This window comes from Salvelinus namaycush, chromosome 33 (genome assembly GCF_016432855.1).
Source record: "Salvelinus namaycush isolate Seneca chromosome 33, SaNama_1.0, whole genome shotgun sequence".
NCBI lineage: Eukaryota > Metazoa > Chordata > Actinopteri > Salmoniformes > Salmonidae > Salvelinus > Salvelinus namaycush.
This window is the reverse complement of record NC_052339.1, coordinates 28,847,644-28,991,822: the sequence shown is the minus strand read 5'-3', so window position 1 is coordinate 28,991,822 and position 144,179 is coordinate 28,847,644. Positions and strand designations below refer to the sequence as shown.

Genomic DNA, 144,179 nt, shown 5'->3' with positions numbered 1-144,179 from the left:
GAGTACTACCAATCACTGGCGAAGGGTGTAGACTTGGACTTGTGTGTGTTTTTTTTGTTTAACTATCCTTGGGTACCAGAAGTCCTCACAAGGATAGTAAAACAAGGATAGTTCGTGCAAGGCGGGACATTTTGCCGGTCCTCATGAAAAAAATATGCTATTTTAGGCTTAGGGGTTAGGTTTAGGGTTAGGGTTAGGTTTAGGTTTAGGGTTAGGTTTAGGGGTTAGGGTTAGGTTTGGGGTTAGGGTTAGGGGTTAGGGGTTAGGGTTAGGGTTAGGTTTAGGGTTAGGGTTAGGGTTAGGGTTAGGGTTAGGTTTAGGGTTAGGGTTAGGGTTAGGGTTAGGTTTAGGGTTAGGTTTAGGGTTAGGGTTACATATAGGGTTTGGGGTTAACTTTTGGCTCAAGGTTAGGGTTAGGGGTTAGAAAAAATAGGATTTTGGATGGGAATCAATTCTTTGGTTCCCACAAGGATAGCAACACAAAACTGTGCGTGTGTGTGTGTGTTCTCTACCTCTCTTGGCCAGGTCCCTGGCTGTCTCTTTGCCGATTCCAGTGTTAGCTCCTGTGATGATGACAGTCTGACCGTCCAGACGCACGTCACATGACCAGCGGCCACAGAAGAAGTTCCTGACAGTCGGATACACACAGCAAGAGAGAGTCAAATACACAATCAACACAGTCAATCAACATAGTCAATCAACACAGTTGAACACAGTTGAACAAACACAGTTGAAATCGTTTGGAGGATGTGGTAAGACAGCTTATTACAGAGACAGGAAATGTGGTAATATTACAACATAACACAACAACATACAATACACATATTACACACACACCAGTGGAGGCTGCTAAGGGGAGGGCGGCTCATAATAATGGCGGGAACGGCGCAAATGGAACGGCATCAAACACCTGGAAACCATGTGTTTGATGTATTTGATACCATTCCACAGATTACGCTCCAGTCCTTATCACGAGCCCGTCCTCCCCAATTAAGGTGCCACCAACCTCCTGTGACACACACACACACACACAACATTACTGACACACAGAGCAGATAATCAGAATGTCAACTTAACTTAGATGTCAGCAAGACAGTAAATTATTAGCTACTAGTCAGAATACTAGCTTAAAACCTTTCTGGACTACCCATCCCGGATCCGGGATCATTCTCATCAGAAACGCTGACTAGCATAGACTAGCCTAGCGCCACAGGGATATCATATAATATCATTTCATGAAATCACAAGTCCAATACAGCAAATGAAAGATAAACATCTTGTGAATCCAGCCAACATGTCCGATTTTTTAAATGTTTTACAGGGAAAACACAATATATATTTATGTTAGCTCACCACAATAGCCAAACACACAACGCCATTTTTTCACCGCAAACATAGCTTTCACTAAACCCACAAATTGAGATAAAATTAATCACTAACCTTTGAACAACTTCATCAGACGACAGTCTTATAACATCATGTTATACAATACATTTATGTTTTGTTCGAAAATGTGCATATTTAGAGCTACAAATCCTGGTTTTACATTGGTGCATGATCATAAATGGCACCAAAACAGCCAGAATAATTACAGAGAGCAACGTGAAATACAGAAATACTCATCATAAAACATTTATGAAAAATACATGTTGTACAGCAAATGAAAGATAAACATCTTGTGAATCCAGCCAATATTTCCGATTTTTTAAGTGTTTTACAGCGAAAACACAACATATATTTATGTTAGCTCACCACAATAGCGCAACACACAACGCCATTTTGTCACCGCAAAGATAGCTTTCACAAAACCCACAAATAGAGATAGAATTAATCACTAACCTTTGAACAACTTCATCAGATGACAGTCTTATGACATCATGTTGTACAATACATTTATGTTTTGTTCGAAAATGTGCATATTTATAGCTACAAATCTGGGTTTTACAACGCAGCCATCGTCACAAATAACACCAAATTGTCCGGAGAAATTTTACACAGCGACGTAATCTAACCAAAAAACTCATCATAAACTTTGCTGAAAAATACATGTTGTACAGCAAATGAAAGATACACTTGTTCTTAATGCAACCGTTGTGTTAGATTAAAAAAAATAACTTTAGTACAAAGCACAGCATGCAATAATCTGAGACAGCGCTCAGCCATTCTCCGCCATGTTGGAGCCAACATATTCCACAAAAATACGAAATAACATCATAAATATTCTCTTACCTTTGATGATCTTCCATCAGAATGCAGTGCAAGGAGTCCTAGTTCCACAATAAATCGTTGTTTTGTTTTAGAATGTCCATTTCTTCTGTCGAATTAGCAACTTTGGCTAGCATGGTGGAGCGCACATGTCCATGAATGCTTGGCGCATGGAATGAAAAATTCCAAAAGTCATAATAAAAGTCAAATAAACTGGTCAAACTCAGTTGAAAATCCATCTTTATGATGTTTTTCTCATATGTATCCAATAACGTCCAAGACGGAGCATTTCGTCGTGTCTACCTAACGCATTGCAGAAAATAATATGGTGCTCCCAGGTGCGCAGCAAAATACTGCCAATATGGCGGACCTGTCACTCCAAAAGCTCTCATTCGGTCTCACATCAAGCTAGACACCCCATTCAACATTCTACTGCCTGTTGACATCTAGTGGAAGGCGTATGAAGGGCATACAGATCCATAAATATAAGGCAATTGAATAGGCAAGGCCTTACACAGAGACCCATTTTCAGAATTTTCACTTCCTGTTTGGAAGTTTGCTGCCAAATGAGTTCTGTTTTACTCACAGATATAATTCAAACAGTTTTAGAAACTTCAGAGTGTTTTCTATCCAATAGTAATAATAATATGCATATCGTATGATCTAGAACAGAGTAGGAGGCCGTTTAATTTGGGCACGATTTTTCCCCAAAGTGAAAACAGCGCCCTCTATTAAGAAGAAGTTTTAAGCGCTGAACCAAATTATGAAATGTAAATCATTCGTCTTATGATTAACTGTAAATAAGTGAAAAAGGTTATGATCTTCTATGGAGCATACGACTAGATGAAATATTAATTTAGTAAATCGGCTACCAAACCTGGATAAATAATAGATTGTTTTAGTAAAAACCAATAATAAAATGTGTTATGAAGTAGAAATACACTGCTCAAAAAAATAAAGGGAACACTTAAACAACACAATGTAACTCCAAGTCAATCACACTTCTGTGAAATCAAACTGTCCACTTAGGAAGCAACACTGATTGACAATAAATTTCACATGCTGTTGTGCAAATGGAATAGACAAAAGGTGGAAATTATAGGCAATTAGCAAGACACCCCCAATAAAGGAATGGTGCAGCAGGTGGTGACCACAGACCACTTCTCAGTTCCTATGCTTCCTGGCTGATGTTTTGGTCACTTTTGAATGCTGGCGGTGCTCTCACTCTAGTGGTAGCATGAGACGGAGTCTACAACCCACACAAGTGGCTCAGGTAGTGCAGTTCATCCAGGATGGCACATCAATGCGAGCTGTGGCAAAAAGGTTTGCTGTGTCTGTCAGCGTAGTGTCCAGAGCATGGAGGCGCTACCAGGAGACAGGCCAGTACATCAGGAGACGTGGAGGAGGCCGTAGGAGGGCAACAACCCAGCAGCAGGACCGTTACCTCCGCCTTTGTGCAAGGAGGTGCACTGCCAGAGCACTGCAAAATGACCTCCAGCAGGCCACAAATGTGCATAGTGGTAGTGGTGGTGGTGTTGGTGATGGTGGTGGTGTTAGGGGAAGACATAATAGAGGAAGAAGTAGAAGGCAAAGAATAAGAGTCCCTGATGAAATCAGAGGCACATTTGTGGACCATGTCATAAACCATGGTCTGACAATGGAAGAGGCTGGTCGGAGAGTACAGCCTAATGTAAACAGGTCCACAGTGTTATAAACCATGGTCTGACAATGAAAGAGGCTGGTCGGAGAGTACAGCCTAATGTAACCAGATCCACAGTGTCATAAACCATGGTCTGACAATGGAGGCTGGTCGGAGAGTACAGGCTAATGTAACCAGATCCACAGTGTCATAAACCATGGTCTGACAATGGAGGCTGGTCGGAGAGTACAGGCTAATGTAACCAGGTCCACAGTGTCATAAACCATGGTCTGACAATGGAGGCTGGTCGGAGAGTACAGGCTAATGTAACCAGGTCCACAGTGTCATAAACCATGGTCTGACAATGGAAGAGGCTGGTCGGAGAGTACAGCCTAATGTAACCAGGTCCACAGTGTCATAAACCATGGTCTGACAATGGAGGCTGGTCGGAGAGTACAGCCTAATGTAACCAGGTCCACAGTGTCATAAACCATGGTCTGACAATGGAGGCTGGTCGGAGAGTACAGCCTAATGTAACCAGGTCAACAGTGTCATAAACCATGGTCTTACAATGGAAGAGACTGGTCGGAGAGTACAGCCTAATGTAAACAGGTGAACAGTGTTATAAACCATGGTCTTACAATGGAAGAGACTGGTCGGAGAGTACAGCCTAATGTAAACAGGTCAACAGTGTTATAAACCATGGTCTTACAATGGAAGAGACTGGTCGGAGAGTACAGCCTAATGTAAACAGGTGAACAGTGTTATAAACCATGGTCTTACAATGGAAGAGACTGGTCGGAGAGTACAGCCTAATGTAAACAGGTCAACAGTGTTATAAACCATGGTCTTACAATGGAAGAGACTGGTCGGAGAGTACAGCCTAATGTAAACAGGTCAACAGTGTTATAAACCATGGTCTTACAATGGAAGCGACTGGTCGGAGAGTACAGCCTAATGTAAACAGGTCAACAGTGTTATAAACCATGGTCTTACAATGGAAGAGACTGGTCGGAGAGTACAGCCTAATGTAAACAGGTCAACAGTGTTATAAACCATGGTCTTACAATGGAAGAGACTGGTCGGAGAGTACAGCCTAATGTAAACAGGTCAACAGTGTTATAAACCATGGTCTTACAATGGAAGAGACTGGTCGGAGAGTACAGCCTAATGTAAACAGGTCAACAGTGTTATAAACCATGGTCTTACAATGGAAGAGACTGGTCGGAGAGTACAGCCTAATGTAAACAGGTCAACAGTGTTATAAACCATGGTCTTACAATGGAAGAGACTGGTCGGAGAGTACAGCCTAATGTAAACAGGTCAACAGTGTTATAAACCATGGTCTTACAATGGAAGCGACTGGTCGGAGAGTACAGCCTAATGTAAACAGGTCAACAGTGTTATAAACCATGGTCTTACAATGGAAGAGACTGGTCGGAGAGTACAGCCTAATGTAAACAGGTGAACAGTGTTATAAACCATGGTCTTACAATGGAAGAGACTGGTCGGAGAGTACAGCCTAATGTAAACAGGTCAACAGTGTTATAAACCATGGTCTTACAATGGAAGAGACTGGTCGGAGAGTACAGCCTAATGTAAACAGGTCAACAGTGTTATAAACCATGGTCTTACAATGGAAGAGACTGGTCGGAGAGTACAGCCTAATGTAAACAGGTCAACAGTGTTATAAACCATGGTCTGACAATGGAAGAGACTGGTCGGAGAGTACAGCCTAATGTAAACAGGTCAACAGTGTTATAAACCATGGTCTGACAATGGAAGAGACTGGTCGGAGAGTACAGCCTAATGTAAACAGGTCAACAGTGTTATAAACCATGGTCTTACAATGGAAGAGACTGGTCGGAGAGTACAGCCTAATGTAAACAGGTCAACAGTGTTATAAACCATGGTCTTAAAATGGAAGAGACTGGTCGGAGAGTACAGCCTAATGTAAACAGGTCAACAGTGTTATAAACCATGGTCTTACAATGGAAGAGACTGGTCGGAGAGTACAGCCTAATGTAAACAGGTCAACAGTGTTATAAACCATGGTCTTACAATGGAAGAGGCTGGTCGGAGAGTACAGCCTAATGTAAACAGGTCAACAGTGTTATAAACCATGGTCTTACAATGGAAGAGACTGGTCGGAGAGTACAGCCTAATGTAAACAGGTCAACAGTGTCATCAATTGTGCAAACGTTCCGTAGGGAAACAGGTGAATATGTACTCGTTGTTTACTTTTGCTACAGCATTTCATTCACAACAATACAGCAACTATTGTAAAAGTAAATGCAAGTCTGAAAATCACAATGATGCCTGTATATACTTCGTGAAGTTGTAGATGCCCATAAGAAATACATTTCTACTTTACTAAACTGTCTGATTCTAGAATAGGCTAACTTTATATTTTGTTTCTGTGTTACTATACAGAGAATAATGGAGCTGGAAGGACACGAAATGACCCACATTCTTGTTTTTGTGGAGAGGCTGGGTTCAATCTGGCCAAAGGCAGGAGATGTGGCCGCAATCTCATTGGATGCAGAGCCACATTTGGCACACCAGGCCAATGTGGGGGCAGTATTACAATGTGTGCTGCCATTTCTGAGAATGGTGTGAGAACACATATTCCACACATTGGGCCCTAAAACACCCAACTTCTCCTGGCCTTCCTAAATACACTTTACAGAGACATAATACCAGAACACCAAAGAGGTCCCCCGTGCATCGCAAGGGAAACCGGGCCTTTGTAGTGTTACGTACTGTGAGGATGTACAATTTTTTTTTTTTTTTTTTACAACACTACCGCAAGTATTCATTGTCGGGGGGGGGGGGGGGTCATTTTGTGGCAAATTCTGTTCACTATATATGACTTTACATGTAAGAAATATGTAAAAATGGACATGCAAATGTGCATTTTCTGTTTACATGTAACACATTGCTACAAAAATAAATGTACTGTATACATACAAATGTGCATATCCTTTCTGTGTACTACAGTATTGACATTTACCTACTGTTGAAATTGGTATTTAAAAAGCTCAGTGTGATACACAATTGCATTCAGCTAGACAAAATTGACATTCTTGTATAGTGCAGTCAGTGTCAACAAAGAAGGACAAAACTGAAATGTGTATATAACAAACATTTCCAGGGTTGTCTGCCATGGTGAAAAAACATCTCAACATTTTGACCAGTACGGCTCACACGATGACAAAACTTTTCATTTTGGTGGCATTGGCCAATTTACTGACACAATTAGGTTTTGAAGCATGAGTTAAATGTTTTGGGTGAGTTACTACATTTTGCAGACATGCAATAGTTGTGATGTCCCATAAAACAGTTGTGACAATTGCACTTAGTTTAGAGAACGTTAAGACTGTTTCAAAGAAATTAGCCAAAGCGATTGAGAAAGTGTAACATGATAAACTAGCCCAGAGGTCTCCAACCCTGTTCCTGAAGAGATACCCTCCTGTAAATGTTCACTCCAACCCTGTTCCTGGAGAGATACCCTCCTGTAAATGTTCACTCCAAACCTGTTCCTGGAGAGATACCCTCCTGTAAATGTTCACTCCAACCCTGTTCCTGGAGAGATACCCTCCTGTAAATGTTCACTCCAACCCTGTTGTAACTGACCTGGTTCAATGTATCAACCAGCTAATTATTCAGAATTAGGTGTGCTAGAATAGGCTAATTATTAGAATTAGGTGTGCTAGAATAGGGTTGGAGTGAGAACCTACAGGACGGTAGTGCTCCATTAACAGGGTTGGAGAGCCCTGGACTAGTCGAATTGCAATTTAATGTCAATACCCTATAGTGGTAACAATTTGTTCAATGTTTCATAATTACAACAGTAATAACAGTTCGAATTTGAAGAAGAAAAATAGTTCTGTAAACTGAAAGAGAAAATGACTGCCACCATAGCATCTTTGTTTTCCCCAATATAAATAGTCATTGACCTACCTGATTGAATGCATTCCTTTCCCAGTGACCAATCTTTCTCCTCAACACCCCAAGTTCATCTAAACAAGTTTCCTCTCAACTCTAGGTTGTATCAATGGATACATTCCTCAGCGTTGCAGCCCGCCCACCCGACATCTGTCACACTATGGGTGCGTTCCAGCCCGTCGTTGTGCTGCGAAACTATTTATTTTATTACCATAATAATATAGTAGTGGTTAATCGAGAACTGGTTATGGTTGTCTGTTTGAGCAGTGGTTTAATTAATTAATTAAGAAAATATCTTTTGACATTTTAATTTATTCTCCAGATGTTGTGAGATCTTACAATATGCTCAGCACGACTTTGTTGAATTACTGTCTCGAACTAATGACTGCTCAGGGGTCCTCTTTTGACCAATTTCCCCAGGAGTGGAGTGAGATGTAGGTCAGTGCGCACCAGACGATGTGGAAAATGCGGCGCATTTATTGCCTTTTATATGCATTTATTGCCTTTTATTTGATCAGTTAATTGATCGGATACCTTCAGTTGAACAATTCTGATAGCCTACCGGTAGCCAATTCAGGTTTTGTAAAGGCCTAGCCCACAATGTTTGTTCATTTCCCCTAGAATATAAAAGGACAACAAACGAATTGGCTGATTATGGCAGTTGACATTACTACACGTTTCGCCCTGAACAAGGTCTGGCACACCTTGCCAGTCAGAGAACAAACATTTACAAATATTTAGAATAATATAACTTACATTTTCTGGGGGGGGGGAAACTGTCCCACACATCCTGAGTGGGACGAGGTCAACAGAGTATCCTGTAGAAAACTCACAACCTTTCCTTTTTATAATCCGAGGTTCAGTTGGTTACATCATCGTCATCTTCTACTTCTGTTACGCTATGTCATTGTGCAGATCGAGCGCTCATTTTAAGACGTCGTCTTGTGGTTTGAAGCTTTGACCACTAGATGTCCCCATAGGCCAATTTTAGTGGTACTTGTCAGACTTTTTTAGTCGTGTTCTAATAGATAATTTCTGTAGAGAAAGCTATTGCTGGTCTAAATAATAGTCAGAAAGCCTAAATTACTCCCAACAAGAAAAGGGAGAATGTTGGTACAGCATTTGATAGTATTTTACTTTCTCCAGAAAGCACAGGAATCAAAGGTGTAAAAACAGAAGAGAATTACATGATTTAGTTAAACTGAATATTTGACATATAGCTTTCCTTGTCCAGTCAGTCTCAGATAGTTTACTGACTGCAACACTAACTCTAAACATTCTATAACCTATCTGTACCACTTCCACCTACGCTCACCATCAGCCACATCATACATCACCTGTCTCCCTCTTCACATTTATCATTTGACATAGTAGGACTTATGATAGCAATATTTTCTCAGTATTTGATGTGACAGAAAGAAGCAATTTGGTGTAAAGATAGCATTAATATTGGGTGTCTGTTCATCTCCAGCAGATGCCCAGTAGATGACAGCTAACAGCCCAGAGTTTGAGAGCGGTGCCTTCATCACTAGCAGCCCTGGCACACACTGCCTGTGCACACCCACTGAGAGAGAGAGAATTATTTTATTTTACACCCTTATTTCATGGGTAATCAAGTACAGTACATATTAGTGTTCAGGGTCAGGGATGAGAGGTGAAAGGTCACTGACCTATAGTAACCCCCAGAGGTGAGTTCAGAATCAGGGGTCAGGATGCAGTACAGAGTGGTGTAGGCTCCTTCTGCTGGCGTCTTGAGGAAGTAGCTGAACTTCTTAAACATGAGCTGTAGGGGGCGCTTTATGTGACGCATCAGATCAGTGTTCACTACCCCCGGGTGCACTGCATAGGCTGTCACACCTAGAACTGTTAATACACACACACACACACACACACACACACACACACACACACACACACACACACACACACACACACACACACACACACACACACATACATTGTTCAAGTACTCAGGGCCTCTTTGCTCTATTTCAACCACAGAGTGATGGTGGTTAAGACACGAGACACTCACACTGGTGTACGCTTAGATCCATTCTCTACAGGATGCTACATGCATGGAAACACACACACCCATACTCACCCGCGGTCCTCTTGGCCAGCTCTCTAGTGAACAGTATATTAGCCAGTTTGCTCTGGACGTAGGCCTTGACAGGGTGGTATTCCTTCTCACTGTTCAGGTCCTCAAAGTGGATCCTGCCCATGGCGTGGGCCGATGACGACACAGTGATGACACGGGAGGGGGCGGAGTGCTTCAGCAGATCTAATAGGAGGAAAGTCAGAAAGAAGTGACCTGGAAAAAGGAAACAGGAAATAGTTAATAAGGATAGGTTTCAATCAATGGCAATCAATCAATGATAATATATTCTCTTTATGTGGCAATGGAAAAAAGTGTTGCTTGCAGTCTTGTTAATAAACCAGCCATTCTGTCTCGTACCCAGGTGGTTGACTCCAAGCTGCATCTCGTATCCATCTACAGTGGTGCTGTAAGAACAGCTGGCCACACCTGCATTGTTGATCAGGAAGTGAAGCACCTTCTCCGCTGGAGGACAAACAGAGTCAGAACACCTCTGTATCGGAGCCCTGACAGTATGGTGTTTTACAGTATATGGTGTGTGTGTGTGTTTTAACCCACTGTTGTAGATGTTTTCAGCAAATTCACAGATGGACTTGGTGTCAGCGAGGTCAAGCTTCCTGGCTTCCACCTTGGCCCCTCCCATTTCCCTGACGATGTCACTGACCGCAAGCTCCGCCTTCTCCATGTCCCTGCAGGCCAGGATGACGCGTGCACCTAGAGAAAGAGAACCCCTTTTTTATTCAATTATCTTCACACTTTCAAAAAGTATCAAACTACCATACTGTCCATGATGTCGAGCACATTTCTGACACTTCAGTAGCCTGTAAAACTCCCCGCATACACTGCAATGCACCCCCACTGGTTCCTACCTCTCTCATTAATAATATACCCCGAAAGTCACCTTTCCATAGAGAGATCATATTAGTGTGTACAGACAGAGGTTGGCAATTCGGCAGTACCGACTTCAGTCCCGTGACGATTGTGGGGGTCGTAGAGCAAAACAGAGTCTCATCTTTCCATTGAGGGGTCATAAGAGTTTGGACCCTACAGACGTTTTTGTGAGAAGACCAATTTTCGTTATGTCTCCTGGTCTGACAAACACCACTGTAGCTCTGCCACCTTTCACCACAGATACGGAAGGCCGACATCGGAGGATGTGGTGTATTGAGATGCAGCCCATGCGTCTAGCTTAAACAGACCGATTTTTATGGGGATGTTTTCATTGTGCTAATTCGATTTCCACGGGGGCGCATATATCAAATTAAATCAAATGTTATTAGTCACATGCACCGAATACAACAGGCGTAGACCTTACAGTGAAATGCTTACTTATGAGCCCCTAACCGACAGTGCAGTTTAAAAAATACGGATAAGAATAAGAGATACAAGTAACAAGTAATTAAAGAGGAGCAGTAAAAAAAATAACAATATATGCAGGGGGCTATATCGACTATAAGGGAGACAAGGGAAGCAATAGAATATAGAGGAAGAGAATTTAAGATTGTGTGGTCTACCTCTCTTGACCAGGTCCAAGGCGGTCTCCTTGCCAATGCCAGTGTTAGCTCCCGTCACGATCGCAGTCTTCCCATCCAGACGAACATCAGACGACCAGCGCTTAGTGATCAGGGACCTTGAAAAAGAGAGAGACAATATGATAAACAAATAAGCTGTTTGACATTTGTTGTTGATATTGACTGGGACAACACAATTCGTTACATTAATATTAACAGCATAAATGTTGAATCGCAGTTATTTTCTTGTTGATGGTCTTACATCTATTTACAGTAGAATCATAGGCATTGGTCTTACATCTATTTACAGTAGAATCATAGGGATTAGTCTTACATCTATTTACAGTAGAATCATAGGCATTGGTCTTACATCTATTTACAGTAGAATCATAGGGATTGGTCTTACATCTATTTACAGTAGAATCATAGGGATTGGTCTTACATCTATTTACAGTAGAACCATAGGGATTAGTCTTACATCTATTTACAGTAGAATCATAGGGATTAGTCTTACATCTATTTACAGTAGAATCATAGGCATTGGTCTTACATCTATTTACAGTAGAATCATAGGGATTAGTCTTACATCTATTTACAGTAGAATCATAGGCATTGGGCTTACATCTATTTACAGTAGAATCATAGGGATTGGTCTTACATCTATTTACAGTAGAACCATAGGGATTGGTCTTACATCTATTTACAGTAGAACCATAGGGATTGGTCTTACATCTATTTACATTAGAATCATAGGCATTGGTCTTACATCTATTTACAGTAGAAACATAGGGATTGGTCTTACATCTATTTACAGTAGAATCATAGGCATTGGGCTTACATCTATTTACAGTAGAATCATAGGGATTGGTCTTACATCTATTTACAGTAGAATCATAGGGATTAGTCTTACATCTATTTACAGTAGAATCATAGGGATTGGTCTTACATCTATTTACAGTAGAACCATAGGGATTGGTCTTACATCTATTTACAGTAGAACCATAGGGATTAGTCTTACATCTATTTCCAGTAGAATCATAGGCATTGGTCTTACATCTATTTACAGTAGAATCATAGGGATTAGTCTTACATCTATTTACAGTAGAATCATAGGCATTGGGCTTACATCTATTTACAGTAGAATCATAGGGATTGGTCTTACATCTATTTACAGTAGAACCATAGGGATTGGTCTTACATCTATTTACAGTAGAATCATAGGCATTGGTCTTACATCTATTTACAGTAGAAACATAGGGATTGGTCTTACATCTATTTACAGTAGAATCATAGGCATTGGGCTTACACCTATTTACAGTAGAATCATAGGGATTGGTCTTACCGGATCTTTTCCATCTCTGTGTTTCTGATAGAAAAATGATATCCTCTTGGGAGACTTCAGAAATCCCCTCTTCAACCAGTCTGTCTTTCTGTCCACTCACAGAAACGGATGTGCTAGAGGACGCTGTGTGTCGAGACTCTTGTGTGTGTGCGCATGAAGTGTATATATGTGTGTGTGTGTGTGTGTGTGTGTGTGTGTGTGTGTGTGTGTGTGTGTGTGTGTGTGTGTGTGTGTGTGTGTGTGTGTGTGTGTGTGTGTGTGTGTGTGTGTGTGTGTGTGTGTCATGTCTCCAAATTGTTAATGGTCTATTGATAGGCCCCAGATAAACCATTCTTTCATCAGGGGAGAGTCGTATCTAATTCATTAATGTGTCTTAGAGAAACTCTTTCTTACAAAATGTGTATCTGAATAGTAACAGTATTCTGTGATAAGTAGAGACGTGGAAGGAGTTAGTCAAGAGAGATCTCCAGCCGGAGGCTCCTCCTATTAGTGGGCCACCATGTTTTATCCTGACCATGTGACTGGACTGTGAAAACCTAATGTCACATGTATGGTTAGTAAAATCCCAGGTCCCTACATAAGAATGGAGTCTCACACTTCCATACAGGTTCTGTTTCACCTCAGGTGTAATTCAAGCCTGTCTAAACAGCAGGTGAAGATATTCCCGTTTCAGCATGTCTGACTGAGAAGTTTCTGGTAGTTTCCAGGTGAGAACTTGTTGCCCTGTGTCACCAGCAGTGAACCAGAACACTACAGGAAATGCAGTGTGTGTATTTGTTTGTGTGCAATACAAGTAATACAAGTAATACATCCTTCACTAGGTGGCATAATAGTTTAGTTCTCCAATACATTACCCTCTAAATCTACACATTCTCTATTCTTATGTTCTCTAGAAGCAGCTGAGTTGATGGCATCTAGCCTGCACATGTAAACCATGTGCAGGCTAGTCATAACTTCCTGTTTTCACAGACAACAGAAAATACCCTCCTCTCCTGGTGGGCCTCTGGTTCTCAAGGGCACACACGCACGTACACTTGCACGCAAACACAAACGACCCAAACCAGGCCCTAAATCAGCGTCTCCAGCCCTTCTCATGTGGTTTTAGAGAAAATAGCCCTATCCTAGATGCTACACAAGCTAAACGTGGCCAATGCTACGTTTGCCCTATACTGCCAGCCATCTTGTGGATAATGAAAGACTGTCAGTCTGTCTGTCTGCATTGGGACAGTGACAGAAACTGAAGCCCGGCCACATGTGTAATTAGCTCTGTTTTCACAGTCATTAAGGCTCAGAGAGAAGATAAATAACTTCATTGTAATTACCAGATAGCAGACAGTAAACAATGGAATAACGGTACGACTGCTGTCACAAAAAAACACTAGATTTTAATCAAAACAGTTCTGTCATTTATTGAAATTTGAATCAATATTTATAGTTTATTTACAGACAAGGTAAAAGTTTTCACTTTCAACTCTCGAAAGCTTTATTTGATTGGTTAGCTATTCAATAGCTGGTCTTACACTTGGTCTTGTAGACTAACTGTGTGAGTTGGTTTTCATTTCAACACAGCCTGGTCTAATAGACTAGACGTAACATAGTAAATGTAAATCCGAGACACTAGCATTAGTATATGTTACGTTTGGTATGGTTACAAAAGACAGAAGCTTACTTAAGGCAAAAAGTTAAGGACAGGGGGGATGGGTGGGCGTATAATGCAAACATTATCGAATCGCATCACAGACAATTTTAGCTAATTAGCAACTTTAACTACTTACTACTTTTTAGCTACGTTGCATGTTAGCTAACCCTTCCCCTAACCTTACACCTTTTAGCTAACCCGAACTCGAACTCTTTTAGCTAACCCTAACCCTTTAACCTAACTCCTAACCTTAACCCCTAGCATAACTAAGGTTTGCCAGCTAGCTAATGTTAGCCTCCTACCCACCTAGCTAACATTAGCCTCAACAAATTGGAATTCGTAACATACTGTATCATACATTTTTCAAATTCGTAACATATCATACGAAATGGATGATGGGCATCCACAAATGAATACATACCATACGAAACATAACATATGACACTAAATGTGAGTGTCTCTGATTTAAATATTGAATAATACGAAATGCTCTGAGACACTATGTTGTTCAACCAGGTAAAGTCTTAAAGCTGCAATATGTAACTTTTTGGGCGACACGACCAAATTCACATAGAAACGGGAGTTATCGATCGGTCATTATCATTCAAAGCAAAGAAGCAGTAGATATGTTCTATGTGCACTATTTCTATGCTTTCTGTTCTTAAGTTGAGTTTTTTGAGTCTTTTACTTAAATCTTTTCACACCAGCTTCAAACAGCTGAAAATACAACATTTTTGATTATGGTAAATATATTTCCCAGCGATTTAGATGCTACAATGATTCTCTACACTAGACATGCTTGTTTTGTCACAAACTGAAATTAGGCGAACTATTCGATTTTAGTAACCAGGAAATGGCGGAGTGATTTCTGCATAGTGCAGTCTTTATTCTCTTTGGGTCAACACAATTGATTAAGGTGGATGAATCCCGGGTCTCCTGCTGTCCACAAGAGTGTGTTAGCTTTAGCTCAGAGGGCTAACACAAGTCTTTTCAGACAAGGTTACTCATCACACGAGTGTGGATCACTGATCCACTTCCATGGTTTTTGTAGTACGACAATAAGGCTTTCGTTCCAAAGATTTCTTCATTAGACCAACATCAAAAATATTATAGAAAATAAACAACACATTTACATGTATAGTATATAGCTCAACAAATGCATAGCATTTTTCTTAACAACAAACCGCACTCGTGGTGCTCTGAGAACAAATCAACACCAAGGATAACAACAAGAGGGGAGTCAAACTCATGGACTTGATTTCAGTTGTCCAGCTCTTTTAGATCAGTAAGAATGAAAGAAATGAGACAATGAAGTAAAGGAGGCTTCATGAGACTATTGAGACAGCCATGAGGTCCAGATGAGGAACACAGTCCTCCAGGTTCCAGTTCTAAGTCTATGGCCCAGTTCCAATTCCTAGCACCTACCCAAGAAGACGATGGACTATTGCTTCGAGTAGGTCGTAGCAATAGGTTTTGGAGTGTCAACAAGTCTGTGGCTTCACTCCTCTCTTTATGGTACACTATCCACCATTTTCTTGTCTCACTTCATCAGTCACTGGGCAACTCATCAGTCACTTCCTGAACTGGCAGGTTGTCATCCTGCTGTGGGGGGTTATGGGTAATGGAGTTCCCTGGAGACGGTGGCGGTGAATGACCGACACATTTGGAGGAGGCAGAACTCTGGAACAACGGAGCTCTCTCATTGGCCTGTTCCTGGACGGGGATTCCGAATGCATCATCTGGCCCTTCCTCCTCGTTGCCTAGCGACGTCTGGCTGACGTAGACGACGATGACATCAGCGCTGAAGTTCATAACCTGACCGCTGGAGATGAAGGTGGTGTTATTGTTCCCCGTCACCTGACCTGGCGGAGAGAGTAGCGAGAGAGTAGAGAGAGAGAGAGAGAATGAAGGGGTCAGTTTAGGCAGTTAGCCTAGTTAAGAGTCTTGGCATTGTGGTCTCTTTCCCAAAATGGTATCAGGTTTAATTTCACTACCAGAGGTTAAGGGACATAACTAACCAACGCAGAGATCCAAACCTCTTTTGAAATGTGTACAGGGGCCAATGTATGTTATGGTTGTGTAATTATGCAGTAGCACACACAAACACAGCATCCTCTACAGCTGTGAAGAAGAAAAAAAATGTGTGTTAGGGGCGAACTCAGATGACTAATAGCGAGTAGGAGTGATGATGACCGTGCACAGTAACCATAGAAAGGTCGTGGTCGGCTGCGGTGCCTTTGACCATAGTCCTGGTCAAGGACATCATAAACATATAATTTAACATCAGGGTTTCAGTGTGACCAGCAGTTTTCATTCTATGTGAAAATGTCAAACTTTATTCAAGCTGCCATTTAGACGTAGAGAAGTATAGTTTGTCATAACATTATTACAGACGCCATGTCCGTCTCACTGCTGAAATAGAATTACTGTTATTCAAGCTGGCATTTAGACGCTTGTATCGTAAGCAATTTACAGCTAATGTAGTATCAAGCCCACAACTTACAGCTAATGTAGTATCAAGCCCACAACTTACAGCTAATGTAGTATCAAGCCCACAACTTACAGCTAATGTCGTATCAAGCCCACAACTTACAGCTAATGTAGTATCAAACCCACAACTTACAGCTAATGTAGTATCAAACCCACAACTTACAGCTAATGTAGTATCAAACCCACAACTTACAGCTAATGTAGTATCAAGCCCACAACTTACAGCTAATGTCGTATCAAGCCCACAACTTACAGCTAATGTAGTATCAAGCCCACAACTTACAGCTAATGTAGTATCAAGCCCACAACTTACAGCTAATGTAGTATCAAACCCACAACTTACAGCTAATGTAGTATCAAGCCCACAACTTACAGCTAATGTAGTATCAAGCCCACAACTTACAGCTAATGTAGTATCAAACCCACAACTTACAGCTAATGTAGTATCAAGCCCACAACTTACAGCTAATGTAGTATCAAGCCCACAACTTACAGCTAATGTAGTATCAAACCCACAACTTACAGCTAATGTAGTATCAAGCCCACAACTTACAGCTAATGTAGTATCAAACCCACAACTTACAGCTAATGTAGTATCAAGCCCACAACTTACAGCTAATGTAGTATCAAACCCACAACTTACAGCTAATGTAGTATCAAGTCCACAACTTGTGAGAAGCACGATGCTCCAACCAATTGAGCCATCGGAACAACTCTGGCGTTTGCATTCAAATCAAGAGGAACAAACTGCAATCTTGTCCCTTATTTCCATGTTCATAGTTCACACCGCTGATGGTATTTATAAACACACCTGGAAAACTACAGACGTCCATGTCTGTTTCTGTCTGCTGCCCATTTCAACACCCCCCCCTCCCTCTCTCCCTCTCTCATATTCCCATGTTAACTCTGTAGAGGTGCAATGAGACAGTCACTCCTCACACCTCATTTACACGAATGCACGCGCACATGCACACAAACACACATCATAACATAGTATGTGTCAGTGTCTAGAATCCCATCTGAAATCATTTACTGGCCCTGGAATACCAGTCTGGCCAGCCTGGTGTAAAAATGTCATTTCACCACCATCACTAAAACAAACAAACCCCCTGGTGTCTCTGTTAACAGCAGACTGTCTACAGTTGAACTACCCTAGGAGGGCAGATAACATCAACTATGAGAGGGAAATAATGGAACAGACGTAAACTGATTGTGAAACTTGCTCTGCATCTCATTCTAGTCTAAAGTGGCTTCCTCTCCTCATCTCCTTTCCTTCTGGAGCTGATGTAGTCATGGGGAACACCTGTCTTCGCTCGCTATACTATTTTCACCTATCGTGCAGGTCTACGTCCAGGAGACACAAGGACTATTGAGATGCAGCCCGTCTCTCCGAGGTGTGATCCCATAATTCAGTTATTCCCAAACTGTGGGGTGTGTAATAGTAGTGCATCATTAGTTCCTCTTGTCATATCAGTCATTACATACCTTAGAGAGCTACAGTATTTATAACTTGTCAGACATGTCCAGATCAACTAGCCTATGTCAGCTAAAGTTTTTTTAATTTAGTTTTTTTAACCCATAGATATTGTTCACATTTTTTTGTCACTCAAATAGCACATGAATACACACTAGACATGGCAAAACATAGAATTGCAAGAAGATTTGCTTTAAAACTGTAAAATGTTCTTTGCATCCCATGACAAAATGTGTAGAATTGCAGAAAATAAGCTTTAAACCTGCAAGATTCTCTCCACTTACAAGAGGGGTGTGAACAGTTTGTGTCATGAACAGTGCTTCTGCTCATAGAAATACACGTGGCTCTGAGTGAAAAGGTTTGGGAGCCCCCACCATAATTAACCTCTCTGAGCGGGAAGTCCAGTTAATGACATGTTATTACTGCATTATGAGAAATGTGGTATATTTACTTACTGCTGCTTTGGGCCATAATTAAAGTATACAGTGATCAACGAGAGTCTGAAAGTGTGTGAGTCTGGGTATTACTCAAGGGGTGTGTATTCAGAGCACATCTTGTTTCAATTAGACCTGTGGTCACTTTGCAAAACCCTGTAGAACTCTGGAACTGGGTAAACAGGAGTGTTGTGGTGGGCAGAGCTCACACTCAGAGAGTTAAACACACACACTCACACGTTACAGCACGGTGTAATCACTGGCTCATCACACACACAGATTCCCATTCCCCTTCCTACTGTGTGTGGTCTTCAAAACAAGCCAGCAGTGTACGATATTAGTAGGAAACCAATATACTTATTTTGGAGGAGCAACAATGTGAAAAGACATTTCTGAAATCTCAGTTACAGTCCTAGCCAAAACAATGTACAATAACCCAGATCCAATAACCCAGTGGATTTATTTATCTTTCCTCTTTAACAATGGTTGGAATGTATAATGACATGTGTACAGTGCCTTCAGAAAGTATTCACACCCCTTTAGTTCTTCCACATTTTGTTGCGTTACAGCCTGAATTTAAAATGCACTAAATTGAGATTTTGTGTCACTAATCTACACACAGTACCCCAAAATGTAAAAGTGGAATTTTGTTTGCAGAACATTTTAGAAATTAATTTAAAAAATGAAAAGTTGAAATGTCTTGAGTCAATAAGTATTCAACCCCTTTGTTATGGCAAGACTAAATAAGCTCAGGAGTACAAATGTGCATAACAAATCGCATGGACTCATTCCGCGTTCAATAATATGGTTAACATTATTTTAGAATGACTACCCTCTCTTTGTACCCACACATACAATGATCTGTAAAGTCCCTTAATCAAGTAGTGAATTTCAAGCACAGATTCAACCACAAAGACCAGGGAGGTTGTTCAATGCCATGCAAAGAAGTGCACCGATTGGTAGATGTGTAAAAATGTAAAAAGCTGACGCTGATATCCCTTGGTGAAGCATGGCGAAGTGATTAATTAGGCTTTGGATAGTGTATCATTACACCCAGTCACTACAAAGATACAGGCATCCTTCAAAAATCAGTTGCCGGGGAGGAAGGAAACTGCTCAGGGATTTTCACCATGATGCCAATGGTGATTTTAAAACTGAGGTTGGATCAACAACATTGTGGTAACTCCACAATACTAACCTAAATAGCAGAGTGAAAAGAAGGAAGCCTGTACAAAATACAAATATTCCAAAACATGCATCCTGTCTGCAACAAGGCACTTAAGAAATACTGCAAAAAATGTGGCGAAGAAATGTACTTTTGGTTCCGAATACAAAGCGTTATGTTTGGGGTAAATCCAACACAACACATCACTGAGTACCACTCTTCATATTTTTAAGCATGGTGGTGGCTGCATCATGTTATGGGTATGCTTGTCAATGGCAGGGACTAGGGAGATTCTTAGGATAAAAAATAAACGGAATACAGCTATAAGCACAAGCAAAATCCTAGAGGATAACCTGGTTCAGTCTGCTGGCCAACATACACTGGGAGACAAATTCACCTTTCAGCAGGACAATAACCTAAAACAAGGCCAAATCTATACTGGAGTTGCTTACCAAGACGCATTGAATGTTCCTGAGTGGCCTAGTTACAAATTTTACTTAAGTCAGCTTTAAAATCTATGGTAAGACTTGAAAATGTCTGTCTAGCAATGATCAACAATCAACTTGACAGAGCTTGAAGAATTTAAAAAAGAATAACTGGGCAAATATTGTACAATCCAGGTGTGCACAGCTCTTAGAGACTTACCTAAAAAGCCTCACAGCTGTACTTACAAAGTATTGACTCATGGGTGTGAATAATTATGTAAATGTGTTATTTCTTTATTGGATTTTCAATACATTTGCAAACATTTCTAAAAACATGTTTTACTTTGTCATTATGGGGTATTGTGTGTAGATGGGTGAGAGAAAAAAAAATATATTTAATCCATTTTGAATTCAGGCTGTAACACAATAAAATGTGGACCAAGTTAAGGGATATGAATACTGTATTTAGCCTTTTTCTTGTAAAAAAGTGTGGCACTGCTGTGCAGTATCTACCTGAGGTGAGTGCTGGTTCCGCAAGTTGGCTCTGGATACAATCAGGGGCACACTCCAGCTCCGAGCCACCAGATAAGAGCTTGTTTCCTCCACTGTCCCTCCAGGAAAGTCCCTGGTCTGGCTCACTGCTGGAGGCCTCAGAGCTCAGCTTGGGCTGCTGGTCTCCCACGGTTACAGAGGGGTCAGGAGAGGTTGTGGAGGTTGAAGTGGGTGTGGTGTCTGTGGTGGGGGTGGAGCTTATGCTGTATAGCCCATCCACTTTCCTCTGTGAGCTGTCAATCAGCTTAGCTATGACCTCTGACCTGGCTGGGGTCAGTGGCAGGTAGAGGTCACATGACGGCATGACGGGGGAAAGGGGGGAGGAGGTGGGAGAGAGGGAGTAGGGGGAGGTATTACAGCTCCTCTCAGAGCTCTTCCCTTGCAAGCCCTCAACCATCTTGGCCCTCTCCCTCCCTCCATCTTTCCTTTCATCCTTCTTTCCATCCCTGCTCTCCCCCTCTCCTCCACAGGAGCAGGTCCCGAGGGTTCCAGGGTTGACGGCCTGACTACAGTCTTCATTCTCTCCTACCTCTAAAGGTTCCCTCACAGACAACACACACACACAGGAGCCAGCCCACAGTGGAGACACACACACACCCTCCTCACACACAGCCTCCTCAGAAACCTCCTCCGCCTCCCCTGACCCCTCACTTCCCATCCCCTCATCCTCCTCCTCCCTCCTCTCCTCCTTCATCTCTTTAATGGGTGGTAGTTTGACCCGGTCACCAGGTATGGCTGTAGGACAGGTGTGTAGAGTTTCTGAGGGGGTGTCAGCAAGGACAATCAAACAGGTTTTCTCACACAGGGTGCAGTTCTGCCCCCCTACCCCACCTCCTTCACCCCCACTGTGGTAGAGAGGGGCCAGAGTCTCCTGGAGAGAAACACAGACAGATAGGTTAGTCTGAAAGCCGTTGAATGTTTTATTTAGTCTACTGTTTATGCATGTCATCTCTGCCACTAAAAAAAAAAAGAGTCTACCCTACCTGCTGTATCCTGGTCCTTTTCAGATTCTGGACACATAATCGCAAATTCACTGTAAGACATAAGAGGATGACAGTCATTCATTTCAGATACATTTTATGCCAAGAAATATTTCTATTAAAAAAATGATTCTCTCAAGAATATTGTCCTCTGCAACAAATTCAACCTGGGTAGACATAACATAGTAAATGTAAATCTGTCTCCCTTCAATTAGTATCATATGTTACGTTTAGTATGGTATGTATTCATTTATGGATGTCCATCATCCATTTCGTATGATATGTTACGAATTCCAATTTGTTGTGGCTAACGTTAGCTAGGGGTTAAGATTAGGGTTAAGGTTAGGATTAGGAGTTAGGTTAAAGGCTTAAGGTTAGCTAACATGCTAAGTAGTTGCTAATTAGCTCAAATGCTAAAGTTGTCCGTGATGAGATTCAAACACAAAACCTTTGGGTTGCTAGATGTTCACATTATATGCCCACCTATCCACCCCAACCGTGGGTGTCCAGGATTTACGTTTACTATGTTACGTCTAGTCTATGAGACAAGGCAGACAAATTTAATCTCTCACTCGGGTACCTGAGAGTAGTTTGAGTTTGTCCTTGTAGCAGAAGAGCAGGAGGATGAGGAGACAGAGGACAGTGATGACTGACAGAATACACACTAGGACCCAGGAGGAGGTAGAGGAACCAGAGAGATGGGGTCCACAGACAGCATCCGTCTGGTCGCTCCCAGTCTTTTTGTCACTCTTCCCCAGGCCTTTACAACTGGAAGGAGAAAACACCCAAGGACACATGGTCATTACTTCTGTTCTATAGTAACTCAGGAATTCTCTCTCTTCTCTCTTTCCCTCTCTCGCTCTGCTCTCTTTCTCTCCTTCCCTCTCTCTCTGTTCTCTTGGTTGACCACAGAGTCAGGCAGTGGTAGAAGCTGCTCTGTGTTCCAGTGGAAGTGGTGCAGCATTAGTCAGAACAGCGGTGTGGTGGAGCTTTGAGCGCCTGTAGAACCCTGTTCCTGCCTCACTGAATGGGACACGCTGGACTGAAGAGGAGCGCCCAGGGGAAAAGACAGTGTATGAAGGGACACGGTATAGGTGTGTGTTAACTCACTTGGTCCACTGTCTGCATGGTTCTATAGAGGTGTTGGGAGAGAAATATCCTCTCTTGCACGCAACACAAGATCTCCTGCCCGCCTCTGAGTTTAAAACACACATGGCAGAGAAGAGTGAAAAACTAGACTGCTGACAACAGTGGCAACACAGAGTGTGTGTGTGCCTGCATGTGTGTGTATATGTATGCCAGCGTGTGTGTGTGTGTGTGTGTGTGTGTGTGTGTGTGTGTGTGTGTGTGTGTGTGTGTGTGTGTGTGTGTGTGTGTGTGTGTGTATGTCTCTCTCACCAGTGTCAGTCTCCAGTCCATATCCTGGACCACAGGTAGGAATCTTCTCACAGAACTCACAGTTGATAGGAGAACACTCTAGACCAGGTTGACATTGACAGGGTACCGCAGCCTGGGGGTTACTGGGCCTCTCACGGTTAAAACCTTTACCTGGGGTTCACAAACAGGTCAGGGGTTAGTGGTTAACCAAAGCAAACACCACAGACATCAGCATCTCTAAAAGCCTTTGCTAAAATATATAGAAAACAACGCTTCAGCAATAGACTTAAAGTCATCCATCCAACTAGACTAGACTCCAGTCACCTACTGACCTGTGTCACAGAACTTCTGTGGCAGACACTTGGTCTCGTTGGTCCAGTCAGGCTGGTACTCATCACGACCACACTGACGACACTTGGTGTCAGAGTACCCAGAACACTCTGCAAACACATAGGACCCTGGGGAGTGGGGAAGAGCGAGAGGGTTAGACTGGCCACAGGTTAATACACCAACATTGAATTGATCTACTGAGGTAAGAGAAAGCGGAAGAGGAAGAGGCTAAAATAGATACATTTCCGTCACGCTTAGAGATGGACAGTTATTTGGGGATTAGGGCATGTGTAGGGTGTGTACACATGTGTATGTAGTGCAGCAAGTCAGTTCCTCTTTGACATCCTTCCTCATTTATTTTCAGGAAAAATGAAACATGGCAGTTTCTTTCTTCCATGCATATGACGGCTCTCTGCTAAAGCCCAGACAACTGGTTCTGTAGAGTGGTAATATTGGGTGTTAATGGCCATTCATGTATTTCTCTGGTTTAGTTTACCTGGTTCACACCTCCTGCAGCATCTCTTGTCTTTGAGGTACTGCTGCTGGGTACAGGTGGGTCTGGAGAGGGCTCTCTGGAAGACAAAACACAAACCACTATGGCTAATCTGGTTGTGTCAAGGCCTAAAACAATTATTGGCAGGTGACAGTAAATTTAAACAAAATGTCATTCATTCATTTATTTATTCACCATACAAAAAGAAAACGCATGGAGAAAAACATCTGGCTAAAAGGGTGGTTTTCGGACATGTGAAAAATGACATGTGAGGTGAAAACGGGTTATTCTCCTCACATATAAAAAGTGGACTTCAATACATGTGAACAACTGACTTCACGTGTCTCTTTTCATATGTGAACATTTCTGCTCAACATGTGAAAACAGCTATTTCACATGTGAAAATGCTAATTTATCATGTGTGATTTTTGTAAGGGTCATTCATTAATTTGTAGACATGAGATATAAGTCTATCAATACGACTAAACAGTGGATGTAGGAGGAAAAGAGAAGAGGATTGCCCAACTCTTTCCTGTCGTTTGAAACAAAGACAGAAAGAAACAGAAAACGTTCTGTTGACAGTGGAATGCCTCCACTGCAAACATTCTCACATTCTCACTGTCAACAGAACGCATTTTGGAATAAAACATTACTTGAATAAAACTTTGTTCTAATGATTTGATTCCAAACTGTTCTAACGACCAAGCCCTTTTAAACAAAACCATAAAATACAAATAGTGCCCACCTCAGCAGAGCATACTGGCATTGTAGTAGTCACCAGAGTGGATACTAGGCTGTGGAGGGAGGGTGGTCGCCTCAGTGGCTCGTTGAAGCTTGGTGTACAGATGTAGGATCTTAATTTGATCACCCTGTTGCAGGATAACTTTCCTTTTACAACTTTCCAGTTAAATTTGAAACTTGTATTGTACAGTGCATTCGGAATGTATTCAGACCCCTTCTATTTTGTTACATTACAACCTTATTCTAAAATGGATTAAATAAATAAACGTCCTCAATCTACACACAATACCCAATAATGACAAATATATATTTTTTGGCAATTTAAAAAAAAATAAACAGAAACACTTTATTTACATTTACAAGTATTCAAACCCTTTGCTACGAGACTCAAAATTGAGCTCAGGTGCATCTTGTTTTCACTGATGTGTTTCTACAACTTGATTGGAGTCCAACTGTGGTAAATTCAATTGATTGGACATGATTTGGAAAGGCACACACCTGTCTGTATAAGATCCCACAGTTGACAGTGCATGTCAGAACAAAAACCAAGCCATGAGATCGAAGGAATTGTCTGTAGAGCTTCAAGACAGGATTGTGCTGAGGCACAGATCTGGGGAAGGGTACCAAAACATTTCTGCAGCATTGAAGGTCCCCAAAAACACAGTGGCCTCCATCATTCTTAAATGGAAGAAGGTGACCAATAACTCGATGGTCACTCTGACAGAGCTCCAGAGTTCCTCTGTGGAGATGGGAGAACCTTCCAGAAGGACAACCATCTCTGCAGCACTCCACCAATCAGGGCTTTATGGTAGATTAGCTAGACAGAAGGCACTCCTTAGTAAAAGGCACATGACAGCACGCTTGGAGTTAGCCAAAAGGCACCTAAAGAACTCTCAGACCATGAGAAACAAGATTCTCTGACCTGATGAAACCAAAATTGAACTATTTGCGTCAAGTCCGGAGGAAACCTGGCACCATCCCTATGGTGAAGCATGGCGGTGGCAGCATCATGCTGTGGGGATGTTTTTCAGTGGCAGGGACTGGGAGACTAGTGAGGATCGAGGGAAAGATGAACATAGCAAAGTACAGAGAGATCCTTGATGAAAACCAGCTCCAGAGCGCTCAGGACCTCAGACTGTGGTGAAGGTTCACCTTCCAACAAGACAACGCCCCTAATCACACAGCCAAGACAACGCAAGAGTGGCTTCTGAATGTCCTTGAGTGGCCCAGCCAGAGCTCGGACTTGAACCCAATCGAACATCTTTGAAGAGTGAAGAGACCTGAAAATAGCTGTGCAGCGATGCTCCCCATCCAACCTGACAGAGCTTGAGAGGATCTGCAGAGAAGAATGGGAGAAACTCCCAAAATACAGGTGTGTCAAGCTTGTAGCATCATACCCAAGAAGAATCAAGAATGTAATCGCAACCTAGCTAAAATTAAGATCCTACATCTGTGTAATAGACACTTAAAACATGAGTCTCTCTCTACTGTGAACACTGATCGTGCTGTGGTCTACCCACCCACTGCTGTTGGCAGGGGTGCAATGGTAAGCTAATGCAATACCCCTCACCACAAACACACATATGCATGTACCCCCCCAGCCAGTGTTCTGAATTACAGAATAATACTGTTATGAGAGAAAATATGCTGAACCAAAAGTTTCTTTGTGAAGGAATAGAACTAACAAAAACACCTAATTCTCCATTTATATAAACCTTCAAACACCACAGGCACAGAATGCTTCTGCCTAGTATTACTAACCCCCATCCTAAAGAATCTTACAGTAGCTCTACTTTACTGTCACATGGTACAACTCTTGCCCCTCTCCATCCCTCCCTCTGCTGTCTGTGCCCCCATGCCAGGTCTGTCCCCCAATCACAGACTACAGAAATTAATCTAAAGCTTTTCTCATTCAGGTTTTTCTTGTTACCCACCAATTAAACAAAAACAAAGTCTGTAGCCACGTCTTAAGCTGCAACCCAGAACAAACCAGCTTTCTGCGACCAACCCTTTGAAAACCCCCACTGATACGGTTTTAGTCCGTGTGTCTGTAGTGCCAGAGATCCCAACCAGTTTAATTACTTCCACAGTGTCTCACATTAGTCATTGTTTTGCTTTTAATGATGAATGCCATTCATAGTTGTGACCACAGTCATAATGATCAACATGTGTTAAAGGAGACAAGCTGACTGAGATCAGAGCAATGCTGCCATGCATCAACTTACAGCTGTTGGAGAAGGACACATTTCCCATACATGGAAGAAGAAGGTGGGTGATTAATGGAGCAGTAGTTCTGATGGCTCAGCATGGTGCTGGAAACACTATAGTTGTGGGTTTGATTCCTGGATGGGCCATACATAGATAGGCCTTTAATACTACAGGGTTTCCCAAACTCGGTCCTCTGGACCCCAAGGGGTCCATGTTTTGGTTTTTGTCCTAGCACTACACAGCTGATTCAAATCAACTAATCATCAACCTTTGATAATTTGAAAAAGCTGTGTAGTGTTAGCAAAAACCAAAACGTGCATGCCTTGGGATCCCGAGGACCAAGTTTAGGAAACGCTGCCTTACTGTATAACTGTCATGGATCAATGTTTCAGAGATGAGGGAAGGATATGCAGGAAGGATGTGAGGGAAGAAGGCATGTTGAGATTATTGACACCCAACCGTGACAGACAGTATTGCTCAATGACAGATTTGGGCGAAAGGGGACAGGAAACCAAAAGAATGCTGGGAATCGTATTTCAGTTTCCTCTGCCTCCGAACATCAGGCCATAATTGAGACGTTGCTGCAATATGTTTTAATTCTCTAAATATATAAGAGCATGGCTGGATCCACCCTAAATGATTACAGGCTAGACTAGAGAAAGGCCAGGATGTTACATAGGCTCCTCTAACCTCCATCCGTTCTAACTTTATCTGAGAGTGCAACTACAGTCAGTTCTGTTACATACAAACATTGGTTCCCAAACTGTGTTTGTGTGTGCTGTGAACCATCACAAGCTTAAAAAGAAGAGATATACAACGTAGAACACCAAATAATGCACGCAGAGCAGAATTAGGCCGATACCCGCTAATTATCAAAATCCAGAAAACAGCCGTAAAATTCTACAACCGCCTAAAAGGTAGCGATTCCCAAATATTCCATAAAGCCATCACCTACAGAGAGATGAACCTGGAGAAGAGTCCCCTAAGCAAGCTGGTCCTGGGGCTCTGTTCACAAACACACCCCACAGAGCCCCAGGACAGCAACACAATTAGACCCAACCAAATCATGAGAAAACAAAAAGATAATTACTTGACACATTGGAAAGAATTAACAAAAAAACAGAGAAAACTAGAATGCTATTTGGCCCTAAACAGAGAGTACACCCTGGCAGAAAACCTGACCACTGTGACTGACCCAAGTTTAAGGAAATATTTGACTATGTACAGACTCAGTGAGCCTTGCTATTGAGAAAGGCCGCCGTAGGCAGACCTGGCTCTCAAGAGAAGACAGACTATGTGCACACTGCCCACAAAATGAGGTGGAAACTGAGATGCACTTCCTAACCTCCTGCCCAATGTATGACCATATTAGAGAGACATATTTCCATCAGATTACACAGATCCAAAGAATTCCAAAACAAACCCGATAAACTCCCATATCTACTGGGTGAAATTCCACAGTGTGCCATCACAGCAGCAATATTTGTGACATGTTGCCACAAGAAAAGGTCAACCAGTGAAGAACAAACACCATTGTAAATACAACCCATATTTATGCTTATTTTCCCCTTTGTACTTTAATCATTTGTACATCGTTACAACACTGTATGAATACATAATATGACATTTATAATGTTTTTATTGTTTTGGAACTTCTGTGAGTGTAATGTTTCCTGTTCATTTTTATTGTTAATTTCACTTTTGTATATTATCTACTTCACTTGCTTTGGCAATGTTAACATATGTGTCCCATGCCAAAGCCCCTTGAATTGAAATAGAGAGAGAGATAGAGAGAAAGGAAGAGAGTGTGTGATAGAGAGAGACCTGGATCTCAAAGAAGACAGGCTATGTGCACACTGCCCACAAAACGAGGTAAAAACTGAGCTGCACTTCTTACCCTCCTGCCAAATGTATGACCATATTAGAGACACATATTTCCCTCAGATTACACAGACCCACAAAGAATTTGAACACAAATCCAACTTTGATAAATTTGCATATCCATTAGATGAAATATCACACAGGGTGCCATCACAGCAGCAAGATGTGTGACCTGTTGCCACAATACATTTTTTCCCCTTTTGTAGTTTAACTATTTACACATCGTTACAACACTGTACATAGCCATAATATGACTTTTGAAATGTCTCTATTCCTTTGAAACTTTTGTGAGTTTAATGTTTACTGTTCATTTTTATTGTTTATTTCACTTTTGTTTATCATATATTTCACTTGATTTGGCAATGTAAACATATGTTTCCCATGCCAATAAAGCTATTTGAATTGAAATTAATTCAGAGTGAGAGGAAGAGAGAGAGAGGGGGAGAGAGGGATAGAAAGAGAGAGATGAGTGACGGACTGAGTGTGCATGTGTGAATGAGTGAGTGAGTGAGTGAGATAGAGGACTAGAGAAAGAGTGTGTGACAGTTCTCACAACCAGTAGCACCTGTAAAATACTATCTTTATTTGTTTGTGTATGAGAGGGGGGGGGCTGCAATCCCTGGGGGGGGGGGGGGGGGGGGGGCTGCAATCCCTGTTCCCATCATCTTCTCTGACATGAGATACATTCCAGTCTTTCTCAGATTTGCATAACCGCCACCCCAAACTCTGACATCGGGCCAAGAACAACCTCCGCCACATTAATGATTTAACACCTGGGTATTTGTAGACTACAGATTAAAATCTAAGTACTCTGTGAATTATTGCATGATAATCTCATGTCCATTCATGTTACTAACACGGGATATAAATTATATGCAATGACTTATAAACAGTTGACTTATGGTTAACATATGTAACAATGGTTTATTGCCCTTTATAAACAGATCTCCATCTAAAGTACTGTCTGCCGCTGGACGTGGGCAGTAGTAGACTGTATGTCTGTCTGTCTGTCATCGAAGCACCACCGCAACGCCTTATATTTTACCACGAACTCCGCAGCAGAAGTGAACTCCTTCGTCCGCTGCTCTTTAGCACGCAAGAGGTTCCAATAAATCACGTTTTGCGGGGGAAGTTGTGAAGTACCAGGGAAACTGTGAAGCGTGCTGTACCCTATTGCGTGATTGTGTTTATGAGTCTGTTATTAAAGAATGTGAAACAATGTGTATGTTTAATGCTTTTCATTAAATCATGTACGGCTATAATTATTGTATATAAATGATTAAAGGAATGGAAACATTGTGATTTTAGAGTGCGGAACGGCTTGCTGGGGAACTCATTTAAACTTGTCATAAGGCTGACGGCTAAAAAACAGCCTGTACTATATCTAGATTCTACAATATATTTTCATTAAAATATATATATTTTCTCCCCAAATAGAAGGTATATTTATCACGGTCCACAACTTGGTTGGTTTCTTCCTCTGTCACTCTGTCAGGTTAAGACTTGTCCTACAGGAGTGAGAATGAGGCAACACCTGGGCTAATCCAGTTAGTATAGTAGTAGACACTTAGAGTTTAGATACTGTAGACACTTAGCGTTTAGATACTGTAGACGCTTAGCGTTTAGATACTGTAGACGCTTAGCGTTTAGATACTGTAGACGCTTAGCGTTTAGATACTGTAGACGCTTAGCGTTTAGATACTGTAGACGCTTAGCGTTTAGATACTGTAGACGCTTAGCGTTTAGATACTGTAGACGCTTAGCGTTTAGATACTGTAGACGCTTAGCGTTTAGATACTGTAGACGCTTAGCGTTTAGATACTGTAGACGCTTAGCGTTTAGATACTGTAGACGCTTAGCGTTTAGATACTGTAGACGCTTAGCGTTTAGATACTGTAGACGCTTAGCGTTTAGATACTGTAGACGCTTAGCGTTTAGATACTGTAGACGCTTAGCGTTTAGATACTGTAGACGCTTAGCGTTTAGATACTGTAGACGCTTAGCGTTTAGATACTGTAGACGCTTAGCGTTTAGATACTGTAGACGCTTAGCGTTTAGATACTGTAGACACTTAGCGTTTGCCTGCACATTAGACAAAACATAAATGACTGAATGAATACTAGTGTTTGGTATTGCATAAAAGCCTGACAATTGTCTAGCATAAGAAGAGAGTCATTACAATAGAAAATATGACTAGAAATGTATGTTTTGATAACAACGAGCATTGCCATTAAAAAGATGGACATGTGCAACTCAGTGAAAGTCGTATACAGTTGAGGACAAATAGACTGAAATGAAAAAAAAACGTTTGGTGTTCACTTGTGTTTAAATTCCAACTGCACAGGACACCACTCACTTCAAAGTCAAAAAATGTCATGTACTAAATTATTCATGCGCTCCATTGTAAAGTGCAAGGTAGCCCAATACTGGACTAAAGGAGCCTAAAGTTACTCCTTATTTTCCAAGAACCTTACATGTTTTGTTTAGAGGCGAATTGGCTCTGGCAGCTAAAACAGCCAAACTCTCCATCTAAACTTGAATCGATTCTCAGTAAGGTTCTAGAAACATAAAGCCCTTTACTTTCATATCAGATCAAAATAATTTCACAAATGCAAAATACACACTTACTGTACACTGTTTTAACACAGTTTCAGCCAACAGTTATTTTCATTGACAACACTTTTGAGGTATGTCCGACTTTCTCACAGGTGTTTGGAAACGCAGATAGTCCTAGCTAATTAGTACAGGTAGTGCACTCTGTCTTCCCTCTTTTTTCTGTAAACAAGCGCTGTAACATGGGAATATGGCCATGTGGGAACCTTAACCCGATAACAGGTGTGTAGTAATTTAAGCTTTTTTTATTTATTATTATTTCTGGCTGATATGAAAGATATGTTCCTTACGTTTCCAATACCGTACCGCAAGCAATGCGTGTTAACGTTTAGATCAAGTGTCGGGGCTCTTAACAAAACTTCACTGGCCAGAAGATACCCTCATCAATTAGGTGCTAAAGGTAGTTAGCGTATATGAATGGGGTAAGTGCAAAGGTACCAATGTACATGAAAGCAACTGTAGGTCCTGCATTTCTCAATGGAATATCTGACATGCAGCATATTGCTCAGACAGTTACAACACCAACCCGTAGGATGAGGAGAAGGAGGGAAGAGAACACGTCCTAAATCCCCTAGACAAACCCACATGATCCTGATTTACAGTAACAAGACAACGCCCCCACAACACATTGGAGCCGAAACGTGAACGTCCGGTAAAAACAACCTTAAGGCCAGCAAGAGTGCATTCAGCTGTCCTTTACAGGGACCGGTAGAGGGCCGGGGGTGCTTGGTCACGACCCAAACATAAATGTTTCCACTTGATGCTCAAGCGTGTCTGTTTTCTACCAACTCTTCCAGAGCAATAACAATGGCTAGATGAAGACCTATTCTACATCTAGAGAAAACTCTATACATCCACTAAATACAACTATTATCTATATAAAGCACTTTTTTATGTATGTATTGAGTTTTTTGAGTCGCCTATGACTTACCTGTGCGCACAGATTGAGAACCAGATGGGTGACCCAGCCTTGAAATATCCAACTGGTAGGGAAGTGAACTCTCATCTCTCCTCCTTAGAGACACAAATCAGAGAAGACAAGAAATCCAATTGTCTTGTACAGATTTAGGATGATCGATATCAAAGGAACCGGTACGGTTTTTGTCGGTAATTATAGGGATTTTGGGGGATACAGTGTGGAGCCTCCAGACCTGTCTGGCATTCTCGCTTCGCATGCCCGGTAATGCACGCTCTGCTCTCCTCTGATATCACCCACGCGCTCTAGAGTGAGCAGCCTCCAGTGAAAACACAGTAAATTTACTAGCACTACCGGAGAGAGAGCTGGGGAAGATCCCGCCCCTCTGACCTTCTCCTCCAATGGCTTTTGAGGAGACGAGGAGAGAGGACGCGAGGAGCATGCAGTTGAGATTCTCTCATAGTCTAAACTCCACCCTCCCCATTGAATAAAATAATCCGTGTGTGTGTTGATTGCCTCAGACATACTGCAAGTGTTCAATGGTTTGAGTCTCACACCTAAAGTAGACCCTAATGTTGTTTCACGATGTAAATGAACCCATATAATCAATTTAAATAAACATAATTGTATAAATCTGGTCTGTCTCTTCCTCTGCACTGTATTAAACTAACATGACATTTTGTGAGGAATGTTGTAATGTAATGTATTCATTGCCATGACTGTGAGACTGGCTAATAGCTTTTACCCCCAGACCATCAGGCTGCTGAATAGCTACCACTAGGCAGCTACCTGCTCCCCTTGTCTCCCTCCTGCACCCTGGACCTCCTCTGATATGTCACAAATTGGGTGAGTGGTATTTGGGGGTCCTCTGTAACAGCCTCATCTATCCTCTCTACCTTGCCCCCCCCCCTGCCTACCTCTTTTCCCTCTCTCCCTCCCGCATCCATTCTAAGCCGTCAGGTGTAATTTAATATTTGCATAACCGTCACTTTATTTTAGAAGGAAGGCTTTCTTCACCTTTACCCAGCTGTGTCACTCTCTCCTCTCCTTCGCCAGGGACAAGCAGAACCTCACATGCAAATTCAGAGGCTTTCCGCTTTTGTTTTTGTTGAGTTTTTTTCTTTTACTAGGTGAAAGAGAGTGGGGGAATACTTCCTGGAGGCGTTCTCTGGAACTTGGTAGAACTTAATGTTCTAATTCCATGTTCCAGGAACACAGAACAGACAGTGATGTTTGGAGTTGTAACTCTGTCATTGCAGGTTTCTGTGACACAATGGAACCTACTGGAGCTAAGTCTAGACCTCTGCTCACCACGTCAGCTCTGACAGAGACCACAAACTTTGCTTCTGATAATGATGATGCAAAGATGCAGGGATGTGTTGCATCGGGGACGTCATATTTGAAATTGTACGGTACATCCAAACACACATTGAATAAACAGATATACAACTACATTGAACAGAAATGTAAACGCAACATGTAAAGTGTTGTTCACATATTTCATGAGCTGAAATAAAAGAACCCCAAAAATGTTACATACGACAAAAAGCTTATTTCGCTCAAATTATTTTCACAAATTTGTTTACATCCCTGTTAGTGAGCATTTCTCCATTGCCAAGATAATCCATCCACCTGACAGGACAATAAAAGGCCACTGTAAAATGTGCAGTTTTGTCACAACACAATGCCTCAGATATCTCAAGTTTTAAGGGAGCATGTAATTGGCATGCTGACTGCAGGAATGTCCACCAGAGCTGTTGCCAGAGAATAAACCGGCTCCAACGTCGTTTTAGAGAATTTGGCATTACGTCCAAGCGTCCTCACAACCGCTAGCCCACGACGTCATGCTTCCAGACAAACTAAACACCTTCTTTGCCCGCTTTGAGGATAATACAGTGCCACCTTCGCGGCTCGCTAACAAAGACTGCGCCCCCCCTCTCCTTCTCTGTGGCTGACGTGAGTAAAACATTTAAACGTGTTAACCCTCGGAAGGCTGCTGGCCCAGACGGCATCCCTAGCTGCGTCCTCAGAGCATGCGCAGACAAGTTGGCTGGTGTGTTTACAGACATATTCAATCACTCCCTATCCCAGTCTGTTGTCCCCACATGCTTCAAGATGGCTACCATTGTTTCTGTACCCAAGAAGGCAAAGATAACAACTGCCCCGTAGCACTCACTTCTGTCATCATGAAGTGCTTTGAGAGGCTAGTCAAGGATTATATCACCGCCACCTTACCGGCCACCCTAGACCCACTTCAGTTTGCGTACCGCCCCCCAACAGGTCCACAGATGACGCAATCGCCATCACACTGCACAATGCCCTATCCCACCTGGACATAAAATAATACCTATGTAAGAATGTTGTTCATGGATTACAGCTCAGCATTCAACACCATAGTACCCTCCAAGCTCACCATCAAGCTAAAGGCCCTGGGTCTCAACCTCGCCCTGTGCAACTGGGTCTTGGACTTCCTGATGGGCCATCTACACTTCGCTGACCCTCAACACTGGGGCCCCACAAGGGTGTAGGCTCAGCCCTCTCCTGTACTCCCTGTTCACCCATGACTGCGTGGCCAAGCACGCCTCCAACTCAATCATCAGTAGTGGGCTTGATCACCAACAACGACGAGACAGCCTACAGAGAGGAGGTGAGGGCACTCGGAGTGTGCTGTCAGGAAAACAACCTCTCACTCAATGTCAACAAAACAAAGGAAATTATTGTGGACTTCAGGAAACAGCAGAGGGAGCATCCCCCCTATCCACATCGAAGGAACAGCAGTGGAGAAGGTGGAAAGTGTTAAGTTCCGTACACACCACTGACAAACTGAAATGGTCCACCCACACAGACAGTGTGGTGAAGAAGGCACAACAGCGCCTCTTTAACCTCAGGAGGCTGAAGAAATTTGGCTTGTCACCCAAAACCCTGACAAACTTTTACAGATGCACAATCAAGAGCATCCTGTCGGGCTGTATCACAGCCTGGTACGGCAACTGCACTGCCCTCAACTGCAAGGCTCTCCAGAGAGTGGTGCAGTCTGCACAACGCATCACCGGGGGCAAACTACCTGCTCTCAATGACACCTACAGCACCCGATGTCACAGGAAGGCCAAAAAGATCATCAAGGACAACAACCACCCGAGCCACTGCCTGTTCACACCGCTATCATCCAAAAGGCGAGGTCAGTACAGGTGCATCAAAGCTAGGACCGAGAGATTGAAAAACAGCTTCTATCTCAAGGCCATCAGACTGTTAAACAGCCATCACTAACACAGAGAGGCTGCTGCCTACATTGAGACCCAATCACTGGACACTTTAATAAATGGATCACTAGTCACTTTAAACAATGCCACTTTAAATAATGCCACTTTAATAATGTTTACATATCTTACATTACTCATATCACATGTATATACTGTATTTTATACCATCTATTGCACCTTGCCTATGCCGCTCGGCCATCGCTCTTCCATATACTTATATGTACATATTCTCATTCACCCTTTTAGATTTGTGTGTATTAGGTAGTTGTTGGGGAATTGTTAGATTACTTGTTAGATATTACTGCACTGTCGGAACTAGAAGCACAAGCATTTCGCTACACTCACATTAACATCTGCTAAAAAAAAAGTGATCATTTTTTAAAATTTGATTTGAGGACCTCCACATCCGGCTTCTTCACCAGCAGGATTGTCTGAGACCAGTCCCCTGGACAGCTGATGAAACGGTGGGTTTGCGCAACCAAATCATTTCTGCATACTGTGAGAAACCGTCTCAGGGAATCTCATCTGCGTGCTCGTTGTCCTCACCAGGGTCTTGACCTGACTGCAGTTCGGCATCATAACCGACTTCAGTGGGAAAATGCTCACCTTCGATGGCCACTGGCAGGATGGAGAAGTGTGCCCTTCATGGATAAATCCCGGTTTCAACTGTACCGGCATATGGCAGGCGTCTTTTGGGCAAGCGGTTTGCTGATGTCAACGTTGTGAACAGAGTGCCCCATGGTGGTGGTGGGGTTATGGTATGGGCAGACATAAGCTACGGACAACGATCACAATTGCATTCTATCAATGGCAATTTGAATGCACAGAGATACCGTGAGGAGATCCTGAGGCCCATTGTCGTGCCATTCATCCACTTCCATCACCTCATTTTTCAGCATGATAATTCACAGCCCCATGTCGCAAGGATCTGTAAACAATTGCTGGAAGCTGAAAATGTCCCAGTTCTTTCATGGCCTGTATACTCACTAGACATATCACCCATTTAGCATGTTTGGGATGCTCTGGATCGACATGTACGACAGCGTGTTCCAGTTCCCGCCAATATCCATCAACTTCGCACAGCCATTGAAGAGGAGTGGGACAACATTCCAACCAACAGCCTGATCAACTCAGGTAAGGGTGCTCTCGAGTGGCTAGATGTTCTTTACCATTCAGCCATATGATTTGCCACCAATGCTCCTTATTGGACACATTACTGCACTCTATACTCTGTAAACTGGTCATCTCTGTATACCCGTCGCAAAACCCACTTTTTGATGCTTATTTATAAAACCCTCTTAGGCCTCACTCCCCCCTATCTGAGATACCTACTGCAGCCCTCATCATCCACCCGTTCTTGTCACACCCTGATCAGTTTCACTTTTCCTCGTTATTGTCTCCACCCCTTCCAGGTGTCGCTTGTTTTCCCCAGTTTATTTATCCCTGTGTGTCCTGTCTCTCTGTGCCAGTTCATCTTGTATGTTTCCAAGTCAACCAGTGGTTTCCCGTTCTCCTGCTTTTTGCATTCTCCTTTTTCTAGTCCTCCCGGTTTTGACCCTTGCCTGTTTCTGGACTTTGTACCCGCCTGCCTGACCATTCTGCCTGCCTTGACCACGAGCCTGTCTGCCACTCTGTACCTCCTGGACTCTGATCTGGTTTTGACCTTTTTGCCTGTCCACGACCATTCTCTTGCCTACCCCCTTTGGATTAATAAACATTGTAAGACTCCAAGCATCTGCCTCCTGTGTCTGCATTTGGGTCTCGCCTTGTGCCTTGATAGTTCTGTCACATTCTGTAAAAGGTTTCCAAAGCACACATATCCCTGCGGTGCTCGTCTTTTCAGTTCACTGTAGCTAGCGACTTGAACGAGCTGCAACAAACAATCAAACTGGACAGTTTTATCTCAATTTCTTTATTCAAAGACTCAATCATGGACACTCTTACTGACAGTTGTGGCTGCTTTGTGTGATGTATTGTTGTCTCTACCTTCTTCCCCTTTGTGCTGTTGTCTGTGCCCAATAATGTTTGTATCATGTTTTGTGCTGCTACCATGTTGTTGTCATGTTGTGTTGTTACCATGCTGTGTTGTCATGTGTTGCTGCCTTGCTATGTTGTTCTCTTAGGTCTCTCTTTATGTAGTGTTGTGTTGTCTCTCTTGTCGTGATGTGTTTTGTCCTATATTTTTATTTTATTTATTTGTATTTTTAATCCCAGCCCCCGTCCCAGCAGGAGGCCTTTTGTCTTTTGGTAGCCGTCATTGTAAATAAGAATTTGTTCTTAACTGATTTGCCTAGTTAAATAAAAATAAATAAACTCTATGCAAATGGTGGTCATACCAGATACTGACTGGTTTTAAGGTATTTGTGACCAACACATGCATATCTATATTCCCAGTTGTGAAATCCATATATTAATGAATTTATTTCAATTGACTGATTTCCTTATTTGAACTGTAACTCAGTAAAATCTTTGAAATTGTTGCCTGTTGCGTTTATTTTGGTTCAGTGTATGTTTGTATACAGATGATGATTTGTTGCTCTTGTTTCTGTTAGAGTTATTAGCCTACACTTGAACGTACGTTCTTAGTCTTTCTAATATGCCACCAAAGCTTCTCTCTTTCATTGATGAGAGCTTTATAATGACAGAAAAAAAATATTTATGTATAAAATGTATGTATTAAAACATGTTTTTTTTTCTCAGAGCCAATGGAAGTATTTCACTCTGCTCCCCCCACTCTCCTGCTCCTCCCCCCTCTCTCTCTCCAAGGCCATTCCCGTAAGCTCCCGCTGAGCAAGGCATATTTGTGGCGATCCTCCCTACAGTTAGCAGAGGGGAAATTAGGATCTGGAACTGACTAGTGTAGCAATAAAATGCCTCAATTTAAACTCCAAACATATCGCTAACAGTTCAACGCTTCAATTTAGCCTCTGACATGGCTGAAGCCACAGAAACATCTGGCTGTGTGTGTGTAAGGAGAAACATTTCCCAAAAGGCAAAAGCAAATAATTCATTGGTTATGCATGTTGCTACAGGCAACCTACTTATAAAGGGAGAGTAAAACATGGACAACCAGAAAAGGAGAAAGGGCCAGGGGAGGATTCCATTAATAAGTGCTCTAGTGGTCTGCCACACACTGAATGTGTGTGTGTGTGTTTTCTGCCATGAAAGTGACCATAGCGCTGGACTCAGTTCAAAGGGTTCCTTCCGTATCCTGTTTGCAGTCGTGTCACTGGCACACACACACACACACACACACACACACACACACACACACACACACACACACACACACACACACACACACACACACACACACACACACACACGAGAGCAGTAAAAACAGCAGCGTAGAGGCACCATGTTCCCGTGGTTGAAACTTGAAGACCATTTCTGCTGCTTGCTTTGGAAACAGACATGATTTTCTGAGTCACCACAGCACACACACACTCGCCCAAAGTCAGTCGTATGACTAAGAAGTCCCAATTGAGGCCCTTTCCAAACACACACACAGTAGTAAGTTAAGTAAAAACACAGGACCCCAAGAAAGTCAACATTCACCAAAGTTGGGCTTAAAAACCTCTTCTGACACACTGCAAACATAGACGAACTCTCATGCAAATCACTCACATTCTCTCTCTCTTTCTCAAACACACCTACCCTTAAGCACACCCCTCTACACCGGGTGTGTATCCTAACCCAGATCCCGCCCTTTACCCTAAACTGGGTTCGTATCCAAATCCCAACTCTCTCCCTTCTTTGAGCCCACCCCTCACTTTATTCATGTTCAGTCTGATGTTTTGTTTTGAGTCCTGTTTTTTCTTTTTCTTTTCATTTCTACAATGGTAAAGCAACTTAAGGTCTTTGAAAAGCACAATTTAAGTCCCATGTATACTGAACAAAAATATAAACACAACATGCAACAATTTCAAAGATTTTGCTGAGTTACAGTTCATATCAGGTAATCAGTCAATTGAAATAAATGAATTGGGCTCTAATCTATGGATTTTACATGACTGGACAGGGGCGCAGCCATCGGTGGGCCCACCCATTTCAGGGGCCAGGTCCACCAACTGGGGAGCCAGGCACAGCCAATCAGAATTAGTTTTTCCCCAAAAAAGGGCTTTACTGCAGACAGAAATACTCCTCGGCACCCTCCCTCTCTGACGATCCCGCAGGTGAAGAAGCCGGATGTGGCGGTCCTGGGCTGGTTACACGCGGTCTGCGGTTGTGAGGCCGGTTGGACGTACTACCAAATTCTCTAAAACAACGTTGGAGGCGGCTTATGGTAATTAACAAATTCTCTGGCAACAGCTCTGGCAATTGCACACTCCCACAAAACTTGACACATCTGTGGTATTGTGTTGCATGACTGCACATTTTAGAGCTGCCTTGTATTATCCCCAGCACAAGGTGTACCTGTGTAACGATCATGCTGTTTAATCAGCTTCTTGATATGCCACACCTGTCAGGAGGATGGATTATCTTGACAAAAGGATCAAATTCTCACTAACAGGGATGTAAACAAATGTGTGCACATCATTTGAGAGAAATTAGCTTTTTGTGCGTATGGAACATTTCTGGGATCTTTAATTTCAGCTCATGAAACATGGGACCAACACTTTACATGTTGCATTTATATTTTTGTTCAGTGTACTATTATTATGCTCCATGTTCCATTCCTACCCATGCAGTACAGTGTCCTAAAATATATACATTATTTGTCCACCTGGTGAGTAATCAGTAACAATGTTAAATATTAAAGTGAATATGCAAATTCTGTTCTTTGTGGAGGGGTGGGGACAGGGTGATATATTGACAGAACAGGGTGTAGCGTCACAGATCACTCCCTACAGTACACTGTATACCGAAGCTAGGACTTGTAATGGCTCTGAACCAGTCTACGGGCCAGCAACTCTGTCTGTCCCATCTACTGAACTTTGGAATCATGGACAGACAAAGGGACATAACGCTCTTTGAAGTTAGAGTAGTAGCGGCTGTGTGTGTGTGGGGGTGACAGATGAGGGGGGATTCTGTATATTTACCAAGGGCTTAGTTTTACTACTCTGAACACCTGCTGAAACTTTGAGCTGTGTATTGTATGGCAATGGTGGATATTTTTACACACATGCACAATAACCATCAGAGACAGGTGTACAGTGCATACTTAAAGTAGTCAGGCCACTTGACTCTTTCCACATTTTGTTACATTACAGCCTTATTCTAAAATTGATTAAATTATTTATATTTTCTCAACAATCTACACACAATACACTATAATGACAAAGCGAAAACATACTTTTTGAAAGTTTGCAAAATGTATAAAAAAAATATTTTAAAAATTGCTTAAGTATTCAGACCCTTTGCTATGAGACTAAAAATTGAGCTCAGATGCATCCTGTTTCCATTGATCATCCTTGAGATGTTTCTACAACTTGGAGTCCACCTGTTGTAAATTCAATTGGACATGACTTGGAAAGGCTCCACAGCTGACAGTGCATGTCAGAGCAAAATCCAAGCCATGAGGTCGAAGGAATTGTCCGTAGAGCTAAGAGACAAGACTGTGTCGAGGCACAGATCTGGGGGGGGGGGGGGGGGGGGAAGGGTACAAAAAACATTTCTGCAGCATTGAAGGTCCCCAGGAACACAGTGGCCTCCATCATTTATAAATGGAAGAAGTTTCGAACCACCAATACTCTTCTTAGAGCTTGCCACCCGGCTAAACTGAGCAATCAGGGAAGAAGGGCCTTGGTCAGGGAGGTGACCAAGAACCCAATGGTCACTCTGACACAGCTCCAGAGTTCCTCTGTGGAGATGGGAGAACCTTCCAGAAGGAAGTTTCTGAATGTCCTTGAGTGGCCCAGCCAGAGCCCGGACTTGAAGACTTGAGCCAGGACTTGAACCCGATCGAACATCTCTAGAGAGACATGAAAATAGCTGTGCAGCGACGCTCCCCATCCAACCTGACAGAGCTTGAGAGCATCTGCAGAGAAGAATGGGAGAAACACCCCAAATACAGGTGTGCCAAGCATGTAGCGTCAGACCCAAGAAGACTCAAGGCTGTAATTGCTGCCAAAGGTGCTTCAACAAAGTACTGAGTAAAGGGTCTGAATACTTATGTAAATGTGATATTTCTGTTTTTAATTGTTTATACATTTGTAAAAATTTTGAAAAACCTGTTTTTGCTTTGTCATTATTGGGTATTGTGTGTAGATTGTGGAGGGAAAACCCCCCTAATTGAATCCATTTTAGAATAAGGTTGTAACGTAACAAAATGTGGAAGAAGTCAAGGGGTCCGAATTCTTTCCAAATGAACTCTATAAGTACACAATTGTTTATTTCGTCTTTTATTATTTCATGACACCAATTTCAAATGTACATAATAATATGGGTACAGTCCTTTTCATTTCAGTGTATCATACAGTTATTTACTTGTAGAGCATATCCCAAAGAGAAAATAACAAAACCCAAATCAGAACAGCCACTTTAGATAAGAACCATCCGAGACACTGCAACACGCAGAGGCAGAACGAGACAGGGAATGAAGGAAGGAGGGAGGCATGGAGCGAGGGAATCAGTGTTCTTCATCTTCACATTTCCAACATAAACAAACAAAGCCAATGAATGGTAGTGATGATGATCATGTACATCATATATAATAAGACGACTCTGAATCAAAATACACACAATAAAGAGAAAAGAATGATAAAGTGATGTGCACATTTCTTTGGAGGAATAAAGTCTTAAGAGATAAATAAGTTATAAAATAGAGACTATCAAAACAACAAAGAGAGAGACGTGACGAAATAAAGGCAGGCGATTTTGACTTCAAGTAGGCGATTCCCCAGAGCCATGAACATACAGACGTCAGTTAGTAAGCTAGTCCTCTCCATGTTGACACCAAAAGGTTCCGGAACAATCACATTCTGACATAGAACGCCACTAACATTCTAAATAGACTGGACTGCAACATTCATAAAGCTTTTGGTGCCGACATGGCGCAAGCTAAAATTCTAAATCAAACCCAATTAGGTGCATCTCAATAGTCTATAATGACTTCCTCTACTCATCTCGTCTTCTCTCCTTGAGACGAGGAAGTCACTTCAGAGTATTGATATACACCCTGGACCCTGATCGAATACTTCAAAGCGCACCCCTCCTTCCTCCCTTCCTAGGGCTCAGCCAGATAGCTCTCCCCTTTCGAGTCACAGAGGAGTGAAGGATGCATCTAGAAGGTATTCGAACAGAGACCCTGACCTGGCCTATCACTGGTGGCTGGGCCAGCGCTCCCGGACACTGGAGGCTCATGGGATATGTAGTGCGCTGGGGCCCCAGGCAGCCGGCGGAAGGATAGATCATTTCTTCCTCTGGAAGACGTTGGCCAGCATGGCACCGGACGTGGTCAGCTGACCCATCTTACTCAGGAACTTGGTTTTAGCGTCTTCACCAACCAGACTAGCAGCAATGGACACAGAGCTACAGGAACAGAAACACAATGAACACGTTGGCCAGCATGTCTTCTCCTACTAGCACAGAGTTTGCTGATTACTACTTTGAGGGAAAATGTACTTACTACGACTGATATGTGGTTGTCCCACCTAGCTATCCTAAGATGAATGCACTACCTAAGTCATTCTGGATAAGAGCGTCTGCTAAATCACTAAAATGTCAACGTGTACATTTATTGTAGAGCTTAGACATAGCATCATCCTCACACAGAGAGCTACAGTTTATTAGGTACACCCATCTAGTACTGGGTCGGAACCCCTTTTGCCTCCAGAACAGCCTGAATTCTTCAGAGCATGGATTCTATGTTCAGACATGCTGTGGCTTTCAAACGTTGCTCAATTGGTATGAAGGGACCTGACGTGTGTCAGGAAAACATTCCATACACCAGTACACCACCGCCAGCAGCCTGTACCGTTGACACCAGGCAGGATGGGGCCATGGACTCATGCTGCTTACGCCAAATCCTTACTCTGCCATCAGCATGACACAACCGGGATTTGTCGTACCGGGTATTGTTTTTCCACTCCTCAATTGTCCAGTGTTGGTGATCGTGTGCCCACTGGAATGGCTTCTTCTGGTTTGTAGCTGATAGTGAAACCTGGTGTGGTCGTCTGCTTCAATAGCCCATCCGTCACAAGGGCCCACAAGTTGTGCTTTCCCGAGATGCCGTTCTGCACACCACTGTCTGTTTGTGGCCCACCTGTTAGCTTGCACTATTCTTGCCACTCTACTTCAACGAGCTGTTTTCACCCACAGGACAGCCGCTGACTGGATGTTTCTTGTTTGTTGTACCATTCCAAGGAAAACCCTAGACACTGTTGTGCGTGAAAAGCCCAGGAAGCCACTCAAAGTCGCTTAGGTCACTTGTTTTGTCCATTCTAACGTTCAATCGAACAGTAACTGAATGTCTCGATGCCTGTCTGCTTGCTTTATAGAACAAGCCACGTGACCATTTTTGTGAACCGGGTGAACTAATAAGTACCTAATAAACTGTCCAGAGTGTATATATGGGTTATATTGGGCCTCCTGAATGGCGCAGTGGTCTAAGGCACTGCATCGCAGTGTTAGCTGTGCCACTAGAGATTCTGGGTTCGAGTTGAGGCTCTGTCACAGCCAGCCACGAACGGGAGACCCATGGGGCGGCGCACAATTGGCCCAGCGTCAATTGGATACCAAAAAATTGTGGATAAAAATAAAAATAAAATATATATATAACAATGGGATATATTATATAGCCTATAGAATGGCACATACTGTATCTTATATAGCCTGGACACAAAGAATCAGTATACTATCACTCATCCAGAATGTTTTCCCTATAAATTCCACAATCTTTCTCTCCCTAAACATACAGTTCAGAGTGATTGACAGTGTGTTGTTAACTGTCAAATGCACATTTGTTTGCTTTGTTCTGCTCTTGTTTCAGTCTCTCCGTCCATATATTTGGACAGGTAAATGGAAAAGCTTTTTCCTAAGCGTTAACAGTAACAGTCTCTACTGACTGACAGTTAGGAGAGTTCCTCTTTTTCCCTCTCTGCCTAAATCTGGTTGAACAACAGCAGATAAAGAACTGTAGGGGAACAACTGTTCAACTAAATATGGTCAATAGTCAAATGAAAGTTATGTAAAATGCTGGAGTTGAGTGCCATAGTGTAGTAACATGGTTGTTGATAGATGCTTTGAGTCTAAAACAGAACCATCTCTTGTCTCTAACACTGTGCATGATGATGCTGAGAGATTCTAAAGTTAGAATTAAACATGATGATTAAACCAACAACCTCAAAACAAGACTCAATATGACATTGGGGTGTGTGACTGTGTTACTAAGCTACAGCCTCAGAGTTTAAGAGTTCAGAGGGTACACGTGTGAGCACATACACGGTTCTGTTTTTAATGAGGCAGAAACACATGTTCACAAGACAGCCACACTATGGGCTGTGGTCCAACAGTCTTTAATAGTTGATTTCCTCTACTCCCTAACCTCCCCCTCCCACCCACACTATGGCTGAGTCCCAATGCTCTCCTCCCCCTAGCCTCCCTTCCTCACCACTGTCCTGAATCTAAAGGCTGCAGTTTCTCTACTGTTTATGCAGCTAGGCTTCCAGAGGGTCATATGACTGTGACCCAACAAGTCAACAGCACTCATGGTGTGGGATGAAAACCAGCGGATAAAGACTAGGAGAGTTTGTAGAGTTTTGTGTTTTGTGTGTGTGTGTGTGTGTATTTTGAATGCTCCGACATAGCAAACAGACATAGCACACAGATACATCACACAGACACAGCACACAGGACTGTGATTGTGTACTGATTTACTGGTGTGCGTTAGTACTCACCCCTCTGCCTGTCCGATCCCTCTGTTTTCTACCTTTATCTCCCCCTCCTTGATCATGGAGCTCAGGATCACCTGCAACAGGACAGGAGACACACACAGTGGAAAAGATACCAGTTAGACTGCTGTGCTGTGGAAAGTATGCCTGGTGAGTCTCCCTCCTGGAGACAACATCACGCTGTGTGGAAAGTGGTCTGGGAATCAGCTGGTCTTTAACTGGCATGGGAAACAGGTCATTTGATGTGGTTTGGGAGAGCTACCGTGTGTGTGTGTGTGTGTACCTCGTGTTCAGGAGATAGCTGTTCCATGTCAGTCCTCAGACACCTCAGGCCAGGCAGGAAGTGATTCACCATCAGCTCCTCTGAGATGACTGGAGCAGGAGGTCAAGGACCGGACAACTGAACACAAAGTTTACCTACACTGAACACTGGACAACCAAACACCAACACAGAGTTAAACACTACTGAATACTGGACGACCAAACATCAACAGAGTTAAACACTACTGAACACTGGCCAACTGAACCGTTGTGAGTGAAGTAATATTATAACACTAACACAGAGTTTAAAAACAAGTAAGATTAGTGAGGTTATATGACTACATTACCCAGAGGGCCACAGTACTTCCACTGCCTCGTTGCACACTGATGATGTCACAGTCCCAGGCTCTGATAGAGTAGCCACTGTGACCAAAGCTACATGCGACCCCCCGTATAGCCTGCGATATTCGCACATTACCAAAACTCAGCCAGCTGGTGTGTGTGAGTGTGTGAGGTGGCATGGAAGTCACTAGAGAGGTAGGTCTCTGTGCTGCAAAATACGCCCTTGAGGAGCCTCACTATTTTGGGAACATATTTAGGGAGGAACGTGCACGCATGCATGCACATGCCATATGCTGGGAATTCTGAACAAAGGCTTGGAGGCAGCTCTCCCTCTGTCATTTTCTCTTCTGGCTTCTCCGTCTCTCTGAGGCAGACTGTGGTCGGTAACTGTCCGTCTCTCTCATTTTCGCTCTCCCTCTCTGTGGGCTGTGGTCCGTCTCTCTCTCCGTCTCCCTCCCTCTCTCCGCCCACTCAACCCTGTAATCAGCATACGGCCCCAAAATGGAGAGTTTATTTTCCTTTCTCAACTCGCCAGCGGGACAAGCAACCAATGTATAAATACACATACAGCTAATGTATTTAACTTATTCAGTGTACTATATATATATATATATATATATATATATATATATATATATATATATATATATATATATATATATATATATACACATATACCACACTGACTGAGGCAGGGTTGGTCGATTACAACCCACAACCACAAATAGTGAACTTCTAACCATCTGCCCCACAGTAACCTAGTCTGACCACAGTAACCTAGTCTTGACCCAGGTCTTGTTATTCTAAAGACGTATTCTGAGTCACAGCTATAAAAGTGAAATAAAACACTCTCCCCTGAGCCCCAGCCAAGCCAACACTCTGCTCTGGGTACAGTTCTTGAAAAGTCTTAAGTACATACCGCTAGGTGGACACATTTAAAAACCAGTTCATGAACTATTGCCCTATTTTAGCTTTTCCCTTTAAAGGCCTCTTGACTCAACTCGTTAATATGTAGCGGTTTGTCTCAACCATTAATAAAGGGTGAGGTAAGTTCTGTAAGTGAAGGACACAGTAGCAGGGAACACACACACACACAGCTGATCACCATGGAGCTGAGCGTGGTCTACAGGGAACACACACACACACAGCTGATCACCATGGAGCTGATCACCATGGAGCTGATCACCATGGAGCTGATCACCATGGAGCTGATCACCATGGAGCTGATCACCATGGAGCTGATCACCATGGAGCTGATCACCATGGAGCTGATCACCATGGAGCTGATCACCATGGAGCTGATCGTGGTCTACAGGGAACAACGGGTGGAGCACTCCCCTATTGTCATCGACAGGGCTGCAGTGGAGAGGGTCAAAAGCTTCCTCGGCCTGCACATCACAGAGAACCTGACATGGTCCAATCACACCACCACAGTGGTGAAGGCGGCGCAGCACAGCCTCTTCAACCTCATGCACCTGAAGAAATTCAGCATGGTCCCTGGATCCTGAAGAAGTTCTACAGCTGCAACATCGAGAGCATCTTGACCGGCTGCATCACCGCCTGGTCGGGCAACTGCACCCCCTCTCAACCGCAAGGCTCTACATAGGGTGATGCGGACGGCCCAATACATGACTGTGGGTGAGCTCCCTGCCCTCTAGGTCTTCTACACCAGACGGTGTCTGAGGAAGGCCCAAAAGATAGTCAAGGACTCCAGTCACCCGGGCCATGGACTGTTCACATCTGCCAGTTACCATCTGGAGTATCGGGTCTCGGACCAACAGGCTCCGAGACAGCTTCTATCACCAGGCCATCAGACTGCTGAAAAGCTAAACCTAGTTGTCTCCCTGCACCTTACAGACTATTTGCACCGGAGAAACTATATGCACGTTAGAGATGACTACCCCCACAGCCAACGCTTACACACAAACACACCCAGAACTCATACATGCAGACCAAGCTGCTGTTCTATTATATAATATTGATTCCACTAGCCACTTTATAATTGTACATACAGGTCCATTATTATTATGTATACATCTTCTAAGACTTGTTATTTTTGACTCATTACATAGTTATTATTGATTCATGTACAGCATTGTTGAGGGAGCTAGCTGTTTATTACCTATGCATAGTCACTTTACCCCAACCTACATGTACAAAATAACTTGACTAACCTGTACCCCTACACATTGACTCGGTACTGGTACCCCCTGTATATAGCCTCGTTATTGTTATTTTACTATTTTTACTTTAGTTTATCTAGCAAATATTTTCTTAACTCGTTCTTGACCTGCATTGTTGGTTAAGGGCTTGTAAGTAAGCATTTCACGGTAAGGTTGTATTCGGAGAATGTGACAAATAACAGATTTGATTTGACATAAGCATTGTGCTGCACCTTTTATACCTGCTGTATGTGACGAATACATTTTATTTGAATTTGATTTGACACACACACACACACACACACACACACACACACACACACACACACACACACACACACACACACACACACACACACACACACACACACATACATACATACATACATACAAAGACGTGCACATCCACACACAAACGTCAGTGTTGATTGAAGGATACAGCAACAGGAGAGAGCGCTGTAGGCCTCAAACAGCTGAGTAGCGATGTCTATCCTCTTACTCTCTGTAGCCTGGACGTTGTTACCCAACGCTAGTTTGTGGAGGTGAGGCAGCACAACTGGAAGACAAAAAACAGACAATATCACTGTGTGTGTGTGTGTGTGTGTATGTATTTGAGTCCATATGTGCATGTGAGTGTGTCTGCGCTCTTGTTTTAGTGTGCCTTTGCAATAGTGTGTGTGTGTGTGTGTATGTATGTGTCCGTACTGACACTCGTCTGTGAAGTGTGGTTCAGCATAGTGTGTGTGTGTATTATCAGTAGTACTGACACTCGTCTCTGAAGCGTGGCTCAGCGTTGGGTCCGACCCGGCCAAAGGTCCTGATGATCTCCATGTGTAGAGAGTGTTGGTCCTGGTACTGTGGGTCCTCCAGGAACGACGCTAGCTGCATCTTCACACGCTCCAACAGCTGGGACACACACACACACACACATACATTAATACATGCATGTACGCAAACACACATGCATGCCAACATGGATACTCCCCCTAATACACACGGACACAATACAAAACACACCTGTGCTCAAACATATAACCCAGACTTGTTTAATGCATGAGTGTAGTATGTGCATATATGCAAATCAGCATGTCCATACCTCTTTTTGCGTGACCGTCTCCATGATGGTACCAAAGGCAGGGATAGTAGATATCCTAACTGAACTATAAGCCAGACAGGAGTTAGAATAGAGCCAGGTCTCTGCTTTATTAAAACTACAATATGCAGCTCAGAAGATAATATAAAACAGACCAACACCAACCAATCATCAGTGTGGATCATGTATGTTAATGCCAAGGTTAATGGTGATGTTAGATCATTCCGGTGTCCGTATGGATTTAAATAATATAATACACTAAATAGAACCAGGAGGATGCAGAGGAAGGAGGGATAGAGAGAAGAGGAGAGGAAACGTCTCGTCTTCGTTGACTCACAATTCAGGGCCACTGCACAGTGTAATAAGAGCCGGGGCCACCCGGCGGTCTATTAAAGCTTCTGACATGCCTCGTAGAATCAACTGGAAACGGTTAGGAGGGAGGGAGAGACGAAGAGGTTAGGAGGGAGGGAGGGGGGAGGAAGAGAGAGGTAGGGGTGAAGACAATCGTCCAGGACCTGAGGGTTGGGGGGGTCTGCTAAAAAGGGGGTGAGGAGAAGGATGGGGTGGTAATGCATTACAGCTGAGCATGCTGGGATGATCTCCACATGCAGCCAATCAGAGCGCGAGTTGGGGTAGTGTAGCAGGCGGATGATGCAAAGAACATGATTGGGTAGATCATGCCAGAAAGGACAAAATTACCTATATTGTCAGAACTGATGATCAAGTACATTACATATTTTGTCTTAATTGAGGACTAGGTTAGGATTAAGGTTAGAGGTAAGGGTTTGGGCTAGTGTTTAGAAAGCATCATACTGCTGTCCTTTCAAGCATGGTTATATAGTGACTACCGGGGTGTGGGTTAGTGTCGCACACTGATGATGCCTGGTGTTAGTGACAGTAAACACAGAACCGCACACGGTCGACCGCACCTCAACCTCTACAGGAAGAAAGCCCAAAGAAGACTTTTACCCAGAGTCAGAGACCTTAAACTATCTAGGAGCACAGACAGGGCAACTACCCTAAAGATACACAGGTTTAGAGAAAGCACCTACTTTGGAATTGATTTGTGTTGCAAAGCCTCATTGTCCCTGAGTTTTGAGAAAAAAAATCCTAAGTCAAACCATTGACTCCTTTAACAATGGATGTATGTTTCCATACCAACTACAGTCCTGAAAGATCTGGTGTTATTCAATATATATCCTCATCAAAGAGGTTAGGGTTCTTCCTGCGAGGTTGGAGGAGGGGTCGAGGTGGCCAGACAAGGCAGCAGGAGACACTTACATCTCAGGGTCGCTGGAGAGCGTGATGAGAGCAGGCACCACCCTCTGAGCCACCAGCGTCTCATTCACCCCCTTCACCAGCAGCTGATTGGACAACACAGCCGTGATGTCACAGCCCAGGGGCGGGTGATGGACAGAGCCAGCAGTGTCATGGCAACACGCCGAGAGAGGGAGGAGAGGGAAAAAGGAAAACAAAAAGAAAGAAAGAAAGAAAGTGATACACAACGACAAGAAGTAGCAGCAGCGCCAAGGTAGGAACGCATGTCACGCACGCGCAAGCCCGCACGTAAACACACAGGTAAACAAACAAAAAAGAAAAACAACCAATAAGTGAGAAGCAAAGCAAACAGAGCTGCTGAACAGAGTTGGTAGAAGTTCCCCCTAACCAGTGGTCCAGAGTCAGATTTTTGTTCATGCCCTAATAGTCATGGTTAGGACTGGGGGCAGAGGGATCAGATCCTAGATCTGTGGTTAGGGGCAACTTCTGCCGAATCTGCAGAGAATGGTAGGGAGGGATATACGACTATGAGATGGTGATAGGGGGGTTAAGTGTCTATAACACTATGACAGTAAATGGGGATGTCCACACCACTATGACAATGAAGGTGGATGTCTATACCACTATGTCAGTGAAGGGGGATGTCCATACCACTATGACAGTAAAGGGGGATGTCTATACCGCTATGACAGTGAAGGGGGATGTCTATACCGCTATGACAGTGAAGGGGGATGTCTATACCACTATGACAGTGAAGAGGGATGTCTATACCACTATGACAGTAAAGAGGGATGTCTATACCACTATGACAGTGAAGGGGGATGTCTATACCACTATGACAGGGAAGGGGGGAGGGGGGGGATGTCTATACCACTATGACAGTGAAGGGGGGATGTCTATACGACTATGACAGCGAAGGGGGATGTCTATACCACTATGACAGCGAAGGGGGATGTCTATACCACTACGGCAGCGAAGGGGGATGTCTATACCACTACGACATCGAAGGGGGATGTCTATACCACTATGGCAGCGAAGGGGGATGTCTATACCACTATGACAGTGAAGAGTGATGTCTATACCACTATGATAGTAAAGAGGGATGTCTATACCACTATGACAGTAAAGAGGGATGTCTATACCACTATGATAGTAAAGAGGGATGTCTATACCACTATGACAGTAAAGAGGGATGTCTATACCACTATGACAGTGAAGAGGGATGTCTATACCACTATGATAGTAAAGAGGGATGTCTATACCACTATGACAGTAAAGAGGGATGTCTATACCACTATGACAGTAAAGGGGGATGTCTACACCACTATGACAGTAAAGGGGGATGTCTACACCACTATGACAGTAAAGAGGGATGTCTATACCACTATGACAGTAAAGAGGGATGTCTATACCACTATGACAGTAAAGAGGGATGTCTATACCACTATGACAGTGAAGAGGGATGTCTATACCACTATGACAGTGAAGGGGGATGTCTATACCACTATGACAGTGAAGAGGGATGTCTATACCACTATGACAGTGAAGGGGGATGTCTATACCGCTATGACAGTAAAGAGGGATGTCTATACCACTATGACAGTAAAGAGGGATGTCTATACCGCTATGACAGTGAAGAGGGATGTCTATACCACTATGACAGTAAAGAGGGATGTCTATACCGCTATGACAGTGAAGAGGGATGTCTATACCACTATGACAGTGAAGGGGGATGTCTATACCGCTATGACAGTGAAGGGGGATGTCTATACCGCTATGACAGTGAAGGGGGATGTCTATACCACTATGACAGTAAAGAGGGATGTCTATACCACTATGACAGTGAAGAGGGATGTCTATACCACTATGACAGCGAAGGGGGATGTCTATACAACTCTGACAGTGAAGGGGGATGTCTATACCACTATGACAGTAAAGAGGGATGTCTATACCACTATGACAGTGAAGGGGGATGTCTATACCACTATGACAGTGAAGGGGGATGTCTATACCGCTATGACAGTGAAGAGGGATGTCTATACCACTATGACAGTAAAGAGGGATGTCTATACCGCTATGACAGTAAAGAGGGATGTCTATATTACTATGACAGTGAAGGGGGATGTCTATACCACTATGACAGTAAAGAGGGATGTCTATACCGCTATGACAGTGAAGGGGGATGCCTATACCACTATGACAGTAAAGAGGGATGTCTATACCGCTATGACAGTGAAGGGGGATGTCTATACCACTATGACAGTGAAGGGGGATGTCTATACCACTATGACAGTGAAGGGGGATGTCTATACCGCTATGACAGTGAAGAGGGATGTCTATACCACTATGACAGTGAAGGGGGATGTCTATACCACTATGACAGTAAAGAGGGATGTCTATACCGCTATGACAGTGAAGAGGGATGTCTATACCACTATGACAGTGAAGGGGGATGTCTATACCACTATGTCAGTAAAGAGGGATGTCTATACCGCTATGACAGTGAAGGGGGATGTCTATACCACTATGACAGTGAAGGGGGATGTCTATACCGCTATGACAGTGAAGAGGGATGTCTATACCACTATGACAGTAAAGAGGGATGTCTATACCGCTATGACAGTGAAGAGGGATGTCTATACCACTATGACAGTGAAGAGGGATGTCTATACCACTATGACAGTGAAGGGGGATGTCTATACCACTATGACAGTAAAGAGGGATGTCTATACCGCTATGACAGTGAAGGGGGATGTCTATACCACTATGACAGTAAAGAGGGATGTCTATACCACTATGACAGTGAAGGGGGATGTCTATACCACTATGACAGTAAAGAGGGATGTCTATACCGCTATGACAGTAAAGAGGGATGTCTATACCGCTATGACAGTAAAGAGGGATGTCTATACCACTATGACAGTAAAGAGGGATGTCTATACCACTATGACAGTGAAGGGGGATGTCTATACCACTATGACAGTAAAGAGGGATGTCTATACCGCTATGACAGTGAAGGGGGATGTCTATACCACTATGACAGTAAAGAGGGATGTCTATACCACTATGACAGTGAAGGGGGATGTCTATACCACTATGACAGTAAAGAGGGATGTCTATACCGCTATGACAGTGAAGGGGGATGTCTATACCGCTATGACAATAAAGAGGGATGTCTATACCACTATGACAGTAAAGAGGGATGTCTATACCACTATGACAGCGAAGGGGGATGTCTATACCACTATGACAGTGAAGAGGGATGTCTATACAACTATGGCAGTAAAGAGGGATGTCTATACCACTATGACAGTAAAGAGGGATGTCTATACCACTATGACAGTAAAGAGGGATGTCTATACCACTATGACAGCGAAGGGGGATGTCTATACCAATATGACAGTGAAGAGGGATGTCTATACAACTATGGCAGTAAAGAGGGATGTCTATACCACTATGACAGTAAAGAGGGATGTCTATACCACTATGACAGTAAAGGGGGATGTCTATACCGCTATGACAGTGAAGGGGGATGTCTATACCACTATGACAGTAAAGAGGGATGTCTATACCACTATGACAGTAAAGAGGGATGTCTATACCGCTATGACAGTGAAGGGGGATGTCTATACCACTATGACAGTAAAGAGGGATGTCTATACCACTATGACAGTAAAGAGGGATGTCTATACCACTATGACAGCGAAGGGGGATGTCTATACCACTATGTCAGTAAAGAGGGATGTCTATACCACTATGACAGTGAAGAGGGATGTCTATACCACTATGACAGTGAAGGGGGATGTCTATACCACTACGACAGTGAAGAGGGATGTCTATACCACTATGACAGTGAAGGGGGATGTCTATACCACTATGACAGTAAAGAGGGATGTCTATACCGCTATGACAGTGAATAGGGATGTCTATACCACTATGACAGTGAAGAGGGATGTCTATACCACTATGACAGTGAAGGGGGATGTCTATACCGCTATGACAGTAAAGAGGGATGTCTATACCGCTATGACAATAAAGAGGGATGTCTATACCACTATGACAGTAAAGAGGGATGTCTATACCACTATGACAGCGAAGGGGGATGTCTATACCACTATGACAGCGAAGGGGGATGTCTATACCACTATGACAGTGAAGGGGGATGTCTATACCACTATGACAGTAAAGAGGGATGTCTATACCACTATGACAGTAAAGAGGGATGTCTATACCACTATGTCAGTAAAGAGGGATGTCTATACCACTATGACACTAAAGAGGGATGTCTATAACGCTATGACAGTAAAGAGGGATGTATATACCACTATGACAGTAAAGAGGGATGTATATACCACTATGACAGTAAAGAGGGATGTCTATACCGCTATGACAGCGAAGGGGGATGTCTATACCACTACGACAGTGAAGGGGGGAGGGGGATGTCTATACCACTATGACAGTGAAGGGGGATGTCCACACCACTATGACAGTGAAGGGGGATGTCTATACCACTATGTCAGTAAAGAGGGATGTTTATACCACTATGTCAGTAAAGAGGGATGTCTATAGCACTATGACAGCGAAGGGGGATGTCTATACCGCTATGACAGCGAAGGGGGATGTCTATACCACTACGACAGTGAAGGGGGGAGGGGGATGTCTATACCACTATGACAGTGAAGGGGGATGTCTATACCACTATGACAGTGAAGGGGGACGTCCATACCACTATGACAGTGAAGGGGGACGTCCATACCACTATGACAGTGAAGGGTGATGTCTATACCACTATGACAGTGAAGGGGGATGTCTATACCACTATGACAGTAAAGAGGGATGTCTATACCGCTATGACAGTGAAGGGGGATGTCTATACCACTATGACAGTGAAGGGGGATGTCTATACCACTATGACAGTAAAGAGGGATGTCTATACCACTATGACAGTAAAGAGGGATGTATATACCACTATGACAGTGAAGGGGGATGTCTATACCACTATGACAGTAAAGGGGGATGTCTATACCACTATGACAGTGAAGGGGGATGTCTATACCACTATGACAGTGAAGGGGGATGTCTATACCACTATGACAGTAAAGGGGGATGTCTATACCACTATGACAGTGAAGGGGGATGTCTATACCACTATGACAGTGAAGGGGGATGTCTATACCACTATGACAGTGAAGGGGGATGTCTATACCACTATGCCAGTAAAGAGGGATGTCTATACCACTATGACAGTGAAGGGGGATGTCTATACCACTATGACAGTAAAGAGGGATGTCTATACCACTATGACAGTAAAGAGGGATGTATATACCACTATGACAGTGAAGGGGGATGTCTATACCACTATGACAGTAAAGAGGGATGTCTATACCACTATGACAGTGAAGGGGGATGTCTATACCACTATGACAGTGAAGGGGGATGTCTATACCACTATGACAGTAAAGAGGGATGTCTATACCGCTATGACAGTAAAGAGGGATGTCTATACCGCTATGACAGTGAAGGGGGATGTCTATACCACTATGACAGTGAAGGGGGATGTCTATACCACTATGACAGTAAAGAGGGATGTCTATACCACTATGACAGTAAAGAGGGATGTCTATACCACTATGACAGTGAAGGGGGATGTCTATACCACTATGACAGTAAAGAGGGATGTCTATACCACTATGACAGTAAAGGGGGATGTCTATACCACTATGACAGTAAAGAGGGATGTCTATACCACTATGACAGTAAAGAGGGATGTATATACAACTATGACAGCGAAGGGGGATGTCTATACCGCTTTGACAGCGAAGGGGGATGTCTATACCACTACGACAGCGAAGGGGGATGTCTATACCACTATGACAGCGAAGGGGGATGTCTATACCACTACGACAGTGAAGGGGGGAGAGGGATGTCTATACCACTATGACAGTGAAGAGGGGGATGTCTATACCACTATGACAGTGAAGGGGGATGTCTATACCATTATGTCAGTAAAGAGGGATGTCTATACCACTATGACAGTAAAGAGGGATGTCTATACAACTATGACAGCGAAGGGGGATGTCTATACCGCTACGACAGCGAAGGGGGATGTCTATACCGCTACGACAGCGAAGGGGGATGTCTATACCGCTACGACAGTGAAGGGGGATGTCTATACCGCTATGACAGTGAAGGGGGATGTCGAAACCACTAAGACAGTGAAGGTGGGATGTCTATACCACTATGACAGTAAAGAGGGATGTCTATACCACTATGACAGTGAAGGGGGATGTCTATACCACTATGACAGTGAAGGGGGATGTCGAAACCACTAAGACAGTGAAGGTGGGATGTCTATACCACTATGACAGTGAAGGGGGATGTCTATACCACTATGACAGTGAAGGGGGATGTCTATACCACTATGACAGTGAAGGGGGATGTCTATACCACTATGACAGTAAAGAGGGATGTCTATACCACTATGACAGTAAAGAGGGATGTCTATACCACTATGACAGTAAAGAGGGATGTCTATACCACTATGACAGTGAAGAGGGATGTCTATACCACTATGACAGTAAAGAGGGATGTCTATACCACTATGACAGTGAAGAGGGATGTCTATACCGCTATGACAGTGAAGGGGGATGTCTATACCACTATGACAGTGAAGAGGGATGTCTATACCACTATGACAGTAAAGAGGGATGTCTATACCACTATGACAGTGAAGAGGGATGTCTATACCACTATGACAGTGAAGAGGGATGTCTATACCACTATGACAGTGAAGGGGGGATGTCTATACCACTAAGAAAGTAAAGAGGGATGTCTATACCACTATGACAGTAAAGAGGGATGTCTATACAACTATGACAGCGAAGGGGGATGTCTATACCGCTTTGACAGCGAAGGGGGATGTCTATACCACTACGACAGTGAAGGGGGATGTCTATACCACTATGACAGTGAAGGGGGATGTCTATACCACTATGACAGTGAAGGGGGATGTCTATACCACTATGTCAGTAAAGAGGGATGTCTATACCACTATGACAGTAAAGAGGGATGTCTATACAACTATGACAGCGAAGGGGGATGTCTATACAACTATGACAGCGAAGGGGGATGTCTATACCACTACGACAGTGAAGGGGGGAGAGGGATGTCTATACCACTATGACAGTGAAGGGGGATGTCTATACCACTATGAGAGTGAAGGGGGATGTCCATACCACTATGACAGTGAAGGGGGACGTCCATACCACTATGACAGTAAAGAGGGATGTCTATACCGCTATGACAGTAAAGAGGGATGTCTATACCACTATGACAGTGAAGAGGGATGTCTATACCACTATGACAGTGAAGGGGGATGTCTATACCACTATGACAGTAAAGAGGGATGTCTATACCGCTATGACAGTGAAGGGGGATGTCTATACCACTATGACAGTTAAGAGGGATGTCTATACCACTATGACAGTATAGAGGGATGTCTATACCACTATGACAGTGAAGGGGGATGTCTATACCACTATGTCAGTAAAGAGGGATGTCTATGCAACTATGACAGCGAAGGGGGATGTCTATACCGCTATGACAGCGAAGGGGGATGTCTATACCACTACGACAGTGAAGGGGGGAGGGGGATGTCTATACCACTATGACAGTGAAGGGGGATATCTATACCATTATGTCAGTAAAGAGGGATGTCTATACCACTATGACAGTAAAGAGGGATGTCTATACCACTACGACAGTGAAGGGGGGAGGGGGGATGTCTATACCACTATGACAGTGAAGGGGGGAGGGGGATGTCTATACTACTATGACAGTGAAGGGGGATGTCTATACCACTATGACAGTGAAGGGGGAAGTCCATACCACTAGGACAGTGAAGGGGGGATGTCTATACCACTATGACAGTGAAGGGGGATGTCTATACCACTATGACAGCGAAGGGGGATGTCTATACCACTATGGCAGTGAAGAGGGATGTCTATACCACTATGACAGTGAAGAGGGATGTCTATACCACTATGACAGCGAAGGGGGATTTCTATACCGCTATGACAGCGAAGGGGGATGTCTATACCACTATGTCAGTAAAGAGGGATGTCTATACCACTATGACAGTGAAGAGGGATGTCTATACCACTATGACAGTGAACGGGGATGTCTATACCACTATGACAGTGAAGAGTGATGTCTATACCACTATGACAGTGAAGAGGGATGTCTATACCACTATGACAGTGAAGGGGGATGTCTATACCACTATGACAGTGAAGGGGGATGTCTATACCACTATGACAGTAAAGAGGGATGTCTATACAACTATGACAGCGAAGGGGGATGTCTATACCGCTATGATAGTGAAGAGGGATGTCTACACCACTATGACAGTGAAGAGGGATGTCTATACCACTATGACAGTAAAGAGGGATGTCTATACCACTATGACAGTGAAGAGGGATGTCTATACCACTATGACAGTGAAGGGGGATGTCTATACCACTATGTCAGTAAAGAGGGATGTCTATACCGCTATGACAGTGAAGGGGGGATGTCTATAAATCTATGACAGTAAAGAGGGATGTCTATACCACTATGACAGTAAAGAGGGATGTCTATACCACTATGACAGTGAAGGGGGATGTCTATACCACTATGACAGTGAAGGGGGATGTCTATACCACTATGACAGTGAAGGGGGATGTCTATACCACTATGACAGTAAAGAGGGATGTCTATACAACTATGACAGCGAAGGGGGATGTCTATACCACTACGACAGTGAAGGGGGGATGTCTATACCACTATGCTAGTGAAGGGGGGAGGGGGATGTCTATACCACTATGACAGTGAAGGGGGATGTCTATACCACTATGACAGTGAAGGGGGATGTCCATACCACTATGACAGTGAAGGGGGACGTCCCTACCAATATGACAGTGAAGCGGGGGATGTCTATACCACTATGACAGTGAAGGGGGATGTCTATACCACTATGACAGTGAAGGGGGATGTCTATACCGCTATGACAGTGAAGGGGGGATGTCTATAAATCTATGACAGTAAAGAGGGATGTCTATACCACTATGACAGTAAAGAGGGATGTCTATACCACTATGACAGTGAAGGGGGATGTCTATACCACTATGACAGTGAAGGGGGATGTCTATACCACTATGACAGTAAAGAGGGATGTCTATACAACTATGACAGCGAAGGGGGATGTCTATACCGCTATGACAGCGAAGGGGGATGTCTATACCACTACGACAGTGAAGGGGGGATGTCTATACCACTATGCTAGTGAAGGGGGGAGGGGGATGTCTATACCACTATGACAGTGAAGGGGGATGTCTATACCACTATGACAGTGAAGGGGGATGTCTATACCACTATGACAGTGAAGGGGGATGTCCATACCACTATGACAGTGAAGGGGGACGTCCCTACCAATATGACAGTGAAGCGGGGGATGTCTATACCACTATGACAGTGAAGGGGGATGTCTATACCACTATGACAGTGAAGGGGGATGTCTATACCACTATGACAGTGAAGGGGGGATGTCTATACCACTATGACAGTAAAGGGGGGAAGTCTATACCACTATGACAGTGAAGAGGGATGTCTATACCACTATGACAGTGAAGGGGGATGTCTATACCACTATGACAGTAAAGGGGGATGTCTATACCACTATGACAGTAAAGAGGGATGTCTATACCACTATGACAGTAAGGAGGGATGTCTATACCACTATGACAGTAAAGAGGGATGTCTATACCACTATGACAGCGAAGGAGGATGTCTATACCACTATGACAGCGAAGGGGGATGTCTATACCACTATGACAGTGAAGGGGGATGTCTATACCACTATGACAGTAAAGAGGGATGTCTATACCACTATGACAGGAAAGAGGGATGTCTATACCACTATGATAGCGAAGGGGGATGTCTATACCACTATGACAGTGAAGGGGGATGTCCATACCACTATGACAGTGAAGGGGGACGTCCATACCACTATGACAGTGAAGGGGGACGTCCATACCACTATGACAGTGAAAGGGGGGATGTCTATACCACTATGACAGTGAAGGGGGATGTCTATACCACTATGACAGTGAAGGGGGGGATGTCTATACCACTATGACAGTAAAGGGGGGATGTCTATACCACTATGACAGTGAAGAGGGATGTCTATACCACTATGACAGTGAAGGGGGATGTCTATACCACTATGACAGTGAAGGGGGATGTCTATAACACTATGACAGTAAAGAGGGATGTCTATACCACTATGACAGTAAAGAGGGATGTCTATACAACTATGACAGCGAAGGGGGATGTCTATACCACTAGGTCAGTAAAGAGGGATGTCTATACCACTATGACAGTGAAGAGGGATGTCTATACCACTATGACAGTGAAGGGGGATGTCTATACCACTATGATAGTGAAGAGGGATGTCTATACCACTATGACAGTAAAGAGGGATGTCTAAACCGCTATGACAGTGAAGGGGGATGTCTATACCACTATGACAGTAAAGAGGGATGTCTATACCGCTATGACAGTGAAGGGGGATGTCTATAACACTATGACAGTGAAGGGGTATGTCTATACCACTATGTCAGTAAAGAGGGATGTCTATACCACTATGTCAGTAAAGAGGGATGTCTATACAACTATGACAGCGAAGGGGGATGTCTATACCACTATGATAGTAAAGGGGGGATGTCTATACCACTATGACAGTGAAGAGGGATGTCTATACCACTATGACAGTAAAGAGGGATGTCTATACTGCTATGACAGTGAAGAGGGATGTCTATACTGCTATGACAGTAAAGAGGGATGTCTATACCACTATGACAGTGAAGAGGGATGTCTATACCACTATGACAGTGAAGGGGGATGTCTATACCACTATGACAGTAAAGAGGGATGTCTATACCACTATGTCAGTAAAGAGGGATGTCTATACAACTATGACAGCGAAGGGGGATGTCTATACCACTATGATAGTAAAGGGGGGATGTCTATACCACTATGACAGTGAAGAGGGATGTCTATACCACTATGACAGTGAAGGGGGATGTCTATACCACTATGACAGTGAAGGGGGATGTCTATACCACTATGACAGTGAAGAGGGATGTCTATACCACTATGACAGTAAAGAGGGATGTCTATACCACTATGACAGTAAAGAGGGATGTCTATACTGCTATGACAGTGAAGAGGGATGTCTATACTGCTATGACAGTGAAGAGGGATGTCTATACCACTATGACAGTGAAGAGGGATGTCTATACCGCTATGACAGTGAAGGGGGATGTCTATACCACTATGACAGTAAAGAGGGATGTCTATACCACTATGACAGTAAAGAGGGATGTCTATACCACTATGACAGTGAGGGGGATGTCTATACCACTATGACAGTGAAGGGGGATGTCTATACCACTATGACAGTAAAGAGGGATGTCTATACCGCTATGACAGCGAAGGGGGATGTCTATACCACTACGACAGTGAAGGGGGGATGTCTATACCACTATGACAGTGAAGGGGGGAGGGGATGTCTATACCACTATGACAGTGAAGGGGGGAGGGGATGTCTATACCACTATGACAGTGAAGGGGGGAGGGGATGTCTATACCACTATGACAGTGAAGGGGGATGTCTATACCACTATGACAGTGAAGGGGAATGTCCATACCACTATGACAGTGAAGGGGGACGTCCATACCACTATGACAGTGAAGGGGGATATCTATACCACTATGACAGTGAAGGGGGATGTCCACACCACTATGACAGTGAAGGGAGATGTCTACACCAATATGACAGTGAAGGGAGATGTCTACACCAATATGACAGTGAAGGGGGGATGTCTATACCACTATGACAGTGAAGGAGGATGTCCACACCACAATGACAGTGAAGGGGGACGTCCACACCCCTATGACAGTGAAGGGGGACGTCTATACCACTATGACAGTGAAGGGGGATGTCTATACCACTATGACAGTGAAGGGGGATGTCTATACCACTATGACAGTGAAGGGGGATGTCTATACCACTATGACAGTGAAGGGGGGATGTCTATACCACTATGACAGTGAAGGGGGGATGTCTATACCACTATGACAGTGAAGGGGGGATGTCTATACCACTATGACAGTGAAGGGGGATGTCTATACCACTATGACAGTGAAGGGGGGATGTCTATACCACTATGACAGTGAAGGGGGATGTCTATACCACTATGACAGTGAAGGGGGGATGTCTATACCACTATGACAGTGAAGGGGGATGTCTATACCACTATGACAGTGAAGGGGGATGTCTATACCACTATGACAGTGAAGAGGGATGTCTATACCACTATGACAGTGAAGGGGGATGTCTATACCACTATGACAGTGAAGAGGGATGTCTATACCACTATGACAGTGAAGGGGGATGTCTATACCACTATGACAGTGAAGGGGATGTCTATACCACTATGACAGTGAAGGGGGATGTCTATACCACTATGACAGTGAAGGGGGATGTCTATACCACTATGACAGTGAAGGGGGATGTCTATACCACTATGACAGTGAAGGGGGATGTCTATACCACTATGACAGTGAAGGGGGGATGTCTATACCACTATGACAGTGAAGGGGGATGTCTATACCACTATGACAGTGAAGGGGGATGTCTATACCACTATGACAGTGAAGAGGGATGTCTATACTGCTATGACAGTGAAGAGGGATGTCTATACCACTATGACAGTGAAGAGGGATGTCTATACCGCTATGACAGTGAAGGGGGATGTCTATACCACTATGACAGTAAAGAGGGATGTCTATACCACTATGACAGTAAAGAGGGATGTCTATACAACTATGACAGCGAAGGGGGATGTCTATACCGCTATGACAGCGAAGGGGGAAGTCTATACAACTACGACAGTGAAGGGGGGAGGGGGGATGTCTATACCACTATGACAGTGAAGGGGGGAGGGGATGTCTATACCACTATGACAGTGAAGGGGGATGTCTATACCACTATGACAGTGAAGGGGAATGTCCATACCACTATGACAGTGAAGGGGGACGTCCATACCACTATGACAGTGAAGGGGGATATCTATACCACTATGACAGTGAAGGGGGATGTCCACACCACTATGACAGTGAAGGGAGATGTCTACACCAATATGACAGTGAAGGGAGATGTCTACACCAATATGACAGTGAAGGGGGGATGTCTATACCACTATGACAGTGAAGGAGGATGTCCACACCACAATGACAGTGAAGGGGGACGTCCACACCCCTATGACAGTAAAGGGGGACGTCCATACCACTATGACAGTGAAGGGGGATGTCTATACCACTATGACAGTGAAGGGGGATGTCTATACCACTATGACAGTAAAGAGGGATGTCTATACCACTATGACAGTGAGGGGGATGTCTATACCACTATGACAGTGAAGGGGGATGTCTATACCACTATGACAGTAAAGAGGGATGTCTATACCACTATGACAGTAAAGAGGGATGTCTATACAACTATGACAGCGAAGGGGGATGTCTATACCGCTATGACAGCGAAGGGGGAAGTCTATACAACTACGACAGTGAAGGGGGGAGGGGGGATGTCTATACCACTATGACAGTGAAGGGGGGAGGGGATGTCTATACCACTATGACAGTGAAGGGGGATGTCTATATCACTATGACAGTGAAGGGGAATGTCCATACCACTATGACAGTGAAGGGGGACGTCCATACCACTATGACAGTGAAGGGGGATATCTATACCACTATGACAGTGAAGGGGGATGTCCACACCACTATGACAGTGAAGGGAGATGTCTACACCAATATGACAGTGAAGGGAGATGTCTACACCACAATGACAGTGAAGGGGGACGTCCACACCACAATGACAGTGAAGGGGGACGTCCACACCCCTATGACAGTAAAGGGGGACGTCCATACCACTATGACAGTAAAGGGGGACGTCTATACCACTATGACAGTGAAGGGGGATGTCTATACCACTATGACAGTGAAGGGGGATGTCTATACCACTATGACAGTGAAGGGGGATGTCTATACCACTATGACAGTGAAGGGGGGATGTCTATACCACTATGCCAGTGAAGGGGGGATGTCTATACCACTATGCCAGTGAAGGGGGGATGTCTATACCACTATGACAGTGAAGGGGGGATGTCTATACCACTATGACAGTGAAGGGGGGATGTCTATACCACTATGACAGTGAAGGGGGGATGTCTATACCACTATGACAGTGAAGGGGGATGTCTATACCACTATGACAGTGAAGGGGGGATGTCTATACCACTATGACAGTGAAGGGGGATGTCTATACCACTATGACAGTGAAGGGGGATGTCTATACCACTATGACAGTGAAGAGGGATGTCTATACCACTATGACAGTGAAGGGGGATGTCTATACCACTATGACAGTGAAGAGGGATGTCTATACCACTATGACAGTGAAGGGGGATGTCTATACCACTATGACAGTGAAGGGGGATGTCTATACCACTATGACAGTGAAGGGGGATGTCTATACCACTATGACAGTGAAGGGGGATGTCTATACCACTATGACAGTGAAGGGGGATGTCTATACCACTATGACAGTGAAGAGGGATGTCTATACCACTATGACAGTGAAGGGGGGATGTCTATACCACTATGACAGTGAAGAGGGATGTCTATACCACTATGACAGTGAAGGGGGGATGTCTATACCACTATGACAGTGAAGAGGGATGTCTATACCACTATGACAGTGAAGGGGGTAGTGCTACAACAACCTCCTCCTCACCAAAAGTGTATTTTATGTAGGCCTGATTCCATTTCGAGCCAATGTTTTTCCCTAGCTCTTTGGTGTTCACAATGAAGGGGTAGGGGCTCTGGGAAGGGGCTAGGGATTAAAATGGAATCAGGCCCTTGAGGGGGAAGGCAATAACAAGCAGAGGCTGCTGCAGGGGAAAGACATAGGGAGGCATTTCAAACCAGTATAGTTCTGTTTGCATAATACAACTCAAAAACCTTTACAGTCCAGTCAATGTTCCAGCAATACTTATCTATTAAAACTGTAAGATTAAATCAGCAAGAAGACTACTTCTAGTCCATGACAAAACAGGTCTCAATAAAAACAGGTTTCAATAAAACATTTTAGATACAGCATACATCAAACATAATACAGTGTCATTCTTATATGGTCTAGACTATAAAGCATGTTATTACGTGAGCAAATTTGTGTGTGTGGCGCGTTGTGGCAGGGCGTCGTACCTCAAACATGCGTGCGGCGGTACAGCGGACTAGAGCGGAGGTATGGACCACTCCGTACCATAGCACTGTCAGTAACAACTCATGGTACACTGGGTTAGCCCTGAGAGAGAGGAGAGAGCGAGAGGGAGAAAGGGGGGTGGAGAGAGAGAGAGCGGGAGAAAGGGGGTAGAGAGACAGAGAGATGGAGGGGGAGAGAGAGAGATGGGGTTGTAGAGAGAGAGAGCGGGAGAAAGGGGGTAGAGAGACAGAGAGATGGAGGGGGAGAGAGGGAGGTGGGGTTGTAGAGAGAGAGAGCGGGAGAAAGGGGGTGGAGAGACGGAGGGGGAGAGAGAGAGAGATGGGGTTGTAGAGAGAGAGAGAGAGAGCGCGGGAGAAAGGGGGTAGAGAGACAGAGAGATGGGGTTGTAGAGAGAGAGAGAGAGATGGGGTTGTAGAGAGAGGTGGGGAAAGAGAGGGGTGGAGAGAGACGGAGAAGGAGATCCAAGTAAGTAACAGTAAAGAGTTCATTACACGATTGTTGCCCATTCATTCTTACTAATGTGTGTGTGTGTGTGTTACCCCAGCTCTACAAAGGAGGCTTTGAGGCTGTCCAGCGGGGCATGTGAGAGAGACAGTGTCGTCATGACGTCCTCTAGAAAACCAACAAGCAGCTTACGATCCTCATCCTGCAGGAAACACACATATTACACACACACACATTATAATATATTAATACACACATTATATAATATATTAATACATACATTATTAATACAAACATTATATAAAATACACACATTATATAATAGGTAAATACATACATTATTAATACATACATTATTAATAAAAACATATAAAATACACACATTATATAATAGATGAATACATACATTATATGCTGATTATCAACAGTTATGAGAAAGACGGATGACTGTCCCAACGACAGACAGGTTTACCTGATTGTAGCATGTCAGTACTCCTGTAGCATAAATGGGGACAGTAGCCTTGGTCAAAATACCATTCCCAGTTAAAGCATCTAGGAGAAACAGAATACAAATACTTCATAAATTAGAGATAGAAAAGGAGAAATTGACATGACCATGTAGCTGATTTCCAGTTCAGTGAGCTTATAAAACAGACAATAGTTGGCAGGCAACACAAGGCCTGACACAAACACTTCACACAAACCACAACAACAAACCAAAACACTTGGCAGAGATCTGAGCACACGCTTGTTTTAATATTCAGAGGATGAAAGAGAGACAGGGAAACACCAAATCCCACTGAGTGTGTGTCTCTTCCACTTACCCACATTCTCTTCAGAGAGCCGTAGGATCTCTTGGAACTGTGGTTTTACCTGAAAGAGAGAGGAGAGACTGCTATAGTCTGCACCAATGAAATTAATTAAACAGTGCAGATTCCTTCCGGCAAAAGGCCTACAGTAGATACTCTCACCTTAGTGTTAGTGAAGATCTTGCCAAATGTGCGACAGAGTCTCCAGAAGAAACGTGAGAACTCATGGACACACGTAGTGGAGGCTACGTTAATACGACCTACTATGTCTATCAGCTGGGGAAGACTGGAGAGAGAGGAGAGGGGGTCAGGAGTGTGTGTGCGGCTGTGTGTGTGTCAATGTGTGTACTGCATAGACCACTCACAGTTGGTTGACCACCCATAGCAGACTGTCCCAGCCTGTGGTGCCCTCATGTTCTAGCTGGTAATCATACAGGATGAGAAGGGCGCTCAGCGTCTCCCGGCTGCCAACGATAGTCGCTATATCCTGCAGAGGAGACGCCGGACGAGGGAACCGCGTCACTGAGGGGTCAAACAGAGGACAGAGGTTGGGGTTAAAGTTCAGCGAAGGAAAATACTAGAGATTATGAATTGAATATTGTAGTCAGAACATAGCAAGGTTACTGGTCACCAATTGTGTCAGTGTGTTTCCTACCCTCTATGGGGGGAATGTCTCCTTGCAGGTTAACTCAGTGTGTTTCCTACCCTCTATGGGGGGAATGTCTCCTTGCAGGTTAACTCAGTGTGTTTCCTACCCTCTATGGGGGGAATGTCTCCTTGCAGGTTAACTCAGTGTGTTTCCTACCCTCTATGGGGGGAATGTCTCCTTGCAGGTTAACTCAGTGTGTTTCCTACCCTCTATGGGGGGAATGTCTCCTTGCAGGTTAACTCAGTGTGTTTCCTACCCTCTATGGGGGGAATGTCTCCTTGCAGGTTAACTCTGTGTGTTTCCTACCCTCTATGGGGGAATGTCTCCTTGCAGGTTAACTCAGTGTGTTTCCTACCCTCTATGGGGGGAATGTCTCCTTGCAGGTTAACTCAGTGTGTTTCCTACCCTCTATGGGGGGAATGTCTCCTTGCAGGTTAACTCTGTGTGTGAAGGGAGCGTTCTGGATCACCACAGAGAACAGAGGAGGGATGAGAGACTGGAGGGCCGACAGGAACATGTGGAGCTTGTGTTCATCAAGACCATGTTCACCCTGCTGGAGAGAAGGAGAAAAGGGAAGGGACAGAGAAAGAGAGAGAGGGGGGAGTGAGAGAGAGGGAAGGAAGGAGAGAGAAGGAGGAGATGAAGGAGAGGGAAGGAGAGGGCAGTTAGAGCGTTTACTTCTTTATCTAGATTCTAGAATGTTAGCGTCAACATCAAAACATTTCTTACATATACCAAATAAACAAAGTCCTGTGGGTCTACCTACCTTGAGTAGTTTCTCTATGCGGGCCAGTAGAGAGGGGATGAGAGTGGTCTGGAGGTTTCCCAGCTCTGTGGTCCAGGCAGCGAATGCTGGGATGAACACCTGGTGGATAGCACTGACCACCCTCTCAGATGGGTCACCAAGGGACAGCAACATCAGCTCGAAACCCTGACCGCAACATGAACACAACCTCTGTCAGTATAACATGACCACATTCAACACAACCAAACACAAGAACGGTCAGAAAGACTTTTCTAACACGCATGCACACACACACACCTGGGAGTACTTGTCAGGGTCGTCAATGTATCCCATGATGATAGCGAGGCTTTTGACCACAGCCTCTCTGACCATGTCTGCCTTGTCTTCAGCCAGCATCTGCTGCAGCATGGACAACACCAGGGAACTACGAATCTCCTTCTGTTAACACACACACATATAAACAGATTTGAACGAACGAAGGAGCGCACAAACACACACGCAGATAAGATGTGATGGCAGGCGTGTGTACCGGTGTTTGTGTATGTATGCAAAGGTGTGTGTATATGTGTGTGTATTATTGGTGCGTGGGTCAGCTGTTTATTCACCCACACCCGCCCGCAATTGCTAATAACCCATCCGCAACTGTCTGACTATATGCAATAAAGTGTAAATCTGAGTCTTGCATAGGGCTGTTACGCATAGGGCTGTTACGCATAGGGCTGTTACGGTGACCGTATTACCACCACACAGGCAGGCACGAGTCATGACCTCAGTCACATTCCACGTCACCGTTTAGTCACAGTAACTAGGCTTCTCCAAGCTCTGATGCTGCTGATGGTCATTAGTAGCCTACCAAACTTGCTAACTGCCTGGTACTCAGCACTCTATTGTCCCTCGAAATCAGTCTGACAACAATGAAAATGTTATTGAAAATCTAAATCAAACACTTCATGAGCGTCCATGAGCTCATGTTGAGCAACATTTCTATAGGCTATGCAATTGCGTGAGAAAACAGAATTGATGACCTCTAAAAAAAAAGAGGAGTATCCCATCAGCTTCCTATAGGCTAGGCCTACTATATTTATTTCTCAACTTTCCTAATATTAAGCACATTGGTTCTCTTTACAACAGGAGTATAGCCTACCTGGCTGGCATGAAAATTAACAAAGGGAAAAGTGTCCTCCATTCACTATTTAAGTGCATAGATTAAATGTATTTTTTACCCCTGCCCCGGTTCCGAGACAGGTGCATGATAATGGTCATCAAAACTAATTTCACACATATGTTATTGAGTATACAGTACCAGTCAAAAGTTTGGACACACCTACTCATTCCAGGGTTTTTCTTTATTTTGACTATTTTCTACATTGTACAATAATAGTGAAGACATCAATCATGTAGTAACCAAAAACAAGTGTTATATGAGATTCTTCAAAGTAGCCACACTTTGCCCCGATGACAGCTTTGCACACTCCTGGCATTCTCTCGACCAGCTTCATGAGTTAGTCACCTGGAATGCATTTCAATTAACAGGTTTGACTTGTTAAAAGTTAATTTGTGGAATTTCTTTCCTTCTTAATGCATTTGAGCCAGTCAGTTGTGTTGTGACAAGGTAGGGAGGGTATACAGAAGATAGTCTTTTACCAAATAGGGCTAAGTCCATATTATGGCAGGAACAGCTCAAATAAGCAAATAAAAATGAAGACATGAAGGTCAGTCAATATGGAACATTTCAAGAACTTTGAAAGTTTCTTCAACTGCAGTCGCAAAAACCATCAAGCGCTACGATGAAACTGGCTCTCATGAGGACCGCCACAGGAAAGGAAGACCCAAAGTTACCTCTGCTGCAGAGGATAAGTTCATTAGAGTTACCAGCCTCAGAAATTGCAGCCCAAATAAATGCTTCACAGAGTTCAAGTAACAGACACATCTCAACATCAACTGTTCAGAGGAGACTGCGTGAATCAGGCCTTCATGGTCGAATTGCTGCAAAAAAAACACTACTAAAGGACACCAATAAGAAGAAGAGCAATGGACATTAGACCGGTGTAAATCTGTCCTTTGGTCTGATTTGTCCAAATTTGAGATTTTTGGTTCCAACCGTCATGTCTTTGTGTGACGCAGAGTAGGTGAATGGATGATCTCCGCATATGTGGTTCCCACCATGAAGCATGGAGGTGGTGGTGTGATAATGTGGGGGTGCTTTGCTGGTGACACTGTCAGTGATTTATTTAGAATTCAAGGCACACTTAACCAGCATGGCTACCACAGCATTCTGAAGGGATATGCCATCCCATTTGGTTTGCGCTTAGTGGGACCATCATTTGTTTTTCAGCAGGACAATGACCCAACACACCTCCAGGCCGTGTAAGGGCTATTTGACCAAGGAGGAGAGTGATGGAGTGCTGCATCAGATGACCTGGCCTCCACAATCACCCGACCTCAATTGACATGGTTTGGGATGAGTTGGACCGCAGAGTGAAGGAAAAGCAGCCAACAAGTGCTCAGCATATGTGGGAACTCCTTCAAGACTGGTGGAAAAGCATTCCTGGTGAAGCTGGTTGAGAGAATGCCAAGCGTGTGCAAAGCTGTCATCAAGGCAAAGGGTGGCTAATTTGAAGAATCTAAAATATATTTTGATTTGTTTAACACTTTTTTGGTTACTACATGATTTCATATGTGATATTTCGTAGTTTTGATGTCTTCACTATTATTCTACAAGGTAGAAAATAGTACAAAGAAAGAAAAACCCTTGAATGAGTAGGTGTCCAAACATTTGACTGGTACTGCATGTAAAGACAAGATTAAATCAAGAACAGTCTGATGAGTGACAATATTAGCCTATCACTTGTGAACGATGTATTATCACTTGTGAATCAAGCCAGCTGGTGTGCAGTAAGGCAAGAAACAGGGGATTCCTTTTTTGCAACTTTTTCAAATTATAGTTCCACACCTCATGTAACATAGCCCATAGTCCTATATGTTCTGATAAGGTTTGTATTATAACTAAAGTGGCCAAATAACTTCTTCAAATTAAACACAATCCACTTTACAACCGGTGTAGAGCCTAACTGGCATACATAGTGACTTTCAAGTTTGGGGAAGATTATTTTCACCATAAAAATGCTCCTTTATAATAAAGCATTAGTGCGCTTATAGATGTGAAGAAATAGCCTAATAGTTTAAAAATGTCTTTCTCGCAGAGAAGAATTTAGATATCTGAGAGAGCTATGCAGGTATTTGCTTGACAATCACCGCCTGACAAAATAGGTAGGCTTGTCAATAATTAGATACATGCAGCTTCTATTCTGTCATTACATGTTGCCCGAGAAGACTAAGTAAACCCTTGAAAAACAAATGACATCTGTTTCACCGGCTGTAAGGAAATAGAAAGCTGTGAAAACGACCCACTGTGTTTCTGATCAGATCTCAGTTCAGCTTGGATGCATATTTTATGTGGTTGAAATGCTATCAGCTTTTATGATGCTGATAAAGATAGCTTCTTAACAGACAGTATCTAACTGCAAATTCACATTCTCTCAAGATGTTGAAAGAAAGAAATAATTTTCTCCACTCCTGTTCTCGAGTCACAATTTAGCCAACATTTAGTGTATCATTTTACTGCAAGAAATGATTAATTCTGCAGGAGTTAATATTAACGCTATGTGAGAGGTTATAGACCTACAGTCAGTGTCCAGATTTCAGTTTCCATTTAACCCATCTGAAGTGTAGGCTACAGTTCCCTTGACGTGCCATAGGCCTATTTGAAGTCCCCAACATGTGAATGTCGAATTTGTATAGCGCCTCAAAATCATCACACACAACATAGCCGGCACTGCAGTCCTCTTTTGCCACTTCACCAAATCTTTCCTAAACATGACTTTTCTGGCCCTCCCATCTCTTTATTTTCAACTCTCTTTATTCAACCTCCCAGCCACCCACCCGCCCTTCATCCACACAATATTTAAATGACCCTAAACCCGCCAGCACCGTGGATATAACAGCGGGGACTGCGGGTTGAGTCAACTCATGCATCACTAGCGTGTGTGTGTCTTACAGGCAGGTAAGGTGCTAAGGCTCCACAGGCTTCTGCTACCAACAACCTCCTCTCTGGATACTTATGGTTGATCTGGAGAGAGATAGAAGAAGAGAGAGAGAGGGAAAGGAGAGAGAGAGGGGGATGGGGTGGGGGAGACAGAAAGAGACACAACATGAGATTCTGGGACAGACATGACCCTGTAGATTAGAAAGTGCTGATCTTAAGCATTCCTCGTGGTTTGTCTTTATTGGAATGTTATTGGACCTGTGGCTCAATATATTGGTCATATCCATAGTAACAGATATTTGTTTATGTATCAACCCTTTACACAAGTTAAAAAAAAGAAAGAGAGAAAGGACAGAGAGCGAGAGAGAAAGGACAGAGAGTGAGAGAGAAAGGACAGCGAAGGACAGAGAAGAAGAGAGAAAGGACAGAGAGCGAGAGAGAAAGGACAGAGAATGAGAGAGAAAGGACAGAGAGCGAGAGAGAAAGGACAGAGAGCGAGAGCGAAAGGACAGAGAGCGAGAGAGAAAGGACAGAGAGCGAGAGCGAAAGGACAGAGAAGGAGAGAGAAAGGACAGAGAGCGAGAGGACAGAGAGCGAGAGAGAAAGGACAGAGAGCGAGAGAGAAAGGACAGAGAAGGAGAGAGGAGTAGCTACCTGTTCCCAGCATTGTGGTAAGAGTTCAGCCTCAACTCTGGTAGGACCAACATGTCTGGCAAACGCCACACAACCTGTTAGGATCATCTGCCTACAAACACAACCAGGAGTCAATATAAACACACTGTCAAGATCCTCCTTGATCATCAGCCTATAAACACACAGAGAGAACAGCTAGGTATGAGAGCACGCACACCTCTGTTCGTCGTCAGGTCTCTTGATGAGGTTGAAGAGGATGTGGAGGAGCTGGTCTCTCTCTTTAGGCTCCGGGTGGAGACACGCCGTACACAGGATGAGAGGAATCAACTCCTAGAGAGATATAAGAATGAGAGAGAGATATGAAAAGAGAGATATCAGCTTGGGTTTGTGGCTCTGAGTATTCACACAGCAAAGAAAGGGTTTGCAGGCAGGGGTGTGTGTGATGTTTGTGTGTGTGTGTGTGTGTGTGTGTGTGGGGGTAATGGGTAGGAGAGAGGGAGTTCAATGACAACAACACCACCAACAGAAACAGAAAGAGGGTCAAATAAAACAATGTGCTGTTATGTACATCTATGTATCATGATGACAATGTCTCATGGTTTTCTAATCTGAATGACTGGTACCCCTGGGTCTGCATCAAGTTCCTTTATGAACAGTAAAGTTCATATGAAGTGCATGCGAGAGTCAGGCTGGAGAGAGAGCAAACTAAAGCGTAGTCCCAGGACGAGGTGGGGCAGACAGACAGCCCTTCATACTGCCTCATGGCCAAACTGTGGTTAGCTCAACATTTCTGCCTCAAACACAACCAAATTAGAGAGAGGACACACTGTTAAAAAACACAGTTAAAAATATGTATTTTATTTTTAACCAGCAGGGTTTTCCAGGAAGGTTTCATATTTTCCTGCTGAATGTTGGCATACGAAACAAACCCAACGTTGAATGTTGGCAGAACAACCAAGCCCAACCAAAGAGAGGCTTGGGAGGGGGAGACCTGAAATGACTCTGGATGTCTGTAGATGGACACCTGTCATTCATTCAAATAAAATATATTACGTGCTTCACATACAACACAACCACCAGAGACATACAGTTGAAGTCGGAAGTTTACATACACCTTAGACAAATACATTTAAACTCAGTTTTTCACAATTCCTGACATTTAATCCTAGTTAAAGTTCCCTGTCTTAGGTCAGTTAGGATCACCACTTTATTTTAAGAAAGTGAAATGTCAGAATAATAGTAGAGAGAATGATTTATTTCAGCTTTTATTTCTTTCATCACATTCCCAGTGGGCCAGAAGTTTACATACACTCAATTAGTATTTGGTAGCATTGCCTTTAAAGTGTTGAACTTGGGTCAAACGTTTCAGATAGCCTTCCACAAGCATCCCACAATAAGTTGGGTGAATTTTGGCCCATTCCTCCTGACAGAGCTGGTGTAATTGAGTCAGGTGTGTAGGCCTCCTTGCTCGCACACGCTTTTTCAGTTCTGCCCACACATTTTCTATAGGATTGAGGTCAGGGCGTTGTGATGGCCACTCCAATACCTTGACTTTGTTGTCCTTAAGCCATTTTGCCCCAACTTTGGAAGTATGCTTGGGGTCATTGACCATTTGGAAGACCCATTTGCGACCAAGCAAGAACTTCCTGACTGATGTCTTGAGATGTTGCTTCAATATATCCACATAATTTTCCTACCTCACCCCATCTATGTTGTGAAGTGCACCAGTCCCTCCTGCAGCAAAGCACCCCCCCCCAACATGATGCTGAGACCCACATGCTTCACGGTTGGGATGGTGTTCTTCAGCTTGCAAGCCTCCTCCTTTTTCCTCCAAACATAACGATGGTCATTATGGCCAAACAGTTCTATTTTTGTTTCATCAGACCAGAGGACATTTCTCCAAGAAGTACGATATTTGTCCCCATGTGCAGTTGCAAACCGTAATCTGGCTTTTTATGGTGGTTTTGGAGCAGTGGCTTCTTCCTTGCTGAGCGGCCTTTCAGGTTATGTTGATATAGGACTCGTTTTACTGTGGATATAGATACTTATGTTCCGGTTTCCTCCAGCATCTTCACAAGGTCCTTTGCTGTTGTTCTGGGATTGATTTGCACCTTTCGCACCAAAGTAAGTTAATCTCTAGGAGACAGAACGCGTTTCCTTCCTGAGTGGTATGACGGCTGCGTGGTCCCATGGTGTTTATACTTGCGTACTATTGTTTGTACATATGAACGTGGTACCTTCAGTCGTTTGGAAATTGCTCCCAAGGATGAATCAGACTTGTGGAGGTCTACAATTTTGTTTCTGCGGTCTTGGCTGATTTCTTTTGATTTTCCCATGAAGTCAAGCAAAGAGGCACTCAGTTTGAAGGTATGCCTTGAAATACATCCACAGGTACACCTCCAACTGACTCAAATGATGTCAATTAACCTATCAGAAGCTTCTAAAGCCATGACATCATTTTCTGGAATTTTCCAAGCTGTTTAAAAGGCACAGTCAAGATAGTGTATGTAAACTTCTGACCCACTGGAATTGTGATGCAGTGCATTATAAGTGAAATAATCTGTCTGTAAACAATTGTTGGAAAAATGACTTGTGTCATTCACAAAGTAGATGTACTAACCGACTTGCCAAACTATAGTTTGTTAACAAGAAATTTGCGGAGTGGTTGAAAAACGAGTTTTAATGACTCCAACATAAGTGTATTTAAACTTCCGACTTCAACTGTATATGGCACTGAGAACAACCATCCTGATTATGCTTTCACCAACTGTTAGAGAAAATATTTTTAAAAGCTAAAGAACAGCTGCTTGGGCAGTGTTAAGTAAACAATTCCCCAAAAATGTATGTTTCTTTTTAAAATGGCACAAGCATTAGAAGAAGGAATGGGACATTAAAAAGTAAAGGTCAACGAGCTGTTACCATCAAAGTGTGTTATTTTGTTTCAGATATTTACTTCTGTGTATACTTCTAAGACTTTTTCTTCAGTGAACCCTATCTGACCCTGTTCTATTCCAGAACCAAGCGACACTTAGATCTGTTCCAAGGAAAACATCTGGCCAACGCTGGGTCAACATGTGGGTAGGTAGAGCGGCCAGGGAAACGCCATGGTACCACCATGTATAGACCACCATGTATAGACCACCATGTATAGACCAACTAGGATCTATTGCAGTGTGACAACATGACACCACCGTGTTTAGACCAGAGATGGCCAACTAGGATCTATTGCAGTGTGACAACATAGTACCACCGTGTTTAGACCAGAGATGGCCAACTAGGACCTAATACAGTGTGACAACATGGTAACATGCTCAGACCAGAGATGGCCAACTAGGACCTATTGCAATGTGACAACATGGTAACATGTTTAGACCAGAGATTGCCAACTAGGATCTATTGCAGTGTGACACCATAGTAACATGCTCAGACCAGAGATGGCCAACTAGGACCTATTGCAATGTGACAACATGGTAACATGTTTAGACCAGTCATTGCCAACTAGGATCTATTGCAGTGTGACACCATAGTAACATGCTCAGACCAGAGATGGCCAACTAGGACCTATTGCAGTGTGACAACATGGTACCACCGTGTTTAGACCAGAGATGGCCAACTAGGATCTATTGCAGTGTGACAACATAGTACCACCGTGTTTAGACCAGAGATGGCCAATTAGGATCTCTTGCAGGGTGACAACATGGTAACATGTTTAGACCAGAGATGGCCAACTAGGATCTATTGCAGTGTGACAACATGGCACCACCGTGTTTAGACCAAAGATGGCCAACTAGGACCTATTGCAGTGTGACAACATGGCACCACCGTGTTTAGACCAGAGATGGCCAACTAGGATCTATTGCAGTGTGACACCATGGTAACATGTTTAGACCAGAGATGGCCAACTAGGACCTATTACAGTGTGACAACATGGTAACATGTTCAGACCAGAGATGGCCAACTAGGATCTATTGCAGTGTGACAACATGGTAACATGTTTAGACCAGAGATGGCCAACTAGGATCTATTGCAGTGTGACAACATGGTAACATGTTCAGACCAGAGATGGCCAACTAGGATCTATTGCAGTGTGACAACATGGTACCACTGTGTTTAGACCAGAGATGGCCAACTAGGATCTATTGCAGGGTGACAACATGGTAACATGTTCAGACCAGAGATGGCCAACTAGGATCTATTGCAGGGTGACAACATGGTAACATGTTCAGACCAGAGATGGCCAACTAGGACCTATTGCAATGTGACAACATGGTAACATGTTTAGACCAGAGATTGCCAACTAGGATCTATTGCAGTGTGACACCATAGTAACATGCTCAGACCAGAGATGGCCAATTAGGACCTATTGCAATGTGACAACATGGTAACATGTTTAGACCAGAGATGGCCAACTAGGACCTATTGCAGGGTGACAACATGGTAACATGTTTAGACCAGAGATGGCCAACTAGGACCTATTGCAGTGTGACAACATGGTACCACCGTGTTTAGACCAGAGATGGCCAACTAGGATCTATTGCAGTGTGACAACATAGTACCACCGTGTTTAGACCAGAGATGGCCAATTAGGATCTATTGCAGGGTGACAACATGGTAACATGTTTAGACCAGAGATGGCCAACTAGGATCTATTGCAGTGTGACAACATGGCACCACCGTGTTTAGACCAAAGATGGCCAACTAGGACCTATTGCAGTGTGACAACATGGCACCACCGTGTTTAGACCAGAGATGGCCAACTAGGATCTATTGCAGTGTGACACCATGGTAACATGTTTAGACCAGAGATGGCCAACTAGGATCTATTGCAGTGTGACAACATGGTAACATGTTCAGACCAGAGATGGCCAACTAGGATCTATTGCAGTGTGACAACATGGCACCACCGTGTTTAGACCAGAGATGGCCAACTAGGATCTATTGCAGTGTGACACCATAGTAACATGTTTAGACCAGAGATGGTTAACTAGGATCTATTGCAGTGTGACAACATGGTACCACCGTGTTTAGATCAGAGATGGCCAACTAGGATCTATTGCAGTGTGACACCATAGTAACATGTTTAGACCAGAGATGGCCAACTAGGATCTATTGCAGTGTGACAACATGGCACCACCGTGTTTAGACCAGAGATGGCCAACTAGGATCTATTGCAGTGTGACAACATGGTACCACCGTGTTTAGACCAGAGATGGCCAACTAGGATCTATTGCAGGGTGACAACATGGTAACATGTTCAGACCAGAGATGGCCAACTAGGATCTATTGCAGGGTGACAACATGGTAACAACATGGTAACATGTTCAGACCAGAGATGGCCAACTAGGACCTATTGCAATGTGACAACATGGTAACATGTTTAGACCAGAGATTGCCAACTAGGATCTATTGCAGTGTGACACCATAGTAACATGCTCAGACCAGAGATGGCCAATTAGGATCTATTGCAGAGTGACAACATGGTAACATGTTTAGACCAGAGATGGCCAACTAGGATCTATTGCAGTGTGACAACATGGCACCACCGTGTTTAGACCAAAGATGGCCAACTAGGACCTATTGCAGTGTGACAACATGGCACCACCGTGTTTAGACCAGAGATGGCCAACTAGGATCTATTGCAGTGTGACACCATGGTAACATGTTTAGACCAGAGATGGCCAACTAGGATCTATTGCAGTGTGACAACATGGTAACATGTTCAGACCAGAGATGGCCAACTAGGACCTATTACAGTGTGACAACATGGTAACATGTTTAGACCAGAGATGGTTAACTAGGATCTATTGCAGTGTGACAACATGGTACCACCGTGTTTAGATCAGAGATGGCCAACTAGGATCTATTGCAGTGTGACACCATAGTAACATGTTTAGACCAGAGATGGCCAACTAGGATCTATTGCAGTGTGACAACATGGCACCACCGTGTTTAGACCAGAGATGGCCAACTAGGATCTATTGCAGTGTGACAACATGGTACCACCGTGTTTAGACCAGAGATGGCCAACTAGGATCTATTGCAGGGTGACAACATGGTACCACCGTGTTTAGACCAGAGATGGCCAACTAGGATCTATTGCAGTGTGACAACATGACACCACCGTGTTTAGACCAGAGATGGCCAACTAGGATCTTTTGCAGTGTGACACCATAGTAACATGTTTAGACCAGAGATGGCCAACTAGGACCTATTGCAGTGTGACAACATGGTAACATGTTTATACCAGAGATGGCCAACTAGGACCTATTGCAGTGTGACACCATAGTAACATGTTTAGACCAGAGATGGCCAACTAGGATCTATTGCAGGGTGACAACATGGTACCACCGTGTTTAGACCAGAGATGGCCAACTAGGACCTATTGCAGTGTGACAACATGGTACCACCATGTTTAGACCAGAGATGGCCAACTAGGATCTATTGCAGTGTGACACCATGGTAACATGTTTAGACCAGAGATGGCCAACTATGACCTATTGCAGTGTGACAACATGGTAACATGTTCAGACCAGAGATGGCCAACTAGGATCTATTGCAGTGTGACAACATGGCACCACCGTGTTTAGACCAGAGATGGCCAACTAGGATCTATTGCAATGTGACAACATGGTACCACCGTGTTTAGACCAGAGATGGCCAACTAGGATCTATTGCAGTGTGACACCATAGTAACATGTTTAGACCAGAGATGGCCAACTAGGATCTATTGCAGTGGGACAACATGGTACCACCGTGTTTAGACCAGAGATGGCCAACTAGGATCTATTGCAGTGTGACACCATAGTAACATGTTTAGACCAGAGATGGCCAACTAGGATCTATTGCAGTGTGACAACATGGTACCACCGTGTTTAGACCAGAGATGGCCAACTAGGACCTATTGCAGTGTGACAACATGGTAACATGTTCAGACCAGAGATGGCCAACTAGGATCTATTGCAGTGTGACAACATGGCACCACCGTGTTTAGACCAGAGATGGCCAACTAGGATCTATTGCAATGTGACAACATGGTACCACCGTGTTTAGACCAGAGATGGCCAACTAGGATCTATTGCAGTGTGACACCATAGTAACATGTTTAGACCAGAGATGGCCAACTAGGATCTATTGCAGTGGGACAACATGGTACCACCGTGTTTAGACCAGAGATGGCCAACTAGGATCTATTGCAGTGTGACACCATAGTAACATGTTTAGACCAGAGATGGCCAACTAGGATCTATTGCAGTGTGACAACATGGTACCACCGTGTTTAGACCAGAGATGGCCAACTAGGATCTATTGCAGGGTGACAACATGGTAACATGTTCAGACCAGAGATGGCCAACTAGGATCTATTGCAGTGTGACAACATGGTACCACCGTGTTTAGACCAGAGATGGCCAACTAGGATCTATTGCAGGGTGACAACATGGTACCACCGTGTTTAGACCAGAGATGGCCAACTAGGATCTATTGCAGTGTGACAACATGACACCACCGTGTTTAGACCAGAGATGGCCAACTAGGATCTTTTGCAGTGTGACACCATAGTAACATGTTTAGACCAGAGATGGCCAACTAGGACCTATTGCAGTGTGACAACATGGTAACATGTTTAGACCAGAGATGGCCAACTAGGATCTATTGCAGTGTGACAACATGGCACCACCGTGTTTAGACCAAAGATGGCCAACTAGGACCTATTGCAGTGTGACAACATGGCACCACCGTGTTTAGACCAGAGATGGCCAACTAGGATCTATTGCAGTGTGACACCATGGTAACATGTTTAGACCAGAGATGGCCAACTAGGATCTATTGCAGTGTGACAACATGGTAACATGTTCAGACCAGAGATGGCCAACTAGGATCTATTGCAGTGTGACAACATGGCACCACCGTGTTTAGACCAGAGATGGCCAACTAGGATCTATTGCAGTGTGACACCATAGTAACATGTTTAGACCAGAGATGGTTAACTAGGATCTATTGCAGTGTGACAACATGGTACCACCGTGTTTAGATCAGAGATGGCCAACTAGGATCTATTGCAGTGTGACACCATAGTAACATGTTTAGACCAGAGATGGCCAACTAGGATCTATTGCAGTGTGACAACATGGCACCACCGTGTTTAGACCAGAGATGGCCAACTAGGATCTATTGCAGTGTGACAACATGGTACCACCGTGTTTAGACCAGAGATGGCCAACTAGGATCTATTGCAGGGTGACAACATGGTAACATGTTCAGACCAGAGATGGCCAACTAGGATCTATTGCAGGGTGACAACATGGTAACAACATGGTAACATGTTCAGACCAGAGATGGCCAACTAGGACCTATTGCAATGTGACAACATGGTAACATGTTTAGACCAGAGATTGCCAACTAGGATCTATTGCAGTGTGACACCATAGTAACATGCTCAGACCAGAGATGGCCAACTAGGACCTATTGCAATGTGACAACATGGTAACATGTTTAGACCAGTCATTGCCAACTAGGATCTATTGCAGTGTGACACCATAGTAACATGCTCAGACCAGAGATGGCCAATTAGGACCTATTGCAATGTGACAACATGGTAACATGTTTAGACCAGAGATGGCCAACTAGGACCTATTGCAATGTGACAACATGGTAACATGTTTAGACCAGAGATGGCCAACTAGGACCTATAAAGCAGGGTGACAACATGGTAACATGTTTAGACCAGAGATGGCCAACTAGGACCTATTGCAGTGTGACAACATGGTACCACCGTGTTTAGACCAGAGATGGCCAACTAGGATCTATTGCAGTGTGACAACATAGTACCACCGTGTTTAGACCAGAGATGGCCAATTAGGATCTATTGCAGTGTGACACCATGGTAACATGTTTAGACCAGAGATGGCCAACTAGGACCTATTACAGTGTGACAACATGGTAACATGTTCAGACCAGAGATGGCCAACTAGGATCTATTGCAGTGTGACAACATGGTAACATGTTTAGACCAGAGATGGCCAACTAGGATCTATTGCAGTGTGACAACATGGTAACATGTTCAGACCAGAGATGGCCAACTAGGATCTATTGCAGTGTGACACCATAGTAACATGTTTAGACCAGAGATGGTTAACTAGGATCTATTGCAGTGTGACAACATGGTACCACCGTGTTTAGATCAGAGATGGCCAACTAGGATCTATTGCAGTGTGACACCATAGTAACATGTTTAGACCAGAGATGGCCAACTAGGATCTATTGCAGTGTGACAACATGGCACCACCGTGTTTAGACCAGAGATGGCCAACTAGGATCTATTGCAGTGTGACAACATGGTACCACCGTGTTTAGACCAGAGATGGCCAACTAGGATCTATTGCAGGGTGACAACATGGTACCACCGTGTTTAGACCAGAGATGGCCAACTAGGATCTATTGCAGTGTGACAACATGACACCACCGTGTTTAGACCAGAGATGGCCAACTAGGATCTTTTGCAGTGTGACACCATAGTAACATGTTTAGACCAGAGATGGCCAACTAGGACCTATTGCAGTGTGACAACATGGTAACATGTTTATACCAGAGATGGCCAACTAGGACCTATTGCAGTGTGACACCATAGTAACATGTTTAGACCAGAGATGGCCAACTAGGATCTATTGCAGGGTGACAACATGGTACCACCGTGTTTAGACCAGAGATGGCCAACTAGGACCTATTGCAGTGTGACAACATGGTACCACCATGTTTAGACCAGAGATGGCCAACTAGGATCTATTGCAGTGTGACACCATGGTAACATGTTTAGACCAGAGATGGCCAACTAGGACCTATTGCAGTGTGACAACATGGTAACATGTTCAGACCAGAGATGGCCAACTAGGATCTATTGCAGTGTGACAACATGGCACCACCGTGTTTAGACCAGAGATGGCCAACTAGGATCTATTGCAATGTGACAACATGGTACCACCGTGTTTAGACCAGAGATGGCCAACTAGGATCTATTGCAGTGTGACACCATAGTAACATGTTTAGACCAGAGATGGCCAACTAGGATCTATTGCAGTGGGACAACATGGTACCACCGTGTTTAGACCAGAGATGGCCAACTAGGATCTATTGCAGTGTGACACCATAGTAACATGTTTAGACCAGAGATGGCCAACTAGGATCTATTGCAGTGTGACAACATGGTACCACCGTGTTTAGACCAGAGATGGCCAACTAGGATCTATTGCAGGGTGACAACATGGTAACATGTTCAGACCAGAGATGGCCAACTAGGATCTATTGCAGTGTGACAACATGGTACCACCGTGTTTAGACCAGAGATGGCCAACTAGGATCTATTGCAGGGTGACAACATGGTACCACCGTGTTTAGACCAGAGATGGCCAACTAGGATCTATTGCAGTGTGACAACATGACACCACCGTGTTTAGACCAGAGATGGCCAACTAGGATCTTTTGCAGTGTGACACCATAGTAACATGTTTAGACCAGAGATGGCCAACTAGGATCTATTGCAGTGTGACAACATGGTAACATGTTTAGACCAGAGATGGCCAACTAGGATCTATTGCAGTGTGACAACATGACACCACCGTGTTTAGACCAGAGATGGCCAACTAGGACCTATTGCAGTGTGACAACATGGTAACATGTTTAGACCAGAGATGGCCAACTAGGATCTATTGCAATGTGACAACATGGTAACATGTTTAGACCAGAGGTGGCCAACTAGGATCTATTGCAATGTGACAACATGGTAACATGTTTAGACCAGAGATGGCCAACTAGGATCTATTGCAATGTGACACCATGGTAACATGTTCAGACCAGAGATGGCCAACTAGGACCTATTGCAGTGTGACACCATAGTAACATGTTTAGACCAGAGATGGCCAACTAGGATCTATTGCAGTGTGACACCATAGTAACATGCTCAGACCAGAGATGGCCAATTAGGACCTATTGCAATGTGACAACATGGTAACATGTTTAGACCAGAGATGGCCAACTAGGACCTATTGCAGGGTGACAACATGGTAACATGTTTAGACCAGAGATGGCCAACTAGGATCTATTGCAGTGTGACAACATGGCACCACCGTGTTTAGACCAAAGATGGCCAACTAGGACCTATTGCACTGTGACAACATGGCACCACCGTGTTTAGACCAGAGATGGCCAACTAGGATCTATTGCAGTGTGACACCATGGTAACATGTTTAGACCAGAGATGGCCAACTAGGACCTATTACAGTGTGACAACATGGTACCACCGTGTTCAGACCAGAGATGGCCAACTAGGATCTATTGCAGTGTGACAACATGGTAACATGTTTAGACCAGAGATGGCCAACTAGGATCTATTGCAGTGTGACAACATGGTAACATGTTCAGACCAGAGATGGCCAACTAGGATCTATTGCAGTGTGACATGGCACCACCGTGTTTAGACCAGAGATGGCCAACTAGGATCTATTGCAGTGTGACACCATAGTAACATGTTTAGACCAGAGATGGTTAACTAGGATCTATTGCAGTGTGACAACATGGTACCACCGTGTTTAGATCAGAGATGGCCAACTAGGATCTATTGCAGTGTGACACCATAGTAACATGTTTAGACCAAAGATGGCCAACTAGGATCTATTGCAGTGTGACAACATGGCACCACCGTGTTTAGACCAGAGATGGCCAACTAGGATCTATTGCAGTGTGACAACATGGTACCACCGTGTTTAGACCAGAGATGGCCAACTAGGATCTATTGCAGGGTGACAACATGGTAACATGTTCAGACCAGAGATGGCCAACTAGGATCTATTGCAGTGTGACAACATGGTACCACCGTGTTTAGACCAGAGATGGCCAACTAGGATCTATTGCAGGGTGACAACATGGTACCACCGTGTTTAGACCAGAGATGGCCAACTAGGATCTATTGCAGTGTGACAACATGACACCACCGTGTTTAGACCAGAGATGGCCAACTAGGATCTTTTGCAGTGTGACACCATAGTAACATGTTTAGACCAGAGATGGCCAACTAGGACCTATTGCAGTGTGACAACATGGTAACATGTTTATACCAGAGATGGCCAACTAGGATCTATTGCAGTGTGACACCATGGTAACATGTTTAGACCAGAGATGGCCAACTAGGACCTATTGCAGTGTGACAACATGGTAACATGTTCAGACCAGAGATGGCCAACTAGGATCTATTGCAGTGTGACAACATGGCACCACCGTGTTTAGACCAGAGATGGCCAACTAGGATCTATTGCAATGTGACAACATGGTACCACCGTGTTTAGACCAGAGATGGCCAACTAGGATCTATTGCAGTGTGACACCATAGTAACATGTTTAGACCAGAGATGGCCAACTAGGACCTATTGCAGTGTGACAACATGGTAACATGTTTAGACCAGAGATGGCCAACTAGGATCTATTGCAGTGGGACAACATGGTACCACCGTGTTTAGACCAGAGATGGCCAACTAGGATCTATTGCAGTGTGACACCATAGTAACATGTTTAGACCAGAGATGGCCAACTAGGATCTATTGCAGTGGGACAACATGGTACCACCGTGTTTAGACCAGAGATGGCCAACTAGGATCTATTGCAGTGTGACAACATAGTAACGTGTTTAGACCAGAGATGGCCAACTAGGATCTATTGCAGTGGGACAACATGGTACCACCGTGTTTAGACCAGAGATGGCCAACTAGGATCTATTGCAGTGTGACACCATAGTAACATGTTTAGACCAGAGATGGCCAACTAGGATCTATTGCAGTGTGACAACATGGTACCACCGTGTTTAGACCAGAGATGGCCAACTAGGATCTATTGCAGGGTGACAACATGGTACCACCGTGTTTAGACCAGAGATGGCCAACTAGGATCTATTGCAGTGTGACAACATGACACCACCGTGTTTAGACCAGAGATGGCCAACTAGGATCTTTTGCAGTGTGACACCATAGTAACATGTTTAGACCAGAGATGGCCAACTAGGACCTATTGCAGTGTGACAACATGGTAACATGTTTAGACCAGAGATGGCCAACTAGGATCTATTGCAGTGTGACAACATGACACCACCGTGTTTAGACCAGAGATGGCCAACTAGGATCTATTGCAATGTGACAACATGGTAATATGTTCAGACCAGAGATGGCCAACTAGGATCTATTGCAATGTGACAACATGGTAACATGTTTAGACCAGAGGTGGCCAACTAGGATCTATTGCAATGTGACAACATGGTAACATGTTTAGACCAGAGATGGCCAACTAGGATCTATTGCAATGTGACAACATGGTAACATGTTCAGACCAGAGATGGCCAACTAGGACCTATTGCAGTGTGACACCATAGTAACATGTTTAGACCAGAGATGGCCAACTAGGATCTATTGCAGGGTGACAACATGGTACCACCGTGTTTAGACCAGAGATGGCCAACTAGGACCTATTGCAGTGTGACACCATAGTAACATGTTTAGACCAGAGATGGCCAACTAGGATCTATTGCAATGTGACAACATGGTAATATGTTCAGACCAGAGATGGCCAACTAGGATCTATTGCAGGGTGACAACATGGTACCAACGTGTTTAGACCAGAGATGGCCAACTAGGACCTATTGCAATGTGACAACATGGTAACATGTTCAGACCAGAGATGGCCAACTAGGACCTATTGCAATGTGACAACATGGTACCACGGTGTTTAGACCAGAGATGGCCAACTAGGACCTATTGCAGTGTGACACCATAGTAACATGCTTAGACCAGAGGTGGCCAACTAGGACCTATAGCAGAATGACACCATAGTAACACGTTTAGACTAGGGGTGGCCAACTTGGACCTACAGCAGAGTGACACCATGGTAACATGATTAAGCCTACACAGGCCAACTAGCAACTATGGCAGTGACACCATGGTAACATGTTGTAATTCAGGCTACAAGACTGTAGGCTTAATGACAATTGCCAAATGTCATTACACTATTTGGTGCTTTGTATAACATGTCTCTTTCCATTCATGAAATGGCGGGGACACAGTGCTCTGTTTGGATGCCGGAAACCATTAGGAGTGGACGAACGTACGCAGGTAGCCTACTACGTGAAGTGATGTGTTTGACAATAAGATCATGACTGGTTGTTCATGCCACATTAAAAGGACCAGTAAAACATTTCTACCGTTAAACGACATGTCTTTACTATTATGCCCATAAAAATAGAGACCCCTGAATGTCACGGTATAATTGACTCTGCCAGGTAAACCGGGTAGTCATTAAACCTCAAATAGAGCAAAAAGGGAAGTGGGATTGTTGACTCTCTTTATGGTCCTGGTTCTCAAGAAGCCCATACAGGTACCGTATCTTAGAGTAGGCTTGGTCTGTCTGCCATAAGACCATAATGATTTATGATCATTGATAGTGAAGGCGACAGGTGGCAGGCATGTTTTTACTGTTCACTTATTCAGTCAGTCATCAAAGTCAAACGTCTATTGTTCCTAGTTGCGTGTCCATAGTGTGTAGAGTTAAGCACTTAAGGTGTGTCTTTGAGCTGGCAGTATGTGACCTACAAATAGTAGGAGCACAAAGGTGTGTGTTGATTCTGTCTGTCTAACAGACGCAGAACAAAGTACATTTCCGCCCGGAGGCAGAATAAGACAATCTCTCTTTTTTTCTCCCTCACTTTGTTTTCCTTAGTTTTGGGCAGGAATCCAAATTCTTCATAACAGTCAGTAGATCATTAAAACCACAGCTGTGATACGCAAATCACATACAGTGTGGGGAGCCCACCTGACTCTCCCCACCACTCCCTCACACAGACCACACACTGTCAAACACAAACACAATTCCAAACCTAGCTCACCACACTAGCTCTTTAAACATGCTGTAGACTAACGCATGGAAAGAAACCATCAGCATTTACCATTAAGGGTGATGACTTACTTTACAGCAACGCCAGATAAGTATTTTTTTGTTTTTTTGTTAATCGGTTAGTCAGTTACACTGCATGTCTTTGTCACACAATGCACTTAAATTAGCTTAGAAATGTTACGTGAAATTATACAAAATGCACATAGTTGTTCAATCAGCTCTGGTTGGCAACCGTTTCAGCCAATCAGAGATTAAAGAATCAATCAATGAGAAGACTGCGTGCTATTGGGAACCACTCAGAAAGGAGCAAGGTGAGAACACACAGGGTGACAGAGGTAAAACACAGTCCACTATACAGGCCACAACCACATATGCAATCCTAATGACTAAAACAAACCATACCCCTAATCTAAGCGTTTTCATAAATGATCCAAATTCTACCATGACTTTGTCCTGCTCGAGTACGAATAACTAGCCAATCAGATGAGAGACTGGGTGGTTATAGCCCGTGGCATGGGCCTGTGTTATACTGTGTGTGAGGTCAGGTGAGGTCATGCAGATGTGGGGGCATCCAACTCACCTGGCACAGGTGTGCAACCATTCTCTAGGAGCAGAGAGGCATGCACAGAGCGAGAGAGTGAGTGAGAGAGTGAAAGTACAAAAAAAGTGAAGGAAAGGGAGGAGAGATGAGAGATGAGCATCGGTGAAAAAACAGTGGAGTCAGACGCTGAATACCAAACTGAAGACAGAAAGAAGACCGTGTTGATGGGAGGATGGGGGAGGTGAGGAGGGGGGAGGAGAGGAGGGAGGTACCTCTCGTTTGGCCAGGAGGACATTGGGGACGATGTGAGGGAGACAGCGACCCAACATCAGCATCACACTCTCCTCATTGTCTGCTATCCTCGACACCTGGAGAGAGAGAAAGAGGGGGAGAAAGAGTGAGTGAGAGAGAAATACCAAGACAGAAATTAGAAAAAAAATGCTGATTTTTTGTTGTTGTTGATATGTCACTGCTCTGAGGATTGCGTATTAAAATGGTTTCAGTAGTAGTATACTATACTCTTAAGATAGCTGACACTATGGTCATGTGACCGTGATTAGGGGTGACCTCTGACCTCTGCACCCAGACGACTGTCAGCTGACATCTTACAGAAGGACAGCAGGGCCTGCTGAAATGCCGGGGACAACTTCCTGTGGACGAGAAAAGACAAAAATACGAGAGTGAGAGTGAACAGGAATCAAGATGCTCATTCCAGTCAAGATAGATGGACAATCAGACTGTTTATTACGGACCACTGGCTCCATCTACAGGTCATTCTGAGTAACTAGACTTTATTTTCAGACTCACCTGTTGGGCTGGTCAAACACCACCATCCCTCTGCTCTTTAGCTTGGCATGGGGTTGTGAAGAGATGTGTGTAGGGTTACTGATGGTCTGAGTGGGGGGGTTGCTCTCAGTGGGGGGGTTATCAGGTTCTGAGGCGCCCCTGATATCCAGGTACTGACCGTTGTCCAGAGGGGGCTGGGGAGGGGTGGAAGAGAAGGGGGGGTTGGGCTGTAAGCCCTGGTCATGAGGAGTGGGGGACACTGTCCTTCTCAGGCTTTGGATCTCACTGGAGAAGAGAGGACAGAAACAAATAATTTCAAATAGCTGTAAAGTTCTGAAGGATTGCAGCCAACTGAATAGGCCATGGGTGGACAGAGAGCTGACTGATGAAATGCCAGTTCAAAGGGTAAAGGTCACATGGTGTGGCAGTAACATTTTCAATTAGCATCCACCTGTGACCACATAGTGTAGTGTAGAGCCATTACCCCATCCTGTCCCAACGCATGCGCACAAGCACACACACCTCTGTAGTTTCTTGATATAGTCGGCCAGACTCTGTTTCTCCTCGTTCAGTAGACTAATCTGATACTCCAACTCCTCAACTACCTCCGTCTGCTGCTGAAGGAGAGAGAAAACAGACAGAGAGAAGCCACAGAGAGACAGAGATAGAGAGAGGAGAGGAAAGAGAGAGGAGACAGAGAGAAACCACAGAGAGACAGAGATAGAGAGAGGAGAGGAAAGAGAGAGGAGACAGAGAGAAGCCACAGAGAGACAGAGATAGAGAGAGGAGAGGAAAGAGAGAGGAGACAGAGAGAAGCCACAGAGAGACAGAGATAGAGAGAGGAGAGGAAAGAGAGAGGAGACAGAGAGAAGCCAAAGACACAGAGATAGACAGGAAAGGATTTTAGTATACATTGCCAAAGGAGAAAAGGTGTGTAGACTAAATCAATAAGCTCTGTACCCAAAATCACACGGGTATGTAAACATTATGAGTGGCTGCAGAACACACATGATCACACCCAGAATTTTCCTCCCTCTCCCTCACCTGCTGTAAGAGATCAGATTTCTGGGTAATGTAGTTCCCAGTGAGCTCGCCTGACTCCACTCCCACGGCTACGTCCACGGTATTCCGCGGCGACGGAAGGGCGGAGCCACAGTTCCTGTAGATCTGTAATAGGTCAGGAGGCTTTGGAATGTTCAGGCCCACATCGTCCCACAACTCAAAGTCCTGAACAACCGAAAAAGATGGGATCATGATTATGTTCACTATATGGCATTTTGTGCCGCACTAAATGCACCCTGTTCAGGCCAACAACTCAAAGAAACAAACATTACCTGGTCATCATTTTCATCAGAGAATGTGATGGCCGACAGTTTGTATTCATTCTTTAATAAATATTCATTCACAAGGAAATTTAAGGCTCGCTTCTCTAGTGGGCGGATAGGTTCCTGAGGAAGAGGACAGAGGGAAATAAACCATGAATCAACTCGAAAAGTGAAGTTTCTCAACAAACTGTATTTTTTAAGAAACATTGTGTATTTGCTGCAGTGGTACTCCAAAAGTGAACTGTATACAGTTACTAGCAGAGTGTCTGGCCTACCTGAGTCTCAGGATGTGAACTGTATACAGTTACTAGCAGAGTGTCTGGCCTACCTGAGTCTCAGGATGTGAACTGTATACAGTTACTAGCAGAGTGTCTGGTCTACCTGAGTCTCAGGATGTGAGCTGTAGTTCTTGTTTCTCTCTTGAGTGTCGCTTTCTAGAAAGACAATAAAGCAACAGAACAGATGAACCCTTCCACCATTCAGTAAAACAGGGGAGGAGCTAGAGAGAATCTCCTTAGAAAGAGAGAGATGATAGAGGGATGAAATGGAGGAGTAGAAGTGTTAAGTACGCCACCTGCTGCCTGAGTCAAGTTGGTGCGTAGAGCCTGAATGGTCTCCTTGGCTTTCCGTAGCTCAAACTCCAGCACTGGACAGGAAGTGACATCACAACACACAGGAAGGAAGTGCATCCAACCAAGGAGAGGGAACAAACAAACAAACAAAAATATGGCCATGAAAAATGAAACAAAAAGAAACAAAAAGGAGATTGATTTGAAAACAGGAGACATGCAAACTATGGGGTCTAATGAACGCATGCAGCAGAGGATCCTGGGATAGCTGACTAAGGAATAGTGTCTAAGGGTTTACGTGTCTAAGGGTGCATCGAAAGAGTGTCAAGCGGCTACCTCTCCTCATCTCCTTTGCTTCTTCTGCACCGATCTGAAAACCCAGGATAGGTAGAAGCAATGTGGAGGACACTTTATGTGAATCTGCTTCCACCTATCCAGTTGTTTAAGATCAGTATAGACAGGAGTGAGAGAGAGCTGAAACCACTAATGGGATGCAGCCTAAATAATATGCTAATAGCTGTCTGACCAGGGATTGTACAATCAATAGATAAAAAAGTGAGTTCCAGGCTATGCAAAATATTGGACTCTGCTCAAATTTGAAGTGGAGCTTTTTGATTTGTGGTTGGTCAAATGTTAATACAGTATACTATTAGGCCTAAGCATAGGATGGATACTATAGCCGCTACTTACATACAGGAGAAAAACTAACATATGGATTGTAATTACATTATGCTACATTGAGAGGGCTCTAAAACCTCCTGTAAGAAGTCTATCAAGGACTACAGTAGTGAGATTCAATCAAATAACAAGTTCATGAGCAGGGAAACACTCCACAGGTTGCTCTTCAGACATGTTGAAGAAAACCACACAGGAGGAAGAGAAGCAATGGCGAGCAGAGAGGACATATTGCATGGCTGTGCACTGAAGATCTGCCGCTTCAGTAGTCTGACTCAGCGCCTGTTCAATTCTGTCCTAGTTAACGAGGTCCAGACAATACTTCCCAATGCAGATCAAGAGTACACAGGACGCAACAAAAGACAACAAAATGGAGAAAAAAACTGAAGAACCCCCCCAAAAAAGAAGGGGAAAAAACCAGGGGGGAAAAAAAGAGGCGAGCTGCTAGCCTGGATGGAGGGTTGTCCAGTATTGGGCCGGGGTTTGATCAGAACAGCCTGAAAACCCAGAGTCAGACAGCTGGGGGCGACATGTTGGGACGACGGAGGAGAGGCAGGTTTAGGGAGGAGATGCCGAATTGGAGGGATGGAGAGAGGGCAGGATGGAGGGAGGGCAGGATGTAGGGAGGGCAGGGTGGAAGAGTAGAGGGTCTGTGGTTGTGAAGAAGGGACCACAGGCTTGCTCTGCTGCATGGTTCCTGGAGAATTGTCCAGAACTTTCATCTTACAAAGCTAAAGGGTTGGAATTGACATTTGGCATTTTGGCATTGAGAAAAGAAAAGACAACAGGCCAATTAACAGTCATATAAAGAGATGAGGTTCTATGTGGAGCAGAGTATCCAGCATATCAGTTATAGTCATTTGCATCTTATTCACAGTACTGGTCTCTAGTCATCACATCCTGTCTGGCTAAATGTGGAGAACAAACACTAGAATGGGCTATATCATAGGCCTACATCGTTACAGAAATATCTGTGTAGTATAGCCCCTCCTGGATGGATACATTGGTCCTCTACTCGTCGTCTTGGTCAGTTCATCCCCTCTGATCTTTAACGTATTCATCGTCTTGGTCAGTTCATCCTCTCTGATCTTTAACGTATTCGTCGTCTAGGTCAGTTCATCCTCTCTGATCTGATCTTTAATGTATTCAGTCCATCCTCTCTGATCTTTAACGTATTCGTCGTCTTGGTCAGTTCATCCTCTTTGATCTTTTATGTATTCAGTCCATCCTCTCTGATCTTTAATGGATTCAGCGAAGATTAGCTGGTGGGTGTTGTGAGAAAAGCTTTTTTTTTTAAAGTGTGAATTTTCACAACATCCAGTGACACTGACAGGTCCTTTGAGGGAAAATAACACTGTCTCAATTACATCTGCTGCTTTATTTAAACCAGGATGGCTTAATAAGAGGAACATGAAATGGGTAGGTAAATCTGGAATGGAACCATAGTGATGTCATCATCAGTGAAGTTTATTTAACCAGGTAGGCCAGTTGAGAACAGGGCTCGTGTATACAGGGCTGGTGTGGCCTAATGATGCCATAAATGCTACTATGACATCAAAGAGCTGTAGTTACACTATGACATCATACAAGACTGTAGTTACACTGTGACATCATACAAGGCTGTAGCTACACTGTGACATCATACATGGCTGTAGTTACACCATGACATCATAAAGAAAAGGTCCTGTCTCTCCCTTCCCCTGCTCTTCTCTGTCTGTTGTCTGTCTCTCTCTTCCCCTGCTCTTCTCTGTCTGTTGTCTCTCCCTCCCTTCCCCTGCTCTTCTCTGTCTGTTGTCTGTCTCTCCCTCCCTTCCCCTGCTCTTCTCTGTCTGTTGTCTGTCTCTCCCTCCCTTCCCCTGCTCTTCTCTGTCTGTTGTCTGTCTCTCCCTTCCCCTGCTCTTCTCTGTCTGTTGTCTGTCTCTCCCTTCCCCTGCTCTTCTCTGTCTGTTGTCTGTCTCTCCCTTCCCCTGCTCTTCTCTGTCTGTTGTCTCTCCCTCCCTTCCCCTGCTCTTCTCTGTCTGTTGTCTGTCTCTCTCTTCCCCTGCTCTTCTCTGTCTGTTGTCTCTCCCTCCCTTCCCCTGCTCTTCTCTGTCTGTTGTCTGTCTCTCTCTTCCCCTGCTCTTCTCTGTCGGTTGTATGTCTCTCTCTTCTCCTGCTCTTCTCTGTCTGTTGTCTGTCTCTCCCTTCCCCTGCTCTTCTCTGTCTGTTGTATGTCTCTCCCTCCCTTCCCCTGCTCTTCTCTGTCTCTCCCTCCCTTCCCCTGCTCTTCTCTGTCTGTTGTCTGTCTCTCCCTTCCCCTGCTCTTCTCTGTCTTTTGTCTGTCTCTCCCTTCCCCTGCTCTTCTCTGTCTTTTGTCTGTCTCTCCCTTCCCCTGCTCTTCTCTGTCTCTCCCTCTCTTCCCCTGCTCTTCTCTGTCTGTTGTCTGTCTCTCTCTTCCCCTGCTCTTCTCTGTCTGTTGTCTGTCTCTCCCTTCCCCTGCTCTTCTCTGTCTTTTGTCCGTCTCTCCCTTCCCCTGCTCTTCTCTGTCTTTTGTCCGTCTCTCCCTTCCCCTGCTCTTCTCTGTCTGTTGTCTGTCTCTCCCTTCCCCTGCTCTTCTCTGTCTTTTGTCCGTCTCTCCCTTCCCCTGCTCTTCTCTGTCTTTTGTCCGTCTCTCTCTTCCCCTGCTCTTCTCTGTCTGTTGTCTGTCTCTCTCTCTTCCCCTGCTCTTCTCTGTCTGTTGTCTGTCTCTCCCTTCCCTGCTCTTCTCTGTCCCTCCCTTCCCCTGCTCTTCTCTGTCTTTTGTCTGTCTCTCCCTTCCCCTGCTCTTCTCTGTCTGTTGTCTGTCTCTCCCTCCCCCTGCTCTTCTCTGTCTGTTGTCTGTCCCTCCCTTCCCCTGCTCTTCTCTGTCTGTTGTCTGTCCCTCCCTTCCCCTGCTCTTCTCTGTCTGTTGTCTGTCTCGCTCTTCCCCTGCTCTTCTCTGTCTGTTGTCTGTCTCTCCTTTTCTCTGATTCTCTTCTGCATGTCCATCTCTCAGCCTCTGTCCGGTCAGGACATGACAGGTACGCCTCGTCTTACCTGCCACCCTCTCGTCCGACTCCCGGTTCCCATCATCAGAGTAACGAGCGAAGTCTAGAGAGTCCAATGTGCTGATGCTGCCCGCTCGGTCTGACGGGAGAGACACAGAGAGCGGTAAATCAATCAATGAATCAATTTATATTTTACCTCACCTTTATTTAACCAGGTAGGCCAGTTGAGAACAAGTTCTCAATTACAACTGCGACCTGGCCAAGGTAAAGCAAAGCAGTGCAACACAAACAACACGGAGTTACACATGGAATAAACAAACATAGTCAATAACACAATAGAAATATCTGTACACAGTGTGTGCAAATGAAGTAAGGAGGTAAGGCAATAAATAGGCCAATAGTGGCGAAGTAATTACAATTTAGCAATTTACACTGGAGTGATATATGTGCAGATGAGGATGCGAAAGTAGAAATACTGGTGTGCAAAAGAGCAGAAGAACAAAAACAAAATATGGGGATGAGGTAGGTAGTTGGTTGGATGGGCTATTTACAGATGGGCTGTGTACAGCTGCAGCGATCGGTAAGCTGTTATGACAGCTGACGCTTAAAGTTTGTGAGGGAGATATAAGTCTCCAACTTTTCGATTTTTACAATTCGTTCCAGTCATTGGCAGCAGAGAACTGGAAGGAAAGGCGGCCAAAGAGGTGTTGACTTTGGGGATGACCAGTGAAATATACCTGCTGGAGCGCATGCTACGTGTGGGTGTTGCTATGGTGACCAGTGAGCTGAGATAAGGCGGAGCTTTACCAAGCAAAGACTTATAGATGACCTGGAGCCAGTGGGTTTGGCGAAGAATAAATAGCGAGTACCAGCCAATGAGGGCATATAGGTCGCAGTGGTGGGTAGTATATGCGGCTTTGGTGAATAAACGGATGGCACTGTGATAGACTACATCCAGTTTGCTGAGTAGAACGTTGGAGGCTATTTTGTAAATGACATCGTCGAAGTCAAGGATCGGTAGGATAGTCAGTTATACGAGGGTTGTTTGGCAGCATGAGTGAAGGAGGCTTTGTTCCGGAATAGGAAGCCAATTCTAGATTTAACTTTGGATTGGAGATGCTTAATGTGAGTCTGGAAGGAGAATTTACAGTCTAGCCAGACACCTAGGTATTTATAGTTGTCCACATATTCTAAGTCAGAACCGTCCAGAGTAGTGATGGTAGTCGGGCGGGCGGGTGCGGGCAGCGATCGGTTGAAGAGCATGCATTTAGTTTTACTAGCGTTTAAAAACAGTTGGAGGCCACGGAAGGAGTGTTGTATGGCGTTGAAGCTCATTTGGAGGTTTGTTAACACAGTGTCCAAAGAAGGGCCAGATGTATACAGAATGGTGTCGTCTGCGTAGAGGTGGATCAAAGAATCACCCGCAGCAAGAGCGACATCACTGATATATACAGAGAAAAGAGTCGGCCCGAGAATTGATCGGCCCGAGAATCAATGCTAAACAGCCTATTCATTAACAGAGCCTCCAGTGATTATTACAGTATTCACCTCATCACCTTGACTATAAACAGCTTGGGAGAAATCATAACAGAATATAAACCAAACACTATATGTGGAGACAGGAGAGAACATAGGGGTAGACTCAGCATCCAAACCGGTTAGTTTTCTATGCAATAGATCATCATGGTTTCAGAAACATACCTAAACAATACAAATGTAGATCTAGATCTACAGTCATGGCCAAAAGTTTTGAGAATGACACAAATATTAATTTTCACAAAGTTTGCTGCTTCGGTGTCTTTAGATATTTTTGTCAGATGTTACTATGGAATACTGAAGTACAATTACAAGCATTTCATAAGTGTCAAAGGATTTTATTGACAATTACATGAAGTTGATGCAAAGAGTCAATATTTGCAGTGTTGACCCTTCTTTTTCAAGACCTCTGCAAACCACCCTGGCATGCTGTCAATTAACTTCTGGGCCACATCCTGACTGATGGCAGCCCATTCTTGCATAATCAATGCTTGGAGTTTGTCAGAATTTGTTTGTCCACCCGCCTCTTGAGGATTGCCCACAAGTTCTCAATGGAATTAAGGTCTGGGTAGTTTCCTGGCCATGGACCCAAAATATTGATGTTTTGTTCCCCGAGCCACTTAGTTATCACTTTTGCCTTATGGCAAGGTGCTTCATCATGCTAGAAAAGGCATTGTTCGTCACCAAACTGTTCCTGGATGGTTGGGAGAAGTTGCTCTCGGAGGATGTGTTGGTACCATTCTTTATTCATGGCTGTGTTCTTAGGCAAAATTGTGAGTGAGCTCACTCCCTTGGCAGAGAAGCAACCCCACACATGAATGGTCTCAGGATGCTTTACTGTTGGCATGACACAGGACTGATGGTAGCGCTCACCTTGTCTTCTCCGGACAAGCTTTTTTCCGGATGCCTCAAACAATCGGAAAGGGGATTCATCAGAGAAAATGACTTTACCCCAGTCCTCAGCAGTCCAATCCCTGTACCTTTTGCAGAATATCAGTCTGTCCCTGATGTTTTTCCTGGAGAGAAGTGGCTTCTTTGCTGCCCTTCTTGACACCAGGCCATCCTCCAAAAGTCTTCGCCTGATTGTGCGTGCAGATGCACTCACACCTGCCTGCTGCCATTCCTGAGCAAGCTCTGTCCTGGTGGTGCCACGATCCCGCAGCTGAATCAAATTTAGGAGATGGTCCTGGCGCTTACTGGACTTTCTTGGGCGCCCTGAAGCCTTCTTCACAACAATTGAACCGCTCTCCTTGAAGTTCTTGATGATCCGATAAATAGTTGATTTACGTGCAATCTTACTGGCAGCAATATCCTTGCCTGTGAAGCCCTTTTTGTGCAAAGCAATGATGACGGCACGTGTTTCCTTGCAGGTAATCATGGTTGACAGAGCAAGAACAATGATTCCAAGCACCACCCTCCTTTTGAAGCTTCCAGTCTGTTATTCGAACTCAATCAGCATGACAGGGTGATCTCCAGCCTTGTCCTCGTCAACACTCACACCTGTGTTAACGAGAGAATCACTGACATGATGTCAGCTGGTCCTTTTGTGGCAGGGCTGAAATGCAGTGGAAATTTGGGGGGATTCAGTTCATTTGCATGGCAAAGTGGGACTTTGCAATTAATTGCAATTCATCTGATCACTCTTCATAGCATTCTGGAGTATATGCAAATTGCCATCATACAAACTGAGGCAGCAGACTTTGTGAAAATTAATATTTGTGTCATTCTCAAAACTTTTGGCCACGACTGTAGAATGTGATAACTCTTGTTTCAGTGAGTGACAGGGCTAGCTATCCTTCTAGTAACCTCATATACCTGTCCAACCGTATAGCCTACCATTCACTCCCATCTCAACACAGATAGCATATCGAAAGCAAAAGGAGAGATGACCATTCATTTTGAGAGTAAGACTGAACTACCCTGTAGTGAGTAGGATTGTATGGTATTGAAAAGCTGAGCTATTCTTCCCTAAGGCCTACCCCTCCTCCTCTCCTTACCAAACCAGAGGGGATGTTCCAAGTTCAGGTGATTACACTGCGCCGGTCCTCCATCCCTCCCTCCCTCTCTGCAGTTCACTCATATCAAAAGGCAGAGTGCGTGTGTGTGTGTGTGTGTGTGTGTGTGTGTGTGTGTGTAGGCCTTCTCAAGCTCCATGTATGGTTCTAGGCCTGGCTGGCCCAACAGCTGTCTGACTACAGGAGACTCCTCACCTCTATACCCACTGACAGGGAGGTGAAGAACAGTGACACAAATTGTATTTTGTAAATTGTGTGTATGCAGAGCTCCCTTGCAAAAGAGACGTTGGTCTCAATGGGACTCCCTGTTCAAATAAAGTCTCAAAACAGAGGCAATATAACAATAGATGTTTTCTACAGCGTGGATTATCAGGTACACAGACAGTGTAGGCCTACAGACTGAGATGTGGATGCGCACGCACGCATGCACTGACGCACGCACGCACACACGCACACACACACACAAGGTAGAGGTGAGCAGGAGCTCAGACAGTCAGGCCAGAACAGAAACAGGTTGAGCAGAGGCAAACATCCCACAGTGTGATTCATCAGCATCTCAAAACCCTGCAGCAAATCTGTGTCTGTGTGTTTTCTTCTTACTGCCTGTATGTTTAAGTGAGTGATTTCTTCTAACGGATTAAGGGTGTGTGTTCTTCTTGATCTGTGTGAGCAAGTGTGTGCTTGACTGCATGTACCTGCTAGTGCCAAAGAGAGCAGGGTAGTAGGATAGCCCTAAGCTAAGTCTTTTAAGGAACAGAGTGGCTAGCTAAAATTAATGCTAACACCTTAGTCTCTGATTGAGCTGAGAGTTGAGCAAGCAGACTGTAGCAACATGCTAATCAGCTAGCTACAGAGGAGAAAACAATGAGCTGGGTAGAGAGAAAGAGAGAGTGGGCGAGAGAAGCATTGTGTAAATGGGTGGTGGCGTCCAGCTACTCTAGCTCGATGAATAGCCTAACCACCCCCTGAGTCTTCAGAACCTGAAGACTTGTATTAGCTCCTGGAATTAGGTCTAATGCTTAGGCTTCAGCTCAGTGGGCCATGGTGTTGAGTTGTGCAGCGAGAGGCCTGCTGCAGGTGACCAGAGCAGCATGCTAGCTGCCAAGTCTGTTAAATTAGCAGAAAGCTAGCCAGATCATAATATTATGGGAGTGCTAACAGCAACAAGTGACCGTTATGATGCCTAGACCTGTATGAGACAGCTTCTTTACCCAGTGACCATGCAACACATTTTCCTATAATTTCCCATATGCTCCCGACATGGTGCATGACACCTGTCAGTTTTAAATGATGTGGCATCAAATTGAGCTTCTAATATACAATGTTAGAACATCAACTGCCTCTTCTTTAGTTTTACTACTGGATCTTCAACCCCTCATTAACAAATCCATCAAATCAATGTGATTGTATTTGTGTACAGTCCTGACCAAAACCTGGAAAGAGCAAGCAGAGTGGACAGTGGCAAAGAACCCCCCCCCCCCCCCCCCCCCTGGGCTGTAGGCCTATTGTCTCGATTAGGGACAGGCCCTCAAGCTGTCCCCGTCTCTCTCATCTATTTTCCTGTTTATCAGTGAAGTTAACACAATAGAGGACAGGCTGAGTCCCTCATCATCCTGTTCTTAAGATCAGATGTAGGATCAGCTTACCCCTCACCAAATACTAACCTTAATAATGTGGAGTGAAATTCTAACGGGGGAAAATTCTATGGGAAACTTCCTCCTACTCGGTTCTAAAAGTTGACATAGATAATAGACGTGTGGTGTTTCACCTAGGATTGTTTTCAGCAGCGATGGCAGAGTTAGTGGGGAGTATTCCTGCAGGGAGAGCATACATCTACATGATAATTTTTTTTTAAATGTGTGCCTCTCTGCTAAATGCATATAGGGCAACACTGGGTGTGGCTGCCTGGAGTACCATATGCCACTGCTGTTCTCAGGTCTTTTGCAAAAGCCCCCACCCATTCGTAAAGAGAAATGCCCCCTGGGATACCTTAGTCCTCAAGATCCACAACAACCGGCGAGGTGCCAGACAGACAGAGGCAATTAGGCCTAGCCATGCGCTGAACAATGGCAGCTATAGATAGAGGCTATTAGGCCTAGCCATGCGCTGAACAATGGCAGCTATAGATAGAGGCTATTAGGCCTAGCCATGCGCTGAACAATGGCAGCTATAGATAGAGGCTATTAGGCCTAGCCATGCGCTGAACAATGGCAGCTATAGATAGAGGCTATTAGGCCTAGCCATGCGCTGAACAATGGCAGCTATAGATAGAGGCAATTAGGCCTAGCCATGCGCTGAACAATGGCAGCTATAGATAGAGGCTATTAGGCCTAGCCATGCGCTGAACAATGGCAGCTATAGATAGAGGCAATTAGGCCTAGCCATGCGCTGAACAATGGCAGCTATAGATAGAGGCTATTAGGCCTAGCAATGCGCTGAACAATGGCAGCTATAGATAGAGGCTATTAGGCCTAGCCATGCGCTGAACAATGGCAGCTATAGATAGAGGCTATTAGGCCTAGCCATGCGCTGAACAATGGCAGCTATAGATAGAGGCTATTAGGCCTAGCCATGCGCTGAACAATGGCAGCTATAGATAGAGGCTATTAGGCCTAGCCATGCGCTGAACAATGGCAGCTATAGATAGAGGCTATTAGGCCTAGCCATGCGCTGAACAATGGCAGCTATAGATAGAGGCTATTAGGCCTAGCAATGCGCTGAACAATGGCAGCTATAGATAGAGGCTATTAGGCCTAGCCATGCGCTGAACAATGGCAGCTATAGATAGAGGCTATTAGGCCTAGCCATGCGCTGAACAATGGCAGCTATAGATAGAGGCTATTAGGCCTAGCCATGCGCTGAACAATGGCAGCTATAGATAGAGGCTATTTGGCTACATGAATGTAAATACTTCTATCATGACAAGCATCCTTCCTCCCTCCCAAAACAGCCTTATCACTGACCTCACATGACTGGGCTGGTGAAGGCTTTGTAATGGAACCCCTGCTTTCACCTATCCAGTTGCGTTAGATCAGGTAGGAAGGAAAGTGGGAGGCACATCACACAATGATGGAAATGTAGTTTACACAGCTCAGGCCACTGTTCTTATCGTAGCTTTTATCAGTAGAAAAGGATGCAAAATTGCTAATTAGGCCATACCACTTGATTGTACCTGCAACAGTAGAACACAGAATACACAGATCTGGGCTAGGCATACACATGCATTCCTGTGTTTAGTGATGGAAATGCCCTTAAGATTTGGGGCAGTTGAATGTGCGGTTTGATGTTGCAGTAGCAGTTGTGGTGGTGCACCAATTTGTCAGCAAACTGTTTGTGTTGTGTTGTGTGTCTCAAATCTATGCCGTAGAAGAGGGAAGAGGACAAATACCACAGAAGGAGACACACCTCTATCTACGCATAGGGCAGCGCACAATTGGCCCAGCATCGTCCGGGTTTGACCGGTATTGTAAATGAATTTGTTCTTAACTGACTTGCCTAGTTAAATAAAGGGTAAATAAAAAAATTTAATAAAAAAAACTTCTAGGAATAATTATTTACAACCTGTAGGCCAGGTGGATGCATTATGTACTGTAGCCAACTCTTCTACCATAGTCATGCTGAATGAACAGAGAGAGGAGTCATAATACCATGTACTACTGTGTAATACCAATGTAATGATGGTTCTAACAATGATCAAGATGCCTAAGTCCATCATCTAGGCCTACAGACAGCTACAGGCAGTTAGAGAGACAGGCCTAGGTAGTGTTGGAGCAGCACAGCACCATGTATAGCCATCTTTAGCAGCAGCTTACATGATATCATGATGCAAATATCTCAATTACTACACTATATAGAAGGTGCCAGGCATCATTTGCACATCAATGTCTGATAGGCCTTTTCAGGTCGCCAGCTATACATGGTCACTACTATTCTGGTTGCACCTGTTCCAAGCCAGCTGGCACCTAGGCTAAGGGAGAAACTCACCACACAGCAGGTAACAAAGGTAGGTGCGCTAATTCTCCTTGATTAGTGAATAATCATGATCACGGTGAAGTTTCCACTGTTAGCCAGTTAGAGAGAAAGACGGGTGTCGTATCGAATGTCGTTTACTCTGTTTAACCAGACCAATGTTGGCTGACAAGCACAGTACGAGCTGTAGGCTACCTGCTATAACGTTAGTGTACCAGCATTGTTTCTCCATTGAATAATATACTGTCAGGGAGCTAACTAGCGCACACAGCTAGTTATATTATAATGCATTGGGTTGTTAGCTAGTAAGGTTAGCTAATAGCTAACTAGCTACTTACTTAGCGGTCCCCCTGGTCCCAGTCCTTGGTCTTTACAAGCGGGCGGAGTGCCGGTTTGCCTCTCGAAGTTGCCCGGGTTGGAGAAATAATCACGCAACCGCGGAAGCTCCCTCCCTGATTCCAACAGTTCGGTATGAAACTCAAGGGCCGTGAGGATGTAATGATCCCGTATTAGCTGAGCAGCGATCACATCTACCGATACCCGGGTCTCTGCCAAGGCAACTGTCATAGCGGCAGCTGCGACCGATACCGAGATGCCTTCCACACTGGGGCTGGTCCGGGTGCTGGACACTAAAAGGGCCGGGGGCTCGACGTCCGCTTGCGGAGAGAATGGGTTGTTGGACGAGGGGCCTTGCGTTCCAACGCTAGAGCTCTTTTCGATGTGAACACCGTCCTCTGCTCTCTGATCTGCCTCATCTTCAGAATCACTCAGATTAAACGGGTTGACGTTACCCGCCGCCATTTTCCTACTATAAAGATTTGAGTAGCAAGCTAGCTAGCTAGCTTAGAATTGGACCCGTCTTCCTGGACGGATGGCTAGCTAGAAGGCTAGCTGGCTGAACCCTTCCTTCCTCGATCGACATGAAAAGGGGTGAATGCAGGGTAGAGTTTGGTTGAATGTAATTTCAACACCCGCCTTCTCCATGTAATAGCGGGATTGGATTGGATACGGGAGTTTTTAGGGAGAAACTGGGCAGGGCAGGAGCTTTGACAGCTGACAGCATCGGTTTGACAGCTAGCTAACCTTGCCGGAAAGTGATACTTTTCTCACCATCACTAAAATAAAGCATGGATGGATGGACGGACCATTGCTATATAGTTATAACCATGTTAATCCCTAATAGCGACTATGACCTATTTCATTTCTGTAGCCGACTGCGAAATCAAATGCCAGTAGTGGAACTACAATACCCACGAACCATTGCTGTAGCTCAGTTGGAACGTCATATTTACAACAAGGAAGTGGCGCTGTAACGTCCCAGTTTGGACTGATTTATTTTATAAGCTGCTTAGAAAGACAGACAGCAGGTTTTTAAGCCCGTCGTGCCGGTAGATAAGCTTGACACACTGTACTAAAGGTTGTATAAGTGTGTTTCTTAATTTAGTTCACCTGAAACTAGGGTCTGACGATGGGTGAAGTTGGGTCGCTAGACAGCAAAAAGTGGCAGGTGTGTGTCTTGTGTGTGTTTGAATGACTTAACTCTCATTCATTCAAGATTCAAAGTAACCAGTCTGCCACCGGTTTGAAACAAGAAAGTGTTCAAAGGTAAGATTTTTTATTTTGTTTAGCACGTCTGATGTTGTTGACATGTGGGACACATTTGTGTTCTAGTGAGTGAATGCGATAGCTAGAGTATGAATGGACGGTAGCACCTTACAGACTCAGAAACATATGGCCACAACAGATTATCTGATGTCTATATCTAATAACTATTTTCTGCTCTCTCTGTTCCTCTCCATCCATTCCTCCCTCTCTCTAGAACTTCTGGGGTCTCCCCAGCCCCCAGTCTTCATCATGAGGATGATAATGTTCTTCCTGGTTGGACTTCTGGTCCATGTCATTTTCTTCATCTCCATCTTTGACATCTACTTCACATCGCCCCTGGTCCACGGCATGGCCCCCCAGGTGTCCCCCCTGCCTCCCCCTGCCTCCCGCCTGCTGCTGGTGGTTGCAGATGGACTCAGGGCAGATAGCCTCTATAAGCCTGATGCCAATGGATCCACCAGGGCTCCTTACTTAAGGTAACTGAGCTCTCTCAGATTAACTGGCTGTATGGAAGTGTGTGTGGACTCAGAGTGGTGTGTGTGTATGCATTTCTCACAGTGTGTGTGTTCTGAAGGAGTGTGATGGAGGAAACAGGGAGTTGGGGTGTGTCACACACTCGTGTTCCCACTGAGTCTCGACCTGGACACGTTGCTTTGATCGCTGGCTTCTACGAAGATGTCAGCGCTGTAGCTAAAGGTCAGTGTCTGTGTGTGTGTGCTGGCATGTGTGTGTGTGTGCCGGCATGTGTGTGTGTGTTCGTGCGTGTTACTAATGGAAGTGGGCAATTCTACAGTAACAGAGTGACACTGAGACCCAGGTTTTTCACTTTAAAATGTATGTATCTGCACTGTTCTTCAAGTAAATGTGTTTTTTTTCTGTGGAAATTGTTACAAGTAATTGTTCAATTTCGTCCTTGTGAACAGTTATGTTTTGTTTCACTTTGCAATTATTGTTTTTTGATTTACATACCCTTTTAAAGTAAAACATCTGAGTCTGTTACTGTGGAATTTCCCTAGTGTTATATACTGCGTTCATAATATTTTCTGTGTGTGTAGGCTGGAAGGAGAATCCAGTGGAGTTTGACTCCGTGTTCAATGAGAGCAGACACACCTGGTGTTGGGGCAGCCCTGACATCCTGCCCATGTTTGCCAAAGGTTAACAAACACATGTACAATACACAACCTTTCAAATACAGGAGAAACACAGATACACCACCATGCACGTGTGTGGCTTATTGGATCAGAAATAAACTAATCCTCTCTTTCTTTCTCTCTCTCGACCACCCTCTCACTTTCTTTTTATCATTCTTACCATCATCTCCATCTACACCTCTTCCCCCCTCTCCTGCAGGTGCCAGTGGGGACCATGTGTACACCTACACCTACCCAGCAGAGAGAGAGGACTTTGCCTCCACCGACGCCTCCAGACTGGACACCTGGGTCTTTGATGAAGTCAAGGTACTTATGGTGATGAGAACAGGGTGTGTGTTAGGATGTGTGTGTTTGTCTCAGCATGGGGGTACAGACACTATCTATTTGCCTCTCTCCCCCACCTCCTCTCTCCCAGTCGTTCCTCCAGTCTGCCAGGGAGAACTCCAGTCTGATGTCCAGTCTACAGAAGGATCAGAATGTTTTCTTCCTCCATTTACTGGGCATTGACACCAATGGACACGCCCACAGACCCATGTCACAGTGAGATAGAAACCCTGTACAGACCAGAAATATCACTTTCTAGATATACAGGAATATACAGAATATACAGAAACCATGTACAAACAAGAGATACATTATTCTCTAATACCTTTTAAATGGACTGCAGACTTCTATTAGTGCATATAGCCATGTACAAACGAGATACATTATTCTCTAATATCTTTTAAATGAAGGACTGCAGATTTAAATTAGTGCATATAGTGGGGTCTACACAATGGATGGCAGGAAACACAGACTAATTTAGACTACTAATGACCCTGTTTGATTTTGTCTCTTAAAAATCCCCTTTGTGTGCGTTGTGCGAAGGGAATATCTAGAGAACATACGTCTGGTTGACTCTGGGGTGAAAGAGCTGGTCTCCATGGTCGAGGACCTTTTTGACAACGATGGAAGAACAGCCTATGTGTTCACCTCTGACCACGGCATGACCAACTGGGGTAGGACTTCAGCTAGCTCAGAAAGGTGGTCACCATGATAGTGAAGTAGTAGATAATGTATTGCTCTGTGTCTCCAGGCTCCCATGGTGCAGGCCACCCCTCTGAGACCCTGACCCCATTGTTGGTGTGGGGAGCTGGGGTTCACACTGCTCAGAGAGTCACTGAACCCCAGAAGTACTCAGATGGATACCTACAAGGTACAACAACTCAGTACTATTGGTCTGTGTGTGTCTGTCCTCCTACTCTCCTCACCTCTTTCAACTCTTCTAGATGGGGGGAAAAGGGAGGTCAGAGATTGTATAATTCTGTTGTAACACTTTACTCCAACCCTAAGTTGTTCTACCTGTATAAAACGGTCATAATGCTGACATAACACAATGTGTGATGTTGTGTCTGTTGGTGTTTCTCTGTCAGAATGGCAGCTGGAGGGCCTCCGCAGGGTTGATGTCAATCAGGTGAGACACCCATGTAGCCTCACAGCATCTGGCGCTGACTGATGATGTCACAACCACGTATTTCCTCTGTGTGTTGAAGATAGTCCAAAAACAACAGTAATCTGTTCCCAGTCTAATGCTAGATGTGTGTTACAGGCAGACATAGCACCACTGATGTCATCGCTTATTGGAGTGCCTATCCCTCTCAACTCTGTGGTGAGTAACACCACATAACAGCATGTCAGTATCTTTAGAATAACATAATGAAGAGACATATCAGCGGAAAAGCTGTTATACAGTAACCACTATCTGCACTGTGGTTACAGAGCTGCTCTGAGATGCAAAATACAATATATGTGCAGACGATAAGGTATCATCTCATGTCAAATATACCTTCTCTATATTGAGTGTGTGTGTGATATTGGGTATATGGTGTGTTTATTATGTTGATAAAGTGTGTTGTGTTGTGTAGGGTGTGTTACCACTGCAGTACCTGAACAACAGTGACCAGTTTAAAGCTGAGAGTATGTACTCTAACGCCATCCAGATACTGGAACAGTTCAAGGTGCAATATAACATGGAGGATAACAATAATGTTGTTATGATGTTATTCATTACATAACCACATGTATTTGTTCAAATATTCGCCTCTGTTTCCAGGTGAAGATGGCTGAGAAAAAGGAAACAACTTTATCCTTACTCTTCACTCCATACCAGTAAGTACCAACCGTAGAGATAGAACTACTACATATTATGGTCATTCTCTAGTTCAACTCGTATAAAGAGAGTGACATGACCAGTTGTGTGTAACCAGTGTGTCCTCCGGTCTGTCTGTCTGTCCCTCAGGTTGCTGACAGAGTCACGCCAGGCAGAGTTTATCAACAAGGCCAGGGTTCTGATCCAGCTAGAGGAATATGAAGAAGCTGTAAGTACACTGGGTATCAAACCCCAGTTATCTGTACAACTGAAGACCGTGTTGGCCCACTGAGCTAAAGCCTATGTTTTTTCTTGGGTTACGTTGGTCATGATGACTGACAGACACTAGCTGCTAATATACGGAGTGTTCTCTCCCCCCCCCCCACCCACTCTCTCAGATCTCTCTGTGCAGGTCTCTGATGGACCATGCGTTAGAGGGTCTGTCCTACTACCACACCTATGACCGGTTCTTTCTGGGCTGTAGTGTTGTGCTGGGCTTCACAGGCTGGACCTCCTATGTGGTTCTTGTTATACTGAAGACACACGCCAGTCTCAGGAGACCACCCACTGACCAGGTGATCAAACACTCACACACACAGTACATGGATGCACACATGAAGGCAGGCACACACACCTCACCTCCTATATCATTCTGCCGATACTGAAGAGATGTGTTCACAACCTGTGTGTGTGTTGAAGGTGTCTGGTAAAACCCTGTGTGTGTGTTGAAGGTGTCTGGTAAAACCCTGTGTGTGTGTTGAAGGTGTCTGGTAAAACCCTGTGTGTGTGTTGAAGGTGTCTGGTAAAACCCTGTGTGTGTGTTGAAGGTGTCTGGTAAAACCCTGTGTGTGTGTTGAAGGTGTCTGGTAAAACCCTGTGTGTGTGTTGAAGGTGTCTGGTAAAACCCTGTGTGTGTGTTGAAGGTGTCTGGTAAAACCCTGTGTGTGTGTTGAAGGTGTCTGGTAAAACCCTGTGTGTGTGTTGAAGGTGTCTGGTAAAACCCTGTGTGTGTGTTGAAGGTGTCTGGTAAAACCCTGTGTGTGTGTTGAAGGTGTCTGGTAAAACCCTGTGTGTGTGTTGAAGGTGTCTGGTAAAACCCTGTGTGTGTGTTGAAGGTGTCTGGTAAAACCCTGTGTGTGTGTTGAAGGTGTCTGGTAAAACCCTGTGTGTGTGTTGAAGGTGTCTGGTAAAACCCTGTGTGTGTGTTGAAGGTGTCTGGTAAAACCCTGTGTGTGTGTTGAAGGTGTCTGGTAAAACCCTGTGTGTGTGTTGAAGGTGTCTGGTAAAACCCTGTGTGTGTGTTGAAGGTGTCTGGTAAAACCCTGTGTGTGTGTTGAAGGTGTCTGGTAAAACCCTGTGTGTGTGTTGAAGGTGTCTGGTAAAACCCTGTGTGTGTGTTGAAGGTGTCTGGTAAAACCCTGTGTGTGTGTTGAAGGTGTCTGGTAAAACCCTGTGGTGGATGGGTGTGGGAGCAACGCTGCTGATTGGAATGTTCCTGATAATCCAGAGAAGTCCAGTAACCTACTACATCTACTGTCTACTGCCTGTCCCTGTCTGGTACTCTGTCCTCAAAGAGTGAGTACACATACATACATATATACACACACCCACACACACTCACGGTTTGAAGTGATTTGATGAGTTGAATGGATGAAAGGGAGGTATTTTACTTATTCTATGCCACTACATTTGTCATGATCGCAAAGTGTTTATTTTGATGATATCAACCATACGTGTGTGTGTGTGTGTGTGTGTTTCAGGTTTGGAACTCTAACAGACCTGGTTCGTTCGTACAGTTCGCTACCACTGGGTAAATGCTTTGGCTACTTTGCCCTGGTCACATTTGGGATTGAACTTCTGGTAAGCAGTCATCATACGGTCACTATTTCACTAATGGCTCAATACAATATAATCTGCATTTCTACTTGGAAAAAGTTGCTACTGTGTCTGTCTCCCCCAGGTGGTGAGTTTCTTCCATCGGGCCATGTTGACTGTAGGCCTGGCTGTTCTCTCTCTCTGGCCCCTCCTCTCTGGCCTCTACAGCAAGGCCAAGGTAAGACAAGGAGTGGCTTGTAGTTCTTTACTAGTCTGGTCTCTAGCTCCTTCCCCTTTGAGGTGCACAAATCTGAAAGGACTGGATGGCAATCAATATGGCAGGAGCACAAAGCACTTGTAAAATATGTGTTTAATTTTTCTCTCTCACTCTAAATATCTCTCCCTCTCACTCTAAATATATCTCCCTCTATCCTATCTCTCTTTGTCCTGTCTCTCTCTCTCTCTCTTTGTCCTCTCTCTGTCTGTCTGTAGTTTAGGTCAGTGAGCTGGGTCCTGTGTTGTTTGTTTCTGGCCACATTTCCCATGATGCCAGTTGTTGGGAGAGAACCCAACATTCACATGGTGTAAGTAACCTCCCTACAACATTACAGCAATGCTTCTTAGCCCTCTTTAAAGAAAAATAGCGTTATATATCTTTCTCTCTTTCTTTCCTCTCTCTGTAGTACCTGTGCAGGTGCACTCTCCCTGTTCATTTCCACCTTTTACCTCTGGTCGGCACGGAAACGGACTACACTACACCTGACTGACCGCTACCTCTTAATCTTCCAGGTAAGGAATGTGTGTGTGCGTGGGTGCACGTGCGTGTGTGTGTTAATCAGTATTGTTCCTATGTGTATAGATGCTCCATGTAGCAGTGTGTGCCTATGTGCCCACCAGCACTCACTCCAGTCTGCAGCTGAAACAGGGTCTGCCTCTCCTCAACCAGATCATCAGTTGGACTACACTGGGTGGGCACCAACTCTCTCTCTCTCTCTCTCTCTTTATGATAAAAGTCCTTGAAATATCTGTATGATCATCAAAACCAGGCTTATAAAGATAACTGGCATCTCTCTCTCCCAGGTTCCTCTCTGTTTGTTCCTTTGTTGAGTTCTACTCGTCTGTTCCATCGTCTGCTCAGTATCTTCCTCTCCCTCACAGCCACCTACCTACTACTGAGTACTGGGTAAGAGATAGTCAGGCAATGCTCAACAAGTGTAAGCTTACACTGCAGTGATTAGCTGGTATCGTACCTGTACTAATTGTGCGTGTGTGTGTCAGGTCTGAGGCTCTGTTCCCCCCAGTCTTGTCCTGGCTGATGTTTGTGTGGATCAACATAGAACAGGAAGCCATGCTCTCTCAAGGTATCTCTGGGAGACAGGAGGTATAAACCTTTATGCTGTTACTGTTTTCTATTGATGAATGGTTTTACTTGCAATCTACTTTAGTTGAATGTTCCTAATGCATGTTGATCTGGATAAGAGTGACTGCTAAATGACTGGAGCCATGTAAATGTATACACCCTCTATGCACTGACACTGTGTCAAGGACCAGTCTCATGTTAATCACCCCCGACTAATACAGCTACTTCCTGGTAAACAAGGTAACCACTGCTAGTCCCTTCACTTGGCACAATGCCATGGTTAATCCTCTGAGCATAGAAGACAACCTTATTGGTGTAGAATGTCTGGTATAGCATTATACGATGCAGTGTTACACTGTATCAAGTCATTGTGGCTTTATTATGAAATCCATTTGTGTCATTGCTTTTCAGCTGTCCACGCTTGACTTCTCTGAAAACATTGACATCACCAAGATCAGACAACTAAAGCTGGATGACATCAGAAGATCCTACTTCTTTGTATCCTTTTCCTTGGTGACGCTGCTGACTGTTAATGACCTATAGGCGGCGCTAGTTTAACCCAAGTGATAGTTGTCCCTATCTGATGTAGTTGCTGTCTGAGTTGGCTAAAGAAGAAGAACAGTGTTATCTGGTTACATTGGTTTTTAAGCACAAACCCTAACATCAATCTTGACCTTATGCAAACGAATAGCATTTTGACCGTCTCTCTCTAAACTACTGGCTATTCTGTAAAACCACTGTCTGGTTCCTTGACATTAGGCTGTCAGGTTTTCTTCATAATTACAGCCTTCTTTGGTACTGGGAACATAGCATCCATTAACAGGTATTGTATGGTGGAGACTGGGGCTCTGGACCAATATGGGTTTATTTATGAGTGCATTAGGTTGGTTTTCACATTTACATTATTTCACTATCTGACCTCTGAAACCCCTCTTGTCTTTCTCTGGGTTCGCTTTTTCTCGACTCTACTATGCCTCTTTGTTCTTGCCCCCCCCTTCTCTCGCTCTCTCTACTCTCCTTCTCCCCCCTCCCTCCCTCCTACTCTCTCTCTGTAGTTTTGATCCAGCCTCAGTGTACTGCTTCCTCACCGTCTTCAACCCCTTTATCATGGGAGGCCTGATGATGTGGAAGGTACCACACCCCACACACAGACACACACGCACTACAATGTCATACCATATGAAAGTACACTACTGTGGAGACTCCGGGATGTTGGCCTTCTAGGCAGAGTTGCAAAGAAAAAGCCATATCTCAGACTGGCCAATAAAAATAAAAGATTAAGATTGGCAAAAGAACACAGACACTGGACAGAGCAACTCTGCCTAGAAGGCCAGCATCCCGGAGTCGCCTCTTCAATGTTGACGTTGAGACTGGTATTTTGCGGGTACTATTTAATGAAGCTGCTAGTTGAGGACATGTGAGGCATCTGTTTCTCAAACTAGACACTCTAATGTACTTGTCGTCTTGCTCAGTTGTGCACCGAGGCCTCCCACTCCTCTTTCTATTCTGGTTAGAGCCAGTTTGCGCTGTTCTGTGAAGGGAGTAGTACACAGCGTTGTATGATATCTTCAGTTTCTTGGCAATTTCTCGCATGGAATCGCCTTCATTTCTCAGAACAAGAATAGACTGACAAGTTTCAGAAGAAAGTTCTTTGTTTCTGGCCATTTTGAGCCTGTAATCGAACCCACAAATGCTGATACTCCAGATACTCAACTTGTCTAAAGAAGGCCAGTTTTATTGCTTCTTTAAATCAGCACAACAGTTTTCAGCTGTGCGAACATAATTACAAAAGGGTTTTCTAATGATCAATTAGCCTTTTAAAATGATAACCTTGGATTAGCTAACACAGTGCCATTGGAACACAGGAGTGATAGTTGCTGAAAATGGGCCTCTGTATGCCTATGTAGATATTCCATAAAAAATCTGCAGTTTCCAGCTACAACAGTCATTTACAACATTAGCAATGTCTACACTGTATTTCTGATCAATGTGATGTTATTTTAATGGACAAAAATGTTTTTCTTTCAAAAACAAGGACCTTTAAGTGACCTCAAACTTTTGAACGGTAGTGTATGTTAAACGGAAACAATGCTCTACTTATAATGGTGCCAACGAGATTGTGGTTAACCATGACTATTCTAACAACAGGTGTGGGTTACATTCGTTCAGGTCTACATATCGGTCTGCATACACAATATGCCTCTATGGATTGTAGCATTGTCTTGTAGTCTCTCACTCAACACACTGAGTGACATTGACAGAGCAAAAATACAGATATCGTCAACAAAACTGATCACAACTTTGCAAATAATCCACAATGTGTTGTAACCTCCCCACACTTTTACAATGGAGTCCAGTGCCTAAAAGAGTGAAGATGAGACTGTTGTTGTTACAGGTGATAATCCCATTCATCATCGTTATGTGTACGTTTGAAACCATCCAGGTCTCTACACAACTTTCCTCCAGAAGGTAACAGTTAGCTTGGTTCCATCATGTGAAAATCAAGTACACATACAGACATACAGTATTTTGAGAAATTAGCTCATGAGGTCATTTATTGAATTAAGAATTCATTTATTTATTGAATTAATAATTTATATTATTGAATTAATAATTTCTCTTTTGTTTCCAGTCTGTTCCTCATCGTCCTGGTGATATCTGACCTGATGGCTCTGGTAAGGAATGAGACAGCTATTAGCAATATGGTAGCCTCTGGTAAGGAATGAGACAGCTATTAGCAATATGGTAGCCTCTGGTAAGGAATGAGACAGCGATTAGCAATATGGTAGCCTCTGGTAAGGAATGAGACAGCGATTAGCAATATGGTAGCATCTGGTAAGGAATGAGACAGCTATTATCAGTATGGTAGCCTCTGGTAAGGAATGAGACAGCTATTAGCAATATGGTAGCCTCTGGTAAGGAATGAGACAGCTATTAGCAATATGGTAGCATCTGGTAAGGAATGAGACAGCTATTATCAGTATGGTAGCCTCTGGTAAGGAATGAGACAGCTATTAGCAATATGGTAGCCTCTGGTAAGGAATGAGACAGCTATTAGCAATATGGTAGCCTCTGGTAAGGAATGAGACAGCTATTAGCAATATGGTAGCATCTGGTAAGGAATGAGACAGCTATTAGCAATATGGTAGCCTCTGGTAAGGAATGAGACAGCTATTATCAGTATGGTAGCCTCTGGTAAGGAATGAGACAGCTATTAGCAATATGGTAGCCTCTGGTAAGGAATGAGACAGCTATTAGCAATATGGTAGCCTCTGGTAAGGAATGAGACAGCTATTAGCAATATGGTAGCCTCTGGTAAGGAATGAGACAGCTATTAGCAATATGGTAGCATCTGGTAAGGAATGAGACAGCTATTAGCAATATGGTAGCCTCTGGTAAGGAATGAGACAGCTATTATCAGTATGGTAGCCTCTGGTAAGGAATGAGACAGCTATTAGCAATATGGTAGCCTCTGGTAAGCTGTGGAAATGTCACCATATTCTCCCACACTATTTCTATCACTACCTCGTTCTCCTCTCTCCATCACTCTTTCCTCCGCTTTCTCCAGCATTTCTTCTTCCTAGTGCAGGACTATGGGAGCTGGCTGGACATTGGCACCAGGTAGGACCCAGCAGAGAGATAGGTTTTGCATGTCTTATGGCTCATTTATAAACTGGGTGGTTTGAGTCCTGAATGCAGATTGGATGAAAGCCGTGGTATATCAGACCATATACCATGGGTATGACAAAACATTTCTTTTTACTGCTCTAATTACATTGGTAACCAGTTTATAATAGCTATAAGGCACTGGGGGGTTTGTGGTATATAGCCAATATACCACGTCTAAAGGCTGTCTCTAGGAACTCCGTGTTGAGTCGTGCTTAAGAACAGCCCTTAGCCGTGGTATATTCACCAAATACAGTGCATTCGGAATGTATTCAAACCCATTGAATTTTTTAAACATTTTGTTAAGTTACAGCCTTATTCTAAAATGTATTAAATCGTTATTTTCCCCCCTCAATCTACACACAATACACCATAATGACAAAGCAAAAACAGGTTTTTAGATTTGTTTGTAAATGTATTAAAAATAAACAACTTTAATAAACAACTCACATTTACATAACCTTTCAGACCCTTTACTCAGTCCTTTGTTGAAGCACCTTTGGCAGCGATTACAGCCTCGAGTTTTCTTCGGTATGACTCTACAAGCTTGGCACACCTGTTTTTGGGGAGTTTCTCTCATTCTTCTCTGCAGATCCTTTCAAGCTCTGTCAGATTGAATGGGGAGCATCTCTGCACAGCTTTTATCAGGTCTCTCCAGAGATGTTTGATCGGGTTCAAATCCGGACTCTGGCTGGGCCACACAAGGACATTCAGAGACTTGTCCCGAAGCCACTTCTGCGTTGTCTTGGCTGTGTGCTTAGGGTCGTTGCCTTGTTGGAAGGTGAACCTTCAGCCCAGTCTGAGGTCCTGAGCGCTCTGGAGCAGGTTTTCATCAAGGTTCTTTCTATACTTTGCTCCGTTCATCTTTCCCTCGATCCTGTCTAGTCTCCCAGTCCCTGCCGCTGAAAAACATCCCTACAGCATGATGCTGCCACCACCATGCTTCACCGTAGGGATGGTGCCAGGATTCCTCCAGACGTGACACTTGGCATTCAGGCCAAAGAGGTCAATCTTGGTTTCATCAGACCAGAGAATCTTGTTTCTCATGGTCAGAGTCCTTTAGGTGCCTTTTGGCAAACTCGAAGCAGGCTGTCATGTGCCTTTTACTGAAGAGTAGCTTCCCTCTGGCCACTCTACGATAAAGGCCTGATTGGTGGAGTGCTGCAGAGATGGTTGTCCTTCTGGAAGGTTCTCCCATCTCCACAGAGGAACTCTGGAGCAACCATCGGGTTCTTGGTCACCTCCCTGACCAAGGCCCTTCTCCCACGTTTGCTCAGTTTGGCCGGACGGCCAGCTCTAGGGAGTCTTGGTGATTTCAAACTTCTTGCATTTAAGAATGATGGAGGCCACTGTGTTGTTGGGGACCTTCAATGCTGCAGAAATGTGTTGGTACCCTTTCCCAGTTCTGCGCCTCGACACAATGCTGTCTCAGAGCTCTACGGACAATTCCTTTGTTCTCATGGCTTGGTTTTTGCTCTGAATGCATGGTCAACTGCGGGACCTAATATAGACAGGTGTGTGCCTTTCCAAATCATGTCCAATCAATTGAATGTAGCACAGGTGGACTACAATCAAGTTGTAGAAACATCTCAAGGATGATCAATGGAAACAGGATGCACCTGAGCTGTAAATAAGGTATTTCTGAAAACCTGCTTTTGCTTTGTCATTATAGGGTATTGTGTGTAGATTGATGAGTATTTTTTAAATTCATTCATTTTAGAAAAGGCTGTAACAATGTGGAAAAAGTCAAGGGGTCTGAATACTTTCCGAATGCACTGTACCACACCCTCGGGCCTTATTGCTTAAATTAGCCCATGCTGTCAGAGGAGGCTGGTGGGCGGAGATATAGAAGTACAGGATCAATGTAATTTTTTAATTTTACCTTTATTTAACTAGGCAAGTCAGTTAAGAACAAATTCTTATTTTCAATGACGGCCTAGGAACTGCCTTGTTCAGGGGCAAAACGACAGATTTGTACCTTGTCAGCTCGGGGATTCGATCTTGCAATGTTTCGGTTACTAGTCCAACACTCTAACCACTAGGCTACGCTGCCGCCCCCATAATGAATGGAAATGTGTTTGATACCTTTCCATTTATTCCATTTCAGCCATTACAACAAGCCTATATCTTGGCCCACCAGCAACCACACACACACACTTATATACATATATATATATATCTCTCTGTTTCCAGTATCAGCCACTATGTGATTGTGATGTCCATGACCATCTTCCTGATGCTGCTCAGTCTGATGACCCACATTCTCACCTCCAGGAGAGTCTCTCTGTGGAGGACACGCAAGATGCACTTCCCCTGAACACTATCTCTCTCTCACTCTGTGTGTGTGTGTGTGTTTTTAATCATGCCTATTTATTAACATTCACGATTAGATTTACCTGAAGTGCACAATTATGCAAAGCAAGATGCCGTAGGACTAACTTTTGATGTGCACTGGAATTGTTTTATTGTAGAGGTCTACATTAAAACTGTGGCTTATCAAAGTCAAGGTAGCAAAAACATAACCACATGTAACATATGGAGTTATTCCCGTAAAAGTTAAATTAAACGCAGTCTCAAATAGCAGCCTTTCCCTTTTGAATAGCCGAGTAACGGCACACATTTCAGCAAATGTAACGCCTGTTTCAAATAAACGCTGTTTACGAGGTTACCATGAATTGCCATTAATTGTTTACAAGGTTTAATGTTTGATTTGTTAAATTTCACAAATTCAGTAAGGACTCAAAAAAATTATGTCAATCATATATTTTTATCGCCAGTAATAAACTGGTAGCCATTGGCTGCGAAAAGCTGAGAACTGTTAGCTAACTGGCAACCACAAAAAGTCAACAACTTCGGGAGTTGGCGAAAGTAAGAACTGCTGAAAATACACAGTCAAAGAGGAGAATAATTGTATGTATTCTGGCAAGGATCTATGGGGGAGGAAATATAGCCATACTAAGACAAAAGAAACGTGACAATGTAAATGATAACACATTTGTGCAGGAAATGAAGACATTGATTAAAATGCTGGAAGTGATTGCTGGAATTAAACCAATAACTATGCAAATGAGGAAAAGCTGTGAAATAGACACCTGGCTCAAATAGAAGCCTGTCTCTAATAATCCCCTTTCTGTTTTCAGTGATTCAAGCCTAGAAACTCCCAGGCTATTAATTAGACTTTTTTAACGGTACATAAAACTGATCAGATCAGAATTCTGAAGTCTGACAAATGTTTGTTTTTTTGAGGGGACGACAATGTCATAGAGGACCCGGTGTGCATTCATGACTACTCGTTTTCAGCCAACTTACAAGCAAATACTTTACCATCTCGTGGTAAGAGTGGCTAAGTTACTAAGCGAGAGTCAGGGTAGAGAGGCACTTCAGAGGGAGAATCAGTGAATCCAATAGCGATATAAGTAGGGGAAATCTAAAGTAGATAGATTTCAGAGGCAACACTCCATAGGCGACAGAGGTCACAGGTGTCGAGGGGAACAGTCAACATGCCGGCGATCAGAGGAAGGCTCCAGGCAGGTGGAAATTATCACATAACAGCACAGTCCAAACTCAGATGTCAGTCAGCTAGCGCGCTAGCACTAAGCCAAAGTTACAAAACTCCGGTAGGCTAAAAAGTGGACAAAACAAATGAGGATGAAAATCAAACGAAAGACAGACGAGGTACTAAACAATTAGAGTAGGCAGGGATGATTTGAAGCAAGTCACATTCTGAATGTGCAGAATGCCCCATGTGTAATATGATAGCTGGTTTACATCACACTTCCTCGTGAATGTTGGATTCTAGCTCACCACCGCCAACACTCGGTCTCTTAATGACGGTGGCAATTGTGCATTGTGGGTAGTTCCGAAGTTATCCGAAAATAAGTTAATACATATACATATATCAAAACAGAACTATTTTGGAAGTTATAGTTAACCAGATCGTGACTACAACTAAGTTTTTGACTACACTGTGTTGTCACTTTGTTGAGTAAAAACTCCTGCTTTCTACCCTTTAAGTCTAGGTATAGGACAAGTTATACTTGAATATTTGAATGATCTATATATGATATTGACAACAGTATTTTCAACTACTGTTCACCAAAAACAAAAGCATTGTTATGTATAATTTAAATGAAGCCATTAAGTAATGGAACAAGAGTAATAATAATAATATGCCATTTAGCAGACGGTTTTATCCAAAGCGACTTAGTCATGCGAGCATACATTTTACATATGGGTGGTCCCAGGAATCAAACCCACTACCCTGGTGTTTAACGCCATGCTCTACCAACTGAGCTACAAAGGACCATGCTCAAGAGTAGCCTAACTAACTTAATAGTTGATAAGGGATGTATTTGTGTGTTACTAATGTGTTATTGAGTCGTTTCCTACTTCGATGTGTGGTAAATAGTTTTATATTCTACGGGGTTATCTATCATATTAATATTGTATTACATCTATTTTTTTCAACTGATACTATATGATGTATTACCTGGTGGATATGGGTGGTGTATTAAAATGTTAATTTACTGCCAGTGCGTTGTCCTGTAGTGTTTCTACTGTACATTCATCCAGAGGCAAGACCTATTTTAACACCATCATCACCAATAGACATCTTTCAGTTAACTTCTGTTTCCTCCAAGAATGGTTGTACATGATCTTATCTTCTTTGGCACTACTACACTCAGCCAGTTTATTAGGTACACCCATCTAGTACCGGATCGGACCCCCTTTGCCCCCAGAACAGCCGGAATTCTTTGGGGCATTCTACAAGGTGTCGGAAACGTTCCCACGAGGACGTTGGTCCATGCTGACGCAATGGCATCAGGCAGATTGTTTCTCCACTCAAATGTTAGGATCCCCAGTAGCCGACGCCAATGACGACAGCACGTCTTACTGGGGTCCGACGTATAACGGAAAATACATTACAGACAAAAGACTTTACAATTGACATACTTTTAAAAACATGAACATGTATTGTGTGCATCTATCAGTTCCACATACACGTCAGTACATACACACAACAAGTAGGTCACATGTCAGTACATACACACAACAAGTAGGTCACATGGGGAGATGCGTTGTGCCATGAGGTGCTTCATTTGTTTTTTGAAACCAGGTTTGCTGTTCACTTGCGCTATATAAGATGGAAGGGAGTTCCATGCACTCATGGCCCTGTATAATAGTGTACATTGCCTTGAATTTGTTCTGGGGACTGTGAAAAGACTCCTGGTGGCATGTCTGGTGGGGTAAGTGTACGTGTCAGTGCTGTGTGTAAGTTGACTACGCAAACAATTTGGAATTTCCAATACATTAATGTTTCTTATAAAACAAGAAGAGACACAGTCACAGTCTTTCCTCAACTCTTAGCCAAGAAAGACTGGCATGCATAGTATTAATATTAGCCCTCTGATTACAATGAACAGGAAGACGTGCCGCTCTGTTCTGGACGAGCTGCAGCTTAACTAGGTCTTTGCAGCACTTGGCCATATGACTGGACAATAATCACGATAAGATAAAACTAGAGCCTACATTACAAATGGAGTTGAATTTGTCTTTCTGCCCATAATTTCATTTAAAGTACTCAAGTTTTTTTCCCATCATTCTTTATATCACTGATCTTGGCTTCATACTACAGTTTATTTTCTTTTTTTGAGTTTAGGTCACATAATTTCTCAATTATGTGTAATGTGTAAGTCAGTATGTGTAAGTCAGCCAGACCTACAGTGCCTTCGGAAAGTATTCAGACCCCTTGACCTTTTCCACTTTTTGTTACGTTACAGCCTTATTATAAAATCTATTAAATAAATACAAAATCCTCTGCAATCTACACACAATACCCAATAAGCAAAAACAGATTTTTAGAAATGTTAGCAAATATATATAAAAATAAAACCATAAGTATTCAGACCCTTTGCTATGAGACTCGAAATTGATCTCAGGTGCACCCTGTTTCCATTGGTCATCCTTTAGATGTTTCTACAACTTGATTGTGTCACGTTCTGACCTTAGTTCCTTTTTTATGTCTTTATTTTAGTTGGTCAGGGCGTGAGTTGGGGTGGGCATTCTATGTTTTGTTCTGTTGTTATATTTCTATGTGTTTGGCCTAGTATGGTTCTCAATCAGAGGCAGGTGTCAGTCGTTGTCTCTGATTGGGAGCCATATTTAGGTAGCCTGTTTTCTATTGTGTTTTGTGGGTGGTTGTTTCCTGTGTTAGTACTATACGGGACTGTTTCGGTTGTTTGTTTGTACTTTTGATATTTTGTTCAGTGTTCTGTGGATTTATTAAATATCTCATTATGGACACTTACCACGCTGCACATTGGTCCGATCCTTGCTACTCCTCCTCAGACGAAGAGGAAATCCGTTACAGAACCACCCACCAAAAAAGGACCAAGCAGTGTGGTAACCAGGAGCAGAGGGTTCTGGACTCCTGGACATGGGACGAAAGAGGAGCTGGAGGCAGCTAGAGCGGAGCGGCGCCACTACGAGGAATTGGCGCGAGGTAACGGGCACGAGAGGCAGCCCCAGAATTTTTTTGGGGGTGGCACACGGGTAGATTGGCGGACTCAGGTAGGAGACCTGAGCCAACTCCCCGTGCTTACCGTGGCGAGAGAGTGACTGGGCAGGCACCGTGTTATGCGGGGAAGTGCACGATGTCCCCAGTGCGCACGCATAGCCCGGTGCGCTACATCACAGCTCCTCGAATCGGCCGGGCTAGAGTGGGCATTGAGCCAGGAGGGATGATGCCGGCTCAGCACATCTGGTCTCCAGTGCGTCTCCTCGGCCCGGGGTATACTGCACCAGCCCTACGCACGGTGTCTCCAGTTCGCCAGCACAGCTCAGTGCGGCCTGTTCCAACTCCCCGCACTTGCCGGGCTACAAGGGGGGATCCAGCCAGGACGAGTGGTGCTAGCTCTGCGCTGGAGACCGCCAGTGCGCCTCCACGGTCCAGTGCATCCGGTGCCTCGGCCAAGGACAAGGCCTCCTGCATGTCTCCCCAGCCTGGTGAGTTCTGTGTCTGTGCTAAGCACTAACCCTCCTGCATGTCTCCCCAGCCTGGTGAGTCCTGTGCCTTCTCCCAGAGCCAGGCCTTCTGTGTGTCTCTCCAATCCAGTGATGATCCATGGCAAGAAGCCTCCAGTGATGATCCATGGCAAGAAGCCTCCAGTGATAATCCATGGCACGAAGCCTCCAGTGATGATCCATGGCACGAAGCCTCTAGTGATGATCCATGGCACGAATGCCAAGTGCCACGTCTGGAGGAAATCTGGCACGATCCCTACAGTGAAGCATGGTGGTGGCAGCAGGGACTGGGAGACTAGTAATGATTGAGGAAAAGATGAACAGAGCAAAGTACAGAGAGATCCTTGATGAAAACCTGCTCCAGAGCGCTCAGGACCTCAGACTGGGGCGAAGGTTCACCTTCCAACAGGACCACGACCCTAAGCACACAACTAAGACAGAACAGGAGTGCCTCCGGGACAAGTCTCTGAAAGTCCTTGAGTGGCACAGCCAGAGCCTGGACTTGAACCTGACCGAACATCTCTGGAGAGACCTGAAAATAGCTGTGCAGCAATGCTCCCCATCCAACCTGACAGAGCTTGGGAGGATCTGCAGAAAAGAATGGGAGAAACTCTCCAAATACAGGTGTGCCAAGCTTGTAGCATCATACCCAAGAACACTTGAGGCTGTAATCGCTGCCATAGGTGCTTCAACATAGTACTGAGTAAAGGGTCTGAATACTTATGTAAATGTTATATTTCAGTTGTTTTTTTATAAATACGCAAAACTATCTAAACTTGTTTTTGCTTTGTCATTATGGAGTATTGTGTAGATGAGGGGGAAAAAACGATTTAATCCATTTTAGAATAAAGCTGTAACCTAACATACTTTCCAAAGGCACTGTATTAGCCACTCCTTTTGCCCCATCTCTTTCAGCCATACAGTTTTTCAATTCCTCATCAATCCATGGAGCCTTAACAGTTCTAACAGTCAGTTTTTTAACAGGTGCATGTTTATCAATAATTGGAAGAAGCAATTTCATAAATTCATGAAGTGCAGCGTCAGCATGCTCCTTATGAATCATATCAGACCAACAAATATTTTTAACATCATACACATAAGAGTCACAGCAAAATCTTTTGTATGATCTCGTAGACACTATTTTAGGCCCAGCTTTTGGAATTTTGGCTTTCCTGTATATAGCCACTATATTGTGATCACTGCATCCAATGGGTACGGATACAGCTTTAAAACAAATTTCTACAGTATTAGTAAAAATGTGATCAATACATGTGGAGTATCTTGTTCCAGTAGTGTTTGTAACACCCTGGTAGGTTGATTAATATCCCAAACCAGATAGCAGGCACTGGTTACAGTGATAAGCTTCCCCTTTAACGGATGAAACCCAGTAAATATTCAGGTCCCCATGAAAGTAGACCTCTCTGTTTACATCACACACACTATCAAGCATTTCAAACATACTATCTAGATACTGACTGTTAGCACTTGGTGGCCTATAGCAACACCCCAAAATAAAAGGATTTAGATGTGCCATGTGAACCTGCAACCACAACACTTCAATAACACTTGACATAAGAGTGTTGGTGATCGCGTGCCCACTGGAGCCGCTTCTTCTTGTTTTTAGCTGATAGGAGTGGAACCCGGTGTCGTCTGCTGCAATAGCCCATCTAAGACAAGGATCAACAATTTGTGCGTTCCTAGAAGCCGTTCTGCACACCACTGTTGTACTGTGCCATTATTTGTCTGTTTGTGGCCCGCCTGTTAGCTTGCACGATTCTTGCCACTCTCCTTCAACCTCTCTCGTCAATAAGCTGTTTTCGCCCACAGGACAGCCGCTGACTGGATGTTTTTTGTTTGTTGTACCATCCTCTGTAAACCCTAGACACTGTCATTTGTGAAAAGCCCAGGAGGGTGGCCATTTCTGAGATACTTGATCCGGCGCTTGGCACCGATGATCACATTACGCTCAAAGTCGCTTGGTCACTAATTTCGCCCATTCTAACGTTCAATCAAACTGCAACTGAATGCCTCAATACCTGCTTTATATAGCAAGCCACGTGACTCACTGTCTGTAGGAGCGATCCAATTTTGTGTACGGGGTAGTGTACCTAACAAGATGGCCGGTGAGTGTATATCAGCCCTTTCTGAGAACAATGATGGTGATGATTTTGTTAACTGGAAGAAAAGTCTTGGCTAATTTGGCACGTCTGAGAATATCTCTCAATTTTCACCACATCCTGTTTCAGTTATGTTGAACAGCCTTGTCTCTCACCACATGGATTACACACTCACTCTTCATACACATTCTATCTTATGAGGCTGAATAATGATGTATGGAGCTGCTCACAGCCTTTGTAAACCCTTTAAAAGGCCTATAGAAAGACTTTAGTATAGAGTCCTCCCAGAGAAAGACAGGAAGTTTTCTCTCTCTCTCTGTCAGTGTGGGTGCATAGAGCCGGTCAGAGGAAGTTGACAGCTCTGTGGCTGTGCTGCCATATGTGTAATCCCTTCTCGTGAATGTGGTGTTGTGTGTGCCTCTGACTCTGCAGACAGTAGGTAAAAAGGACCTGTCAAACGCACTGTACGTTTTTACAAAGAAAAGGGGTTGGTAAAGCAGCTCTGGTAAAAGTGCAGTGGTCACACTCTCTCACACACATACTGTATGCCCTGGCACTCACAAACACGTCCTGAAGTTTTTACCTGCTCCATCAGAAGGTAGGTCTAAAGAATTATTTGATATTGCTATATATTCTATTGTCATTTTCCAGAACGTAAGACTTCTGTAATGACATGAGACTTACTTGATAGATTTTAAGGTTGTGAGGAGGATTGTGTTGCGCATTGGTTGTTTTCCTAATAGATGAATTTTCATTATTTTGTCACTACCAGTAGATATGGACAGGTACAATCAGTCACTGTATTACAATATGTGCCCTCTGTGACGACAGTATGTATATAATGCAGTGCTGTAGTACCCGAGACCACCTATTGAGTGTCTCAGTGTTGGATACATTTGTACTCAGTCTTGGACAGTGAGGACTGGTAATTTCTTCCCGAGACCAGCCAAAACCAGCAGAGTAAAAACTCATAATTATCAGCTTCCTTTCAGTCAGCACATAAAACCGCTTCACCAGGCCAAATATATACACCCTTCTTGAAACATGAATATCTTAACAGTCTTTATATCTATTATAGACATGTTTGCGCAGTGGCGAACCCATAAGGCCTTTAGTGTGTGACAGGTTCGTGATTCTGAAAGGACAGCAACCATAATACCAGCGCACTCATGTAGGAGAATGCACTTTTTGTAAAACACAAAGGGCCAGTGGTGTAGTGGAGGGTATACGCAGGTATACCCATTTTCTTTCAGTGGCCATTGCATATACTGACTTCTTAATCCCTACTGGTGCGTATCAAAGTAGTGTAGTGGAGGTATACGACTTATCAATTACGTAGTACAATAGATAAATCATGCACAAAGTAGCCAACACAATCGCAAAGCCTGTGAAATATATTCACATGCATGTGCGCTGCACACATAGCCTAGTTACAGCAGAATATCATCTGCAGACAGCAACTGTGTGCAGCTCTCAGCTGGTTTTGCCATGGAGCAGCTCACAGAAGAATGACATCGGTAGCCCGGTGGGTAGGAAAGACGTTTCAACGTATGATATCTACCAGTAAATGGTAACTAAGGCAACAATGGGTGTGTAAACCAGGTATTGAAAAGTTTAGTCCGAAGTGTTGGTTAGTAGGCTATTTGTGATGTGCAATTGTCATCATGCCTGTTTGTATCACGGGGCCTGGGTGGACACATCCTGACAGGCCCACCCAATCAGATTGATGTGGTTTAAGCATTGTTGTGGACTTAGACCATCAAATTTGTGTATTTTCTCTATAACAAAGTGTCATTTTGAGAGTGAAAATCTGAAAAATGTATCGGAAAACTCACAAAGAAATATACAAAACATGAGATTTTTCCACACAGGGTACCTTTCCTTTGCTGGGTGGGCAGTTTGGGAACTTTTTGACAAAATTAGACTATACCACCTTCTCCAGGCATCACTACATAGGGCCGATGGAAAGACAGCAGTCACACACAGCATGGTGTTAAAGGATAAGCAGTCCATAAACTCTGACATAATAAGCCAGTAGGTTTCAATCATAAAAATACAAAAACACAACCATTAAGCATTTCCCAATCGAAATGTGCAGCTACCACTTCCCATTGCAAAAAACATTTCACATTTAGTACAAAGTAACCAGTGACATAAAGTTTAAAGTGGAACTGACAGCATTTTAACTACTTTGCAGATATGAAACAAACAGAATCATAATATCAGTCAAAAATATAAAATTCCCAGTTTATCCTACAAAACCAACTTTATAAAAGGTTTTAAAAATAGGTTATATTTGAGTCAACATTCCATGACGTACACTAAGTCATTGTTGGCAGAATAGATGGATGCAGTTCAATACATGATTCATATAATTCACCAATACATTTCTTGGTACTCCAACAAATATTTCTATCAGGTTGTAAATCACAGCTGACCTGGTACATTGTTTGCTGCCTCCATTCGGGATGCACTGTTTCAGTTTCAATGATTCAATATTCTGGACAAAAACAGATGAATGTAACTAAGGCTGGGAATGTCAATACAATCAAACTAGCAAGGACAATGATCACAAGTCAGTCATAACGTAGCTAATAGGCTAGCACATCTATTTATGTAGCTCTCTGTTCTCAAGCTAAAAACACAGAGAGCAAGGGGAAACCCTACTTCAAGTCTCAGAGCAAGTGACGTAACCGATTGAAACGCTATTAGCGCGTACCCGCTAACTAGCTAGCCATTTCACATCCGTTACACTAGGAGGATGTCATGTCATGCCATTGGAGGAGTGGGTGAGTGACTGATTTTTCCCCCTCATATAGTTTTTCGGTGGCTATACACAGCTTTAGATGCAGGTGTCATTTGGTTAGCTAGCAAGAACTTGAACGATTGTTATCCAGTTAGCATATCTCTTGCGTTCGCAAATTCACTCTGGCTATCTACTCTGATTTCAGAGCACTCTCGTCTGAGTGTGCCAGAGAGCAGAATAACTGATGAATTTACAAATGTGCAACACCCGCTGAATATGACCGGTGTCAGTAAACGTAGGCAAAAAAATGTAATAGTTAGTCACGAACACTAGATAACATGCTCTGCTACGGCGAGTAAAACGGTCAGAGTAAGGTGTTCTCTCATTTGTGTCTGGAAGTAGTTGGCTAGCAAGCTAGACAACTTTAGCCAGTTAGCTTGGGTGCTTGGTTGGGACAAGAATGCATTGGCAGGCAAGCTGCAGAAGGACGAGGAGGCTACAATTCCACATCGTTTATCAGTGCAATTTTGACGGCCAACTAGCTGAAAAAGTTTGAGAGGGTTTATCTAATGGTCCTTCATTAGATTTTAGCTCATCTTGCTCTGGCTAGCACTAGTTGTTGATCTTGTTGTCGTTGATGTGCATAACTGAGGGAGAGAGAGCACACCTTTTCATGGTTGTTTAATCTATAGAACTGTAAAGTTCCCAAATGTAAAGTAACATATTTGCAGAAATCCATTCAGGTGTATTTTGCGGCTTTTGGCGAATGCGTTCTAAGGATCTAAAGTCGCGCTGTTGTAACTGACTGTAAACACACAGTCCAGTTCAAAGTGAATGATGGCGGGCCTGTGTGGAAAATGGCTTATTTGTATAAAGGTCTACTGTAGCTCTGATTGGCTACAGCACACGGTTTGTGTAGACTCCGGTCCTGGACAAGAAAGATGTTTTTATTCGGTTTTATTCAGTGTTTATTAATTGTCCAAACGCACGGCCGCTTCCCACTCTATATTGCTGTAGAATTTTCACAAATGCCTTAGTATACGTAATTCCCAAACATTCTAAGAATTTATGAAAATCTGAAAATGACTATATCTAAGTGGTCGCTTGTCAAAAAAATGTTTTAAAAGTATCATATTCTTCCAGGGAGTGTATATGAACAGATTTGAATAAGATTTCATGTTGCTAAAAAGCTGTCATTTCCACTTTAAATGAAACAATGTTTCACACACAAGTTATTTTGAAAGAGATGGCTAACAGCACGCGCGCTGCAATAAAAAACACAGTTCCACTAACCAAATTATGATCATTTGAAATTTTACTTTCTAAGAATTTCTTGTTGAAAGTTATTCTTGAAAAGGAGAAAGCTAACAAATTAGCAACAACATCCTCTTTGATAACACCTGCTGCAGCAACTGCAAACTAGCCGACAACAAAAGTTATCTAGCTAGACCGTGGGGAAACTATTGCTCGCTTTTGCCCAGTGGCAGGTTGGCCTTCAAGAAGGCAGAAGATTCCAAATGTTTTTGTAAAAACGGTCAAACCCATTATGTTGCCCTAATACAGTTGAATGGCAGATGGCTTTATCTACAGTAGCTTCTGATGGCCTAGCCAATAGCTGACGTAGGAAGCTAAATTTATCTCCCCTGAGACCAGCAAACAAAAATCCAGATTTTTTTTTCTCGTCAGCATTAACCCTTTCCAACACAAACGGAAGAGAGTTAAATCAGAACATCATTGAAAATAATATAATTATAATAATCATTATTTTAGAAATCTTCTCAGAAGGTGTAGAAGGCCCATTGTTCCCCACTGTGTTTGGGTTAGTAATAATTTGTAGAATGACTCTATTTTCCCTCAGCATACATATTTTCACTATGCTGAATGTGTAAAGAATCCATATGTTGTTCTGAAACATGAACACAGAAATACTGGACATTTTGAACTCTTATTATGATGATGATTTGACAAAATTATAATCATGGTCTTGAATTTTTCTGGTCTCAGTCTTGCCTTGGTCTCGGACTCATTGTCCCCCTCCCAGTCTCGGTCTTGACTCTGACTTGATTTTCTCGGGTCTTGGTCTTGAATCGGTCTTGCTTTAGGTGGTCATGAACACAACTAGAGGTCGACCGATTAATGGGAATGGCCGATTAATTAGGGCCGATTTCAAGTTTTCATAACAATCGGAAATAGGTATTTTTGGACACCGATTTGGCCAAATTTTTTATTTTATTTTTTACACCTTTATTTAACTAGGCAAGTTAGTTAAGAACACATTCTTAATTTCAATGACGGCCTAGGAACGGTGGGTTAACTGCCTTGTTCAGGGGCAGAACGACCGATTTATACCTTGTCAGCTCGGGGATTCAATCTTCTAACCTTACGGTTAACTAGTCCAACGCTCTAACCACCTGCCTTATATTGCACTCCACGAGGAGCCTGCCTGTTACGCGAATGCAATAAGAAGCCAAGGTAAGTAGCTAGCTAGCATTAAACTTATCTTATAAAAAACAATCAATCAATCAATCATAATCACTAGTTAACTACACATGGTTGATGATATTACTAGTTTATCTAGCGTGTCCTTTGTTGCATATAATCGATGCGGTGCGCATTCGCGAAAATGGACTGTCGTTGCTCCAACGTGTACCTAACCATAAACATCAATGCCTTTCTTAAAATCAATACACAAGTATATATTTTTAAACCTGCATATTTAGTTAATATTGCCTGCTAATTTCTTTTAACTAGGGAAATTGTGTCACTTCTCTTGCAACAGAGTCAGGGTATATGCAGCAGTTTGGGCCACCTGGCTCATTGCGAACTGTGTGAAGACTATTTCTTCCTAACAAAGACAGCCAACTTCGCCAAACGGGGGATGATTTAACAAAAGCGCATTTGCGAAAAAAGCACAATCGTTGCACGACTGTACCTAGCCATAAACATCAATGCCTTTCTTAAAATCAATACACAGAAGTATATATTTTGAAACCTGCATATTTAGCTAAAAGAAATCCAGGTTAGCAGGCAATATTAACCAGGTGAAATTGTGTCACTTCTCTTGCGTTTATTGCACGCAGAGTCAGCAGCCGGCTCGTACACATTCATTCAAACAGCACTGCGTTTTGCCAGCAGCTCTTCACAATGCTTCAAGCATTGAGCTGTTTATGACTTCAAGAATATCAACTCCCGAGATTAGGCTGGTGTAACCGATGTGAAATGGCTAGCTAGTTAGCGGGGTGCGCGCTAATAGCGTTTCAATCGGTGACGTCACTCTCTCTGAGACTTGGAGTAGTTGTTCCCCTTGCTATGCAAGGGCCGCGGTTTTTGTGGAGCGATGGATAACGATGCTTTGAGGGTGGCGGTTGTCGATGTGTCCCTGGTTCGAGCCCAGGTAGGGGCAAGGAGAGGGACGGAAGGTATACTGTTACACTGGCAATACTAAAGTGCCTATAAGAACATCCAATAGTCAAAGGTATATGAAATACAAATGGTATAGAGAGAAATAGTCCTATAATTCCTATATTAACTGCAACCCAAAACTTCTTACCTGGGAATATTGAAGACTCATGTTAAAAGGAACCACCAGCTTTCATATGTTCTCATGTTCTGAGCAAGGAACTTAAACGTTAGCTTTTTTACATGGCACATATTGCACTTTTACTTTCTTCTCCGACACTTTGTTTTTGCATTATTTAAACCAAATTGAACATGTTTCATTATTTATTTGAGGCTAAATTGATTTTATTGATGTATTATATTAAGTTCAAATAAGTGTTCATTCAGTATTGTTGTAATTGTCATTATTACAACAACAACAAAAAAAAATCTGCCTATTAATTGGTATCGGCTTTTTTTGGTCTTCCAATAATCGGTATCGGCGTTGAAAAATCATAATCGGTCGACCTCTAAACACAACACTGATATATAATGTCAATACCTACAATAATGATATTGTGTGGTTGGTTGTTTACCCTCCTAATTTGAATTGATAAGAGTGTCTGCTTTACTGCATTCTGCTCTCTCTCTTCTCTCCCCAGCGAAGTTGGTGTCTCAGGTTTCCTCTAACTCTACCATGTCCGATGAGCTGGAACCCCTGTCCGTCCTCAGTCGTCTTACCCTGGTGTCCATCTATAGCCTGGTCCTGGTCATTGGGATCATCGGGTTGGCCCTGATGATCCACTTCCTCCAATCCAACATGCGATCAGTCATCACCATCGCTATGCTCAACCTCACCCTGGCCCACTTCCTGTTCCTACTCACCGTACCCTTCAGGATCTACTACTATGCTGCTGGTTACTGGGGGTTGGGGAAGATGCTGTGTAAGGTGGTCAGTGCCATGATCCACGTACACATGTACATGGCTTTTGTTTTCTACGTGGTTATCCTCGTCATACGACTGCTGGGGTTCCATAGCAAGAAGGATCGCTACGAGTTCTACAGGTAGTGAAGTTAACTACGTTCTACAAATAGTTAACTGTGTCCTACAGGTAGTTCATTTAACTGTGTTCTACAGGTAGTTAACCGTGTTCTACAGGTAGTCAACCTCATTGTACAGGTAGTTAACCCTCTGTGTTCTACAGGTAGTTAACCCTCCGTGATCTACAGGTAGTTAACCCTCCGTGATCTACAGGTAGTTAACCCTCCGTGTTCTACAGGTAGTTAACCCTCTGTGTTCTACAGGTAGTTAACCCTCCGTGATCTACAGGTAGTTAACCCTCCGTGATCTACAGGTAGTTAACCGTGTTCTACAGGTAGTCAACCTCATTGTACAGGTAGTTAACCCTCTGTGTTCTACAGGTAGTTAACCCTCTGTGATCTACAGGTAGTTAACCCTCCGTGATCTACAGGTAGTTAACCCTCCGTGATCTACAGGTAGTTAACCCTCCGTGATCTACAGGTAGTTAACCCTCCGTGTTCTACAGGTAGTTAACCCTCCGTGTTCTACAGGTAGTTAACCCTCCGTGTTCTACAGGTAGTCAACCTCATTGTACAGGTAGTTAACCCTCTGTGTTCTACAGGTAGTTAACCCTCCGTGATCTACAGGTAGTTAACCCTCCGTGATCTACAGGTAGTTAACCCTCCGTGTTCTACAGGTAGTTAACCCTCCGTGTTCTACAGGTAGTTAACCCTCCGTGTTCTACAGGTAGTTAACCCTCCGTGTTCTACAGGTAGTTAACCCTCCGTGTTCTACAGGTAGTTAACCCTCCGTGTTCTACAGGTAGTTAACCCTCCGTGTTCTACAGGTAGTTAACCCTCCGTGTTCTACAGGTAGTTAACCCTCTGTGTTCTACAGGTAGTTAACCCTCTGTGTTCTACAGGTAGTTAACCCTCTGTGATCTACAGGTAGTTAACCCTCCGTGTTCTACAGGTAGTTAACCCTCTGTGTTCTACAGGTAGTTAACCCTCCGTGTTCTAGAGGTAGTTAACCCTCCGTGTTCTAGAGGTAGTTAACCCTCCGTGTTCTATAGGTAGTTAACCCTCCGTGTTCTATAGGTAGTTAACTACCTCTAGAACACGGTTAAGTTAACTTAACTGTGGTCGACAGCTAGTTAATCATGTTCTACAGGTAGTTAACTTAACTGTGTTCTACAGGTAGTTAACCGTGGTCTACAGGTAGTTAACAGTGTGTGTTCTACAGGTAGTTAACTTAACCGTGGTCTACAGGTAATTAACCGTGTTCTACAGGTAGTTAACCGTGGTCTACAGGTAGTTAACTTAACCGTGGTCTACAGGTAGTTAACTTAACCGTGTTCAACAGGTAGTTAACTTAACTGTGTTCTACAGGTAGTTAACTACCTGTAGACCACAGTTAGGTTAACTTAACCGTGGTCTACAGGTAGTTAACTTAACCGTGGTCTACAGGTAGTTAACTTAACCGTGTTCTACAGGTAGTTAACTTAACCGTGGTCAACAGGTAGTTAACCCTCCGTGTTCTACAGGTAGTCAACCTCATTGTACAGGTAGTTAACCCTCTGTGTTCTACAGGTAGTTAACCCTCCGTGATCTACAGGTAGTTAACCCTCCGTGATCTACAGGTAGTTAACCCTCCGTGTTCTACAGGTAGTTAACCCTCCGTGTTCTACAGGTAGTTAACCCTCCGTGTTCTACAGGTAGTTAACCCTCCGTGTTCTACAGGTAGTTAACCCTCCGTGTTCTACAGGTAGTTAACCCTCCGTGTTCTACAGGTAGTTAACCCTCTGTGTTCTACAGGTAGTTAACCCTCTGTGTTCTACAGGTAGTTAACCCTCCGTGTTCTACAGGTAGTTAACCCTCCGTGTTCTACAGGTAGTTAACCCTCTGTGTTCTACAGGTAGTTAACCCTCTGTGATCTACAGGTAGTTAACCCTCCGTGTTCTACAGGTAGTTAACCCTCTGTGTTCTACAGGTAGTTAACCCTCCGTGTTCTAGAGGTAGTTAACCCTCCGTGTTCTAGAGGTAGTTAACCCTCCGTGTTCTACAGGTAGTTAACCCTCTGTGTTCTACAGGTAGTTAACCCTCTGTGTTCTACAGGTAGTTAACCTAACTGTGGTCTACAGGTAGTTAACTTAACCGTGGTCTACAGGTAGTTAACTTAACCGTGGTCTACAGGTAGTTAACTTAACCGTGTTCTACAGGTAGTTAACTTAACCGTGGTCAACAGGTAGTTAACCGTGGTCTACAGGTAGTTAACCGTGGTCTACAGGTAATTAACCGTGGTCTACAGGTAATTAACCGTGGTCTACAGGTAGTTAACCGTGGTCTACAGGTAATTAACCGTGGTCTACAGGTAGTTAACGTAACCGTGGTCTACAGGTAGTTAACTTAACCGTGGTCTACAGGTAGTTAACTTAACCGTGGTCTACAGGTAGTTAACTTAACCGTGGTCTACAGGTAGTTAACTTAACCGTGGTCTACAGGTAGTTAACTTAACCGTGGTATACAGGTAGTTAACTTAACCGTGGTCTACAGGTAGTTAACTTAACCGTGGTCTACAGGTAGTTAACTTAACCGTGGTATACAGGTAGTTAACTTAACCGTGGTCTACAGGTAGTTAACTTAACCGTGGTCTACAGGTAGTTAACCGTGGTCTACAGGTAGTTAACCGTGGTCTACAGGTAGTTAACCGTGGTCTACAGGTAGTTAACCGTGGTCTACAGGTAGTTAACCGTGGTCTACAGGTAGTTAACCGTGGTCTACAGGTAATTAACCGTGGTCTACAGGTAATTAACCGTGGTCTACAGGTAGTTAACTTAACCATGGTCTACAGGTAGTTAACTTAACCATGGTCTACAGGTAGTTAACCGTGGTCTACAGGTAATTAACCGTGGTCTACAGGTAATTAACCGTGGTCTACAGGTAGTTAACGTAACCGTGGTCTACAGGTAATTAACCGTGGTCTACAGGTAATTAACCGTGGTCTACAGGTAGTTAACGTAACCGTGGTCTACAGGTAATTAACCGTGGTCTACAGGTAGTTAACGTAACCGTGGTCTACAGGTAGTTAACGTAACCGTGGTCTACAGGTAATTAAGCGTGGTCTACAGGTAATTAACCGTGGTCTACAGGTAGTTAACGTAACCGTGGTCTACAGGTAATTAACCGTGGTCTACAGGTAATTAACGTAACCGTGGTCTACAGGTAATTAACCGTGGTCTACAGGTAGTTAACGTAACTGTGGTCTACAGGTAGTTAACGTAACCGTGGTCTACAGGTAGTTAACGTAACCGTGGTCTACAGGTAGTTAACGTAACCGTGGTCTACAGGTAGTTAACTTAACCGTGGTCTACAGGTAGTTAACTTAACCGTGGTCTACAGGTAGTTAACGTAACCGTGGTCTACAGGTAGTTAACGTAACCGTGGTCTACAGGTAGTTAACGTAACCGTGGTCTACAGGTAGTTAACTTAAACGTGGTCTACAGGTAGTTAACTTAACCGTGGTCTACAGGTAATTAACCGTGGTCTACAGGTAATTAACCGTGGTCTACAGGTAATTAACCGTGGTCTACAGGTAGTTAACGTAACTGTGGTCTACAGGTAGTTAACGTAACTGTGGTCTACAGGTAGTTAACGTAACTGTGGTCTACAGGTAGTTAACGTAACCGTGGTCTACAGGTAGTTAACTTAACCGTGGTCTACAGGTAGTTAACTTAACCGTGGTCTACAGGTAGTTAACTTAACCGTGGTCTACAGGTAGTTAACTTAACCGTGGTCTACAGGTAGTTAACGTAACCGTGGTCTACAGGTAGTTAACGTAACCGTGGTCTACAGGTAGTTAACGTAACCGTGGTCTACAGGTAGTTAACTTAAACGTGGTCTACAGGTAGTTAACTTAACCGTGGTCTACAGGTAATTAACCGTGGTCTACAGGTAATTAACCGTGGTCTACAGGTAATTAACCGTGGTCTACAGGTAATTAACCGTGGTCTACAGGTAATTAACCGTGGTCTACAGGTAATTAACCGTGGTCTACAGGTAATTAACCGTGGTCTACAGGTAATTAACCGTGGTCTACAGGTAATTAACCGTGGTCTACAGGTAATTAACCGTGGTCTACAGGTAATTAACCGTGGTCTACAGGTAATTAACCGTGGTCTACAGGTAGTTAACTTAACTGTGTTCTACAGGTAGTTAACTTAACTGTGTTCTACAGGTAGTTAACTTAACCGTGGTCTACAGGTAGTTAACTTAACCGTGGTCTACAGGTAGTTAACGTAACCGTGGTCTACAGGTAGTTAACGTAACCGTGGTCTACAGGTAGTTAACTTAACCGTGGTCTACAGGTAATTAACCGTGGTCTACAGGTAATTAACCGTGGTCTACAGGTAGTTAACGTAACCGTGGTCTACAGGTAGTTAACTTGACCGTGGTCTACAGGTAATTAAGCGTGGTCTACAGGTAGTTAACTTAACCGTGGTCTACAGGTAGTTAACGTAACCGTGGTCTACAGGTAGTTAACGTAACCGTGGTCTACAGGTAGTTAACTTAATCGTGGTCTACAGGTAATTAACCGTGGTCTACAGGTAATTAACCGTGGTCTACAGGTAATTAACCGTGGTCTACAGGTAATTAACCGTGGTCTACAGGTAGTTAACTTAACCGTGGTCTACAGGTAGTTAACTTAACCGTGGTCTACAGGTAGTTAACTTAACCGTGGTCTACAGGTAGTTAACTTAACCATGGTCTACAGGTAATTAACCGTGGTCTACAGGTAATTAACCGTGGTCTACAGGTAATTAACCGTGGTCTACAGGTAGTTAACGTAACCGTGGTCTACAGGTAATTAACCGTGGTCTACAGGTAATTAACCGTGGTCTACAGGTAATTAACCGTGGTCTACAGGTAGTTAACGTAACCGTGGTCTACAGGTAATTAAGCGTGGTCTACAGGTAATTAACCGTGGTCTACAGGTAGTTAACGTAACCGTGGTCTACAGGTAATTAACCGTGGTCTACAGGTAATTAACGTAACCGTGGTCTACAGGTAATTAACGTAACCGTGGTCTACAGGTAATTAACCGTGGTCTACAGGTAATTAACCGTGGTCTACAGGTAATTAACGTAACCGTGGTCTACAGGTAGTTAACGTAACCGTGGTCTACAGGTAATTAACCGTGGTCTACAGGTAGTTAACGTAACCGTGGTCTACAGGTAGTTAACGTAACCGTGGTCTACAGGTAATTAACCGTGGTCTACAGGTAGTTAACTTAACCGTGGTCTACAGGTAGTTAACGTAACCGTGGTCTACAGGTAGTTAACGTAACCGTGGTCTACAGGTAGTTAACTTAATCGTGGTCTACAGGTAATTAACCGTGGTCTACAGGTAATTAACCGTGGTCTACAGGTAATTAACCGTGGTCTACAGGTAATTAACCGTGGTCTACAGGTAGTTAACTTAACCGTGGTCTACAGGTAGTTAACTTAACCGTGGTCTACAGGTAGTTAACTTAACCGTGGTCTACAGGTAGTTAACTTAACCGTGGTCTACAGGTAGTTAACTTAACCGTGGTCTACAGGTAGTTAACGTAACCGTGGTCTACAGGTAGTTAACTTAACCGTGGTCTACAGGTAGTTAACTTAACCGTGGTCTACAGGTAGTTAACGTAACCGTGGTCTACAGGTAGTTAACTTAACCGTGGTCTACAGGTACTTAACCGTGGTCTACAGGTAATTAACCGTGGTCTACAGGTAGTTAACGTAACCGTGGTCTACAGGTAGTTAACTTGACCGTGGTCTACAGGTAATTAAGCGTGGTCTACAGGTAGTTAACTTAACCGTGGTCTACAGGTAGTTAACTTAACCGTGGTCTACAGGTAATTAACCGTGGTCTACAGGTAGTTAACTTAACCGTGGTCTACAGGTACTTAACCGTGGTCTACAGGTAATTAACCGTGGTCTACAGATAGTTAACGTAACCGTGGTCTACAGGTAGTTAACTTGACCGTGGTCTACAGGTAATTAAGCGTGTTCTACAGGTATTAACAGTGTGTTCCACAGGCCATATAGCACAAATATTATATTGTATATTGGCCATATACCACAAACCCCTGAGATGCCTTATTGCTATTATAAACTGTTTACCAATGTAATTAGAGCAGTAAAAATAAATGCTTTGTCATCTGTCAGCCAATCAGCATTCAGGGCTTGAACCACCCAGTTTATAATGGTAGTTAACTGTGTTGTAGAGGTAGAGAGGTGTCTCTCAATGTGTGTCATGGCATGGGGGATGGGAAAGGCAAATATCTGTTTCTCACAAAATCACTAAGGGTCTCCTCTCTTCTCCAGGAAGTTGCATGCTTTTGGCGCCAGCGTGGCAGTGTGGTTGGTGATGTTTGCGGTCATTCCCCCCATATTTTTTTTCAAATACGGCACAGACTTCCAAGATAACACCACCAACAACAAGACAAACAAAATGTCCACCAATGACTCCCACTGTTTCCAGTTCGGCAAGCACCTGGAAGGACTCATTGGTGTCAGGGTGCTGAACTACATCATGAGCTCTGTGATCATCATTGTGGCCTGTGTGCTGACAGCACTGCAGTGTCATGTCATGGTCCTTCTGATCAGGAAGTATGGGCGAGACTGCATGTCTCACCAGGAGTTCTGGGCTCAGCTGAAGAGCCTGTGTTTTGCTTTGGTGCTGCTGGTGTGTTTTGTCCCCTATCACGTGTTCAGGATGTACTACCTGGGACACCTGTACCTGCAGAACACTAACGAGGTATTCCTCAGTCTCACGGCCCTCAGCTGTTTCGACATGCTTACCTTCCTACGGAGGGGACACTGCTATATGCGTAACAGAGCACGGACTGTGTGACCTCTTCTCACACAAACTCAGACCCAAAACTTGCTGTAAGAGTGTTTCCCTTTTAAACAGTACTTTAGCGCCATCTGCTGCGTATTCATATAGCTACACAAGATAGTCTATGTCTACTATAGACTTCACTATAATTTATTTATTATCATATTGGAATTTAAAATAACTTGTGCCAATGATGTTTCTCTCTATATGTCGATTTCAATGTTTGCTAAAAGTATTTGTAAGGGCGAGATCTGGCTACATATGGTCTAAATATTGTAATAAATAAATACATTGCTAAAATGTTACTGTTCTACTATTATTTTGTGAAACATTACCTCCTCTTCACTCTTTCCCCCGTCTCGACAGAATTGGCAATGCTGACACCACACACACACACACCACACACACACACACACCACACACACACCTATATTCCTTTCCCTCTGAGTTTTATGGAGGCTAGTTACTGTTTAACGTCCCCACCCTACTTTCAGTTTGTTTAGTAAATCGATGTAATGAGAGCCTATGCCGGCGCCATCAAATGTGTCGCTCAATGAATTATAGGCCCATAGCTTTCCCTTCCAACCTTCCGTGTGTTGTTGCAGCTCCTCGCCCACGACTCTCCCATTTCGTGCGGTGACACCGTGGGACAAGTGTCGCTTCAAAGCTGGTGGCTAGTTTACAGGTGGACTCGCGTTCTGTTGAATTAATGTACATAGCTGACGGACAAAAAAAAGGTAAGCGGTCTCCTTTGAAAATATAAAGAATGAACATGATGTTTGTAGCCTACATCGTATACAGTGACATTATCACAGCGATAATAATTAACTTTGTTGAGTGTTCAAAAGTGAGACATCAGCTGCGTTCGTACCTTACCTTTTCGGTTCAGCTGTATTTGGGTCGTAGCGCTCCAACTAGATACATTGACTTGTCACGTGGTCCTGTGTTTGTCTAGTGGGGTGTTACCCCACCTGCACAGGATAGGACAGGACAGGTAGGCTAGATTATGGGAGTTACAGTATGAGTGAGCTAGCTCTCAGGTAGCCTAGCCTATATCCCACAGACATAAAACAGAACCTTTCCATGAATTGCCTACTAAAAGAAATATAATTCATGTAGTTCATTCTGAGGAGGATAAACCTTTCCCCAAATAGAACAACTAAAGAGGGTGGTAGTTGGGCTACGCCATAGCTTACTTTACTTGTGTGAATTGTAAAACTGTGTGAAGTGAGAACTTCCTCATACAGTTCCATAAAACATTTGTTTGCGTATGGCTGTAGTCAAGCTCATTCTCAATGCATGTAGACCTACCTACCCATCAACTGTAGAGCTAGACCATGACTTCCTTATATTAGACCAATGTTTTTAAAGGATCATTTAATCAATTCAATGCCTTTGATATGACACCATTGGCCCTCAGTGAGAAGATGAAAGGATGACACCAGCTTGAAATAGTGAAAGTGTGATATTCAAGATATTCTGTTCAAAGTAATCCAAAAGTTGGAGTGCTGCAACTTTTGCTAATATCTAAATTGGATAATTAAGTAATAATGCACGAGGGGGTGTGGTATATGGCCAATATACTGATATACTATGCTGATATACTACGGCTGTCAGCCAATCAGCATTCAGGACTCGAACCACCCAGTTTATAATGTAGAATAATCTCCCCTGGTTGGAAGAGAGAGACGGTATGTACACAACACAGGTGTTTTCTTGTGGTAAAACAGATAAGATATCTTTGTTGTACACAGGATGGTAAAGATCACATGATAACCCATTTCACGTTCTCTACTTGAACTAAAAGGTACTTTTTAATCGGTTTCATCAGACTCACTTCTAATGACAATCTCTAAAGGAAGACCAAGATAGCTCCATATTTTTAGCATTGTGTGTGGTCTGTATACCTGTGCTATAAAGTGTTTAAAAGGTTTGAAATGTCAAACAGACAGATAGGGTTATGAGTGTTTCACACAGTGCTAGCCTGTTAGCTCTGGGCTTAATGGCCCTGCTGTAGTGTTTTAGTTGCTAACACACCAACCAGACATGTGACTACAGTGTGTGTGCTCCGGGAGAAACAGGCATTGATGCTAGGCAGCAGAGAAAGAGAGTGTAATATGGTTTGGCTGCTGCGTTTGAAAAGAAAGCTCTGTTTGTTGCTAATGTCATGAAGCAAACACATTTTCACTAGCATGGTCTTCATCAGGTAACCTTATGGGTGATGTTATCTACCTTTGTCTATGTCTCTCTCTCTCACACACACACACACACACACACACACACACACACACACACACACACACACACACACACACACACACACACACAAAACTCCTTTCTCTGTCTCTCTCGCTGTATGTATGCAATTGGTAGTGGATTAGTGAAATAAATGTAGGATCTTAATTTGAGCCAGTTCGCAACAGCAGAAAAATTATCCTGCAGCAACAGGAAATTTGAATTAATGGACATTTTTTTGTAGGGGTTGATTATTTTTTTTGTCAGGGCAAATCAATTCTGAAATGTCAAAGTGGAATTACAAACTTTAGAAGCCGTTTTTGTCACGTTCCTGACCTGTTTTCTGTTGTTTTGTATGTGTTTAGTTGGTCAGGGCGTGAGTTGGGGTGGGTATTCTATGTTGTGTGTCTAGTTCGTCTGTTTCTGTGTTCAGCCTAATATGGTTCTCAATCAGAGACAGCTGTCAATCGTTGTCCCTGATTGAGAATCATATATAGGTGGCTTATTTTGTGTTGGGGATTGTGGGTGGTTGTTTCCTGTCTCTGTGTTTGTGTTCTGCACCAGCTAGGACTGTGACGGTATGTTCTTTTGTTATTTTGTATAGTGTATTGTTTTGTTTTGATTAAATTCATTATGGAAAATTACCACGCTGCGTATTGGTCCTCTGATCCTTCTCGCCTCTCCTCGTCTGAGGAGGAGGACGACTTAGACTGCCGTTACAGAACCACCCACCAACAAAGGACCAAGCAGCGTGGCTACGGGCAGCGACAGCAGCGACAGCAGGAGCAGAGAAAGGAGAAATGGACATGGGAAGACGTTTTGGACGGCAAGGGTTGCTACACATGGGAGGAGATCCTGGCTGGAAGGGATCGCCTCCCATGGGAACAGCTGGAGGCAGTTAGGAGAGCAGAGGCATCCGGAGAGAGGAACCGGAGTTATGAAGGTACGCGGCTAGCACGGAAACCCGAGAGGAAATCCCAAACATTTCTTGGGGGGGGGGGGCTAAAGGGTAGTGTGGCGAGGGCAGGTAGGAAACCTGCGCCCACTTCCCATGCTTACCGTGGAGAGCGGGAGTACGGGCAGACACCGTGTTATGCGGAAGAGCGCACTGTGTCTCCTGTACGGGTGCATAGCCCGGTGCGGGTTATTCCGCTTCCCCGCACTGGGCGGGCTAGATTGAGCATTGAGCCAAGTGCCATGAAGCCGGCTCTACATATCTGGCCTCCAGTACGTCTCCTCAGGCCGGCTTACATGGCACCAGCCTTACGCATGGTGTCCCCGGTTCGCCTACATAGCCCGGTGCGGGTTATTCCACCTCCCCGCACTGGTCGGGCGACGGGGAGCATACAACCAGGTAAGGTTGGGCAGGCTCAGTGCTCAAGGGAGCCAGTACGCCTGCACGGTCCGGTATTTCCGGCGCCACCTCCCCGCTCCAGGCCAGTACCACCAGTGCCTACACCATGCACCAGGTTTCCAGTGCGTCTCCAGAGCCCTGTTCCTCCTCCACGCACTCTCCCTGTGGTGCGTGTCCCCAGCCCAGTACCACCAGTTCCGGCACCACGCACCAAGCCTCCTGTGCGTCTCCAGAGCCCTGTACGCACTGTTCCTGCTCCCCGCACTCGCCCTGAGGTGCGTGCCCTCAGCCCGGTACCTCCAGTTCCGGTACCACGCACCAGGCCTATAGTGCGCATCGAGAGTCCAGTGTGCCCTGTTCCTGCTCCCTGCACTAGCCTTGAGGTGCGTGTCTCCAGTCCGGTACCACCAGTTCCGGCACCACGCACCAGGCCTACTGGGCGCCTCAGCAGGTCAGAGTCGGCCGTCTGCCCAACGCCGCCTGTACTGCTCGTCTGCCCAGCGCCGTCTGAGCTGCCTGCACTGCTCGTCTGCCCAGCGCCGTCTGAGCTGCCTGCACTGCTCGTCTGCCCAGCGCCGTCTGAGCTGCCTGTCTGCCCAGCGCCGTCTGAGCCATCCGTCTGCCCAGCGCCGTCTGAGCCATCCGTCTGCCCAGCGCCATCTGAGCCATCCGTCTGCCCAGCGCCGTCTGAGCCATCCGTCTGCCCAGCGCCGTCTGAGCCATCCGCCTGCCCAGCGCCGTCTGAGCCATCCGTCTGCCACGAGCCTTCAGAGCCGCCCGTCTGTCCCGAGCCATTAGAGCCGCCAGCCAGTCAGGAGCCGCCAGAGCCGCCAGCCAGTCAGGAGCCGCCAGAGCCGCCAGCCAGTCAGGAGCCGCCAGCCAGTCAGGAGCCGCCAGAGCCGCCAGCCAGTCAGGAGCCGCCAGAGCCGCCAGCCAGTCAGGAGCCGCCAGAGCCGCCAGCCAGTCAGGAGCCGCCAGAGCCGCCAGCCAGTCAGGAGCCGCCAGAGCCGCCAGCCAGTCAGGAGCCGCCAGAGCCGCCAGCCAGTCAGGAGCCGCCAGAGCCGCCAGCCAGTCAGGAGCCGCCAGAGCCGCCAGCCAGTCAGGAGCTGCCAGAGCTGCCCTTCAGTCATGAGCTGCCCTTCAGTCATGAGCTGCCCTTCAGTCATGAGCTGCCCTCCAGTCATGAGCTGCCCTCCAGTCATGAGCTGCCCTCCAGTCATGAGCTGCCCTCCAGTCATGAGCTGCCCTCCAGTCATGAGCTGCCACCCAGTCCGGAGCTGCCACCCAGTCCGGAGCTGCCAATCAGTCCGGAGCTGCCATTAGTCCAGAGTTGTCCCTCTGTCCTAAGCTACCTCTCTGTCCGGAGCGATTTCTCTGTCCGGAGCTACCTCTCTGTCCTGAGCTACCTCTCTGTCCTGAGCTACCTCTCTGTCCTGAGCTACCTCTCGGTCCTGAGCTACCTCTCGGTCCTGAGTTGTCTCCTCTATTTAGGAGGGGCCTTGGTGAAGGTTCCTGGACCATGGTCGGGGGCGAGGGTCGCCACTCAAAGGACGCTAAGGAGGGGGACAAAGACAGTGGTGGAGTGGTGTCCTCGTCCACCGCCGGAGCCGCCACCGTGGACAGATGCCCACCCAGACCCTCCCCTTGAGTTTTAGGGGTGCGCCCGGAGTTCGCACCTTGAGGGGGGGGGGTTCTGTCACGTTCCTGACCTGTTTTCTGTTGTTTTGTATGTGTTTAGTTGGTCAGGGCGTGAGTTGGGGTGGGTATTCTATGTTGTGTGTCTAGTTCGTCTGTTTCTGTGTTCAGGCTAATATGGTTCTCAATCAGAGACAGCTGTCAATCGTTGTCCCTGATTGAGAATCATATATAGGTGGCTTGTTTTGTGTTGGGGATTGTGGGTGGTTGTTTCCTGTCTCTGTGTTTGTGTTCTGCACCAGCTAGGACTGTGACGGTATGTTCTTTTGTTATTTTGTATAGTGTATTGTTTTGATTAAATTCATTATGGAAAATTACCACGCTGCGTATTGGTCCTCTGATCCTTCTCGCCTCTCCTCGTCTGAGGAGGAGGACGACTTAGACTGCCGTTACAGTTTTAAAAATCAAATATGCTATTTTGCATTTTCTGCTGTGCAAGAAAATTCTCAGTAATTAAATGTTGATCAAATTAAGATCCTACATTTGTATGTGCCATTAGGAGACATTTACCACAGTTAGATTAACTGCTCTTGGTATACTGTATATCCCCACACCCTCCTTCCTACCGTCATGATTATTGCCCTAATCATAAACGGAATGATGCAGACCATTCAATTATGTTAGATTCATTATATTACCTCAATCAGATTGCATTCAATCTCTAACAGAGGTATTTAGTGCAGTGAAACTATGTGAATAGTGGGAGTAGAGGGTCAACCATGTCTTGTTTATGATCAGCAATACAAAATGATAGAGGGAAGTTGATGGGAGTCAATGGGAGTCAATGGGTGGTATCAGTGATGTTTTTTGTAGATTAGATGCTGTTGTATTGCTCTGCCATTGATTAGATTAGGCAGGCTATGGAGGCCACAGAATACTGGCCACAAACACACACACCTAATGACATCGTCACCACCCTGTCAAACTTGCCAATATGTCTCACAAACAGAGAATATCTATCTCTCCCCTATCTCTCCAACCCTGTGATAAGTGAGGGAAATAAGGACAGATAAAAGAAAGAGATAAGTAATGTGTAACTAGGTGAGATGCCTTCGTCAAGGCCCACCCACTTTCGTTGTAGGTGACCAATCAAATGGCAGGGACCATAGGTTACCTTCTGCACTCCGAAAGGTGGAAGAACTGTATGTGACAGAAGAAGAAGAAGGTGAAGAAGAAGGTTAAGAAGAAGAAGAAAGTGAAGAAGAGGAAGAAGGTTAAGAAGAAGAAGAAGGTTAAGAAGAAGAAGAAGGTTAAGAAGAAGAAGAAGGTT

At 44.1% G+C, this 144,179-nt stretch overlaps 7 protein-coding genes across 9 annotated transcripts in view; 3 read left to right on the top strand and 4 right to left on the bottom strand.

The window, feature by feature from the left end:
- The window catches only part of LOC120028068 (retinol dehydrogenase 12-like), a 6,481-nt gene extending 5,851 nt beyond the window's left edge, over positions 1-630 (bottom strand). Inside the window, exon 1 of the mRNA XM_038973220.1 lies at positions 513-630. The gene's annotated coding sequence lies outside the window, so the exon portion shown is untranslated. The remainder of the gene's footprint in view (positions 1-512) is intronic.
- Positions 631-9,253: 8,623 nt separating this feature from the next.
- si:dkey-73n8.3 (uncharacterized protein LOC100150965 homolog) lies at positions 9,254-13,920 on the bottom strand. Its single transcript, XM_038972997.1, has 7 exons — positions 13,911-13,920; positions 11,402-11,581; positions 10,446-10,601; positions 10,248-10,352; positions 9,894-10,103; positions 9,463-9,655; positions 9,254-9,356 (listed from the first exon to the last, which is right to left on the bottom strand). Exons 1-7 carry the CDS (start codon positions 13,918-13,920, stop codon positions 9,254-9,256), a joined length of 957 nt encoding a protein of 318 aa, XP_038828925.1.
- An 868-nt stretch (positions 13,921-14,788) lies between these two features.
- LOC120027902 (tumor necrosis factor receptor superfamily member 11A-like) lies at positions 14,789-24,734 on the bottom strand. Its single transcript, XM_038972996.1, has 9 exons — positions 24,711-24,734; positions 24,103-24,178; positions 23,609-23,734; positions 23,298-23,447; positions 23,010-23,094; positions 22,480-22,667; positions 21,903-21,952; positions 20,881-21,790; positions 14,789-16,241 (listed from the first exon to the last, which is right to left on the bottom strand). Exons 1-9 carry the CDS (start codon positions 24,732-24,734, stop codon positions 15,928-15,930), a joined length of 1,923 nt encoding a protein of 640 aa, XP_038828924.1. The 3' UTR covers positions 14,789-15,927.
- A 17,312-nt stretch (positions 24,735-42,046) lies between these two features.
- On the bottom strand, positions 42,047-103,675 carry relch (RAB11 binding and LisH domain, coiled-coil and HEAT repeat containing). 3 transcript variants are annotated; one of them, XM_038972759.1, is made up of 29 exons: positions 103,076-103,675; positions 95,267-95,356; positions 91,543-91,614; positions 91,350-91,402; positions 90,978-91,091; positions 90,688-90,870; positions 90,166-90,260; positions 89,665-89,928; positions 89,432-89,507; positions 89,130-89,225; positions 73,615-73,727; positions 73,419-73,509; positions 72,777-72,848; positions 69,017-69,157; positions 68,741-68,905; positions 68,380-68,527; positions 67,691-67,847; positions 67,488-67,611; positions 67,341-67,389; positions 66,989-67,068; positions 66,612-66,718; positions 66,054-66,153; positions 50,691-50,773; positions 49,413-49,476; positions 49,084-49,222; positions 48,756-48,872; positions 45,835-45,923; positions 45,558-45,628; positions 42,047-43,191 (listed from the first exon to the last, which is right to left on the bottom strand). In XM_038972759.1, exons 1-29 carry the CDS (start codon positions 103,536-103,538, stop codon positions 43,071-43,073), a joined length of 3,537 nt encoding a protein of 1,178 aa, XP_038828687.1. In that variant the 5' UTR covers positions 103,539-103,675; the 3' UTR covers positions 42,047-43,070. The 3 variants fall into 3 exon arrangements, with proteins under 3 accessions (XP_038828687.1, XP_038828688.1, XP_038828689.1); XM_038972760.1 differs by having other exon boundaries at positions 68,380-68,524; XM_038972761.1 differs by having other exon boundaries at positions 90,166-90,257.
- Positions 103,676-104,053: 378 nt separating this feature from the next.
- On the top strand, positions 104,054-118,994 carry pign (phosphatidylinositol glycan anchor biosynthesis, class N). Its single transcript, XM_038973182.1, has 29 exons — positions 104,054-104,342; positions 104,557-104,818; positions 104,917-105,038; positions 105,398-105,496; positions 105,693-105,799; positions 105,909-106,033; positions 106,361-106,491; positions 106,569-106,688; positions 106,906-106,946; positions 107,082-107,141; positions 107,398-107,490; positions 107,586-107,641; positions 107,772-107,850; positions 108,020-108,196; positions 109,057-109,196; positions 109,382-109,481; positions 109,582-109,674; positions 109,929-110,020; positions 110,120-110,225; positions 110,296-110,404; positions 110,517-110,619; positions 110,715-110,817; positions 111,208-111,294; positions 111,564-111,619; positions 111,852-111,927; positions 113,192-113,265; positions 113,429-113,471; positions 114,365-114,417; positions 116,656-118,994. Exons 2-29 carry the CDS (start codon positions 104,592-104,594, stop codon positions 116,777-116,779), a joined length of 2,796 nt encoding a protein of 931 aa, XP_038829110.1. The 5' UTR covers positions 104,054-104,342; positions 104,557-104,591; the 3' UTR covers positions 116,780-118,994.
- An 11,429-nt stretch (positions 118,995-130,423) lies between these two features.
- Positions 130,424-137,789, top strand: LOC120027901 (probable G-protein coupled receptor 141). Its single transcript, XM_038972995.1, has 2 exons — positions 130,424-130,791; positions 137,112-137,789. Exons 1-2 carry the CDS (start codon positions 130,424-130,426, stop codon positions 137,638-137,640), a joined length of 897 nt encoding a protein of 298 aa, XP_038828923.1. The 3' UTR covers positions 137,641-137,789.
- A 433-nt stretch (positions 137,790-138,222) lies between these two features.
- LOC120027945 (hepatocyte nuclear factor 4-gamma-like) overlaps positions 138,223-144,179 on the top strand; it is a 19,319-nt gene continuing 13,362 nt past the window's right edge. The window contains exon 1 of the mRNA XM_038973038.1: positions 138,223-138,362. Within this exon, the coding sequence (XP_038828966.1) occupies positions 138,335-138,362 (28 nt within the window). The 5' untranslated portion in view covers positions 138,223-138,334. The remainder of the gene's footprint in view (positions 138,363-144,179) is intronic.

Excerpts from the sequence above, each read along its gene's own strand:
- si:dkey-73n8.3 (XM_038972997.1), bottom strand. Across the intron at positions 9,656-9,893 it reads GCTGGCCAAGAGGACCGCGG|TTCTAGGTGTGACAGCCTAT; the intron begins GTGAGTATGGGT and ends GTGTATTAACAG. Across the intron at positions 9,357-9,462 it reads ACCTCTGGGGGTTACTATAG|TGGGTGTGCACAGGCAGTGT; the intron begins GTCAGTGACCTT and ends TCTCTCTCTCAG.
- LOC120027902 (XM_038972996.1), bottom strand. The coding sequence starts at position 24,734 with ATGCGTTCTGTTGACAGTGAGAAT. Across the intron at positions 24,179-24,710 it reads GTTCTGTTGACAGTGAGAAT|AGAGCCCTCTCCAGACCCAC; the intron begins GTGAGAATGTTT and ends TTTGTCTTCCAG. Across the intron at positions 16,242-20,880 it reads GGAACCAGCACTCACCTCAG|GTCAGGTGACGGGGAACAAT; the intron begins GTAGATACTGCA and ends TCTCTCCGCCAG.
- relch (XM_038972759.1), bottom strand. The coding sequence starts at position 103,538 with ATGGCGGCGGGTAACGTCAACCCGTTTAATCTGAGTGATTCTGAAGAT. Across the intron at positions 67,848-68,379 it reads AGACATTCCCCCCATAGAGG|TGACGCGGTTCCCTCGTCCG; the intron begins GTAGGAAACACA and ends TTGACCCCTCAG. Across the intron at positions 67,069-67,340 it reads GCTCTCTGAAGAGAATGTGG|ATGCTTTAACTGGGAATGGT; the intron begins GTAAGTGGAAGA and ends TGTTTCTCCTAG.
- pign (XM_038973182.1), top strand. The coding sequence starts at position 104,592 with ATGAGGATGATAATGTTCTTCCTGGTTGGACTTCTGGTCCATGTCATT. Across the intron at positions 106,492-106,568 it reads CCACGGCATGACCAACTGGG|GCTCCCATGGTGCAGGCCAC; the intron begins GTAGGACTTCAG and ends CTGTGTCTCCAG. Across the intron at positions 114,418-116,655 it reads TGGCTGGACATTGGCACCAG|TATCAGCCACTATGTGATTG; the intron begins GTAGGACCCAGC and ends CTCTGTTTCCAG.
- LOC120027901 (XM_038972995.1), top strand. The coding sequence starts at position 130,424 with ATGTCCGATGAGCTGGAACCCCTGTCCGTCCTCAGTCGTCTTACCCTG. Across the intron at positions 130,792-137,111 it reads GATCGCTACGAGTTCTACAG|GAAGTTGCATGCTTTTGGCG; the intron begins GTAGTGAAGTTA and ends TCTCTTCTCCAG.